The sequence below is a fragment of the Pongo pygmaeus genome, chromosome 10, assembly GCF_028885625.2.
Source record: "Pongo pygmaeus isolate AG05252 chromosome 10, NHGRI_mPonPyg2-v2.0_pri, whole genome shotgun sequence".
In the NCBI taxonomy this organism is placed as follows: Eukaryota; Metazoa; Chordata; class Mammalia; order Primates; family Hominidae; genus Pongo; species Pongo pygmaeus.
This window is the reverse complement of record NC_072383.2, coordinates 62,425,223-62,539,759: the sequence shown is the minus strand read 5'-3', so window position 1 is coordinate 62,539,759 and position 114,537 is coordinate 62,425,223. Positions and strand designations below refer to the sequence as shown.

At 43.8% G+C, this 114,537-nt stretch overlaps 1 protein-coding gene across 1 annotated transcript; it reads right to left on the bottom strand.

Moving 5' to 3' along the window:
* Positions 1 to 15,587: 15,587 nt before the first annotated feature.
* RASSF3 (Ras association domain family member 3) lies at positions 15,588 to 102,777 on the bottom strand. The gene is made up of 5 exons (XM_054444071.2): positions 102,415 to 102,777; positions 28,261 to 28,368; positions 24,678 to 24,915; positions 21,554 to 21,663; positions 15,588 to 18,409 (listed from the first exon to the last, which is right to left on the bottom strand). The coding sequence occupies exons 1-5, from the start codon at positions 102,523 to 102,525 to the stop codon at positions 18,260 to 18,262; spliced, it is 717 nt and encodes a 238-aa protein (XP_054300046.1). The 5' UTR covers positions 102,526 to 102,777; the 3' UTR covers positions 15,588 to 18,259.
* Between the last annotated feature and the right edge of the window lie 11,760 nt (positions 102,778 to 114,537).

The following is a 114,537-nucleotide window of genomic DNA, read 5'->3' as shown; positions in this document are numbered from 1 at the left end:
AACAGACTAAGCTCGCCTTCAAAGGTGCTTTGCCATGTGATCCATTGCTCTAGATGAGGAATGACTTCTTATGGGGTCAACAAACTTCTTAAAGGGATAGACAGCCAGTATTTTAGGCTGCCAGCCATGTGTTCACTGTCACAGCTATTTACCTCTGCTCTTATAACACAAAAGTAGCCATAGACAATGGATTAAGTGTGTGGCTGTGTTCCAATACAATTTTATTTTCAAAAACAAGTAGGTCATAATTTGCCAACCCCAGAGCTTATAGGTTGCCTCCTATCTTAGCAATTCTGAAGACCACATAGAAAACAATGTTAGACACTCAAAATTGCCAGATTACTATCAGAAAAACAGGTGGTTTGGGCCAGGGGCAATGGTTCACGCCTTTAATCTCGGCATTTTGAGAGGCCGTGGCAGGAGGATCACTCGAGCTCTGGAGTTGGAAGACCAGCCTGGGCAACATAGCGAGATTCTGTCACTATAAAAAATATTTAAATTGTAAAAATGAAAAATAGGGGATTTGGGTATATCACAATTTTAAGGTCATTTATTAGGGTCTGGGATTTGTACCCTTCTTGCAAGCTAATTAAGTAGGTCTGTTATTTCATGAGACTCCTGGGATAAAGACAAAGGACTGTAGTACAGCACAGCAAGCAGTAAGAGCCTGTCAGTTCACACTTACACCCAAGTCCTACAGGTATGATGCAAAGGGCCCAGAGGGATGCCTGCACATGCAGTGGGTTTTGCTACAAGAAAAGAACATTAGGCTTGGGGAGGCTTCTTCCAGGCTGGAGTGCAGTGGCGCAGTCTTGGCTCACTGCAACCTCCGCCTCCCGGGTTCAAGTGATTCTCGTGCTTCAGCCTCCTGAGTAGCTGGGATTACAGGCACACACCACCACGCCTGGCTAATTTTTGTATTTTAGTAAAGACGGCGTTTTGCCATGTTGGCCAGCTGGTCTCAAACTCCTGACCTCAGGTGATCCGCCCGCCTCGGCCTCCTAAAGTGCTGGGATTACAGGTGTGAGCCACTGCACCCAGCTGAGCCTGCTGTTTTATAGCAAGCACTGAGCGAGGCTGCTCTTTGTTCCAAAAGAAGACATTAACTTATCCCTCAAACTGCTCACTACAGACAACCCTGAGGAATGGCCAGCATAAAAAGTGGTCAGCCTGGCCAACATGGTGAAACCTCATCTCTACTAAAAATACAAAAATTAGCCGGGCGCAGTGATAGGCACCTAAAATCCCAGCTACTTGGGAGGCTGAGGCAGGAGAATTGCTTGAACCTGGGAGGCGGAGGTTGCAGTGAGCCAAGATTGCGCCACTGCGCTTCAGCCTCAGTTACAAGAGTGGAACTCTATCTCAAAAAAACGGTCAGGACCTTGCGTTCTTGGCATATCCAGCAAGGAGGTGCAAGGATGCTTGGAGTTCATAGTGGATTGCCTCTCCCAACAGCTGTCAGCTGTTCAGTAGCAGGGGATCACCTGGCTGGATGTTTCGTCCCCCTCCAGAAGGGCTAGAATGCTAGATCAGGCCAAGAATAGCAATTGTAGACCTAAATACTTAAGTGAGATTTTTTTTTTTTTTTTTTTTAACCTGGGACCTAAGGCCAAAAGAAACATGGGAAAGAGAAGTGGGTGCTGGCTTTCCATATTGCAAGACAAGACATCAAGACCTTAAAGTGATGAAAAGGGAAGGGATAACAAGGTTAAGCATCGGGTCGGATTTAGTTTTGAGAGCTACCTGGTCTGGCCTTTGTCTAAATACTAGAGAAAGGTGGAAGAGAAAGGAGACCCCCTGTGATCACTGACCAAATACTGATAGAAACGCAAGATGGTACAGAGCACCCTAAATTACCATCCTAAACATTGGAAATTTGATTACATCACAGTCAAGCCGTCAACAAGGAGGAAGAGAATCTTCACTTGCATAGACTCGGAGTTAAGATAAATACAGACTCCATTAGATCCTTTTTTTTTTTTTTTAACTTATCCCAGCTATTCCCACTGAAACTGGACCCTGCCTTGTAGAACCAAATTCCCTACAGAAGTGGTGGTGGTTTCATCTTCCTCTACCACCAGTGGATTTATTTTTATTTTTTGAGACAGGGTCTCGCTCTGTCGCCCAGGCTGGATGTAGTGGCCCTATCTTAGCACACCACAACCTCTGTCTCCCAGGCTCAACTGATCCTCCCATCTCAGCCTCCCAAGTAGCTGAGACTATAGGCACACACCACCGTGCCCAGCTAATTTTTGTACTTCTTATAGAGACAGGGTTTTGCCATGTTGCCCAGGCTGGTCTTGAACTCCTGGGCTCAAGAGAGCCACCTGCCTTGGCTTCCCAAAGTGCTGGGATAATGGGCATGAACCACTGCACCCAGCCACCACCAGTGGATATAAAGGGCTGGTCATATGTGTACACGGAAGTCTGTTGAGGCTGACAACCAGAGAGCCCAAAGGATACAAGCTAAAAGCATCGTGCTGAGATATCTACTGATGGCCTAGAATCACTGAATAAGATAAGATTTAGATGTAGGACATGGGAGCTAGCTCCTGGAGTATGGTAGAGTAGATGACAGTTCTAATTTTTTTTTTTTTTTTTTTTTTTGAGACGGAGTCTTGCTCTGTCAACCAGGCTGGATTGCAATGGCGCAATTTCGGCTCACTGCAACCTCCACCTCCCAGGTTCAAGCGATTCTCCTGCCTCAGCCTCCCGAGTAGCTGAGATTACAGGCGCCTGCCACCACGCCAGGCTAATTTTTGTATTTTTAGTAGAGACGGGGTTTCACCATGTTGGCCAGGATGGTCTCCAACTCCTGACGTCATGATCTGCCCGCCTCGGCCTCCCAAAGTGCTGGGATTACAGGCGTGAGCCACCACACCCAGCCTTAACAGTTCTAAATCTTAGTCTTTGAGAGGAAGATTTCATGATCACCTGCTGGTGAGACTGATATCTATATATGTCATCGTAACCTGCACCTCTAACTGATGACGATAGGTTCTCGAAGGATAGAGAGATATAAAGATGCTTGTAATTATCATTTTGGATGGATAAAAACAGCTCCATAAGATAGATTTATTTCCCTCAGCTTAATTTATCCAAACTCACAAAGCTAATTTGTCAAAGAAGAGTCAGAATTTCAAAGATGTGGTTTCAAAGCCATCTTTCCATTAACTCTGCTGTCACCATGATCTGTGAGGCTGTGTCCCCACCTCATTATACATGTGAGTGCCTACTCTGCCTGGTGGTGAGCTTAGTTATAAAAGGGAATTATTCTATTCCTCCAGGACATTATTATGTAGACTGAAAAGAGAACGCGTCTCTCATACCTGTACTTACAGGGAAACTATGGTTTCAGACTAAGAGGAGAAGGTGCCACTGCCATTCAAGTGTCTTCTTGTCCTGCACTATAGCCTTGCTGGCAGAAAACAAGTAAAAAGAGGGCTCCTCTCTGTACGCCTCATTTAACTGTTTCCAGCATGGCTGTGGTAGCCAGCCTCCAAGATGCCGCCTAATTATCCTTGTGTAGTTTCCTCCCACAATGCATCAGGGTTGGTCCATGTGACCAGTAGAATAGGGCACCGGTGATGCTGTGTGACTTCCACAGCTAGGTCCTAAAAGACATGGCCACTTCTGCCTTGCTCTCTCTTGGATAACTCTGGGAGAAAACTATTGCCATATCAATGACACCAAAGTAGATCTTTGGTGAGGTCTACGTGGTGAGGATCTGAGGCTTCTTGAAAACAACCAGCCCCAACTTGCCAGGCATGTGAGAGAGCCACCTTAGAAGCAGATCCTTCAAGCCCCAGTCAAGACTTCAGATGACTGCAGCCCTAGCCATCATCTTAACTGCAGCCTCGTGAGAGACCAAGCAAGGACCATCAAGCTAAGCTGCTACTAGACTCCTGACCCACAGAATATAACATGATCTAAAAAATGGTTTTTTGTTGTTGTTTTTTTTTTTTTTTTTTTTGAGATGGAGTTTTGCTCTTGTTGCCCAGGCTGGAGTGCAATGGCACGATCTCGGCTCACCACAACCTCTGCCTCCCAGGTTCAAGCAATTCTCCTGCTTCAGCCTCCTGAGTAGCTGGGATTACAGGCATGCACCACCACGTCCGGCTAATTTTGTATTTTTAGTAGATACAGGGTTTCTCCATGTTGAGGCTGGTCTTGAACTCCTGACATCAGGTGATCCGCCCGCCTCGGCCTCCCAAAGTCATGGGATTACAGGCATGAGCCACTGCGCCCAGCCTAAAAAATGTTTAATGCTGTTGTAAGCTGCTGGTTTGGGGGTAACTTGATATGCAGCAATATATAACTAACATAATGACCAAAGCTGGTTTACTGAGAGAAACTGGGCCAGCCTTTTGCCAAATCTATTAGGCGGGTGCAAAAGTTTTGCCAATGACAAAAAACTGCGATTACTTTCGCACCCACCCTACAGTTCCTACAGGAACTGCAGGTTCCTGTAGTGAAACCGTGCCCCAAAAAGTTAAAGAAAAATGACTAAATTCTTGGGCTTACAGGATAGCAGATAAGAAAAGAACTTGCTAAAAAACTGAAACTGGCTGGGCATGGTGGCTCATGCCTGTAATACCAGCACTTTGGGAGGCCAAGGCAGGTGGATCACCTGAGGTCAGGAGTTCGAGACCAGCCCAGGCAACATGGTGAAACCCTGTCTCTACTAAAAATAAAAAAATTAGCCGGGCGTCGTGGCAGGTACCTGTAATCCCAGCTACTCAGGAGGCTGAGGCAGGAGAATCGCTTGAACCCAGGAGGTGGAGGTTGTAGTGAGCCAAGATCGCACCACTGCACTCCAGCCTGGGCAACAACAGTGAAACTCCATCTCAAAAAAATAAATAAATAAACAAAAATAAAAAGCTAAAATTAAAACTGTGTCCCCAAAGGATTAAAAAACAGTAACAAAAATTCTTGAATTTACAGGATAGCAGATTTAAAAAGAAAACTAGCTAACTAGATTTTGCGTAGAACAAGTCTGCTGATGTCACAGCCTGAATTTCCACTGCATATTTCACATGAACTCCCCAAATTTGCACCTTTGACCCATGAGTTTGCATAAAGAAATAACTACATGCACCCAAGGACTTTCCAGACTTCCCTTTTCCTTCCACCAAGCACCTGCTAATCCCAGTATCCACCCCCAAACTCCTTTATTTTTTTGTAGAGATGGGGCTCTATGTTTTGGGGGTTTTGCAGGGGTGGTTTGAGACATGGGCTTGTGATCATGGCTCACCGCAGCCTCAAGCACCCAGCCTCAAGCAATCCTCCTGCCTTAGCCTTCTGAGTAGCTGGGACACAGGCACGTGGCACCACACCCAGCTAATTTTAAAAATTTTTTTTTAGAAATGGAATGGGATCTCACTATGTTTCCCATGCTGTTCTTGAACTCCTGGCCTCAAGTGATCCTCCCACTTCAGTCTCCCAAAGTTCTGGGATTACAGGCATAAGCCATGGTGCCCAGCCTAAATCTTTTCTTTTTTTTCTTTTTTTTTTTTTTTTGGAGACAGGGTCTCAGTCTGTCACCTAGGCTGGAGTGCAATGGCACCTGTGTTCAAATGATCCTCCTGCCTCAGCCTCCCAAGCAGCTGGGACTACAGGCATGCTACAGGCATGCTCCAGCATGCCTGTCTAATCTTTTCTAATAAAATTACTGCCTGCCTTGAAGACAGCACAGGGAGAAATATTTGAACTTGACACTCCTATCTCCTTGTGAGTCGACTTATATATAATATAAAGCTTTTGTCAAAAACAACAAAAAACCCAGTGTCATGGTATCGGCTTCCAGTGCATCAAGCAGGGAGCCCTTTTTACTACAGGGTAGAGCAGAGCTGTCCAGCGGTAGAGGCTCAGATTGTCTCCAAAGTGGGGGAAAATATGTACATTACATACTGAAATAATAGAAATAAGCACTGGTTCCCAGCTATTGTTACTAAAACCAAGTGGAAGCTCTTTGTTGGAATGGTTGCTAAAATGTTCTCAGCACATGTTGGAAAATATTTTAATGGACTCTTGGCTGGCAGGCTCCAGTCACAAGTCCAAAGTCTTCTCTCTAGTGGGTCTTCGTAACTCCTAAAAGCTGGTGCGAGGGAGAGTTGCAGCTTGGGAGAGTGGCCCCTCAGCAGCTGCAGCACGCCAAGATTCTGGCTGGGTTTCCGAGGCACCTGTTGTCCAAATCAAGACCATCAGTCACTTCTCCCTTCCTCCTCCCAACGATGGGAAAGTAGCTCAGATGCACAATTGATTCTGTTCCCACTTAAGTTCCTAAGAAAGGGGCTGCTTCGTGTAGATTTCCTCCCAGTCCCTTTTACCCAGCATCTCCCAGATTAGGTGAGCAGCACACTAATTAGGCCTGAGATCAACATGACAACTCGGGTTCTTTCCAGCAGTCTGGAGCAAGTGACTACTCACTTTGTCATCTATCAGGGCAGGCTTCAGCCTAAAGCTCAATGCCCATCAATGCTCCCACAGAGGATGAAGCCCATGATGCCACGTCTGGTCCTCTGCACAGCAGGGGATAACAACACTCTGGCCTGCAATCATCCTGGCCCCTCTCCTTCTTCCTGTAATGCCGACGAAGGTCCTGTTTAAGAGTTCAGCCAAAGGTGAACACTGGCTGGATGAGGAGCGGCAGGAAGCTGCAGCTCCGGGTCTCTCTGTAGAGGGCTACCTTCCTGTCTCAAAGCTGCCCAACTGGCTGTTTCCAGACATGTCTATGAAATGTTTAGTCCCACAAATGTTGTGCCCTGCGGCTAGGAGAGATGCAAAGTGAACTGAAGATATGGTCCAGTCTCCAAGGAGATTACTATCTAGGGGAGAATTTACATGCATAAAAACATGGACTAGAAACAAAGGTCAAGGCCCCCGACTGCACCGACACACAGCCGTCTGGTTTGGATCATGCAGCATCACTCTGTGCCTTATGTTGATATGAAAACCTGGGCATCCCCGGTCTCAGCTGCTCTGAGCATTTAGGCTCTATCTTGTCAAGGAAGAAAAAACACTTTGTGACAGTATTTTTAGGGAGCATAAGGCAAGGCACTAAACGATCTGGCCTACCAATCACCCTAAGAATCTTGAATGTTTTGCTTTTAACTCTATTTCCTTCCCTTAGCATGAATTTTTTTTTATTTTTATTTTTTATTTTTGAGACGGAGTTTCGCTCTTGTTGCCCAGGCTGGAGTCCAATGGCGCAATCTTGGCTCACTGCAACCTCCGCCTCCCAGGTTCAAGTGATTCTCCTGCCTCAGCTTCCAGAGTAGCTGGGATTACAGGTGCTCGCCACCACGCCCAGCTAATTTTTGTATTTTTTTTAGTAGAGACGGGGTTTCACTACATTGGCCAGGCTGGTCTCAAACTCCTGACCTCAGGCGATCCACCCACCTTGGCCTCCCAAAGTGCTGGGATTACATGTGTGAGCCACCACGCCCGGCCATGAATTTTTAAAAGAAAAGAAAACAAAACGCTTTCTGCTTGGAAAAATGTCCATCTTGGAAATTGGCACCTAAGATGCCTCTAGAATGATAGATAAGCATCTATCATTGGCCCAGAAGTGAAACAGCCACATTATTGTAGGAACAAATAGTTGGAAAATAATACCATCTCACGCTATACCAGGAATTACAATGCACAAGATACTTGCACATTCCCGATCTTATTTGGTCCTCACAGCAGCCCTGTGAGGTAGGCAAACAAGTGATGTCCTCTCCATTTTACAAGGGGAAAAAATATGTTTGAGCCAGAGCAATTGCCATTGTAAATTTTTCTGGGGGGAGGGCGAGGGGACAGAGTCCTACTCTGTCGCCCAGGCTGGAGTGCAGTGATGCGATCTCGGCTCACAGCAACTTCCATCTCCCTGGTTCAAGCAATTCTCCTGCCTCAATCTCCCAAGTAGCTGAGAGCTGGGTGCCACCATGCCCAGCTAGGTGCATGTTGGCCAGGCTGGTCTAGAACTCCTGACCTCAGGTGATCCTCCCGCCTCAGCCTCCCAAAGTGCTGGGATTACAGGCGGGAGCCACCACGCCTGGCCTGCCATTGTTAATTTTAATTCCACCTTTGCCAAAGATGAACTCTTAACGTGAGGAGAATTATTTAGGCCTAAAGTTCTTTGCTTATAATATTATAGGTTGGTACAAAAGTAATTGAGGTTTTTGCCATGGGGGGGACAGGGAACCAGCAAGAGTAATCCTGATAAAACACACTGTCAAAAAGAAAGACCTCAGACACCAGTCCCCACCATGCAGAACATGTTCATGTAAGTTATTCTTCTAGGTAACCCCTCCTCCTCCTCCTCAAGATCTCAGCTCTAAATCACTTTCTCAAGGACGACTTCTCTGTCCTCCTAAATTATACACTCATAGTACACTAAATTTTATCTCTATGACACTTAACAGTTTACACTACACATGGACTCTGATTTTCGTAACAGAGCTCATGATGTTCTCACTCATCATAATCTACCCAGTTCTAGGGGGTGGGTCATGGGACCAGGCAGTGCGGACTTGGAAAAAATAAAAAAGTAAAAAATAAAAACAGGCCAGGTGCGGTGGCTCATGCCTGTAATCCCAGTACTTTGGCAGGCCGAGGCGGGCAGATCACCTGAGGTCGGGAGTTCGAGATCAGCCTGACCAACATGGAGAAACCCCCGTCTCTACTAAAAACACAAAATTAGCCAGGCGTGGTGACGTATGCCTGTAATCCCAGCTACTTGGGAGGCTGAGGCAGGAGAATCACTTGAACTCAGGAGGCAGAGGTTGCAGTGAGCTGAGATGGTGCCATTGCACTCCAGCCTCGGCAAAAAGAGCAAAACTCCATCTCAATTAAAAAATAAATAGGCCGGGGTGGTGGCTCACGCCTGTAATCCCAGCATTTTGGGAGGCCGAGGCAGGCAGATCACAAGGTCAGGAGATCAAGACCATCCTGGCTAACATGGTGAAACCCTGTCTCTACTAAAAAAATACAAAAAAATTAGCTAGGTGTGGTGGCGGGCGCCTGTAGTCCCAGCTACTCAGGAGGCTGAGGCAGGAGAATGGCATGAACCCAGGAGGCAGAGCTTGCAGTGAGCCAAGATATTGTGTCACTGCATTCCAGCCTGGGTGACAGAGCGAGACCCCATCTCAAAAAAAAAAAAGAGTACAGATATCACAGGATACAAGGACATTAAATAAGATAGAAAGGAGGGAAGGAAAGAGGGAAAGAAGAGACCACATGTAAACCCGACTGTGTTTCCAATAATGTGGAAGCTTAAAAGTTATGTCAGAATATTGTAGATCATATGCATTAAAGCTTCATACTGCAGACACTTGCAAACAGTAAATTCCTGAAAGGCCTATGAAGTTGGTAGCAGCAGCAATATCAGCACTTGTCATTTGGCAAGCTTCTCTGAAGCTAGCCAATACATAATAGAGGCCACTATATACACACATATACAGGTATGTATGTATATGTATACATGCATGTATATGTATGTATGCGTATATATACATGTATATGTATGTATACGTATATATACATATATATATGTAGAGAGAGAGAGAGAAAACAGAATAAGAGTAATAAGAGTAATTTTTTTTTTTTTTTTTTTGAGAGGGAGTCCCACTCTGTCACCCAGGCTGGAGTACAGTGACAAAATCTCGGCTCACTGAAACCTCTGTCTCCCGGGTTCAAGAGATTCTCCTGTCTGTCTCCCAAGCAGCTGGCCACAAGTTTCCTTATGGCCGGGCGCGGTGGCTCACACATGTAATCCCAGCACTTTGGGAGGCCGAGGCGAGCAGATCACCTGAGGCCAGGAGTTTGAGACCAGGCTGGCCAACATGGTGAAACCCCATCCCTACTAAAAAACAAACAAACAAACTCTGCCGGGCATGGTGGTGGGCACCTGTAATCTCAGCTAATTGGGAGGGTAAGGCACAATCACTTGAACCCAGGAGGTGGAGGTGGAGGTGGAGGTGGAGGCTGCAGTGAGCCAAGATCACACCACTGCACACCAGCCTGGGCAACAGAGTGAGACTCTGTCTCTAAATAAATAAATAAATAAATAAATAAAATTTTGAGAAAATCTAGTTGATCAATGGCCTTTCAGCAGAGGTCTAAGATCCAATTAGCCATGGTCCAGGGGAACAGGATATATAGAATTGTCCTTTCCAAGGCTAAGTGAGGCAGGTCAGAAAGATTCTTTGCAGGCTAGTCATTACTCTCAATTTGGAAGTAATTTATTTAAAATTTCAAAACAAGGGGTATGAGGGAAATACTCTGTGCACAATGATGTATCCCTTCAGCCCCAGAAACTCTCTGTAGAGCTCTAGGATCTGCAGTCGGCATTTGAAAAAATATGAGGCACTTACTAAAATGGCAGATTCTCAGGGGCCAGTACCAGAGATTCAGATTAAGTAGCTTCAGAGTCAGGGAACAGAAAAATCTGCCTTTAAAAAATCAGCCTGGGCAGTGGCTTACACCTATAATCCTAGTGTCTTGAGAGGTCAAGACAGAAAGATCATGAGGCCAGCAGTTCGAGACCAGCCTGGGTAACACAGCCAGACCTCATCTCTACAAAAAAATTTAAAAATTTGCTGGGCATGGTGTCATGCCCCTCTAGTCCCAGCTACTTGGGAGGCTGAGGTGGGATAATTGCTTGAGCCTAGAAACTAGAGGCTTCAGTGAGCTATGATCATGCTACTGTGTAACAGAGCAAGACCTATCTCGAAAAAACAAAAAACAAAATTCAGCACCTTCCATAGTTCTGAAGGCAGTCTGTGAAGAAATAGTGTGGTAACCTCATTTTGTCTTGAAATCTCTTCCAACAGATCCTAAACGTTGCCTTTTCCTAACTACCACCTTCATAACAAATAACTTTCCATGATAAAAGGGACATTATTTCTGGCCTCCCCGACACCACTACACCCTTAAAGCCCACTTCCTTCCCCAGCACACACAAACTCCTATACAAACTGTATCTAGATAAAGGCGATAGAACTGGAAGTTTTCTGATGGCTGGGCACAGTGGCTCACCTCTGTAATCGCAGCACTTTGGGAGGCCGAGGCAGGTGGATCACCTGAAGTTAGCAGTTCAAGACCAGCCTTGCCAACATGGTGAAACCCTGTCTCTACTAAAAATACAAAAATTAGCTGGGCGTGGTGGTGGGTGCCTGTAATCCCAGCTACTCGGGAGGCTGAGTCAGGAGAATCGCTTGAACTTGGGAGGTGCATGCTGCAGTGAGCCAAGACCGAGCCACTGCACTCCAGCCTGGGCGACAGAGTGAGACTCTGTCTCAGAAAAAAAAAAAAAAAAAGAACTTGAGGTTTTCTGAAAGCTGGTCTTTATGTTCCTCAGTTTCTATGGTTGCCCTTACCTGCTCAGTCAAGCATCTTTTATTGATAAGGCCTCGAAGTGCTCAATCTGACCTGAACAAAATTGACTATGAATGTTTTCCTTGCAAAGATCACATACGCAAGAAAAATATTTGAAATGTTCACCATCTTTAAAAGAATCTGAAGACACCATTTATAGTTCTGAGTAAAAGGTATGAATTTAAGCTGTTGCCTCCCTGCCTGCAACAGCAGTAATTCAAGAATTCTAAGTTTTGGCAAGGTACTAAAGTTTGCTGCTTCAGAATTTTTAGAATGTAAACATTTTATTGCACCTGTAAATGGAAAAACCCTCTAGAGCAGAGCCTCCCTAGAAAGCCACTTCAGAGACAGGAACCACAGAGGGCTTAAGGAATCCCACGTGTCCACAAAGCGTGGCTCAACAGCCGGCAGTACATATGCCAGCAAACACAAACCAGATAGACGCCCTTAATGACCCAGGCGCATTGTAATCGGAACTCCCTGTTTAGAAAGAGAAAAAAAATGAACTCTCCTGATTGAAATAACTCCCTCCCCAAAACAAAGTCAAATCCCAATTTCTTTTGAAGTTTACAAAGAGCCTTGATGTTTTGTTGTTTGTGTGTAAATAATACTTAAAAGTGCTCACATTTCTCAGAAACAAGAAGAGAGGAGCTTTCAGAGTTCACTTGATGCCAAATGCAGCCTCAGCCAAACATGTGAGAACCACAATCATCCTTTGGAAACACTATTTAAGATCAAAGGGGTCTATCTTGTACCCTGCTATTCTCATCTCCTAGAATAGGGAAAGACTTGTCAAAAAACAAAACAAAATGAAACCAAAACCAACAGGCAAAAAAACCCCGAAAGACAAAAAACAAAAACCCAAACCCAGATCCAAGCCTGCAGATGGAATAAATGATTTAGCTTCAGAGTTGTTGGTATATAACCCAGCTAGTCCCCACTCCCTCCTATTCCAGCCTTCACCACACCTGCCCCCTTACCTTTATCCTTATATAAAACTTCTTTCTTGTACATTCAATTAAGCAAGTAGTGATTCACACCACACAAGCGTATGCTTTAGACTTTGAATACTTACCTCCTAGTGTCTCTTTGCAGAGGATGAGCCTTGTTTGGGGGAATGGTTCCAAGAGTCAAACCTTTGCACAAGTTTTGTGGCTCCTATAGCACTCTGTAGTACTGAAGCTGTTCTTCTGGTGGTTCCAGGAGAATTGTCTTACCAACTGCAGTGAGACCACTAAGTTTGGTTACCTACCGTGTTATTTCCCCCATGCAACAGAACCTCTAAATGAAAACACAGGTCTGGGCTGAGCATGGTGGTTGTAATCCCAGCCCTTTAGGAGGCCAAAGCAGGAGGATCACTTAAGCCCAGGAGTTTGAGACCAGCGTGGGTAATATAGCCTGACTCCATCTTTACAAAAATGAAAAAAAATTAGCTGGATGTGGTGGCAGGCACCTGTAGTTCCAGCTACTTGAGAGGCTGAGATGGGAGGATCTCTTAAGCCCGGGAGGCTAAGGCTGCAGTGAGCCGTAATCACGCCACTACACTCCAGCCTGGATGACAAGGTGAGACCCCATCTCAAAAAATAAAAAGAAAGCACAGGTCAGCATTTCATTCTATGTGACTTAGTATAATCACCTAAATGAAATGATAAATGAACCAAAATGGATGAGAACACACTGATATCAACAAACCCCTATAGCACCAAAACAGTTACACTTCTGGGTGAACTGTCCATTACGGCAATTTAACAGACTTTTGCTCCTTTACTCAATAGGCGATTTAACTGAGAAACGAGAGCATTTACAGGAAAAGATGGTAGAGAAACGGGGCAGTGCCCGGCTCTGCCACTCACTCACACGGTGGCCTTGAGCAAGCTGCTAAACCTCAACATGTCCGTTTCCACATGTGTGAAAAAAGGGATATGAAGAAATAGTGTGGTAACATCATGGGGGAGTCAATGAGTTAATACACATTAAGCATTTCAGAAGAATGCCTAGCACATGGTAAGCACTTTGTTGGCATTGGCTACTAAGTGTAGACCTTCACCACTACTGTCATTTTTTTTTATTTTTTGAGATAGAGTCTTGCTCTGTTGCCCAGGCTGGAGTACAGTGGCGCAATCACGGCTCACTGCAGCCCCCGCCTCCCGGGTTCAAGCAATTCTCCTGCCTCAGCCTCTTGAGTAGCTGAGACAGCAGTCGTGTGCCACCACGTCTGGCTAATTTTTATATTTTTAGCAAAGAAGAGGTTTTGTCATGTTGGCCAACCTGGTCTTGAACTCCTGGCCTCAAGAGATCAGCCTGCCTCGGCCTCCCAGAGTATTGGGATTACAGGCGTGAGCCACTGTGCCTGGCCCCTCTTCTTTTTTTTTTTTTTTGAGATGGAGTTTCACTTTGTCGCCCAGGCTGGAGTGCAATGGGGCGATCTCGGCTCACTACAACCTCCGCCTCCTTGGCTCAAGCAATTCTCCTGCCTCAGCCTCCTGAGTAGCTGGGATTACAGGCGTGCGCTACCACACCCAGCTAATTTTTGTATTTTTAGTAGAGACGGGGTTTCACCATGTTTGGTCAGGCTGGTCTCAAACTCCTGACCTCATGATTTGCCCGCCTCGGCCTCCCAAAATGCTGGGATTACAGGCATGAGCCACTGCGCCCAGCCCCTTCTTTCAATAAAACAAAATACCTAATTAGCATTATCTGACAGTGTCTCCGAATTTGTCACCAACTGATAACTGTTGTTTCAATAAATATTCATGTGAGCCAGGCACAGTGGCTCACGCCTGTAATCCCAGCACTCTGGGAGGCCAAGGCCGGTGGATTACCTGAGGTCAGGAGTTTGAGACCACCTTGGCCAACAGGGTGAAACCCCATCTTTACTAAAAATACAAAAATTAGCCAGGTGTGGTGGCACACGCCTGTAATCCCATCTACTCTGGAGGCTGAGGCAGGAGAATCGCTTGAACCTAGGAGGTAGAGGTTGCAGTGAGCCCAGATTGTGCCACTGCACTCCAGCCTGGGAGACAGAGTGAAACTCTTTCTCAAAAAAAAAAAAAGGTTTTTTTTAGTAATAAAAATTGACTTTAAAAAAAAAAAGTCCTACCTGTAATCCCAGCACTTTGGGATGCTGAGGTGTGTTGGTCACTTGAGGTCAGGAGTTTGAGACCAGCCTAGCCAACATGGAGAGACCCCGTCGCTACTAAAAATACAAAAAAAAAAAAAATTAGTCGGGTGTGGTGGCAGGTACCTGTAATCCCAGCTACTAGGGAGGCTGAGGCAGGAGAATCGCTTGAACCTGGAAGGTGGAGGTTACAGTGAGCCAAGATCATGACACATTGAGAGTCCATCTCCAAAAAAAAAAAAAGGATAAAAATATAAAGATTCCCAAACATTCCCCACGCACTTGGGTAGTAACCCAAGTAGAACCCCCAAACCTGATTCCTCTGAATATTTCAGTAGAAAAGCAAAATTATACAGAGCCATAATTTTCTATCACAGTATTTTTATTTAGAGAGCAGCTATGGTACGTGAAAGGCCTCTACCACCAGCCTTGCTCCTATTTCATCAGCCCCTCCAGCAGGCAGTGTAGTAGTAAAAACACTCCCAACAGCAGGCATGGAAGCTGAACACCATGGCACAAAGCCGAAGTGCAGGTGCGCACAGGGCGGCACTCCATCGTCCCTGTGGTTCCCCAGACACTCTCCATCCCATCTGTGTAAGGCAGTCATGGTGACCAAAAAAATACAAATACTCACTTTATGTTGAAGTGGTATGTTTCAGAGGTAGGAGACCTCAGGGCAAGAACAGGGGTGGAGGGAGAGGATTTCTAAAGAACTGACAAGGTTCTATTTTGGTAATGGTCATGGGGTGTCCATTTTATATAATAATCCTTTAAACTGTTTGCATGCTTTTTTATTTTTATTTTTTCACTCTCGGCCTCCCTCCTCTTTTGCATGCTTTATATACTTTTAAATGTGTATATTTCAAAAAATTAAAACAATTGTTTTAAATAAATTGGAATATGCTGTGTGAGCTTAGGGTTATTTTTCCTCAGCGGATAAGGCAAAGAGAAAATGATATCTGGGAGAACAAATATGACCCACGCAAACCTAGTAAAGTTGTTGCATTCCAGCATGTGTCCCTGTGTATCTGCAAAAGCAGCTCAGCCCACTCCTGTGACCTTTTTAAATCTAGCATATTATCATAAATAAACACACACAAACAACTAATAACTTCAATTTTTAATAATGGAAACAATTTTGCCATTCTAGAAACTATTTTAGGGGAGAAAAATCTTCCCTACAAAAATAAACTTAAACCCATCAAAATTATAAATATTATAACTTTTTACTTCTGCCATTTAAAATGCTCTCCTGCAATACTACCCCTTCATTTAACATCTTTCCTGTACCATCACATATTGAAGAGAAAACAGTATTACAGCAAAGCTTAGATAGTTTAACATAATGAATTGTACAATGATTCTTAAAAAATCTTTGGCCTTAGTGGCCTTTTTTCTTCACTTACACATTAAAAATGCTGCTGCAGTAACCAGTGTTTGGGAAAGGACATCAGTCTTCAAGAACCATGAACTGACAGAATTTCAATACAGTAAGTTTCCAAATTGCAATTTGTAGTGCACATGACAGTGAGCGAGGTTCTGGATAATACAGATGAGGATGCCTATTCAGACAATCTACTTCAAGTAAAAAAAAAAAAAAAAAAAAAATTCACAGATACCCATCAGCTACTACTTTAGGTTCTAACAGTGTCTTAATCTGAGAAACAAATGCTTCACAAAATATAAGTTTACTGGGATGAATAATTAAAAAACCAGGTGGTAATAACAATATACTCAAACCCAGACCATAGTCTGAATAGTAAAACCAGTAAAAAAATCACGAAGGCATTCCCTGAACAATAAAGGTAAAGTGTTGGATGACAATGTCACTAAAACCTCATCAATGTACAAAAGAGAAGTTACATGCAAAATTAAACAAGATGTGCCATACGTATTTTATAACTGCTAATTCTATTTTTTTCAACTTTCCTTAAATGCTTAGGAAGATACGATTGTCTCAGTAAATTGTGTGGCACAGCATAACAACTTAAGTCTGCCTCCAACAAGATGGGTATTCTCCAAAAAGTCAGAAGAACCACCAAGAGAGGAACAGAAATGCAATAAAAGGCACAGTTCACTTAGGCAAAGAACTGAAGCACCTTGGAATTTCAAAAAGAATCCATTAGGTGTCACCAAAGTGTTAACAATTCCTTGGGAATTTATAAACAAAAAATATCTAGACTAAAAATAGAATATAAGGCCCCTCTGGAACCACTGCACACCTTTCCCTCTGTTCTCAGATTAAACTGCTGCATAAAATGAGGTTATTTAGCCTGTTTTAAGGAAGGCTTCTATTGCACATGCATTTCTTTGGTTGGTAATAACATGTACTTTTGTTAAAATATTTCCATAATGAAGCCCTGTTGTGTGGTTAGCTGGGTGTGGACTTTCCTCCCTTTCTTGCGGGCCCTCCTACACTCACAGTCAAGTTGCCCTTTAGAACTAAAGATCTGGTAGGATTGGGTCTTTATTCAATAGCCCTGTTCTATATTATGTAAGAACAGATTTCAATGTAGAAAAGAAAGGGAGAGGGAGAGGGAGGGAGGGAGGGAGGGAGGGAGGGAGAGGGAGAGGGAGGGAGGGAGGGAGGGAGGGAGGAAAGGAACAAGGTAGGGTGGGAGACAGAAGGGAAGGGAAGAAAGGAAAAGGAAAGGAGGAATAAAAGGGAAGAGAGTGATTGTCACCAAAGTTTACTTGATAAATATCCTAGCTAACAATCAAGGGAAAAACAGCTGCCCCTACCCGAATTCCGTCTCAACTTTGAAAACCACCTGTGGGGTAAAGCTATACACTATGTAACTTAACAAGAGTTAGTGAACGGTCACTGTCCTGCCTATGCAGAGCAGCTACACCAATCAGACCTTCCACTCCAAAAGGGCAGAATTAGAGGGTCGGATCCAGCTGCAGCATGAGGCCCACCTCTGCCCAGGTTGGTAGGCTCCACCTGCTTGATTCTCTGATCAGTCGGCTGCAGAGTTCATGGGTCTCTCCTTTTGGTTTAGCTCCTGCCTCTGGCTCTGTTCTCACATTCTACCCACCAGGAAACCAAGCGATCCTAAAATGGGTTTAACATCTCTCCACACTGAATGCTTTTAACTCATTTACAAGCAACTACCCCTTTCTCCACTACCCCTAACTGAAAAGCCAAGTCACCTTCCATAGCCCGCAGCGCTCACCACCACCCCACATGCCTTCTTCCAAACTTACACTTTCCTTTCTCTGTCAACCCCCTAACAAAATCCTTCACAATAAATTCCTCAGAGTTCCTAGATTCCTGTGCCTTTCGATTCACATGGATAGATTCCTCTGACATTAAAAAAAGAAAACAAAACCAAACAAAAAACCAGACAGGTAGTTTCAAAATAGGACAAGTATTCAGAAAGATTCCTAGTTAAGCTTTTTAAAAAATCAACTGCATATCCATAAGCTTAACAGCATCATCACATAATTAAAATAACCAAAAAAACAAAAAACAAAAAAAAAACACCCCCAGAGTTCATGCTTCCAAGCACCCTCGAATGCTCCTGATGAGGCGACAGGTTCACAGCTTGCCAAGAGGTAACACTGCGGTGCTGAACAACAAGCTTGCAGACTCCCTTACATGGGACGCTAAGGTGCAGGATGCTGTGTGACCAGGTTTGGGGAACAAAATCTACAGATAGAAAGGGGAAGACCCTAGCATAGTGGGGCAAGACAGCAGCCCTCTGACAAGAGAGGCACTTGCTGCTGTTTTGTACATTGGTCCTGCACCGGGCCTCGCGGGCAGGGAGCCCCGCTTTAATCAGGCTTCCACACCTCACGGAGGGCTTCTTCCAGCTTGTGTCTGTAGGCTGTGTAGCGCCTCTTCAGATTCTGCAGCTGCTCATCTTCTTCCTTGTCCAAGATGCGCAAGAAATTCTGTAGTTCTGGAAGGCTGAAGGCTTCCCACTGCCAGGAAACACAGAAAGAAAAACGCCAGATGTTTAATGCTCAGTTAGACTTAGGAATGCTGACCAGGAGCTCCCAGAGGTGTGGCTGCCCTCCCCTCCCAGCCCCATGCTGCAGAAGGTGTGGTCTGCAAGAGCTGGGGTGTTGCCAGCCTAAGCTCCCTCCACTCCCACTCCCACCTCAGCTCACACCAATCACCTTCCTACCGTCTCTTCCCACTGTTCTTCAAGACGATCTCCCTAAAAGCCAGAGACCTCCGTATCCCTAAGTCTATTAGACACTTTCATTCCTCACCTGATTTGACCCCCAACAGCATTAAAAACAATTCGACAGTCCTTTCATCTTAACCTCGAGTCCTCATTGTAACTGACTTCTTTCTTACCTCGCATAATCAATCTTATCACCCCCAAACGGTTCTCCATTCAGCCTTTTCTCCCTCAGTGCAGCCCCTTGGTGCTAGCTACTATCATCTATTCCTGCATCGCTGGAACAGCTTCCTACCTGGCCTCCTCACTTGGCTCTTATGCTCCCCCATCTGTTCCCCAAACAGAACATCCTTTGTAAAATGCACATCTGGCCAAGACTCTCCCCTGCTTAGAACCATCCAATAGCTTCCCTTAGTTGCTGAGGCTGTCTGAAATACTCTAAACTCTCCGGCCCCATCTCTCTCTCACCGAGCTTCACTCTCTACCCAAGTGGCACGCATTCTCCCCTCCTCCACTTTGCCTGGCTATGAACTACTCATATCCTCCCCATCTCAGCTTAAATGCCACTTTCTCTAAGCAGCTTTCCACAACTTCCTCCCCTCTCTTCCCATCCAAGACTAAGTATATCAAAAGCCTTCACAGAGCCCTGATCACAACCAAGATTTTTAAATTACAATTATTTGCTTAGTATCTATCTCACCTGCACCTTACCTACACCACAGCTGCCATACTTCTCGCTATTTGGAGTTTAATCTCTTGCCTTGAGGCTCTGAGCCTTGTTTCCCTAACAGCTCCTAGTACTTATTTAGCAGGCACAAAATAAGTTTTTAGGCTGGGCATTGTGGCTCATGCCTATAATCCCAGCACTTTGGAATGCTTAGGCAGGAGGATCATTTGAGCCCAGAAGTTCAAGACCAGAAGTTCGAGACCAGCCTGGGCAATAGAGTGACACTCTGTCTCTACAAAAAATTTTAAAATTATCTGGCTGTGGTGGTACATTCCTCTAGTCCTAGTTACTTGGGAGGCTAAGGTGGGAGGATTGTTTGAGTCCAGGAGATTGAGGCTGCAGTAAGCCATGATTGTGCCACTGTACTCCAGCCTGGGTGACAGTGCAAGACCCAGTCTCTTTAAAAAGAAAAAAAAAAAAATTAAAACAAATTTTAAAAAATAGAAGCAGTGAATGTCAAGGAGGGTATCTAGCATCATCTAGGAGGTTTTTTCCAAACACATCCTCCTCTCCCAAAGGGGGCCCTGGATTCTGGTGGAGAACTGCTGTCTGATGGTGTAGAGAAAAGGTTCAAGATAACCAAATACAAACAAATAGTGAAAAATAAGTAAATCCACCAAGTGGGCTCAGTGGTAGAAGAATTCCTGGAGATCAGTTTAGGCTGGTTATTTAAAAAAAAAAAAAAAAAAAAAAAAAAAGAGCAACATGGAATAGGAGAGCAAAACTTCTATGTTAGAATATTCTGTTAATTTTTAAAATTTTAACAGATTATCTTTCACCTATGTTGAAGTCTCCAAAATAAAGACATCATATAAATATCCCTCCCACCCCCTAACAGCTATGGAAATTTCTTCCTCAGTTCAGTTTTCCTTAAATAACTGAGAAATAAGAACACCATACAGAGGTCCAGTACAGCAGTCTGGAACAATAAAACCCAATGTCAAGTCAATTTCAAAACTAAGTTAAGGCCAGGTGCAGTGGTTCATGCCTGTAATCCCAGCACTTTGGGAGGCTGAGGTGGGAGGATCGCTTAAGCCCAGGAGTTTGAGACCAGCTTGGGCAACGTAGTGAGACCCTATCTCTAATTATAATTAAAATACAATAAAATAAGTTAATAAAATTCTTGCCCAATGTAGTTCTAGTTGCTACTTAAAACACTAAGTACAAGAAAAATAAAACACTGACTAGACTATGCTAATGTGTCTGGCTTAAGCTGGCAGAGGGAATGGTCACCAACTACAAAGCCAAGTCAGATTTTTGCACCCTGCCTTCTACCCAAAATGAGTCTGAATGTCTTGAAAAGCTTCAAAACACCAGAATCAAAAGAAACTTCAAAAACATCTAAAACCACTGTCTTCCTAAAACTCCCTTCACTTACATGTATACATTTCTAATTGTGACTCAAAGCCCACCTTGTAAAGTGTTAACAGATTTTAAAACTGAAGGCTAAAAGATTAGATTTACCCAAGGTCATGCTACTAATCTAACAACCAGTAGGAAACAGAGTCGTTTCCTAACTTTTAACCTAGAAACCCTATTCTCAATTGCACCATGTAGGACATTTCATACCATTTCCTGTTCCAGACAGAAGACTGGGACAGGAGCTTGGGATTTGCTCAAGTGTCATTTAAAGCTGACATTTGATCTAGAGGGCAGGCTCAAGCGCTTTTTTTCTTCTACTGAACTGGCTAAATACAATCCTCCCTGGAGACAATACGGCAAATGATGCACATGGAAACATAATTTCTTAATCAGTTGACTGGGCAAGGGGGAAAAAAAGATGCTAGAAAGCTAAATGTCTTCCATGGTAAAGAGATCGAATTTCCTTTTATATCCATTAGAAGGGAATTAGCCTGAAGACTTTTGTTAGTAGCAAACACATGGTGAGTGTCAACTTTCAAAGTTCAGCTGGACTGGAGTATTTTGGAAGTGGGAAGGGGTGAAAATGACTCTCTGGACGGAGATCAAGTCAAAAAATTTTATTTTCTCCCACGTCTGAAAATGACAGACTAATAATATAAGGTTGTGAGAGAATGACATCGTAGGCTAACTTCGGGTTCATTTCTGACAATTCAAAATCTCTCTCCCTCTCCCTGCCCTCCAACTCTCTTCTCTTCCCATCCCCCATCAATAGCCAAGTCACTAGGCTTCTGCAATAAAATACGGCCAGCTGTTCTGTATAGTTTAAAGCAATAGTGAACAATAACTTACCTCTCCAATTTCATGTTCACGAAGAACAAAACTAAGTGTGTCTGTTCTGGGCCCTGCTACCAAACGCAGGTAGAGTGGATGTTCCCGGTCTGAGAGCTTGCAGGCGTAGACTGGGTAAAGAAACAAGCAGCATGTTACAGAGTATTCAGCCATTCCTGAGACCACTTCCCCATCGTGATCCCCTCCTCCAGATCAAGGTAACCATCCAAGTTACCCCAGCCTCTAAGTCGCCAATCGGCTCATCTTATTATTTAATACCAGTAGCCCACAGTGGAATAAAATCTATTCTGTTTCTGTTCAAATATAAACTGTGCCTTGATTAAGAAGGAAATTATTTTCAAGAATAAATTTTAATAGGTATTAGTCCTTAAATATGCTTATAGTTAGCTCTGCTCTTCCTTTGAGAAAACAAGATAAGAGCCAGGCATGGTGGCTCACGCCTGTAATCCCAATACTTTGGGAGGCTGAGGTGGGCGGGTCACCTGAGGCCAGGAGTTTGAGACCAGCCTGGCCAACATGGTGAAACCCTGTCTCTACTAAAAATACAAAAAATCAGCCGGGCGTGGTGGCAGGCACCTGTAATCCCAGCTACTTGGGAGGCTGAGGCAGGAGAATCACTTGAACCTGGGAGATGGAGGTTGGAGTGAGCCGAGATTGTGCCACTGCGCTCCTGCCTGGGCAACAAGAGTGGAACTCTGTCTCAAAAGATAAATAAATTTTTTTAAAATGAAAAAAAAAAAAGAAAGCAAGATAAGAAACCTAAAAAAGGGTCCACTACTCCTTTAAAAACAATAAAAATAGGCCAGGCATAGTGGCTCGCACCTGTAATCCCAACACTTAAAGGCTGAGGCAGGAGGATCACTTGAGGCCAGGAGTTCGAGACCAGCCAGGGCAACATAGCAAGACCCTGGTCTCCAAAAAAAAAAAAATTTTTTTTTCTAACTAGCCAGGCATAATGGTGCCCGCCTATAGTCCTAGCTACTTAGGAGGCTGAGGCAACAGCATCACTTGAGCCCAGGAGTTCAAGGTTACAATGAGCTATGATCGTGCCATGGTACTCCAGCTAGGTGACAGAGTAAGACACTGTCTCAAAAACCAAGGCCAGGCGTGGTGGCTCACGCCTGTAATCCCAGCACTTTGGGAGGCCGAAGACGGGTGGATTGCCTGGGGTCAGGAGTTTGAGACCAGCCTGGCCACCAACATGGTGAAACTCCGTCTCTACTAAAAATACAAAAGTTAGCTGGGCATGGTGGTGGGCACTTGTAATTGCCGCTACTTGGGAGGCTGAGGCAGGAGAATCACTGGAACCCGGGAGGCGGAGGTTGCAGTGAGCCGAGATTGTGCCACTGCACTCCAGCCTGGGCAACAGAGCAAGACTCTGTCTCAAATAAACAAAAAACAAATTTAAAAAAAAATGTATATACCATCCAAAGAACATAAAAACAAGAGTTCTAAAAGCAAATCTCTCTACAGATTAATTAAGAATTAGCGAGGCCAGGTGTGGTGGCTCACGCCTGTAATCCCAGCACTTTGGGAGGCCGAGGCGGGTGGATCACAAGGTCAGGAGATCAAGAGCATCCTGGCTAACACAGTGATACCCCGTCTCTACTAAAAATACAAAAAAATTAGACGGACGCAGTGGCGGGCGCCTGTAGTCCCAGCTACTCGGGAGGCTGAGGCAGGAGAATGGCATGAACCTGGGAGGCGGAGCTTGCAGTGAGCCGAGATTGCGCCACTGCACCTCCAGCCTGGGTGACAGAACGAGACTCCGTCTCAAAAAAAAAGAATTAGCAAATTAGCAGCTACAAACCAAGCATCAGAATATAAGCTCTGGTAGCTTCAAGCACAGGTATATATGTCTCATGCTAGACACACACATACAGTGACATTGCCAATCATGCTAAAGGATTTGCCAGCCATGGAGGTAATATTTCAACAAGTCACTATTACTTTCAGATTGTACAGCTAAAGTCCAGGTGAGCAGGCAAAGAAACTGGCAGATAAAAATGCCATCAAGCTTCTCTACATTATTGTGGCACTTCCAGATGCACTGCATCGCAGGTGCCAATTTCCCTATAGATATAAACCCCCACAATACTAAGCTTGTGACCTCTGGAGGTAGGAACCCTGGCCTGTTCATCTTTGTATTCCACAGGGTCTAGCCCCATGGTTTGTTTTTAAAAAGATGTATGCATACTCAGCAATGAGCTGGGTTTCATCCTGTGTAACTGAAGAACATTACTATCATGTCAAGGTTAATATATTTTCTTCTATAGCTACATTAGGCTTTACCGAGAAAAACTAAAGAAAGCTTAAATAGTTTATTGTACACACACACACACACACACACACACACCCCCAGATTTCAAATCGCATGTAGTGAGTCACTGAATCACTACTGTCCACCCCTGGTATCAATTTCCAGTCACTGCCTGACCTGGAATATCTCATTCTGTTTCATGCAGTAATTTAATATTTAATGTTCTCTTTCTATCCCCTGAATGTGGATATGAAGTTTAGTCAGACCCTAGATCAAAATGTTATTCACTCATTTTATGAGCCTCTGGGGGGCAGAGTACCAAAATGTCCCGGGGTAACACCAAGTGAGACAAGCTAGGGAAACAGGAGAGCCCAGGGCTGGGCCGTTTCCATCAGTACGCTGAAATGTGCTGTGATGCACATGTGCCTCCCCAGTCGCAAGGTCTCAGCACAGGTCCACCAAACCACTCCATGTACCGATGCACATCAAATGTGGAATGTGCTATTGAAAACTTCAAACATAGAGGCACTCTTTTGTGTCCTGAAGAAAACTAAAATCAAAGCCACTCCTAACAACAACCAAAAACAGCCCCCGCCCCATGCCCCCACCAACAACACAAAATACTCGTAACTGCCCATCACATATGGATGCTTCCAAGCTCCTCAGACCCTTAACTGTCCAACTCAAAAATATGGACAGCCAGGAAGCACTAAGTGCATGCTAAGATCACCATGGCTTCCAGAATCGGACTCCAGGCTCTGATACAATTGACATGGATGAGACCCACCAGTCTTCCCTCTGCTAATGAGAACAGCAGATATAAGTAGAAGCACAGACCATTTTCCTTTTAAGCTGGCAGCGTACCTTGGTCTTCCCTGTGACAACGCTTATAAAGTGCAAACTTGGCAGGGCTCTCAGTCACGAGAAACTTTTTGAGCAGGGCCTCGATCACTTCCCCGACAGTGTTTGTGCTGCTGATATGAAGTGTATTCATACAGCCATTGCCACTGGGAGAGAGTTTTCCAGAATTTGGAGAAGTCTGTGGAGATTTGCAGAGTTCCATCTGTACTTTAATGAAGCCAGTGTAAATCCCATTTGAATTCTGAAGAGGGGAAAGAAGCACACACTTAGCTGGGTGGATGGTGGCACTTTAGGGAAGCATATCAAAACAAAATGGGAAGGTGAAACACTCCTTTGTTCTCTTCTCTTCAGGTTTGTGGCAGAACTTCACTAAAGATTGCCCCCAAGGGAATGACCTCAGAGGGTGGTTAACACACCAGGCAAAGTGCTTCCAGAGGCAAGGTCTGCAGGGCAGATGTGGCCACTGAAGAAGCCTCCCGATGCTGTGGCTGACTGCCGGCCCCAGACTCATACCTCTGAAGCTACTGGCAAAAGGTCAGGGCCCATTTGCGAGGTTACAATCCAATGGAGCAGATGCTAACCAAACCACAAAACTTATTAAAGATTGGGGGATGTGTCTAGGCTACAGGCTCAAAGGAAACAACATCCTCAACTGGTGACTATTATACGCAAAAGGAAGGTCACAATTAGGGCTCTGAAATACTGAAGTCAACAACAAGGGGACAGTAAGAAAACAGGCTATTTTCATTCCTAGTGGCTATATTCATATGAACTGAATTACCAACTTTGCTTAAACTTTTTAATGCAGCATATATGCCATACAGCATAGAATGCATTTCAGGTCTCTTAAGCAGCATTTTAAAAACAAATTCAATCGCTTGAAACCAGAAGGTGGAGGTTGCAGTGAGCCAAGATCACGCCACTGCACTCCAGCCTGGGCGACAGAGAGAGACTCTGTCTCAAAAAAAAAAAAAAAAAAAAAAAAAACAAATTCAAACCACTATACTTCACAGTACAGATCTTAAAAACAACTATCTTCACTGATGGTAGAATTACTATTTCTTAGTTGCCAAAAACAGTAATAACAGTTTGGTCTTCGCTTTTTATTTTTATTTTTGTATTCAGTATATTTGGGGCTGGGCGCAGTGGCTCATGTCTGTAATCCCAGCACTTTGGGAGGCCGAGGCGAGCAGACCACTGGAGGTCAGGAGTTCGAGACCAGCCTGGCCAACAAGGTGAAATCCCATCTCTACTAAAAATACAAAAAAAAAAAATTAGCTGGGTGTGGTGGCAGGCGCCTGTAATCCCAGCTACTCGGGAGGCTGAGGCAGGAGAATCTCTTAAACCCAGAGGCGGAGGTTGCAGTGAGCCGAGATTACGCCATTACACTTCAGCCTGGGCGACAGAGACTGCATCTCAAAAACAAACAAACAAAAACAGTATATTTAGAAAAGATTTATTGTAATGTTTTATTAAAACAAATTGTCAAGTGTTACATATAAATGCCACAGTTAAAGTAGAACATTTAAAACTACCTTTATGGTGTGTTATTTTTCTTCCTTCCCACAAGATCAATTTTCAATCCCAATTCTCTAGTTTGTTCTTTTTTTTTTTTTTCTTTTTTTGAGACAGGGTCTCACTCTCTCACCCAGGCTGGAGTGCAGTGGCACGAACACAGCTCACTGCAGCCTCAACTTCCTGAGTTCAAGTGATCCTCCTGCCTCAGCCTCCTGAGTAGTTGGGACTGCAGGTGCCCGCCACCACGCCTGGCTAATTTTTCTGTCTTTAGTAGAGATGGGATTTTGCCATGTTGACTAGGCTGGCCTTGAACTCTTTTTTTTGAGATGGAGACTTGCTCTGTTGCCTAGGCTGGAGTGCAGTGGCGCGATCTTGGCTCACTGCAAGCTCCGCCTCCTGGGTTCATGCCATTCTCCTGCCTCAGCCTCCCACGTAGCTGGGACTACAGGCGCCCGCCACCACGCCCAGCTAATATTTGTATTTTTAGTAGAGACGGGGTTTCACTGTGTTAGCCAGGATGGTCTCGATCTCCTGACCTCGTGATCTGCCCACCTCGACCTCCCAAAGTGCTGGGATTACAGGCGTGAGCCATCGTCGAACTCTTGACTTCAAGTGATCCACGGCCTCAGCCTCCCAAAATGCTGAGATTACAGGTGTGAGCCACTGTGCCCAGCCTAAAATTTTTATCTTTAAAATGATATGGATAATTTGTATCTGTTTTAGTCTCTATTGGGAAGGAAGAAAAAAAAAACATAGCAAGTGGAATTCTCCTTTGATGAAAAAATGTGTTTGAAAAAGAATCTTGCTGCTGGAACGATGAAGAGTTATCTTGGGATTCTCTGCTCCTCTCCCCTCTTTTTGGAGGAGTTCTACCAGGGAGGGGTCCTTTACCACAAGGGTTTCTATCCGAAAGCTCCTCCCCAAGAATCACCGATTCAGTAGGGCCTGTTTTAAACCAATCACCTTGTCCTTTACCAAACTCTGTCAGTTCACAGTAAACAGACTGAGAGACAGGGGTCCAAGTGCCCTGGGAACTGGCACCAAGGGCTGACAAGTGCCTTGAAGAAGGCGGTCCACCCAATGGGTGTAGGTGAGACCTAGATGTCAGCTAAGTTTAGAGGAACATGAATACTCTAGCTCTGCTGTCAGCTCTTGTTTCCCTGTCACCAGGCCCTGAGGCTTCTCCCTCCTGTACGCCGACTCTCTGCGTGCTTCAAACAGTGTGGTGCAATGCTGTGGAAGCCTGCGACGGCAACGTGGAAGACACTGAGTATTAAGTACCTTGTCTTACACTAACGACCGGCAGAGAAAACTATCCTATTATATACCTCTATATTCCAATCCATGGGCTCAAAATCCTTTCCCTGACACTTCCATATTTATTTTGTACAAGACAAAAACTTAGGGGCTTCTGATACCTGTAATCCCACCACTTTGGGAGGCCAAGCTGGGCAGATCCCTTGAGCCAAGGAATTTGAGATGAGCCTGGGTGATATGGCAAAACCCCGTCTCTACAAAAAAATACAAAAATTAGCTGGGCATGGTGGCAAGTACCTGTGGTCCCAGCTACTCGGGAGGCTGAGGTGGGAGGATTACTTGAGCCCGGAGGTTGAGGCTGCAGTGAGCGGTGATCGTGCCACTGCACTCCAGCCCAGGTGACAGAGCAAAACCTTGTTTCAAAAAAACAAAAACAAAAACAAAAACAAAACAAAACAAAAAAACACCCTACCTGAGGTCTCCTTAGAATCTGAGTCACCATTTCTGTATGTTAGGCAATGATGCTAAAAGTCCTTTGAGGAGGGAGGGGTGGGTCAGAAAATCTTTTAAAATAAAATTATAAGTGTTTCACTTTTTTAAGGTTAACCCAGCAACTGATTTTTGAGACAAAGCTACTTCACAATACAGATTTAAATTGAAAGCCACAGAAATATTCCACTTTCCTGTTCTGTATACCTTGACTACACTTCTACAAATGTTATTCAGATATTTAGAACTATAGATTGTAGTACCAACAATTTATATTTGTCTTTTGACAGGTGTCAACCTAAATAGTATTGTGGGTACTTACCAAGGTCATCTTCAACTTGTCTGTGACTGCTAAGTTGTATTTATGAACTTTCTCTTTGATCTCCTCTTTGCTGAGGTAACTGTGGGCTTCCTTGTCTTTCTCAACATCCTAGAAGAAAAACAAGACATGTCACATGTGAGCAATTATAGAAAAAAGTGCAGACAGGACGGGTGCGGTGGCTCACGCCTGTAATCCCAGCACTTTGGGAGGCTGAGGCGGGCAGATCACCTGAGGTTGGGAGTTCAAGACCACCCTGACCAAAATGGAGAAACCCTGTCTCTACTAAAAATACAAAATTAGCTGGGCGTGGTGGCGCATGCCTGTAAACCCAGCTACTTGGGAGGCTGAGGCAGGAGAATCACTTTGAACCCGAGAGGCAGAGGTTGTGGTAAGCTGAGATCACGCCATTGCACTCCAGCCTCGGCAACAAGAGCAAAACTCTGTCTCAAAAAAAAAAAAAAAAAAAAAGCGGATAAGTCAGGATTTTAAAAAAATTCCACTCAAGGGCCAGGTGCGGTGGCAAAAGCCTGCAATCCCAGGACTTTGAGAGGCCAAGGAGGGCAGAGCTTGAGCCCTGGAGATTGTGACCAGGCTGGGCAACATGAGGAAACTCTATCTCTACAAAAAATACAAAAATTAGCTGGGCGCAGTGGTGCACACCTGTAGTCCCAGCTAGTTACGAGGCTGAGGTGGGAGGATCACCTCAGCCCAGAGGTCGAGGCTGTAGTGAGCCATAATTGTGCCACTGTGCTCAAGCCTGGGTGACAGAGTGTGATCCTGTCTCAAAAAAAAAAAAAAAAAATTACAACCCACACAAGAAGAACCTTATTGTTCTTGCATGTTACCTTGAAACACACACACACACACACACACACACTCTCTCTCTCTCTCTCTCTCTCTCTCTCTCTCTCTCTCTCCTTCTCTCCCTCGCTGCTTCCCTTTCTGTTTTACTTTCAAACTCTCCAGGCTCATCCACCAATTACAGTTCTCATTCTTTCAGACTACAGTCTTCCTAGGGGATATATTTTTTTAAAAAACTAATTTGTCAGCAGCTACAAGTAACACTTCATTACCAATATCATTCTGCGAAACTGTCATTGCTAAATTTCTCTTCTGCGAAAACATCATTTCCTCAGCATGCCTGCTAGATTGGCCATTTCTATTTTAAACAACATTTAAAGACATTTACCACAAGTTTCTCTTTAGCAACTTGTATTAACTCTGTCGTCTTTATAGCTTTACAATATTTATCGGCAAAAAGTACAGCAGTTAATCAGTATTAACTGGCACTATTCACGGACTCATACTAATCACTGACCTGTAAACTGTACACAACTACCAGAGGGTAATGCATCTTCCAAACAAATCCCCAGGCCAAGATACAAGTAGCCAGACTTCTCCTTCCCACCCTTCCAGTCTCACCCACTTCTCTACCTCCCCACACTCTAGAGGGAGAAATATCGGTTAAATCCTCTTCTCACTGTGAAGAATTTATCAATAATTAGCTGTCTGAAGAGTCCCACCAGTGCATGACATTATGCAGTAGCAGACGTGATCACAAATGACCAAATGACAGCGTTTTGTCACCCTGATGAAGGATACCAGGCACCTAACTTGTATTGCCTTTACTTCTACCAACAACCTAATCAAGGAGGCATTATTATGTCAGTTTCAGTAAATTAAACTGCTGAAAAAAAATGTGGAAGCAAATGAAAGCCTGCTAACCCTCCCTAACTCCAACCTTTACTGGGAGCTCTTAAGTACTTCCACAGGGGTGGTCTCATTTAATCCTCCAAACAATGAGCTAATTAATGCTAATTAGCACCCCTACGTTACAGATAAGGACAGAAGATTTACAGAGGTTGAGCAGTTTGTCCAAGGACAGCCCAACTAGTTGAGAGACCAAGTTCCACTTTAATCCAAGTCTTCTAGGGTGCTCCCACTAAATCCAATCAGTCCCCAAGGGTCTGGTGTGGGTAAACATTTAAAAACTTACAGAAAGGCTGCATAATCAGATTCAACACAAAGAGAGGAAGAACAGTTAAAATCCAATGATTTACGCTTGCAAAATAAAGCCTTTGTAAACACGCCTCTTTCTGCCAGACACATCACACCATTCTCACAGCTGGATAGTCTCCAGGCAGGCACTGGTTTCCATCTGCCCACTGGAAGCTAGTGTTGTAAATACACCGGGAGGGGCTACTACAGAACTTGCATCAATACCATGTAGAGTAAGAAAAGGCTCTTTAGTGTTGTAAATACACCAGGAGGGGCTACTACAGAACTTGCATCCCCATCAATACCATGTAGAGTAAGAAAAGGCTCTTGATCCATTGAAGCCTCAAGATCTTTGACTTTAGACCCTAAGAGGGGTGTGCTGACTACAAATTATCTCGGTGACTTTTCTTTTTTTTTTTTGAGATGGAGTCTTGCTCTGTCACCCAGGCTGGAGTGCAGTGGCCCGATCTCGGCTCACTGCAACCTCCGCCTCCTGGGTTCACACCATTCTCCTGCCTCAGCCTCCCGAGTAGCTGGGACTACAGGCACCCGCCACCACGCTCGGCTAATTTTTTGTATTGTTAGTAGAGACGGGGTTTCACCGTTAGGTCTCGATCGCCTGACCTCGTGATCTGCCCGCCTGGGCCTCCCAAAGTGCTGGGATTACAGGGGTGAGCCACCACGCCCAGCCTATCTCGGTGACTTTTCAATGTCAGCACCATCCTGGTGAAGTCTAATGGGTCAGTATATTGGGTAATACTGGATAAATACCAGCACAAGATAATGTGCTCATTCCCTAGCTTCAGGGGTAGGCTTCAAAGTCTCTTGGGAGCATCCTATTTGCCAATGTAAAACCCCAAAGTAATCTTATTTTTGGTATTAGTGTTTGGTGGGGGAAAAGCTGTGGATTAAAATAAGCTTTCAAAAGCTCCAGTGACTACTTCCAAGAAAGTGTTTTGTTTTGTTTGAGAGAGGGTCTCACTTTATCACCCAGGCTGGTGTGCAGGGGCGTGATCACGGCTCACTGCAGCCTTGACTTCCTGAGTTGAAACGATCCTCCCACCTCAGTCTCCTGAATAGCTGGGACTACAGGCAAGCACCACTGCGCCTAGCTAATTTTTTCTACAGATGAGGTCTGGCTATGTTGCCCAGGCTGCTCTCGAACTCCTGGGCTCAAGCAGTCCTCCCACCTTAGTCTCCGAAAGTGCTGGGATTACAGGTATGAGCCACTGCATGGAGCCCCAATGAAGTTTTAAACATGTATCATATCTCTGATTGTCTTGCTCTTACCAATCCACAATTAGCTGGGTACCAGTCACAGCTGAAGAAGAAAATGAGGTAGTCTTGGCTTGTACATTCAGTTTTAACTGTCCAAAGACTCTTCAAAGGATATACTAAAAAGCATACAATAAGGGACTTACAATCTCATGGATGTGGGATGGGAAGCTGGCAGGGCAAAGGGGTGTTGCAGAAAGTGCACCACACCTGCAAGACTTGGGCTCCAGTCTTGGGCCTGTCACCAACTAACCCTGTGCCTTGGGCTTAACCTTTCTGAGCCTGTTCCCTCATTTTCTACCAAATAAGGAACTAGAGTCAATCACCTCCTCTAAGGTGCTTCCTGGCCTAGGCTGATCTGATTGCAAAGATGTGGAGGTGCTTTCACAAGTGTGACCAAGGGCAAAAGGGTTCCATGTGAGGAATCACCAAAGGCTCACCATTAAATACACAGGAAATGGCTAAGCACATACACAACAGCATACATAAATCCTAGGGGTTTACCACCACCCACGTGAGCATTCTAAGAATGAGGAGAAGGAAAAGGGGTAATGGGAGTTAAGTAAAGCTGGTTAACCCTAAATTACAGGTTTTCCTGATGCTATGGGACTTAACACCCAGCCTTAGGCCCCTTCGCACAGGCAGATCCAGAAGCTTGACGAAAATCCAAAGAGTAAGCCAGTCTGGAAAGAGAAATTTCCCCTGGATCATCCACACATAGATAACTGAGACATCCTTATGTAACAATTATCTTTCCTTCTCAGAGATTAAAAACTAAGGAAACTGGCTGGGTGTGGTGGCTCACACCTGTAATCCCAGCACTTTGGGAGGCCGAGGTGGGTGGATCACCTGAGGTCAGGAGTTCGAGAGCAGCCTGGCCAACGTGATAAAACCCTGTCTCTACTAAAAATACAAAAATTAGCTGGGCGTGGTGGCAAGCACCTATAGTCTCAGCTACTTGGGAGGCTGAGGTAGGAGAATCACTTGAAACCGGGAGGCGGAGGTTGCAGTAGGCTGAGATCACGCCATTGCACTCCAGCCTGGGTGACAGAGCGAGACTCCGTCTCAAAAAAAAAATAACAAAAAACAAAAAAAAGATCAACTGGAAAGTATATCCCAGAAAAGCAGGTAAAACCCAAAGGGCCCTGATGCTGTACTTTTTAAGCCAAATATGTAGCAATCATACACCAAGGCCTCATCATTCAGCAAATATTTGCTGAGCTTCTGCGTGTGCCAGGCACCTGCCTAAGTGTGGGGCAGTCAGGCTCAGCAGCAGACCCCACACCCGTCCTCACGGGGCGTGGTGTCTGCACAAGTGGAGTGGGGAAGGTCAAAGGACAAACTGCTTCCAAAATGGCCACCAAGTACTGTTTCTCTGGGTCTGGTAGCAAAGAAGTCAAAAGCTCAGGCCTTGGAACAAAGGACAGTGGTTTCATTTAGCATCAGAGAAAGACCCTTAACTCTAAAAACTTCCCAATTGTTTACCCCTTTAAAAAAGACCCTCCTGTCCCCTCACAGAGTAGAATCCTCCCCTTTCCTCCACATACACTGATTATGAATCAGAACCACAATCTCTAGGAATGCAGCTGTCGCCCAGGAAAAAGGAAGAGAAGAAAATGAAACCCAGGAGGGGCACAGTAGCTCCAACAGGTAAAGGGGTGAAAGTAAGAAGGAAGAGTTAAAAGAAAATGATGCAGCGGATGTGGAATAGATACAATACCAACTGTCAACCCTGGTCTTTCGTTGTGATGGCAGGAGAGGAAACGGTATGGGGCGCAGCCATCTGTGGATAATGTGTCAGTTATTGTTCTTGGCAGCCAGTGAGGGCATCACGCCACGCCTGAGAGCGTCTGCTTGGTGAGTTACAAGTCATCTTTTCATAAGTCAGTTTTGTTTTGTATTCCCCAAACCCTCCAGCAGTTTCTCAGAGGAAGAGTTCTTCCACGAAAAAATATTTCATAAATCCTAGACTCTTCCCTCATTGTTTCCAGCCAGCAAGCCCTGGAGAGCTGCTCTTAGGCTCGCTTCAGTTCCTGGGTGGGGTTACGTCACTGTTTTTCAGCAGCGAACTTTCTCAGATGGGACACATCCAACCTCACAGGCACCCAGGAGTTCTCGTGTAGCATGACCCAGGCTCTACTCAAGAAGTGCGGCCCAATCCCACAGGCTCACAACTCAGACTTTCTAAGAATATGTCCCAACAAATCTGGGTAAAGGGTCTGAGAATTGTTTATACTCTTCAGTTAATTTTTCTATAACTCTGAAATTGTATCAAAATTAAAAACATAAAAACATAACAAAACGCCCAAATAAACATAGTGCAATTAAGAGTGACTGTTCAGGCTGGGTGCAGTGGCTCATGCCCGTAATCTCAACACTTTGGGAGGCCAAGGTGGGTGGATCACGAGGTCAGGAGCTCAAGACCAGCCTGGCCAACATGGTGAAACCCCATCTCTACAAAAAGTACAAAAATTAGCTGGGTGTGGTGGTGCACCTATAATCCTAGTTACTCAGCAGGCTGAGGCAGGAGAATCGCTTGAACCTGGGGGGCAGAGGTTGCAGTGAGCTGAGATCGTGCCATTGCACTCTAGTCTGGACAACATAACAACTCTGTCCCCACCCCCCTTCAAAAAACGAGTGACTGTTCAAAAGAGAGAAGGTGAATGTGGCCCTATCATTTCCTCTATTTTAGCTTAGTGACGGCCTGTGGACTATGATTTAGACACACTTAGGTCTAAAATCACACAGCTCTGCCACATTCTAGCTGTGTGACCAGAGGCAAGTTACTTAACCTCTCTGGGCCTCAGTTTTCTCATTACTGTAAAATGTGCAAAAGAATATCTACTTTACACAACTGTTATGAAGATATAATACAAGCCATTATTCAACAACTATTTATTGAGTGCCTATTGGTGCCAAGCTCCATGCCAAGCACTTAAAGCTGTGAGAGACAGTTGTGGACCCCACCTTTCTGCCTTTGCTTGGCTGACAGCCTAGTTTACCTTACTCCCCACCCCAGCCCCACAAGAGGTTTTTGGGTTTTTGTTTGTGTTTGTTTTTGGTATTATGGATCTCTTTAAAAAATAAAGACCTTTTACCAAAAACAAACGAACAAAAAAGAGCAAATATTAATAGCACAGATGCTCTGATTGAGTGGGGGACAATATATGCACAGTGCCTGATGCCAGTGGCATGACACTCAGTAAGTGGTACCATCACACTGCCACTAGGAGGTCCCACAGCTCTCACAGGTGCTCTGACACCTGGTCAGGTGTGGGGTCCAGCCTGTGTCAGCAGAGAAGGGTGAACTTCCCAGGCCAACAGGTGCTTTCTCCAAGTGAGGCTAGATTCTGAAATCATGAATTCCTACTTTTCATCTCATCGTCTGTTTTGGCAATAGGCAATCACCTGCTGATGACCAACAGACTGCGATACCCAGTGCAATAACAGACAGAACAGGTTCTAGCCTAGGAATTGCATACAGCAAAACATCAAGCACCTTTCACATGTAAAACAGCACATTTATTGGAGCAGTGGGCCCATACCATGTTGCAAATGGAATTCAAGCCTAGCTCAAACTGAACTGAGTCTAGGTCTTGACTCCTCTAGATGTCTTCTAATAAGGACATCAAATAAAGTACCATGGACCAGACCAAAAGAGAAAAACATTCTCTGGGAGAGACATTTCCACTGAATTCATGGAAGGACTCATAAGCAAACCAAAGCAGGTTTGCAACGAAGCATGGTATGAAGTAAGTGATTTCCAGGAGCTACAGAGCAAGCAGTTTGGGGGTTTCAAAAGGAAATTTCAAAAGAAAATTTCAGCACGTGAAGTTAGATGCTCCTAAACAAGATTTTAAAGTATGATTAATAGGGAGAAATACTGTTCTCAGAAGTCTTTTAGGTATACAAAGTGGAGGCCGCCCTGTGATGAATACAAAGAGAACTGTCACACAGAGCTAAACCTATAAAGCCCTAGGAGGGTCTTCCAGGTGGGGAGCATGTCTTGCTCAACCCTAGTGAAATGCATGAGAAGAGCCACCTGGGACAGTTTTGGATTTACGTTTGATGTCTGTCCAATGTTCTTCACTTTCAGTACCAAAACCTCTAAGACATTAAAGTAGGCAGAGTCACCAAGCATGGTGTCTCACGCCTATAATCCCAGCACTTTGGGAAGCTGAGGTGGGAGGGTCACCTGAGCCCAGGAATTCAAGGCCAGCCTGGGCAACACAGCACACCCTGTCTCTAAAAAAAACCAAACAAAAAAATAGAAATAGCTGGGTATGGTGATATGCACCTACAAAAAATTGTTTTAAAATAATAAAGTAGGCATAGGTGTTGAGGGAGCCCAGAAAGTTTTCTCAAATAATGATCAGCATTGTTGATATACATCGGGGCTATCCAGCAGTATTTTCTGCAGTGGAGGAAATGTCCTGTAACTGTGCTGTCCATCAGAGCAGCCATGAGCAACATGTGGCTTCTGAACCCTGGAAATGAGAACTGAATTTTAAGCTTCATCTAATTACTGTAGTAAACATTGCAAATACAGACTATAATAGACAGAGGTGTAAATGAAAAATGAGGAAGGAAAAACCCCACATAAAACGATGTGAAACAGGATGTTCTAGAGCAATACTCCAGGCCAGGCACAGTGGCTCATTCCTGTAATCCCAGCACTTTAGGAGGCCAAGGCAGGTGGACATCCTTCAAGCCCAGGAGTTCAATACCAGCCTGGGCAACACGGGGAGACCTCGTCTCTACTAAAAATAGAAAATTAGCTGGGCATGGTGGTATGCGCCTGTAGTCCCAGCTACTCGGGAGGCTGAGGCAGGAGGATCACTTGAGCCCAGGAGATGGAGGTTACAGTGAGCCAAGATCGTGCCACTGTACTCCAGCCTGGGCAACACAGCAAGACCCTGTCTAAAAAAAAAAAAAAAAAAAGTGGCCGGTCACAATGGCTCACACCTGTAATCCCGCATTTTGGGAGCCCGAGGCGGGTAGATCACCTGAGGTCAGGAGTTTGAGACTAGCCTGGCCAACATGGTGAAACCCTATCTCTACCGAAAATACAAAATTAGCCAGGTGTGGTGACGCGAGCCTATAATCCTAGCTACTTTTGAGGCTGAGACAGGAGAATCACTTGAACCCAGGAGGCAGAGGTTGCAATGAGCCAAAATTGTGCCACTGCACTCAAGCCTGGGCAACAGAGCAAGATTCCATCAAAAAAAAAAAAAAAAAAAAAAAAGCCGGGCACAGTGGCTCACACCTGTAATCTCGCACTTTGGGAAGCCAAGGCAGGTGGATCACCTGAGGTCAAGAGTTCAAGACCAGCCTGACCAGCATGGAGAAACGCTATTTCTACTAAAAATACAAAAAATTAGCTGGGTGTGGTGGCACATGCCTGTAATCCCTCAGGCCTGTAAGCTACTCAGGAGGCTGAGGCAGGAGAATCGCTTGAACCCTGGAGGTGGAGGTTACACCACTGCACTCCAGCCTGGGCAACAAGAGCGAAACTCCGTCTCAAAAAAAATAAAAATAAAAAATTTACTCCTGAAGGAAAGAATCAGAACAGTTGTTTCTGGGGTGTTTGGTGCTGCTGTTCTTGTCCTTAAAAGTACAGTGTGCTGCTTGCTGCAGTGTTCTCACGGCACCAGTGTTGATAATCTGCCATGATGCCACATCTAGAGACTCAATGCTTATCTTGGTGTATGGCCCTGGCATGCTGATTCATCCTGGCCACTCTAGGGCTGGGATTTTTTTCCCCCTGCCAGATGAGAGGATTTTTTTTTTTTTTTTTTTAATGGCAGGATACAGGGTGGGGCTCTATTTCCGTTTATGTGAGGATTCAGGAGTTCATCTTGCCTGAATTCAGCTTGTAAGCAGGCAACTTTTTTAGTGCAGCCATATAAGATTTCACTTTGTTCACGCTTTGAACAGCAGGAAAAGGTTAGAGAGGGACTTAATAGCCTCTCCCCATCCCCTAATCCTCCTTGTAGCAATAGATGCATCACTGTTATCTCAGGGCAGGAAAAGTAAGTGGAAAAACAGAAGGCAACTGGAATGAACAAGGGCAATGCACACAGTTTTGCAGAACAGCAGAGGGCCATGCTTCCCAAAGAGTGTTCCATGGAACACCAATCCTCCAAAATGTGCTGTGGACAGAAAAGGCCCTCCTGTTCTTCCTCCTCCTTCACTCCTCTTAGAGATTCCCAGTGTTCCTTAGAAAGTTAAAGACTCTAAGAAATCCTGCAGTTAAGAAACCAGGCCGAGCACAGTGGCTCATGCCTGTAATCCTAGCACTCTGGGAGGCTGAGATGGGAGGATTGCTTGAGCCCAGGAGTTCAAGACCAACCTGGGCAACACTGTGAAACTCCATCTCTATTTAAAATTTTAAAAATTAAAAAATAAACCAGTTAAAGGACATAGCAAGAAAACCTTAAGAGACTTTTAATCTTATGTGACATTCATTAACTATGAGCAAATGAGTACATTATAAAGGAACAAATATTTCTTTTTTCTTATTTTTCATTGAAGTGAGCAGATTCTATTCATTAGAGGATTATTAGCACACACAATCCCCACCTGTTGAACTTGAAACTTTAACCTCTTTCTTGGTCCTTAAGGTTACTTGTTAAGCAAGAAGCAGGGGGGAGTCTAGGTGGGTATTTTAAACAACTTCTAACACGGGTCTAGAAAAATAAAATGAAGCAGCAACCTTATAAGGCTGGAGTACTATACTAGCCTTCCTTAAATACACTTGTAAGAAAGAAAAACAAGAGAGCAAGAGAGAAAGAGTGCACACAGAAAACCGAAGTGTACCACCCACTGCTACTATACCCACTGCCACCCCAACTTTACCTCTCACTACGTACTGCCCTACCAGTCAGCGCAAGCTAAGAGCACCACCTGCACCCCATCCTGCTCCTCACCTGGTGATCCTCTGCGTTCAAGGCCCACCCCACCCAGGAAGCCGTCCTAACCACAACAGCCCTCAGTTACCTCCCTGCCCTCAGAACCCCCATGCTACCCTCATCAATTCAGGTTTAGGATCCACAACACCATCTATGCCTTGTTGTTTCCTGTGCATACTTTTGCTTCCCAAATACACAACAGTGCTTTTACACTTTTGTTTGTTTGAGACAGGTTCTCACTCTGTTGCCCAGGCTGAGGTGCAGTGGGGCCACATCGGCTCACTGCAACCTCCACCTCCCAGGCTCAAGCGATCCTCCTACCTCGGCCTCCCAAAGTGTTGGGATTACAGGCATAAGCCACTGTGCCTGGCTGTTTTTTTTTACATCTTTCACTCCCAGAATACTGTGCTGGAACTACCTTAGTGTTGGATATAGAAGAGGGCTCCATTCCTGTTCAGCTGATTCTGATCTGGTCATAGAGCTCACTGCTACAAGACTGCATTTGCAATCCACCCTCTTTTGTACATCTTATCAATTGGCATGAAGCTTTTTGCTCTCTTCTCAAAACTGAATGAATCTACAGAGGCATACAAAAGGCCTTTATAATGCCAGATACAAAGTTTGATGTACTTCTGTTATCCATGTGCATCATCAAAGAACAAGAATCCTTCAAAGCATGCCCCCTAAATACTCTCACACACCCGGGGCAGCGAAAGCAGGAACAGGCCCAGCATGTTAATAAGATTAATTGCAGTTGTGATACACATTAAAAGAGCTTCATCTGGGCCTTCCATGACCTCACTTTTTAAACCCCCTGGTTACCAGCCCTCCATACCCTATATGGTTGTACTTTTAAAACCGGGTAGTGTGCCAACAGTCAAACAGCCACTCATTTGTTTGGAGCCAGAAAACAAACTTGGAGGTGGACCAGTCTCCTCTGAGTGCCCCAGCATGAGGTCCCCACCTCGAGGCATACCAGATTACACTCAGAAATCCCAGTTTGATGTGTTTTCAAACGGAATCAATTAAGATGCTGTTCATTTCTGAAACGTGATATATTTCACAACTGGTTTAATTTTCTTCAAATTCTAGGTGAGCTATGTAAGAAAGGAAAGATTATTAGAGGCCTCCGAGCCACGCACATCCAAATCCACTAATCAGCTTTGACAATTAGAAAAGGAATGTGGCTGCATGGGAGTCAGCACTCTTGCTGCAGCCGTCCTCTCGGAGATCTCTGTGGGGTCCATCTCAATGGAAAAAGCAGTGGATTCTTAGGTTTTCAAAGGCAGGCGTGTCTTCATGGACTCAGTTTTCCCTGATTATTAAAAGAGGCCACTGGACTACGGTCCCTTTCAACAGTAAGTTTTCAAATATTAATATCATCTACAACACTACCCCAAACCACAAATACAAAGTAAGTTCACTGGATAGTAAGAAAATTGAAAACGTTAATAGAAGAGGATTGCCAAGAAGCCAGGAGGGAAGTGAAACCAACAAGATAATTCCGAGTGCTGACACAAGCACCACCCCAAATTCAAGATTATATATAACATCTCACTGTTCAAGGCGTCACCCAGCAGCCATACATCTCCTTCAGCTAACAGCAATTAAAAGCCATAGTCCACTCATTCAGGTTAGCTGGGTTTAAAAAACCAGTTTTTAGTAAGGTCAAAGTTTGGAGGTCAAGTCTCAAGACTGCCATATCCTTTATGGAACTTTTGAACCTCAGTGATAAGGACAGTTTCCGGAGAAAGGAAATGAACAGGCTCATTTGGAGGCAAGCCAGACAGGAAGCACGAAGCAATGAATGCTGGAGCAACCGAGGAGGAGGCAGGTGGAGCCCATCTGGGAAACTCAGCCGGCTCCACCAGCAGCAGGAATCTGAACATCAAGGGCAGAGGCTTGCAAACAAATGGAGTAGCCACTCTGCCAGACGAAACCTAATTTGAAGGGAGAACAAAGTCTGAAGAAAATTAGACATTTCTGTAGACCAGGCTAGCCATAGTGGTTCATACCTGTAATCTCAGCACTTTGGAAGGCGCTGGGAGGAGGATCGCTTGAGCCCAGGAGTTCAGAATCAGCTTGGGCAACATAGCAAGAGCCTCCCCACCGTCTGAACAAAAAATAAAAATATTAGCCAGGAGTGGTGGCTGTGCACCTGTGGTTCCAGCTACTTGGGAAGCTGAGGTGGGAGGATTGCCTGAGCCCAGAAGGTAGAGTATACAGTGAGCATGACTCAGCCTGGGCAACAGAGCAAGATCCTATCTCTCAAAAATAAATAATAGGCTGGGTGCAATAGCTCACGCCTGTAATCCCAGCACTTTGGGAGGCCGAGGTGGGTGGATCATCTGAGGTCAGGAGTTCAAGACCAGCCTGGCCAACATGGTGAAACCCCATCTCTACTAAAAATACAATAATTAGCTGGGCATGGTGGCACGGGCCTGTAATCCCAGCTACACAGGAGGCTGAGGCAGGAGAATCACTTGAACCCAGGAGGCGGGGGTTGCAGTGAGCTGAGATCGTGCCACTGCACTCCAGCCTGGGCGACAGAGTGAGACTCCGTCTCAAAATAAATAAATAAATAAATTAATTAATTAATTAATTAATTAAAATAACTAAAAGACTATATATGGATTGTTTGTAATACAAATGATAAATGCTTGAGGTGATATTACTCTGATATGATTATTACACATTATATGCCTGTATCAAAAAATCTTATGTACCCCATAAATATATATACCTATGTACCCACGAAAGTTAAAAATTTTAAAATAAATAAAAACAGACAAATGTAAAAGCCTGAAGAGGGCCACAGGGGGTTAAACTGTTTTATATCACTCTTGTTCCCATTAATTCCATCCACTTTCTTGTCCTGTATTCTCCCTTCCGCCCTACAGGCCACTCAAGATGGCTCTTTGATAAGTCTGTTCACAGCCCTTAAAGGCATGGCTGAAATCCCAAGTGTACAAGTATTCATTCTGCCTCAGGCAATAAATGATGAAGAACGAAGAAAGATACCCCTCTGCTGCCATCAATTCAGGACGCTGGTACAGGCACGGCATGGGCCCATGGAGAACACCTACACATCCAGCTCTACCTGAGCAGCAATTTCCTTCAGAAGTGCAGCTCTAGGTTTTGGTTTTATCTGAGGAATTACCTTCCTCCTCCTGCCAAGGAAGTAAAAAGTCCTCTGGAGTTATTAAATGATAAGTCAGAGCAATTCAAATAAAAGTTAGGTGATTAGCACCTCAAAGAACCTCACAAAAGCAATTTCTAGAGGTACTCTTTGCTGCAGAAATCCTCTCCGTCCTCCTGCTTGGTTGCAGATAGGGTGTGAAACACTTACATCATCAAAAGAATGCCAGGAACACAGGTTGGTCAGAGTCAGAAGGCTCAGAGTGAGTAAGGAGTGAACATGCACAGAAGATCACAAGAGGCGAGGCCAGGGAGGCAGATCCCCCTGCAGGGAGAAAGCCAAGGGTCCAGTGCCCCTGGCCCACTTCACTGAACCCTGCTGGGGTGACCCAGGACCAGCCCCCATCAGTCTTGAGGGTTCAGGTACTGCCTGAAACAAATACTTGCAGAGGGAAAAAGAAGGTTTTTCTCAAAAACACCTCCCCTATCCTGCATCCCTTTCTTTCCTGGTCCCTCATCCAAAACCAGACAGGGCAGGATTAGCCAACTCAAATTCTTGGGATGGGGCAGAGACAGAATCCCCAGCACAGAGGTGGCAGCAGCTCCCCTTAGGGAACTGTATCATCACCCATTCCAGACACCATGCCACACCCTTCACAACTTGCCTCTGAATTCTTACAATAACCCTGGAATTGGGTAATACTATCATCCCTATTTTGCATATAGGAAATAGAGGCTTAGGGAGATTTATTTTGCCCGAGGACACAAAGTTAGTGGACGGGCTAGGTGAGGTTCCTACCCGGGTCTATCTGATTCAAAGCCAATGAAGCCAAGCGAGTGAAAGAAAGGAGGAAAGCTGAGACCCTAACGTTTGCCCACTGCTGGTTTCTGACGACTTAGCCATTTTGATACAGAAGGTCAATATGGATTTTGGAGGGTGGGGTACTAGCACAACTGGCAACTTAGTAGGGAATTAGTAATCTGGCCAGGGCCACTGACAATTTAAAAAGAAGAAAACTACATGTGCAGCACTCCAGAAATGGCAAAACACCTTCATCTCCTAAGGAGCATGCAAGTGCTGTTAACATGCCTACAGAAGAGTTTTTTAATGAAAAGACCATCCCACCCAAAAAAAAAAAAAAAAAAAAGAGAGAGAGAGAGAAAGTGTATCCAGTATGACAAATAGTTTCTGCCTGATTGGTGAGATTTGGGATGGGCCCCCACTTTGTTTCTCTTTCTGCATAAAAATTTCAACATTTTTACAAAATTTTCAAAAACTTCTCCTCAGTCTGTACATCTTTGTTAATCAGAAAAAAAAAAAAAAAAAAAAAAAAAAACAGTAAAATCTAGGGAGGGGAAAAGGCTTTCATGTGTAAAAAATAAAATAACCTTGGAAATAAAAATAAACACAATGCAATTCAGCATTTGGCCAGCATAACTGAACACCACTTTGATGTGCTGCTCATGGGGCAGCCACCCCCAAATAAATAGCTTTAGACACAGAACAGAGGCACCAACACCACAAGGCTGTCCGTCCTCCTTAATGCAGGCACCAACTGCACATACAGAGATGACATGTGGAAGCTGCTAGACAGAGCGAACCTGAGCTTCCTCAGGTAAAGATATGCAGTTATAACCTGTAAAATAAAAAAGCTTCTCTATCCATTAAAAAAAAAACTGATACTGCCAAGAAGTGCCAGAAGTAAAGGTGGTTTTTAAACATCACTCAATCAGCTGACCAATGTATAAATAAAAGCTACCCTCCATCTGCCCTGGAAAGCAGATTGCCAGCAATTTTTTTTTTCCTTTGGTAATTTACAGCAATTTACATTTTCTTGCACTTGCAAGCAACACTTGCACAGAAGTGTTGCTTGTAAAACCTAAGGGTTCACATGCCCTCCAGCTCCTTTTCCTCCTCAGTGGCGTGCAGAGGAAGCCCGAGGCTGGGAGGAAAGGGCCTCCCACTCCACCTTTCCTCAGCACTGGGATCAGTGGCCCAGCCGGCCTCCCAACCCTGGCCGTGGTCTGCTGCTTGCAAAGGGACGGGTCAAGGAGAGCGGCAGCCCAGCTACCAAGGCTGGACTGGAAACCTGCTAAAGTACAAGGCCGATATGAAGCAGAGAAAAGAAAAAGAGAAACTGAATTTAACGTAATGAACGCCTTAGCATTACAAGTCTAGGACTTCACAGCTGTACTTCACTCAAAACTAAAGATCTAGGCAGGAAACAAGTGGCAGACACGGTAAAAGAAGAGTCAACACAGTCTTAAACACAGGATATGCCCTGCCTAGAGCCACATCCTTATCTCCACGTGTAGCAGGGGGAACTGTTTCATCCAGAACATCTAAGGAAAAAACGAAGACAAGAAGGACTATATCAAATTTCACACATTCTGGGACAATCCCTTACACAACAATGTGAAGGTTTCACCTTTTTCACCCTTTCATCTAAGTCACCAATTTCCTCCCCTAGGAACTTGTTCATATAGAGTCCTCTAACGTGCCTAACAAAACAGAAACTTAAACAAGCACCTAAAGAATGTCCCAGAGAAGAAATGAGAATGTTTAGAATGGAAAGCCATATTTGCTCCTCGAGGTTAAACAGGACACATAGTTCAATGCCCTACTTCAAAATCAATCCCAGGTGTAACCCAAGTTTTTCTAGGGTGTGTGTAATATATGAAAGTCTTTCAATTTAGGACTTGACTTCCTTAGGAACAATTTTTTTTCCTCCTAAAAAAATCGAAATTGGGCTGGGCGCGGTGGCTCACACCTGTAATCCCAGCACTTTGGGAGGCCGAGGTGGGCAGATCACGAGGTCAGGAGATCGAGACCACGGTGAAACCCCATCTATACTAAAAATACAAAAAATTAGCTGGGCGCGGTGGCAGGTGCCTGTAGTCCCATCTACTCGGGAGGCTGAGGCAGGAGAATGGCGTGAACCCAGAAGGCAGAGCTTGCAGTGAGCCGAGATCGCGCCACTGCACTCCAGCCTGGGCGACAGAGTGAGATTCCGTTTCAAAAAAAAAAAAATCAAAATTAAAACAGTCAACAGCCAAGTCCCACCCTGCTGAGAGCTAAACTCCAATCACCATGTTTTCTGAGGTGCCAAGCCAGGGTGATTAAAAGAAAGAACAACAAGGCTGGACATGGTGGCTCACACCTGTAATCCCAGCATTTTCGAAGCCCAAGGCAGGCAGATCGCTTTGAGCTCAGGAGTTTGAGACCAGCCTAGGCAACACGGTGAAAACTCGTCTCTACAAAAAATACAAAAACTAGCCAGCTGTGATGGCACGTGCCTATAAGCTACTTGGAGGCTGAGGCTGAAGAATTGATTGAACCTGTGAAGTGGAGGCTACAGTGAACGGAGATTGTGTCACATTCCACCTCAGCCTGGGCAAGACAGTGAGACCCTGTTTCAATTAAAAAAAAAAAAAAAAAAGAAGAAGAAGAAGAAGAAGAAGAAAAGGATTGTTAAGGTTTGATAGAGGAAAGTGCCCCAGGCTGGCTGAGTGATATTTACATTGCTGATTCTGAGTGCAGAGCACTGGTTCAGGTCATTCAACAGTTATACCTTATGTAACCCTCCCAGGAACCCCAAGGGTAGAAATTTTAACCCCATGGTATAGATGCAGAAACCAAAGCTAAGAGCACAGAAGCAGAATGTGGTGAACACAAGGCCTAGCCAACCTCATAACCATGCCCTTTCTACTCAGACCAAAGGCCTCTAGAGCCCAGGAGAAAAACCTGTTGCCAGCTATCTGTGTGACCTTGGGAAAGTCCATCTTTCCAGGTGTCACTTTCTTACCTCTTAATACGGAAGGAAAACAGGCTCAGTGAATCTGGAAGGAGGGAGTGAGCATGCATACATAGCCAGTCCCACCCTCTGTCCTCTCTTGAGGGCAACATTCTGCTGCACAGCTCTGGAGATGAGCCTCAGGAAGGCCACTTGCCCGCAGAGATAAGCCATGTTCTGCATAGCAGCTCTAACCCTGATCAGCATAAAGGTAAATTTTGGTCTCCAACAACTGAAGACTGGCTGAATTGAAGACCACCTTACTCCTGTCTTTCTTCTCAGCTGATTCCAGGACAAAGGCAGGGAAAGAGGATGAAATTTGGTCCTTTTTTAACACTTGTAAAATGGGAAAATTTCTAAGACAGAACTTCTGTTCATTTAGAATAGGAGCTACGACCGTCTTTCCTGCAAGGGACTTGTAATAGAAAGAAAATAGGCCGGGCACAGTGACTCACACCTGTAATCCCAGTACTTTGGGAGGCTGAGGCGGGAGAATCGCTTGAACCTGGGAGGCGGAGGCTACAGTGAGCCAAGATGGCGCCACTGCACTCCAGCCTGGGCGACAGAGCGAGACTCTGTCTCAAAAAAAAAGAAAGAAAGAAAATACACACACACATTCCAAGTAACCAAAACACTATTCCAGAAATTAATAAATGGAAACTGTTAACTAGGTACACCTACTTTCACAAAATAAATGTGTTCCCCTTGCAGCAGAGAAACCATATTTTTGAAAGTACAGATATTGTTTTAAAAACAAAAACACACCTTAGAAATTCCCAATGCAGAGAAAAACTCTGATAACGGCTGGTAACCTTCTCCACACCCCCCCATTTCTTGCAGACCTGCCCCCAGCCCAGCTGAGCCTCCGTATCTGGCTCCCCTACCCATTAACGGGCTTCTATCACACCCTGCACCGGTCAACACTCCTGAGCCACTGTGGATCTCAATTACTTTTGCTACCACTTTCTTGCTTTTCTGTCCCCACTTCTCAATTTTCATGGGAAAAGACAAATCTCTTTGCAGACACCGCCAACAAAAAATATTTTCCTTTCTTTCTGCTTAGTAAATGAACCAATTTTGGCGTTCAATAAATATTTGTTCAGCACCTAAATACTGTGCAAATAGTTGTGTCAGGCACTGGAATACAACAGTGAACAGAGCACAGGTTCTGCCCTTCAAGGCCTAGGTGGGACATGTGGGACAGTGGCGGGATAAGGAAGGGAGCACTGCAAGGAAACACCTTCGGAAGGTTCCCTGTAGGAGGAAGTATCTAAGCTGGAAACTGTAAAGTATTCTGTTAGAAAGTAAATCCATTCCTAGCTTTACCTTTTAACATCCATCAAACATGTTATCTAGAAAGATAACAAAGTACACCAGAATAAGAAGTCACCTAATGGAAGGCTTTGGAAAACCAGAGTACACAGCTCAAATCTGCTAATTTTAGACAAACAGAAAATACTTCAGTGAGCATGCTACCAAAGGGTATTTTTAGAGTCTGTTTCAGTTAACCACTCTGAACTCCTCAGTAGTTCAAAAAAAAAAAAAAAAAGCGAAAGAAAGACAACTATTTCAAATCTATAGCAAGTAAAAAATTATCTTCCTTCTTCATGCCTAATTTCTTTCATCCTACAACAGAAAATAAACAATCAGCATTCCATAGCTAATTCCATTCTATGCCTAACCACCTTATTTACTTAGTACTTGGGGAAGAAAGTTGACTACAGCTGTTACTTCTCATTGCTTATCTTAAGAAAACACTGAATAATGTAAAGCACATATGAGCAATAGGCAATAAATTAAGCACAAAAAAGCATGGCTCCATAAAAAAGTGATCATTTAACATAACTTTTTCCTTTCATTACTTTCTAAATCTCAGTCTCACTAAGCCTGTTTCTTGTCAGCAAAATGAACATAAAAATACCTGCCCTTTGAGGGCCCTTGTTCAGAGTAACTGAGATAACACATAGAACACTTCACTGTATCTGACTGGCTACCATCATCATTACTATTACTACTACTATTGATGAAGGGCAGGCAAGTTCCCAAACTGGGGCTTAGCCCAGGAAGATTCTCGACTGCACTTAGGAAAGAGCTGAAGAGCGACCCTGCGGTAGAAGGAAACTGCTTTACTGACGTGGCAGTGTTAGGCTCTGTGACTGCTCCATAACAGCAGCTCAAGGGCAGTTCTGCAGTCATATTTATGCCCATTTTAATTACATGCAAATTAAGGGGCAGGTTAATCAGAAACTTCTAGGAAAAGGGTGGTAACTTCCAGGTTGTTGCCATGGAAAGGGGTGGTAATTTCCAGGTGTTACCATGGCAATGGTAAACTGACATGGCACTGGTGGGCGTATGTTATGGAGAGGTGCTTTCACCTCTTCCCTGTTTCAGCCAGTCTTCAATCTGGTCTGGAGTCAAGTTCCACCTCCTATCTCACTAATAGTATTTATTATCAACTTGGTGTTTAATAATAAGTTAAAAATCTAACAGTAAAAATTAATGTGTATCAATTAAGCAATCTGACTGGAGACTTTCAAAATCAATATTAAAAGTGAATAAACTGTTTCTGACTGGTGCCAAAGAAATCATTTAATTTGAGCATCTACATTATGCTAGACACACATACTAATCCATTTTGTCACATGAACCTTGCAAAATAATAACAATTATTTCACAAAAGAGAAAATGGAAATGGAGGGACTAATCTGCCCACATTTTAAACAATTGGTTGCAAGAGGCACTGAGATTCTAACCCAGATCCATGCAACTCCTAGAACCTTCCACTGCCTTGTCTTTCTGATTTTAGACAATGATTTAGCCCACAAAATACTATGACCAACAGAGAACTTCATACCTTTTCATCCTGAACTCTGACTTTTTAGAGGTGGAAGGGTACAATTCTAATATTTTTCAACAGAGACCTATTATTTAAATGACTTAGTAAGCACTATTAAACTGAGGTACAAATACTATATAGAGAACTGAAATAATTAGTAATAGCCTTCAATAGTTTTAGAAGTATAATTTTTAATACAAATAATAGGATCCATATTCCTTAAACTAAAAAGCAAGGCTAGCAGCCAAAGACCAATGCTTGTGCTGAGGCAACCAGAGATGACCCCCCAAAATCAGAGCTGTCTTCTATAACTATTGAGTAATTTTGTGACTTGGCTTCATTTTTGTTTTTTGGAAAGTGCCGGTGCTTGGTCTTATACCTTTAAATTTAATTTATTTTTTTAAACAAAAAAACCCAGGCGGTGGGGGGTGGGAAGATTGGGAAAGAATTTCCCTTTTTACTTTGTGAGCCCTGAAACTGATTTTATTTTTCATAACTGAGAGATTGCGTCCGTAGTACACAATAACATGATATTGAAACAGAAACTATGAGACTTAAGGAGAACTGGTTGACTTAAAACATATACCAGGGCCAGGCGTGGTGGCTCACGCCTGTAATCCCAGCACTTTGGGAGGCCGAAGACGGGCGGCCTATGCAAATGTAAACTGCATAGAATAAGCTTGCATCCCTGATATGTATATTTTTCCCAAACTCAAATTTTGTCACTAACCTAGAAGTATTTATGGTAAGCTTTCTTAAATATTATTAGGGTAAATACTTCTGAAATGCAGCATTTTTTTAAGCTTTGTTATTTCTATTATGATTTTTCATGGTGAAATTTTGGTACTGAGATGGGCATTCTCTGTACCTTGATAGTACCACTCCAAAGGCAAAGAACCATGATTGACAACAGTCAAGTTGTGGATGAAATGACCAGGAACGGAGAATGAAGTATGTAAATCCTAGCTTCACAGGAACTCTTCTCATATTGCTTTTCTGACTAAAATTGCTGTTTACCAGGTCTCTGAATGTTAATGCCTGACTAATTAAGTCATTGCCCAAATCAGTTTTCCCCTTGCCCCATCAATATGTTCTCTTGCATATATTGGCGTGCTGCCATAGAAAGTAAAAATTTGGAGATATTCTATATTTTATATATAGGTTTATGTATTGTTGCGATGTTTTTGTTGTGCTCTTTTGGACATAATAAAGAATTCTCTGTTGAGGCAAAAAAAAAGAAAAAAGAAAGCAAGGCTAAAACGTAGTAAGAAATTGCAGGATGGCTGGGGGCGGTGGCTCACACCTGTAATCCCAGCACTTTGAGAGGCCAAGGTGGGCAGATCACCTGAGGTCAGGAGTTCAAGGCCAGCCTGGCTAACATGGTGAAACCCTATCTCTAGTAAAAATACAAAAATTAGCCGGGCATGGTGGCGTGTGCCTGTAGTCCCAGCTACTTGAGAGGCTGAGGTGGGAGGATCACTGGAACCTGGGAAGCGGAGATTACATCACTGCACTCCAGCCTGGGTGACAGAGTGAGACTCCATCTCAAAAATAACAATAATAATAACAATTGCAGGTGTAAACTGCATAGAATAAGCTTACATCCCTGATATGTATATTTTTCCCAAACTCAAATTTTGTCACTAACCTAGATATGGTCAGAGTTTGGGAAATCATTATATTCTTTTTTTGTTTTCCCCATCAATTAGCATGCACACCTTTACTAGATTTCTTACCCTTTTCCCCCTTATCTAAGCACATTTTAAGGAACCTGACCATGCTTTAAGAATGTGTTTCTTCCTTTTGCCTATTGATCCACTAGATAGTAACACAAGAAGGCCTTTCTTACATAACACATCCAAAGTTCCCGCCTTAAAATGTATTCCTCCAAAATGGCCTAAGGGAATGAAAGGGTGAGGGGGAGAGAGAGATCAACATTATGTGCATGCTCCAAATTTGGCACTTACATAATTATTAATACATAATTACTGCTTCTAACACTGAACACTTTCTTTCAAGAACGTGGCCCTTCTAGTTTCTATTTAAAGCTCTGAGTTTTATAACAAAAGGCACAATACATTATATGTGTTAATATAATAGCTAAAATTCATTGAATGCTTAGCACTATTCTAAGCACTCTTCATGTATATCCAAAGACATCTCCCCCTGACCCCCTTAAACATACACACTCTTTCCCCCTCAAACCCTAAGCCTTGCTGCTGGAGCCCTCATTCCCAGCCAGGCAAGATCCAGAATCCACCCTCTTCCACAGACACCGTGCCCCAGAAAAAACCAGGGAGTCCCATTTCAACACGGGATGGGGTCTGGCCCCCAGCAGGAACTTAAAGACACATTTCACACGAAAACAAGATGCAGCTGCAATCACTCATTATTCCCAATATTCCTTCTCAACACACATACACACACAGAGACCATGGAAGCTTTATTTGCTTCTTGGCACTGACCACTAATCTAACATATATCTAGGCATTTATCTTGTTTTTGTTTCTTTGTTTGAGACAGGGTCTCACTCTGTCACCCAGGCTGGAGTGCAATGGTGCAATCACAGCTCACAGCAGCCTCAACCTCCTAGGCTCAAATGATCCTCCCACCTCTCAGCCTCCTGAGTAGCTGGGACTAACAGGCAAGTGCCACCACGCCTGGGTAATTTTTTTTTTTTTTTCGTAGGTAGGGGGTTTCACCATGTTGCCCAGGCTGGTCTCAAATTCCTAGACTCAAGAAATCCACCTGCCTCCGCTTCCCAAAGTGCCAGGATTACAGGTATGAGCCACCACACCCAGCATTTATCTTATTACCTACTTCCCCAACAAGAATCTGAGCTCCACAAAGACAGGGATTTTTTTTCTCTCTCTCTCTCCATTTTTGTCTCCAGCATCTAGAGCAAGGCTTGGCACACAGCTGGTGCTTAACACACTTTTTTTTTTTAAGAGATGGGGGCTGGGCACGGTGGCTCATGCCTGTAATTCCAGTACTTTGGAAGGCCGAGGTGGGCAGATCACTTGAGGTCAAGAGTTCGAGACCAGCCTGGCCAACAGGGTGAAGCCCCATCTCTACTAAAAATATACTAAAAAATTACATGGTGGTGGGCACCTGTAATCTCAGCAACTCAGGAGGCTGAGGCAGGAAAATTGCTTGAACCCAGGAGATGGAGGCTGCAGTGGGCCAAGATCAAGCCACTGCACTCCAGCCTGAGCGACACATGAGACCCTGTCTCCAAAAAAAAAAAGAAAAAGAAAAAGAGAGATGGGGTCTTGTTATGTTACCCAGGCTGCACTCAAACACCTAGGTTCAAATGATCCTCCCATCTCAGCCTCCCAAGCAGCTAGCTAGGACTTCAATACACATTTTTGAATGAAAGGAACAAACAGGGTTGTGTGAGTATCACATCCATGGAAAGAACCCCCCGCACCACTTTTTTTTAGAGACAGGGTCTCACTTTGTCACCCAAGCTGGAGTGCAGTGGCAATCACAGCTTATAGCTGCCTCAAATTCCTGGGCTCAAGTGATCCTCCCATCTCAGCCTCCTAAATAGCTAGGACTACAGGCACCACACTGTGCCCAGCTAGTTTTTTAATTTTTTGTAGAGACAGCCTGGTCTCAAACTTTTGGGCTCAAGTGATCCTCCCGCCTTGGCCTCCCAAAGTGCTGGGATTACAGGCATCAGCCACCATGCCCAGCCCAAGAACCTGCTGTGTACCAGGTAAATCAGATCATTGTATCTAAGCATTGTTATTACCACTTACATACGAGCAAGCCGAGTTTAACTTACTCACAGCTACGGCTACCATTTGACCGAGGCCAGGATCTGAACCCAATGCCTCCGGCACTAGGGCTCTTTCCACAAAACACCTTCTGACGTGTCAAGCCTCAACTTGGAAACACACCCTGAGAGCACATGTTCACAAGAAAGGGGTGTTCTATTATACTAACATGAACCACTGAGCTCAAGTCTCACAGATTCGGAGGAAAGCTTATGTGCTCCAGTGAGAAGATGGGAAGTTGATGGGGAGAGAGGGCCATGTGACTCCCCGCCAAATCCTCCAAATTCAAGGGATCACAAGAGGAGGCAGGAAAGGACTACTAAGCATGAGACAAGTCAGCAGAACAAAGCTTGCTTCTGACTCAAAGCAAAACCAACAGTCATCCTGAAAGAAATTTTTTTTCAAAAGCTCCTCCATTTTTTCCAATTTCCAAGTCTTCTGCATTGAGTATACATTATTTTAGCCATTGGGAAAAAATATGTTAAAAAGAAATGTCCCTGCTTTTACAGAGAAAAAGCAAATGATAGTCACTACCTTTTTTTAAAAAAAGATTTTGTGACATTCTCCTTAAAGGCCAATAAATTAGAATTATATCAAAGTATTAATCTTCCTTATGAAACACAAAGTTGTATTTGTCCCTCATAGCACCAAGCCAGGTGCAAGCAGCAGCTTTCTCATAATACTGGGCAATACAGACTTCTCAGTGTACACACCCTTACATACAATGAGACAATTCTTTAAAGGTGCCTTTAGAGTGCCTAGTATAGTGGCTCCTGAATGTAAATGGTTAATGATGATGGAATTGTGAGAAAGTAAAAAGAAATACCACTTTCAGTACTGTTATTGTCTACTTTTTCTCTTCTTGAAAAAACAAAGAATTTGTTTCCAGCAACATTAAGTTAATAATTATTAGCATTTCAGGATGAGCACAGTAGCTCACACTTGTAATCCTAGCACTTTTTGAGGCAGAGGCGGGCGGATCACTTGAGCCCATGAGTTTGAGAGCAGCCTGGGCAACATGGTGCGTGCCATATATATATATACACACACACACACACACACACACACATATATATATACATACACACATATATACACATATACACATACACACACACACACAATACATATATATATATATTAGATGAAGTCTCGCTTTGTCACCCAGGCTGGAGTGTAGTGGCGCAATCTCAGCTCACTGCAACCTCCACTTCCCAGGTTCGAGTGATTCTCCTGCCTCAGCCTCCCGAGTAGCTGGGATTACAGGCATGCACTACCACGTCCAGCTAATTTTTGTAGTATTAGTAGAGATGGGGTTTCGCCATGTTGGCCAGGATGGTCTCAAACTCCTGATCTCGAGATCTGCTCACCTTGGCCTCCCAAAGTGCTGGGATTACAGGCATGAGCCACCATGCCCAGCAATATTATTATTATTAGCATTTGATTTTTCTACATTTCCTTTCAAATTATGCTATATTCTATTAATAGACTGTTGCAAACCTCTCCCTCCCCTCCCTCAGAAACAGGAAAACAAAGACTCTGATTTATTGTAAAATTCACAGACAACCCTTGAAGCAAAATAAAGCAGTCCACAAAAATGGACCCCTCTGTATCCTAAAGCCAACTTTTTGGAGTATGCTCAGACCGCCTCGGAATTCACCACCAGGGCTAAGAACCCTGTTCTTCCATGTTTGTCGGTTTGCTCTGACCTTGTCATTAGTAAGAGAATGAGGACAGTACAGGTTCCATTTAGGAGAAGAATAATCTTATCAGAAAATTACTTTATATCTCATACTGTGCTAAAAATATCACATCCTTATCCCCACACTTCACCTCTGACTCCACCTCTCTCTCACCTCCTCCCACCAAGTAAAGAATTTATTTAACAGATGAAGGCTGCCTCTGAGAATGATCTGTCTAAAAACACAGGCAGGACCATGGAATGTGTATGTTTGAAACTAGAGTCTCTGGGCTCTTGGTCACTGACCCACCGGACGTTAACATGTCTCTTCCACAGTTTGTTCTTTTTTCTGTTGCTCAGGCTGGAGTGCAGTGGCACAATCATGGTTCACTGCAGCCTTAAACTCTTGGGCTCAAGATATCCTCCTGCCTCTGCTTCCTGAGTAGCTGGGACTACAGGTGTGCCTCACCATGCCTGGCTAATTTTTTATTTTCTGTAGAGACAGGGGTCTCGCTATGTTGCCCAAGCTGGTCTTAAATTCCTTGAGCTCAAGTGATCCTCCTGCCTCAGCCTCCCAAAGTGTTGGGATTACAGGCGTGAGCCATCATGCCCAGCATAATTCATTCTTTTTTTTTGAGACAGTTTCACTTTCAGCTTACTGCAACCTCCACCTCCCGGGTTCAAGCAATTCTCATGCCTCAGCCTCCCAAGTGGCTAGGGCTACAGGTGTACGCCACCACACCTGGATAATTTTGTATTTTTAGTAGAGACAGGGTTTCACTATGTTGTCCAGACTGGTCTTGAACTCTCAGCCTCAAGCGATCCGCCCACCTCAGCCTTCCAAAGTGCTGGGGTTACAGGCATGAGCCACTGTGCCTGCCGTAATTCCTTCTTATTAAATTTACTTTCACTAGTTTAGACAGTGCTCTGTAAGCATGCTTTGTTTTGTGTTTGTATTTGAGTCTCCTCCATGGCCAGCCCATCAATTCCTTAAGGCCCTGACTATGTCTCTTATGTTGCCTTGGGAAACTGTAGTCAGCGGAAAACCTCATGCTGATGGGCTCCTCACCAAAAGCACACAGTTCCTTTGGCACCAGGAGGATCTTCATTCCATGAAGAATTTTTAGGCTATAAACAAGTCTCATTCTTTTAGAGACACTCTGGCTTTAAAAAAAAAAAAAAATTTGTCTGTGGGTATCAAGTCTCACCCACATGTTGATTTTACTACTTTAAATTAGGTTTCCAGACATCTGATGGGCACTCTCCAAGTACTACCTAAATAACACCACCCACACTTCTACCACAGGGGAGCATAACACAACCTGACAATTTATTTTTTGGAGACAGGGTCTTGCTCTGTCACCCAGGCTGGAGTGCAGTGGCACAATCAACGCTCACTGCAGCCTCGACTTCCTGGGCTAAAGTGATCCTCCCACCTCAGCCTGCACCACCATGTCTGGCTAATTTTTTTTGAAGTTTTGTAGAGATGAGGTCTCGCCCAGGCTGGTGTTGAACTCCTTGAGCTCAAGTGATCCTCCTGCCTCAGCCTCCCAAAGTACTGGGAAGTGCTAGGATTATAGGCGTGAACCAACACACCCGGCCCTGACAATATTTTTCAAGCAAATGTATCTTTGCCAACCTTCCTCTGGATTAAAAGTGCCTTGGGGGCACAGTTTTATCCTGCTCCTGTGCCAAGGCACTGACATTTCTGAAACACAAGAGATGCTCCATGGGTAACTGGTGGAGGACCAGAACGAAGGGAGCAGGCAGACACCTGCCCTGGGCATCCTCATCGTCCTCCTCACACTCAGAAGGCAGGCACAGAGGCAAGACCACTGAAAAGGGTGCCTGGCCTGGTAGACAATCCAAATACCCTGGTCCCACCCACCCTCTCTTTTCATCAAAGTGATTTTACTACTCTTACTTTTTAAAAATTTACTTTATTGTGATTAAACACAACATAAAATTTACCATTTGAATCATTTTTCAGTATACAGTTCTTTGACACTGAGTTCATTCACAATATTGTGGAACCATCACTACTATCCATCTCCAGAACTTTTTCACCTTCCCCAGCTGAAACTCTGTATCGTCCAGCGCAGTGCACCCCTGTAATCCCAGCACTTTCAGAGTAGGCAGATCACTTGAGGTCAGGAGTTCGAGACCATCCTGGCCCACATGGCGAAACCCCAACTCTACTAAAAATACAAAAATTAGCCAGACGTGGTGGTGTGGGCCTGTAGTCCCAGCTACAAGAGAGGTTGAGGCAGGAGAAAATCGCTTGAACCTGGGAGACGGAGGCTGTAGTGAGCCGAGATAGCACCACTGCACTCCAGCCTGGGCGTCAGAGCAAGACTCAGTCTGGAAAAAAAAAAAAACAAAAAAACTATACTATTAAACACTGACTCCTTATTTCCCTGTGACTACCATTCTACTTTGTCTCTATGAATGTGGCTACTCTAGGCACTTCATGCAATTGTTATCATACAGTATTTGTCCTTCTAGTGACTGGCTTATTTCATGTAATGTCCTCAAGATTCATCCACATTGTTACATGTCAGAATTTTTCTCTTACTTTAGACTGATATTTAATGACAGCCTAAAATGGTCTACAAATTAAGGGACCAACATCAGGAAATCCCAGATATTCCACCAGATGGGCAGGCCCATTTCTCTGGTAGGTTTTTGCCTGATGGGGCTTCAGCCTGGTGTGATTTTTTTTTATCTCTGAGTTTACAGACTCAGGCTTGTGTAAACAATTTTCACTGCACAAAGTCAGGGCCACTCAGCATTTCCCCACCACCAGAAGAAAAGAGTGTTTGATGTTCTTTATCTTTCACTGCAACTGCTTTGGGGGATCTGGAGAACAGAAAAAGGTAGAGAATCACAACTTTGGAATCTTTCCAGCACTGCAAATTCATTAACAGCATTTTTTAAGCATCACTGAGATATAACTCACATAACATAAAATTCACCCATAAGTATACAATTAAATGGTTTTACTATATTCACAAAGTTGCACAACCATCTCTATTTTCATCAACCCACAAAGAAACCCCAGGCCCACTAGTAGTCACAGCCCCATAGCCCACTCCTACCCAATAATATGATTTTAAGCTTTATAATCTAGCTGACAAATACTCGTATACTCCTACATGTCCCACAGTACATAGCAAGTACTTAAGAGTCCAATAAACATATGCACTACTATCAAATGCATATATACATATATCACAAATAACCTAAAAAATAATTCTTTCTAGTAAACCTCATATTCAGAAATTTTGTTATTAGGCATATCCCAATTAACCTGAGATCCAAGTTAGGGGGGAAAAAAGGATTTATAATTTTTTTTTTTTTTTTTTTTTTTTTTTTTCCTGAGATAGTCTCACTCTGTTGCCTAAGCTGGAGTACAGTGGCACTGTGTCGGCTCACTGCAACCTCCGTCTCCTGGGTTCAAGCAATTTTCCTGCCTTAGGCTCCCAAGTAGCTGGGATTACAGGCACCCACCATCACGCCTGGCTAATTTTCATATTTTTAGTAGAGACAGGGTTTCACCATGTTAGCCAGGCTGGTCTCAAACTCCTGACCTCACTGATCTGCCCACCTCGGCCTCCCAAAGTGCTGGAATTACAGGCGTGAGCTACTGCACCCAGCCCAAATTTATGATATTTTTAAGACTAGATGTATGTTCCTGAAATGAGAGCATTTTTTGTTTGTTTTGGTTTTTATCTTATACAATTAAAACAATTTAAAAGTAGTAACAGTGACTAAGATATGCACTTCAAGACCAGGCATGGTGGTTCACACCCGTAATCCCAATAATTTGGGGAGGCCGAGGCAGGAGGATCACTTAAGGCCAGGAGTTTGAGACAGCCTGGGCAACGTACTGAGACCCTGTCTCTATTTTTTGAAAAAAAAGAAAGAAAAAATATATATATATGATATGCATTTCAGGAGAGGGCTCTCCTTTAGGACATCAGGGCTCTCCTTGCTGTCTCATGGGCAAACTATGTCTGTACACCTGCTTTATGCAGATTCCTGCCTCTCTCTTATCAAAGAAACCATGTACAGATGATTACACAACACTTCGTTATGTGTATTTTTGAAAATCCTGATGTTGCATCCTTTTAAATGAAGCAATGAAGACATAGGATATCACAAGCCTTCAAAAAGGTAAATTATTTACTTAGACAGCTAAATACTAAACTAAAAACTGATGAGCATTACATGGATTTGAAAACCTCTACAGATCTATAACAGTGCAGCTTAGAGGAAAACCTGTACTTCCTCCATAAAGCAGTTTTGAATTAAAGCTCTCCCCTTGCACTCACTCCACTTTGGAGCTGATTTGTCTTGGGATACGTACTGATGTAATGAGTTCTTGATAGTCAGTAAATCATAGCTTACATGCAAGGAACAAAGGAGAAAATGAAATCATTTACTTCGAGATGAGAGAAGGCAACTTTATCAGTGAATTCATTCTATTTTATTTCACATTTTATTTATTTTATTTTATTTATTTTATTTTGACAGAGTCTCGTTCCGTCAACCCAGGCTGGAGTACAGTGGTGTGATCTCGGCTCACTGCAACTTCTGCCTCCTAGGTTCAAGGGATCCTCATGCCAAGGCCTCCTGAGTAGCTGGGATTATAGGTGTGTGCTACCACACGTGGCTAATTTTTGTATTTTTAGTAGAGATGAGGTTTCACCATGTTGGCCAGGCTGGCATTTTTTTTTTTTTTTTTCAAAGAAACACGGTCTCACTATATTGCCCAAGCTGGTCTCAAACCCCTGGGTTCAAGCGATCCACCCACCTCAGCCTCCCAAAATGCTGAGATTACAGGCAGAAGCCATCGTGCCCAGCCACAGTGAATTAGTTCTAAGTAGAATACAGAGTTTTAACTAAAATTTGTCAGATTATGGGGCCGGGGCAGCGGTTCATGCCTTTAATCCTAGCACTTTGGGAGGCCAAGGCAGGCGGATCACTTGAGGTCAGGAGTTCGAGACCAGCCTGGCCAACATGGCGAAACCCTGTCTCTACTAAAAATAGCAACAACAACAAAAAAAAAATTAGCTGGGCGTGGTGGTGCATGCCTATAATCCCAGCTACTCAGGAGGCTGAGGCAGAAGAATCACTTGAACCTAGGAGACAGACGTTGCAGTGAGCCGAGATCGCACCACTGCACTCCAGCCTGGGCGACAGAGCGAGACTCTGTCTCAAAAAAATAAAAATAAAAATTAGTCAGATTATGGGCAAGATTACTGTGCCAAAGTAGAGATGACTCTTCTCAGTGCTACCAAATTAATTCTAGTCAGAATCAGAGTAGGGAGAACAGAGGAAAAACTGGCAAACTGACACTGAAGCAACATCATCCTTTTCCAAACCGGACTTGCCTGTGCCCCATGGAGAAGGGGATCCACTAACAGCCCACCACCAACCTGGTGATTCTCCAAGCTGGGACCCATGGCCACCATCCCGCAGACAGTGCTCTCTAGATACACTACTGGAGAGTTGTTAAAGACACTGTTAAGGGCTGAGTGCAGTGGCCCACGCTGTAATCCCAGCACTTTGGGAGGTCAACGCAGGAGAATTGCTAAAGCCCAAGAATTCAAGACCAGCCTAAGCATCATGGTAAGATTCCATCTCTACAGAAAATTTTAATTGACATGGGAGTGCCAGCTACTAGGGAAGCTGAGGCAGGAGGATCACTTGGGCTCAGGAGGTCGAGGCTGCTCCAATGAGCCATGTTTACGCCAATGCACTCCAGCCTGGGTAACAAGGCAAGACTCGGTCTCAAAAAAAATAAAAAAAAGATATTGCTGAATATTGATTTGTGTCCTCCCAAAAATCATATGTTGAAGTCCTAACTCCCAATAACTCAGAATGTGACCTTCTCTGGAGATAGGGTCTTTATAGAGGTCATCAAGTTAAAATGTTAAGGCTATCAGGGTGGTTCCTAATGCAATATAACTGATGTCCCTATGAAAAGGGGAAATTAGGCCGGGCGTGATGGGTCAGTCATGCCTGTAATCCCAGCATTTTGGGAGGCTGAAGTGGGAGGATCACTTGAGGTCAGGAATTTGAGACCAGCCTGGGCAATACAGTGAGATCCCCGTCTCTACAAAAATTTTTAAAAATAAAAAAATTAGCAAGGCCTGGTGGCACATGCCTATAGTCCCAGCTACCTCAGGAGGCTGAGGCAGGAACATCAGTTGAGGCTGGAAGATCAAGGCTGCAACGATTCATGATCACACCACTGTACTCCAACCTGGGTGACAGTGAGACCCTACCTCAAAAGAGAAGGGGAAATTTGGACACAGACATGTACAGAGAGAAGATGACATAAAGATACTGGGTGAAGACAATCATGTATAAACCAATGAGAGAGGCCTAGGACAGATCCTTCCCTCCTAGCCCTCAGAAGGAAGCCACTCTGCCAACATCTTAACCCAGGACTTCTAGCCCCTAGAGCTGTGAGACAATACATTTCTGTTGTTTAAGCCACCTTGTTTGTGGTGCTTTGTCAAGGCAGCCAAGGCAAACTAATACAGACAAGACTTTACACGTAAATAGAATTATACTGCAAATGATATACTGAAACAAAATCAACATTTCCCAAGTTCCACATAATTAGAAAATAATAAGAGTGTGATTACTGCAGTAACCACTACATAATTCCATCATATATTCAAGGAACTCTCTTAGAAGCAAGATGAAGCAAAAAACAACACTGAATTAAGACCAAGAATCCTCATTCATCTCTGGATTGGACACTCCCAGAGTGTGCTCAAGCACCAGCTTAACAATTAAATTAACCCGTCTGTTTCCTCTACAGGAGGGAAACAATGTCTATAAAATCACAGTCCTTGAGCCAAGCCTGGTCCAAGCTACTCAGGAGGCTGAGGCATGAGGCTCTCTGGAGTTTGAGGTCAGCCTGGACAACAACAGTCTAAGTAAGAAAGAGGAGGGGGGAGGGGGAGGGGGAGGGGGAGGAAAAAAACACCTTTGCAGTCCTCAGACATGTTAAAAAAAAAAAAAAAAGCCCAAGCACCTGCGATGGCCATGAAGAAAGCACTGTGCTACAGAACACACTGAAAGATACAGAAAGTTTATCAATGAACATTGTCTTTAAAGCAAAATTAAGTATAATATCTATTAAGAAGATTACATTATTCAAGCAATGTAAAACTACAATGTTAATTTTGCCATTAGAACCTCAGCCCTCTAATTTAGAGCCAAAATACCATCCTTCCTCATCTCTATTCAACAAGGAAATAACCAATATATTGCAAAATATGGTAATCTATCATAATACCTTAACACCAACTAGTCTGTTGTAAATTTCAAAATTATTGCCTTAGCACGTCTAATAATTCCAAATAAGAATATCTAGTAATTAATACATAAGAGTCACCAAGCCTACAATTAAACATTAAATGGAGCTGGGCGAGGTGGCTCATGTCTGTTATCCTAGCACTTTGGGAGGCCAAGGCAGGAGGATTGCTTGAGCCCAGTCTGAGAACAGCCTGGGCAACTTGGTGAAACCCTATGTCTACAAAAAAATGCAAGAATTAGCCAGGCGTGGTGGCATGCACCTGTGGTCCCAGCTACTCAGGAGGTTGAGGGTGAAGAATCACCTGAGCCCAGGAAGTCGAGGTTGCAGTGAGCTGTGACTGCACCCCTCACTCCATCCTGGGTGACAGTGAGACCATGTCTCAACAAACAAAAACAACAACCAGCCAGGCATGGTGGCTCATGCCTGTAATCCCAGCACTTTGGGAGGCGGAGGAGGGTGAATCACTTGAGGTCAGGAGTTCAAGACCAGTCTGGCCAACATGGAGAAACCCTGCCTCTACTAAAAATTCAAAAATCAGCTGGGTGTGGTGGCAGGCGCCTGTAATCCCAGCTACATGGGAGGCTGAGGCAAGAGAATCGCTTGAACCCGGGAGGTTGGAGGTTGCAGTGAGCTGATATCGGGCCACTGCACTACAGTCTGGGCAACAGAGTGAGACTTCATCTCAAAAATAAAAACAAAAACATTAAGTGGGCAACCTTAAAAATAACTTCTTAACATATGTTAACATACGCATCTCCAGGCACCATTGTCATTATCATTTTTATTGTCTCTCCACATATCTTGGGCCTTAAACTAGGTAAGCTACAAAATTTCCTGACATTTAGTTGTAACTAATTTTTTTTTTTTTTTTAAAGAGGGGACATGAGAGAGGCATAGCCCATTAAGACACTGATTTTTCTATTACTAGATGTGTCTGAAATGCAGTAACATATCCTTAGTAAGTCAGCTCTGTATATGGTCATACGGCACTTTCAAACACTAATCTCAAATCTATTTATAACAAATGCAGCAAAGCACACACAGCAAACAGATCTTGGAAACCACTTTACAAGCCTGTAAGAAATCAGTGTTAGTCACAGTAGAGGCAAAAGGCAAAGAGCCCGCCATACAATCACGCATGCACAAGTCATAAAGTTTACAGGAAAGTGTGACTAAAAGTAAATACTCGGTGCAAGGGTTTTCCAATGCGGATGATATAGCTTAAGCAAAAATGTATAAGATTCAACATGAAACATCTAAGACAGCAATTCTCTTTAGTGAAACCATTGTTTAAGGTACAGGAAAAGACTTTTTTTAAGACTCCTAAAAATCCTTTAGAAATAAACACCTCGGCCAGGCGCAGCGGCTCACGCCTGTAATCCCAGCACTTTGGAAGGCCAAGGCAGGCAGATCACAAGGTCACGAGTTCAAGACCAGTCTGGCCAACATAGTGAAACCCCGTCTCTACCAAAAATACAAAAAATTAGCTGGGTGTGGTGGCGCACGCCTGTAATCCCAGCTACTCAGGAGACTGAGGCAGAAGAATCCCGTGAACCTGGGAGGCAGAGGTTGCAGTGAGCCCAGACTTGCACCATTGCACTCCAGTCCAGGTAACAGTGCAAGACTCTGTCTCAAAAAAAAAGAAAGAAACACCTCCTGGCTGAGGACAACTATCGCTGAGGTCATCACTGAGCATAGCACAAAGGTCCTGTCAAGGTTCTATCAAGGACCTATCAAGGTCCTGTCATGGCAGCACTGCTTCAGGCTTGCCTTGAGGCACTGCTTCCTCTTTGGCATGGAGATGATCAAATTTGTTTATCAAATTGGCCAATGACATCTGGGAGGGTAAGCCAGATCACAGGCTCAAATAGGGTGAATCCAAGATAGAATTAAAGGCACATTTAAAGTTTATACCGGGGATCCCCTGTCCCTGCCCTTGCAAATGCATGCATGTATCATGTACATGACAAGAGAGAAATAAATGGTCCCACTAAACAATGCTGGTGCACAAATTTGGGGGTGCCTTATTTGAAAAGCAATACTAGCAAAGAGCAACAGTTCAGAGGGAATCATAACAAAGGCTCTGAAAACTACACAAGAGCATACTGGGGATGTTAGTGTGGGAAAAAGGAAAACTGGGAGAAACAGTAAAAAGTGTCTTTATAATCGTAAAGAATATCATGTATAGGGTGGGCTGGCCTTGTGCTCCCTGCAAGGCCCACACCGTGAAAGCTATTCAGGGAGACCGTTTAGCTTATTTCACCAAAGAGCTTTTCTGATCCTCAAAATTGCCCACAAATGGCTTGCCCAAAGAAGTTAGCAAACTCTTTGTTCTGTAAGTGTTTAGCATGACGACTTTGGAAACAAGATCTTTTCGAGACATTTGACACTGATAACTTGGCTATCGAGATGGCATGATTTTTCCTGAGTTCCCTGAGAACTCAGATATATGACTATGTCCTAACTGGGTACCCTAGGACCATTTTCCTCACTGCTTCTTACCTGCAGAGTGGGCAGAGAATGTGCACTAGAAGCCAAGGTGCTTTTAAAAAATCCAGATGGCTGGCCAGGTGCAGTGGCTCACGCCTATAATCCCAGCACTTCCGGAGGCCAAGGCAGGCGGATCACAAGGTTAGGAGATCGAGACCATCCTGGCTAACACGATGAAAACCCTGTTTCTACTAAAAATACGAAAAATTAGCCAGGTGTGGTGGCAGGCGCCTGTAGTCCCAGCTACTCCAGAGGCTGAGGCAGGAGAATGGAGTGAACCCGGGAGGCGGAGCTTGCAGTGAGCCGAGATAGCGCCACTGCACTCCAGCCTGGGCGACAGAGCGAGACTCTGGCCCAAAAAAAGGAAAAAAAAAAAAAACCCAGATGGCTGCTGAGACCCCAAGAACACCAATTAGAAGCTCCAGGGTCAGACCAAGCCAGAGGGTTTTCAAGAGCTGTATGAGTAGCTGGACTCATTCCTTTACTTTAATCCCAGCACCCTGAGAGGCCAAGGCAGGAGGATCACTTGAGGCCATGAGTTTGAGACCAGCTGGGCAACATAATGAGATCCTGTCTCTACAAAACATTTTTTAAATCATTAGCCAGGCATGGTGGCACACACCTATAGCCCTAGCTACTTGGTAGGCTGAGGGGTGAGGATCACCTGAGTCCAGAAGTTGGAGGTTACAGTAAGCCAACACTGTACTACTGCACTCCAGCCTGGGTAACAAAGCGAGCCCCTATCTCTAAAAAAAAAAAAAAAAAAATTCAATTTAAAAACAAGAAGCTTGGCCAGGCGTGGTGGCTCATCCCTGTAATCCCAGCACTTTGGGAGGTCGAGGCAGGCGGATCACAAGGTCAAGAGATCGAGACCATCCTGGCTAACATGGTGAAACCCCGTCTCTACTAAAAATACAAAAATTAGCTGGGCATGGTGGCGCATGCCTGTAGTCCCAGCTACTTGGGACGCTGAGGCAGTAGAATCGCTTGAACCCGGGAGGTGGAGGTTGCAGTGAGCCAAGATAGCACCACTGCACTCCAGCCTGGCGACAGTAAGACTCCATCTCAAAAAAAAAAAAAAAAGCTTTATGAGTGATTCTGACACCACATCCACCGTTGGTTAACCCACTATACCCTAGAGCTCTAGCCGGGAGCCTCTGTCTACTCCCATAGCTCCTACAACCAGTTTTGTGACTCCCATGTCCATTTTCTCCAGCCCAGATCTACCTCCCAGCTAGCCTTCAGTCCCACATGATGGACATCCTACTGCAAGCTCTCCATCAGCCTCTCCACCTCCACATGCTGCCACACCACTGCTCAACTAATCGTCCAGCGGGAAATGCCTCAAAAGGCCACAAGGCCTGACATTCAAGAGTCTCCCTGACCTGGTCCAAATCTGGGGACACCTACTTACTAAGTTTATGCCTGTCACACATGCACCCACCAAACATAAGTATCTGCAATTTGAGGCACAAATTCTATCTCCACCCGCTGGCCCAACTCCTAGTGTTCACATGTCTATGATCCAGCCACTTTGCAAAACACAGCTCAAACATCTTCTGCTACACAAAGCCTGGTACCATCAACAGCCCCAGCACTTCCTCAGGACCTGTCCTCTACTTTCCATAGATGTCATGGCTGAACATATGCATTTCTAATCTTGGGTGCTATACACAGTGCTCTTGAAGGTTGGATCTATTTCTCGTTTGTTCTATTTTATACGCCTCAAAGGGCCTAAAAACAACCTTGGGAGGCTGGAGACAGTGGCTCATGCCTGTAACCCCAGCACTTTGGGAGGCTGAGATGGGAGGACTGCTTGAACCCACGAGTTGGAGACCATCCTGGGCAACAGGACAAAACCCTGTCTCTATAAAAAAAAAAATACAAGGCTGGGGCCGGGCGCGGTGGCTCATGCCTGTAATCCCAGCACTTTGGGGAGGCCAAGGCGGGCAAATCATGAGGTCAGGAGTTCAAGACCAGCCTGGCCAATATGGTGAAACCCCGTCTCTACTAAAAAATACAAAAAATTAGCCAGGCGTGGTGGCGAATGCCTGTAATCCCAGCTACTCTGGAGACTGAGACAGGAGAATCACTTGAAATCGGGAGGCGGAGGTTGCAGTGAGCCAAGATCATGCCATTGCACTCCAGCCTGGGTGACAGTGCAAGACCCCATCTCAAAAAAAAAAAAAAAAAAGAAAAAAAAAATTAGCTGAGCATGGTGGTGTGTGCCTGCAGTCCCAGCTGCTCAGGAAGATCACTTGAGCCTGGGAGGCTGAGCCTGCAGTGAGCCATGATCGTGCCACGGCACTCCAGTCTTGGTGACAGAGTGAGACTCCGTCTTAAAAATAAATAAATAAATAAATAAATAAAACCCTTGCTGAAAAAAACAACTACGGGTTTCATTTATCTTTTACCAGAACTGGGGTGCCAGGAGGTGGAGGGGTTCTCAGTTTAAAAGATAAAAGAAATTGGGTTAGTAAATCCTAACTACATAGAGATCATTTTTATTAATAATCATAAGAAAGGGGCCTAATTCCATCCTTTGTAGTTAGACAGACCTAGATTAAAATTCTAGCTTCTGCACTTACTAGCTAGCTAAACTTGGGCAAATTACTTAACCTCTCAAAGCTTTAGCTTCTTCATCTATAAAATGGGGATAGCAAAGATACATATACTTTATTGGGTCGTGATAGAAAGTAAACGAACTAAGGAATACAAATCACTTCTCACAGAACCTGACCCAGAGGAGGCCCTCAGTAACTGCTACAGTTGTTATTATTACTAGATCTGCAAAATGTACACACAGGCATATTCTTCCTGGGTCTTTCACTCTATTTCAACAGAAAAAAAAAAAAAAAATGGAGAGAGAAACCAAACACTGATCCCTTTTGAAGTATGAGGTTTCCCATAGGAACTTGCAGTGATTTTTTAATATTTCAGCATGAATATAAGAGGGGAAAAGAAGAACATAAGCATAATTAGACTAGAATTTTGACAATGTTGACTTACAGTAGATGGGTAGGGAGGGTCCATTCAGAAATTCTTTTTGGTTGTCATTGAAATAAATACTACATCTGAATAAGATGCTGAGCAAAGCTTTAGGCTATGTGTTGATTATTCATCTTCATCCCACCCAACTTGCACTAACCAGAAACTTCCTTGGGAGTTCCTTTCTCCTGTAAGTGAGGGTGCTTCCTACTTGAAGACACAATTAAAAATGGAACAACTAAAGAGACTGTTAGCAACGATGTGGAGAAAACAGAACTCTCATCCATTGCTAGTGGGCATGTACTTCAGTCTAACACAGCTAGAAAACTGGTAATATCTACTAAAGCCAAGGATACACCTACTCTACAATGCAGTAATTCCACTCTTAGGTATATATATGTCCAAGAAAAATGAAGGGTTATGTCCACCAAAGGACATGTTCTACAAGAATGTTCAAAGCAGCTGATTGACAATCCAAATGTTCATCAAAAGAATGGATAAATAATGATATATTCAAACAATGTAATATTGTACAACAATGAAGAATTACTGATACATGCAATAACATGGATGAATCTCAATGTGTGGCACTGACTTGGGCAAAAGATGTCAGCTGCAAAAGAGTGCATACTGCATGATTTTACTTATATGAAGTTCAAGATGCAGCAACATTAACTCAGGGTGATAAAAGTCAGACTAATGGTTCTAGCCGAGGGCTGGGGAGATTACTGATTGTGAACAGTCACATAGGAATCTTCCTGGGTAACAGAAATGTACCGCATTTCTACATCTGGGTGGTAGTTAAACATAGAGACTCATTAGACTGTACAATTAAGATTTGTGCATTTTATTGCGTATAAGTGATACCCCAATTTTTAAAAATTCAAATAAATATCTACACAAATAAACATTGATATAACATGCCCCATTCTTAACCTTAGGAGTAAAACTATTTTTATTTTTCTCTTTTTTTGGTAAGGATGGGAAGACAGGATGGAAGGCTAGTAATATAAAGTTTGGCTTAATGAAACAGAATATACACCTAAAGCACACAAACTTCTCAAAATAAAAAAAAAAATTCTTTATTTTTAAAATTTTATAATTTAAAAAGATAGAGACGGGGTCTCACTATGTTGCCCAGGCTGGTCTCAAACTCATGGCCTCAAACCATCCTCCCACCTCAGCCTCCCAAAGTGCCATGCCTCGCCAAAATGAAAATATGAGCTGCCATACTTCACCAAAGTGAAAATATTTCTTAAGAAAGGATAAATTCATCTCTCATGTACTTTATCCTATAAATGAGGGTGATAATAGAACCCCCCTCATAGTTACTGTGATGATACACATATTCAGTACATATTCATTACTTAATACATTAATTAATGAATATAATACATATTCATTACTTAATAATGGTTTGCCAAAATTATTTGTTCATTTCCTTCAGTCTTTTTGATCCACTCCACAAAAATTCACAACCTGGCAGGTGTTCAATATTTGTTGAAAAATTTCAGAAAATCTCTCTCAGCATGTAAACTATAAATAATTCCCATCTTAATCCGTAAGAAAGTCCTCAGGCTGTCACCAAGGCTGGAGTGCAGTGGCGTGATCATGGCTCACTGCAGCCTCAACCTCCCAGGCTCAAGTGATTCTCCAGAGTAGCTGAGACTACTGGCACACAGCACCATGCTCAGCTAATATTTTTATTTTTTTTGTAGAGACAGGTTTTGCCATCTCTACACAAAAATGTGTTAGGGCTTCTCACACTAACATAGACACAAACCTCTGGGTATTCCCAGGTATCCTGGAAGTAACAGGATAAACATGGCATATGTATCTGAGGACATCCTACTTAAAAATTTACAGGAAAACCACATATATACATACATATTATATATATTTTTGTTTGTTTGTTTTTGGTTGGAGACAGGGTCTCTGCTGCCCAGGCTGGAGTGTAGTGATGCAATCACAGCTCACTGCAGCCTCAACCTCCTGGGCTCAGGTGATCTTCCCACCTTAGCCTCCAGGGTAGCTGGAACTACAGGCATGTGTAACCACGCCCAGCTAATTTTTGTATTTTTTTGCAGAGATGGGGTTTCTCCATGTTGCCCAGGCTGGTCTCCAATTCCTGGGCTTAAGTGATCTGCCCGTCTCGGCCTCCTAAAGTTCTGGGATTATAGGCATGAGCCACCTTGCCTGGCCAGAAAACATATTGATATGTAAACAGATATTATTAAGAAGACTACAAATTTGCCTAAGATAATACAGGACACTCCAGAGAAACCTCTGCTGCTCAATTCAAGCTACGCTCTAGGCCATCACTCTTCCTGAGCTCCTCAGGTACTCTTTCCCTCTCTATATATTTCAGGAACAGTTTTGACAGGTTAGGCATAGGATATTTAGAATATTTCTGGCTCTCTACCTTAAACAACTCTAATCAATGTGCTTCAGGCTTTTTAATGCAATTTAAACTGATGACAAAGTTTAAGCCATTTCCTCAAATTATAAATACCACTCCATCTGGCTTACTAGCCCTGCAGAGCAAAATGTTTATTTTCAGCAATGTTGACATGCAAAAGCAAAAGAACAGGAAACCGCGTTTAAGAAAAACAAAATACCACAATAAGATTAACAAACTACATACAATTTTACAGTTACCTTTAGGAAGTTGTCTTTGTATGAAAAGTATATTTTCGATTCAATTGCATACACACAACAATGAAGCTTTACTTTGTTAAAATAATTAGTCAATCACTGGGAAACAAATGAAACTCTGAGATAAAGTGAAAAAACAAATTGCTCTTTTTAGAATTAACCTGCCAGTAATCTCTAGGTGCTTTTACCCAAAGACCCCAGTCTAAAATTCACATGCAAAACATTTTTTTCGGTTATGAAACAGAAGAGTTGGAGAGAAAAAAACACAGAAGCCAAAAGAGATTGTCCTATCATCCAGAGTAGATCATTCCGGTTTTTTTTTTTTTTCCTATTCTTATATTTAATGATACATTATACATGCTGTTTTGTTGGGGTTTTTGGTTGATTTTTGTTTTGGGGTTTTATTTTTTTTAAGAGACGGGGTCTCACTAGGTTGCCCAGGCTGGAATGCAGTGGCTATTCACAAGAACAATCATCCCATACTACAACCCCGAACTCCTTCCTCGGCTCAAGCAGTCGTTCTGCCTTAGTCTCCCATGCAGCTGGACTACAGGTGCTTGCCACCTCACCGGGCTCTATACATGCTGTTTTAAAATTCTTTTCCATTTGAAAAATGTTGTGAATATCTGTGCATCTAACACTTTAACAGTAACAACAGCTAAATCTTTATGGAGCTTTACTATGGACCATACATGTTCTAAGCATTTTACACGGTAGTAATAACTTCTTTCATACTCAAAATAATCCAAGGATAGCTGTTAAGCTACAATTAACAATTGCATTAAGAAACTTGCCCGGGCCAGGCGTGATGGCTCACACTTGTAATCCCAGCACTTTGGGAGGGCAAGGCGGGGCGGGGCATCACCTGAGCTCAGGAGTTCAAGACCACCCTGGGCAACATGGTGAAGCCCTGTCTCTACTAAAATACATTAGCCAGCTGTGGTGCCATGTGCCTGTAGTCCCAGCTGAGGCTGAGGCACGAGAATCACTTCAACCCCAGAGGCGGAGGTTGCAGTGAGCTGAGATCGTACCACTGCATTCCAGCTTGGGCTACAAAGTGAGACTCCATGTCAAGAAAAAAACAGACAGACAGACAGACAGACAGACAGACAGATAGACAGAAAGAAAGAAAGAAAGAAACTTGCCCAAAGTCATAAAGTTCTAAGTGGCAGCACAACTATCAGAATTCACTTAGTCTGAATCCAGAAGCTACACTTTTAAACCACTGCACTCTACAAATAATTTTAAATAATTGAATATCTACTGTTTCCAAACTTCTCACTATTACAAAGTTTTGATGAACCTTCTTTTTTTTTTTTTTTTGAGATGGAGTCTTCTTGCTCTGTCGCCCAGGCTAGAGTGCAGTGGCACGATCTCGGCTTACTGCAACCTCCGCCTCCAGGATTCAAGTGATTCTCCCGCCTCAGCCTCCCGAGTAGCTGAGACTACAGGCACCTGCCACCATGCCCAGCTAATTTTTGTATTTTTAGTAGAGACAGGGTTTCACCATGTTGGCCAGGCTTGTCTTGAACTCCTGACCTTAGGTGATCCGCCTGCCTCGGCCTCCCAAAGTGATGGGATTACAGGGGTGAGAAACCAAGCCCGGGCCTTGATGAACCTTCTCATAAGAAATCTTTTCATACATCCTTGACTTTTTTCCTTAAGATAATTTTTTAGAAGTACGATTGCTAAGCCAGAAGATAAAGCAAACAATTTAAATAACCAGGTGAGCTGTCAACCAGAACACATTTTAATCAGCTCATAAGGAAATTTAATGCAGTAGAAAAGATAATTTGCAACAAATAATTATAAATTAGATGGCTCCATATATAGAAATAAGAATCACAGGCCAAGCACGGTGGCTCACGCCTATAATTTCAGCACTTTGGGAGGCCAAGATGGGCGGATCACCTGAGGTTGGGAGTTCGAGACCAGCCTGACCAACATGGAGAAACCCCGTCTCTACTAAAGATACGAAATTAGCCGAGCGTGGTGGCACATGCCTGTAATCCCAGCTACTCGGGAGGCTTGAGGCAGAAGAATCGCTTGAACCCGGGAGGCAGAGGTTGCAGTGAGCCGAGATCACACCATTGCACTCCAGCCTGGGCAACAAGGGCGAAACTCCATCCAAAAAAAAAAAAAAAATCACTAGGTACTTTAAAGTCACAAGGGAGGTGCTAAACAGCTAAAAAAAATGCTGGTATTCAACCGCTTAAATGCCCCCTAGGAGTCAGTAACTTAAAAAAAAAAAAAAAAAAAAGAGAGATGGGGTCTCACCATATTACCTGGCTGGTCTCAAACTCCTGAGCTCAAGTAATCCTCCTGCCTTGGCCTCCCAAAGTGCTGGGATTACAGGCATGAGCCACCACACCCAGCTGGAGTCAGTTACTTTCTCAAACCCAGGCTTGACAACTGTACAGGTCTAGTATCCCACGTCCATAGGGTTTCCCATTTGTTTTCGTGTGCGTGCGTGTGTGTGTGCGTGCGTGTGTGCGTGCGTGTGTGTGCATGCGTGCGTGCGGGCGTGCGTGCGTGTCTCCGGGTCTCACTCTGTCACCCAGGCTGGAAGGCAGTGGTACGCTCTCGGCTCACTGCAACCTCCACCTCTTGGGCTCAAGAGATCCTCCCACCTCAGCCTCCTGAGTTGCTGGGATTACAGGCACACACCACCACGCCCAGCTACTTTTTGTATTTTTAGTGGAGGCAGGGTTTCATCATGTTGCCCAGGCTCGTCTCAAACTCCTGAGCTCAAGGGATCTGCCTCCCTCAGCCTCCCAAAGTGCTGGGATTACAGGCCTTTATTTTCAACTTTAACATCACCTGTTTTAAAGCTCTAAGTCACATGGAAACAATCCAAACGATGATTGACATTAAATAAGTATATCTTATTTAATGTCATGAAATAAGACTATTAAAAATGCAATGTATACATACATTAGAATATTATTTCACCTTTAAAAAGAAAATCCTAGGCTGAGTGAGGTGGCTCATGCCTGTAATCCCAGCACTTGGGGAGGTCGAGGCGGGAGGACTGCTTGAACCCAGGAGTTTGAGACCAGCCTGAGCAACATAGTGAGGACCCTGTCTCTACAAATAATAATAATTAGCTGGGAATAGTGGCACATGCCTCTAGTCCCAGCTACTCAGAAGGCTGAGGTGGGAGGATCACTTGGGCCCGGGAGGTTGAGGCTGCAGTGAGCCATGATTGCACCACTGCACTCCAGCATGGGTAACAGAGTGAGACCCTGTCTCAAAAAATAAAGTAAAATGAAAAGGAAATCCTACCATTTGCAACAACATGGATGAACCTTGAGGACAATATTTCAAGTGAAATAAAATCAGTCACAGAAGGACAAATAATGCATAATTCCACTTATATGTGGTTTATCTAAAATAATCCAACTTATAAAAGCTGAAAATAGAAAGGTAGTTGCCAGGGGGATAGGTAGAGAGGGAAATGAGAAGTTGTTCAATGGGAATAAAGTTATAGCTATACAAGATGAATAAGCCCTCAAGATCTGTGTACAACATAATGCCTATAGTTAATGATACGGTACTGTACACTTTTGTGTTGAGAGGGTCAATCTCATGTTAAGTGTTCTTACCACAAAAAAAAGTGACACAGGAAAATTTGGAGGCAACAGATGTTTATGACCTTGAGTGTGGTGATATCACTGGTGTGTACATATGTCCAAACTCATCAAACTGTATACATTAAATATGTACAGGTTTTTGGTATACCAATTACACTCAATAAAGCCTTAAAAAAATCAATTGATTAAAATAAAAGTAACATGGTCCACTGGGGAGAAAAGGTTTGACTTAGGTCAAACTAGCTGGAAAGTAGAGAATATAAAAGACCCTCTGAGGCCTCACATGAATTAAACAGGTCAGTTATCTACCTACATTAAATCTGCATAAATGCAGTTTACCTTTCATTTCTTCATCATAGAATGGCAAGGAGATCTTTCATGTTGCATGTCCTCAAAAGATCTCTGCAATATAATGACACATCACAGACCCTGTGGCCAAGATCCACCAGAAGTGGCTCTCTTATTGATTCCTCCCAGTAGGTAGTGTTTGGAGAAGCAACTATACCATAATAGGAAAATTGTTTTAGAACCTTATTGAAGAATGCAGTTACATAAAATTTCTAAAAACAATGTGAAAAAAATATGAAGGAACCAATATTATCAGCCTAAAGCCAGTCCAACAGGTATCTTGGAAACCACAAACTACACCTGGGCAACTTGAGCAGGAAGAATACGATAAGAAAACAGAACCTTCTTTCACCCAAAGGGAGCATTGTGACTTCAAAAAGACCTTGTCACGATTTATGCCATTCTTTGTAATTAAGGCACCTGATCCTTTCTACTTGATCACTTTGAGACATGATGGTTTAAAAAGAGTTTCAAATAAATTATAGAAATTTTAAAGGCCACGCAAAAATGTTATCACCTGTTCAAAAGTCTCCCCTGCCCAACTAAGCCACATTCACTGTAAGTCAAATTACAGGTGGGCACAGATATACAAAAAAAAAATACAGTTTAGGAATTTCTTTTTTACAGAGTCTCTCATTGTTGCCCTAGGTATTACTATGCAGCCAGTATTATTTATTATTTAAATTAGATGGAACTTTACATAAGTCACAAGTTATGAACCATTAACAGAGTAAATATTTCCTATTGTGTGTATTCCATTTATCCCCTAAACCACAAGTATGCAAAGCTCCATTACAGCTTCAAAAAAAATCAGCATACAGGTTTAAAAAAATAATTTCTTAATCTTCAGAGCTTCCCATTTCTAAGAGAGAACTGAAGAATCTGCCTATGGCAGTAGCCTATGAACATGAAGACACAGCCCCCTCCCTATGACTAAGCGGTTCCAGGCCTTGGATTATAACTACACAATATCTCTCACACATGCAAAAGGAGATCCATAAAGATGTTTATTGCAGTACCATTCATAATAGAGAATGGGAGGAAAGAATAATTAAATGTCCATCAACAGTAAAATGGGCACACTATGGCGTGTTCAGCAGCTCAGAAGAAGTAACTAAAACAAAGGTCAATCTCAAAATCAAGGTTCAACAACAGAAACAACCTATAGAAGAAAACACACAATATGACACCACACATCCTTAATAAAAGTATAAAGTAGATGGATGGCAATGATCAAAATGAACTGGGGGAAACGACAGGGAAAGAACAAATGGGGCCAGCAATTGAGACCCAAGGGCTTCAACTATGATGCAATGTTTTCTTTTAAACTGGATGGTGACTAAAAGGTATTCATATTACTTTTTTTTTTTTTTTTGAGACGGAGTCTCGCTCTGTTGCCCAGGCTGGAGTGCAGTGGTGCGATCTTGGCTCACTGCAAGCTCCGCCTCCCGGGTTCACGCCATTCTCCTGCCTCAGCCTCCCAAGTAGCTGGGACTACAAGCGCCCGCCACCACGCCCGGCTAATTTTTTGTATTTTTAGTAGAGACAGGGTTTCGCCGTATTAGCCAGGATGGTCTCGATCTCCCGACCTCGTGATCCGCCCGCCTCGGCCTCCTGAAGTGCTGGGATTACAGGCATGAGCCACGGCGCCCGGCCCATACTACTTTTATAGAATTACCGTATGCCTGAATTACTTTAACAGTAAAAAGAATCCTTTCCTAGCATTTGACCTACTTCAATAAATTAATATTTACAACATAATAGTTCAAAAATAATTCCTTTCTATTATAATCTTGCATTCTTCAGTAGAAATATATGATAACTAGGCCGGGGATGTAGGCTCATGCCTGTAATCCCAACACTTTGGGAGGCTGAGGCGGGCGGAACACGAGGTCAAGAGATGGAGACCATCCTGGCCAACATGGTGAAACCCCATCTCTACTAAAAATACAAAAATTAGCTGGGCGTGGTGGCACATGCCTGTAATCCCAGCTACTCCAGAGGCTGAGGCAGGAGAATCACTTGAACCCAGGAGGCAGAGGTTGCAGTCAGCCAAGATTGCGCCACTGCACTGCAGCCTGGCGACAGAGCAAGATTCTGTCTTGAAAAAAAAAAAAAAAAATCTGATAACTATAGAAAAAGGGCACAAAGGAACGTCCTAATTTTAGAACTAGCCCAGTCACATATACACACTTTGGAGTGTTTCTAGAAAGGAACTACTCAAGGGGCTGCGCATGGTGGCTTATGTCTGTAATCCCAGCACTTCGGGAGGCTGAGGTGGGTGGATCGCTTGAGGCCAGCAGCTCAAGACCAGCCTGGCCAACATGGTGAAACCCTGTCTCTACTAAAAATATAAAAATTAGCCAGGCATGGTGGCACACGCCTGCCGTCCCAGCTACTCGGGAGGCTGAGGCATGAGAATTGCTGGAACCCAGCAGTCAGAGGTTGCAGTGAGCTGAGATCACGCCACTGCACTTCAGCCTGGGCCTGGGCAACAGAGCAAGAATCTGTCTCCAAAAAAGAAAAAAAAGAAAGAAACTACTCATACTACCCACCTATCTCTGGAGACAATCCCTAGAAGTCTATAAAACTCATTATGCTTTTGAGACAATCTAAACTTTTCAAGCACACACCATTGCTTTTTCTACAGAAAAATAAAAGACACCCAGTCAGTCAGTTTGAACTTCTATCCTTTCAAAACCCAAATCCAAGCTTCTCCCACCTTCAGGAGGTATGCCCTTTTCTATTCAGCCCCCAAGGCGCCTGCTGCTCAACAACAGTTGCACAAAAGAATAAATCAAGGTATCACTGTGGGCCTCCTTAAATGTATTTATTTTAACCTCTTCTGGATTGCCATATACTCATTTACACAGCTGTTACTGTTTGCAAATTGCATATTATATTGGTCTCCCCATATAAACTTGGGAATATATGTAGGCAGGAAGCAAGACTCTCATGGAATAACCTAATTGTATCTAGTACAAAGTTCTGTGCATTGTCCATGCTCAATAATACTGCAAACATTTAAGGAATCCCAGTGTGCCAGTAAGGAGTAAGGGTGTGTGTGACTTAATTTTTTTTTTTTTTTTTTTTTTTTTGGAGACGGAGTTTTGCTCTTGTTGCCCAGGCTGGAGTGTAATGGCACGATTTCGCTCACTGCAACCTCCGCCTCCCAGGTTCAAACGATTCTCCTGTCTCACCCTCCCAAGTGGCTGGGATTACCACCACTGGTGGCATGTGCCACCATGCCCGGCTAATTTTGTATTTTTAGTAGAGACGGGGTTTTGCCATGTTGGCCAGGATGGTTTCGAACCCCTGACCTCAGGTGATCCACCCGCCTTGGCCTCCCAAAGTGCTGGGATTACAGGCGTGAGCCACTGTGCCCGGCTACTTTAATTTTTGGAACTCACCCAGGTCCTTTACATTTTCTTTCTGATCTGAGAGGAAAACAAGCATACAGCAATATGCAACTACTTTCTAGAACTCCTTCCTTACCACTCCCTGAAACAAATTTCTGAAGCCTATTAATAACAGACTGCTTTTTAAATTATAATAAACTGGCCATGTGCAGTGGCTCATGCCTGTAATCCCAGCACTTTAGGAGGCCAAGGTGGACGGATAGCCTGAGGTCGGGAATCCAAGACCAGCCTGGTAACATGGCAAAACCTTGTCTCTAATAAAAATATAAAAATTAGCCAGGCGTGGTGGTACGTGCTTGCAATGGGAGCCTTGGGAGGCTGAGGGGGGAGGATTGCTTGAACCTGGGAGGCGGGGATTGAAGTGACCTGAGATCGCGCCACTGCACTCCAACCTGGGCAACAGAGTGAGACTCCATCTCAGGAAAAAAAAAAAAAAAAAAACCATAAGTTATAATAAACCCACAGAAACCCCCAACTTCTTTGGAATTATGAGCAACTCTCATTACAATTATTATCATTTCCATCCATATTGTACATGCATATTTTTAAATAACAATGAATGTAATCAGTATGTTCATAAGAAATATAGTTTCGGAATTTCAGGATAACCCTTGACATAAAAAAGAGATACTGCCTATTTTCATAACCTGGTTCCCATCCCCCTCTCTATCCTCACCTTCTACTATTGGACTTCAAACTAGTCCGTCTAGGCTTAATTTAACCATAACCTTTTAATGTCCCTTCCCATTGTCCCTTGACCCTCACAGCCCAGGCTCCACACACATGCACAAAGTCTTCATCCCCTTATCTTCAATAATACAACAGTCACCCTAACTAGGCTGCAGCTTCCCCTCTTCTTACCGCTTTTTAAAAGCGTGTGCTCTCCCACCAGACCACCCAGTTTCTAATGTTGGTTAATCTAATTACCAGTTACTATTTAACCTCTCTGTGCCTCTTCTAATAACTGTACCACATCACAGAGTTGGTGTGAGAATGAGATAAATCAGTATGGGTAAAAGGTATTGTAAGTGCACCATAAATGTGAGCCACCCTTATCAACAGCAGCGTGCTCTTCACTGCCCTTACACAGACATTGACAGTGGTCATTAAATGGCTCTTTATGACTTTCCACTAGCCCATGTGCTAGAAGGCAGAGCTACTAGCTTACTCCTCTTTGAATTCCCAGAGAAAACCACAGCAATGGGTATTAGACAGGCACGTAATAAATGTGTGATACTATAAAACAGGAATACAGATACGAGGGATCATCAAAAATTTCAAGGAAAATGAATATTATGAAAAAACTACAGCCAGGCATGGTGGCTCATGCCTGTAATCCCAGCATTTTGGGAGGCTGAAGAAGATGGATTGCTTGAACTCAAGAGCTCGAGACCAGCCTTGGAAACATGTCAAAACCCTATCTCTCCAAAAAATATAAAAATTAGCTAGGTGTAGTGGCATGTACCTGTAGTCCTAGCTACTCAGGAGGCTGAGGTGGGAAAAGGGTGACAGAGGTTGCAGTGAGCCAAGACTGCACCACTGTATTCCAGCCTGGATGACAGAGATAGACCTTGTCTCAAAAAAAAAAAAAAAGAAAAAGAAAAAGAAGAAACTATGCATGGATTTGAAAAATTTTTTGCACCAAAATAAACTTGTACTAACTTGTCGTAACATGTCTGAGCAAAACCTAGTTTGAGGCACTAAGAAGGATAAACATCAGTTTGAAAAGAGCCCCTATCGGAGCAACATAAATTCTAATTTTTTTTTATTTTTATTTTTTATGAGATGGTGTCTCGCTCCGTCGCGCAGGCTGGAGTGCAATGGTGCCATCTCGGCTCACTGCAACCTTTGCCTGCCAAATTCAAGCGATTCTCATGCTTCAGCCTCTGGAGTAGCTGAGAATACAGGTGCCTGTCACCACACAGGGCTAGAATTCTGCTAAAATTGAAGCAAAAACAAACATCAAATTTATGGTGAAGCTTGAGCAGAATGGTGAAATCACTGTTGCTTTTTGAAAAGTTTATGTGGACAATGCCCCCCAAAAATCAGCAGTTTTCAAGTGGATAACCCTTCAAGAAGTGCCAGGTGCAGTGGCTCACACATGTAATCCCAGTTGGGAGGCTGAGGAGGATCACTTGAGCTCAGGAGTTCAAGACCAGCCTGGATAACATAGTAAGAACTCATTTCTATGAAAAAATGAATTTTTTTTTCAAAGTAGGAAAAAAAAAAGGACAAGACGATGTTGAAGATAAAGCTCACAGCAGCAGACCCTCTGTGTCAATTTGTAGGAAAAAGGTTAACCTTGTTCATCTCCTAGTTTAAGAGGACTAATGATTAACAGCAGAAACAATAGCCAACACCATAGACATCTCAACTAGTTCAGCTTACACAATTCTTGTTTGTTTGATACAGGGTCTGGCTGTCACCCAGGCTGGAGTGCAGTGACTCATATTGGCTGACTGCAAACTCTGCCTCCCAGGCTCAAGCCATCTTCCCACCTCAGCCACCCCAGTAGCTGGGACTACAGGCACATGTCACCATGCCCAGCTAATTTTTGTATTTTTTGTAGAGATACAGTTTTGCCACATTGTCCAGGGTGGTCTCAAACTCCTGAGCTCAAGCGATCCACCCACCTCAGCCTCCCAAAGTGCTGATTACAGGCGTGAGCCACCCCACTTGGTCCATATTTCTATCAGCATTTTGGTCAAATTTAATCAGTCTCTAAGAAGTTCCAAAACTTTCCCTCGTCTTCCTGTCTTCTTCTGACCCCTCCAAACTCTTCCAATCTCTGCCTATTACCCAGTTCCAAAGTCAGTTCCACATTTTCAGGTATCTTTATTGCAATGCCCCTCTCCTGGTACCAATTTTCTGTGTTTGTCTCTTCTTCATTGTTATAAAGGAATATCTGAGGCTAGGTAATTTATAAAGAAAAGAGGTTTATTTTGGCTCACAGTTCTGTCGGCTGCACAGGAAACATGGCACCAGCATCTGCTCCTGGTGAGGACCTCAGGAGGCTTCCAATCATGGTGAAAGGAAAAAGGAAAGGAAAAGCAGGTGTGTCACATGGCAGGAGAGGGAAGAAGAGAGAGAGGAGGAGGTGCCAGGCTCTTTTTAAACAACCAGCTCTCACATGAACAGAGTAAGAACTCACTTATCACCAAGGAGGTGGTACTAAGCCATTCATGAGGGATCCATCCCCATAATCCAATACCTCCCACTAGGCCCCAATTCCAACATTGTGGATCACATTTCAACATAAGATTTGAAGGCAACACATATCCAAACCATATCAGTATCCACTGGTGTCAAAACCAGAGAATAATTAATGCAATGTCACCACACTCAAAACGTATGTTTCATCTTCAAAGACTTTTCAAAAACATAACCAGCTAGTCCCTGTCAGTCCTCTGAAGTCTCTTATCAAAAGGAATAAACAAAATGATTGAAGAAACAGATTTTAACCTGATAGGAAAAAAACAAATAGAGCCAGATCGAGATAACAGCATTTCTATTGAAACTTATTAGACTTATTTTCTAGCTTATCCTAGATGTGCTAATTTTGAGCTATTTGTGGAGCACCACCACATTCTGGTCTTCAAAGACTTTTTTTCTAAGAAAGTTAAAAATACACTCAAATGGTCTGTGAAGTTTACTCTTCCAGTCCATATCCACATCAAGATTTATTTTTCTCTTGTTATTTCAAATAAATCTTAACCACTTCCAATTCAAGGATGATGATCTCATGCTTCCATGAGATCTGAGGTCTGTCCTGAGCTTCAGACCCCTAATTCTGGCTGCCAGCTGGATGCTACACAAATGTTGTGTACAGGCCCTAAAACCGAGCTGTTCCCCTACCTCACTAAACCTGTTCCCCTTCCTCCCATGCTCCCCGTTCCACAGTGGCATGGCCATCCTCCCACCCAGCCACCTTCCATACCTCCTTCTTTTCTCTCGTCTCCTTCCTTGCCTCCCCTCACCCTGGTCAATCAGGTGCCAATGTGACAACTCAACTTCTGGAGTCCTTCTCTCTCCCACTGCAACTGCCCTATTTCTAGTCCTAATTACCTTCACCCAGGTTACTGCAATCGCCTTCCAAACAATATCTCTACCTCTCTTGCCCTCTAAACTCTGCCATAAACTGCTGTCAGTTTTAAAATCATAGGTCTGACCACTTTATTTCTCCCTAAGTGGCTCCTCCTTACTCACAAAATATTCAATCTTCAGGCTGGCAAGCACGGCCTTTCAGAGCCTGCCAGCCCTCCCTCCTTTCCAGCTTAGTTTTTCACCACACCCTTGGTGTGGCAACCTTTGCTGCAGCCATACCACCAGTTGGTCCCAAATACCCCAGCACTCCCCTCTTCTGGCCCGGTGCCTGCCTGTGTGGGCTTCTCTTCATGCACCACTCCCACATGTGCATACCCACTTCCTCCATCAATATCCACCTGCCACCAACTGAAAGGCCTAGTCACCCACTCTTGTATTATATACACATTTCCAGATTGAACTCCTCCACTCAACCATGGGAGAGACGTCTTCTTTCTAAGCAGCCTTCTACTTAGAAACCAAATATCATCCCTTCCAGTGCGAAGGCAGGCATCTCTTTCAATGATCCTCACTCCCCTGACACTCAGCCTTTCTTTCCATTCAAGTCCTCTCATCTAAAAATAAATAAAAAACAGGCCAGGTGTGGTGGCTCACCCCTGTAATCCCAGCACTTTGGGAGGCCGAGGTGGGCGGATAACCTGAGGTCAGGAGGTTGAGACGAGACCAGCCTGGCCAACATGGCAAAACTCCATCTCTACTAAAAATACAAAAATTAGCTGGGTGTGGTGGCAGGCGCCTGTAATCCCAGCTACTTGGGAGGCTGAGGCAGGAGAATCTTGAACCAGGGAGACAGAGGTTGCAGTGAGCAGAGATTGCACCACTGCACTCCAGCCTGGGCGACAGAGCAAGACTATGTCTCAAAATACATACATACATACATTATATATGATGACAACACCCCTACCACTTCCCTCACCCTTGTGGGCTCCTCATTTTACTACACCATCCTCTCCTTGCCAGACAAGCCTCACGGAAGAGAACCTCCACTCACTCTCCTGCTTCCTCTGCACTATTCACTCGCCACCCACTGCAGTGTGACTGTGCGCCTCCAGTTCACTGGAGTGGCTCTCCTCAAGGTCTCCAGAGACCGCCACACGGTTCCACCCCAGGCCTTCTTGGCTTTTCTGCAGCACTTGTCCCATGACCAAGCCCTTGTTCTTGAGGTGGTCCCGACCTCCGATCCCAGGACAACCACCCTCTTCTTTTCCTCCAGCTTCTCTGACCACTCCTTGGTTCCTCCATGGACACACCCTTCTCTGCCCACTTCTTACCTGCTGGTGCCCCCATGCTTCTGTAGTATCCTCCATGCTTCTGTCTAAAGACACCTTTTTTGCTTTACACACATAGTTCATCTAAGCCCATGACTTCAACAAATCCCAAAGCTCTCTCTGCAGACCAGGTCTACCTTTTTGATAAGACACGCGAGAAACTTTGATAGCCCACAGACATCTCAAAACACACATGCCCAGATTTACTCACTCAAAATTTATTGACTGCCTGGTGTATGCCATATATTGGTTGCCTGAATGTGTCCTCCCTCCTAAACCTGATATTTCTTCTTACTTGATTTCTTGGTGAGTGGCTGCTTGCTAGCACCATCTTCCAAGGCTCCCAAACCAGAAACCTAGAACTCATCCTTAACTCCTCTTTCTCACCACCTCTCTGCCCACATTCAGCGTTACTAATGCCTCCCAATTAACCAGTATCTCCAACCCAGCCCCTCCTCCACTTCATCCCCACGTTCATGCCTTCATTCCATTTTAATAACTAAACATCTACTGAGAACTGGCTATAACTTACTCCTAAGTAGACATATGATCACATGTCCTGAGAGTAAAAAGAACAGTTCAGGATTTCTAAGCACCCTTTTTTTAATTTCGTTTTGTTTTTGAGATAGGGTCTGTCTCTGTCATTCAGGCTACAGTGCAGTGTGACCATAGCTCACCGCAGCCTCAAACTGCTGGGCTCAAGCAATCCTCCTGCCTCAGCCTCCCAAATAGCTGGGACTACAGGCACAAACCACCACATTTGGATAATTTCTCTTTTTTCAGTAAAGACAATGTCTCGCTCTGTTGCCCAGTCTGGTCTCAAACTCCTGGGCTTAAACAATCCTCCTGCCTCAGCCTCCCAAAGTGCTGGGATTACAGGCATGACCCACCATGGCCTGGCTAATTTTTAACTTTATATCTCTTTTTTGGATGACAAAAATTATACATACGGCAGCCCACATTTTTCCCTTTTGATGAATGAAAAATCTTAAAATCAATGAGTGCCTACATGAATGGAATGCCTATGTGTAAATTCAGAGGTACTTCAATTTCATAACTGAAATATTTAGGATCCGGGAATTTGGTGCTGTTACTTGCCACAAAATGCAAACAACCTTTTAGTTCACATAAACCATTTTTCTTTCTTTTTCCTTTTTTTTTTTTTTTTTTTTTTTTGAGATGGAGTCTTGCTCTGTTGCCCAGGCTGGAGTGCAGTGGCACAATCTCAGCTCACTGCAACCTCCACCTCCCAGGTTCAAGCGATTCTCCTGCCTCAGCCTCCCAAGTATCTGGGATTACAGGTGCACACACCATGCCCAGCTAATTTTTGTATTTTTAGTAGAGATGGGGTTTCATCATGTTGGCCAGGCTGGTCTCAAACTCCTGACCTCAGGTGATCCACCCACCTCGGCCTCCCAAAGTGCTGGGATTACAGGCATGAGCCACCGCGCCTGGCCCACATAAACCATTTTTATACAATACTCATTTTCATAGGCCAACTTTTCCAATTAAAACAAACATAATATGTGAAGAGCTACCGAAATCAACGATTTCTTCATATTATCACATTACATATAAAAATCCACCACAGAATTTCAGGAATACTAGGACCTGTTTAATGAAAAGGGCAGGAGTTGCTAGAAAAATAATTTTTTATGCTTTTCATAACAAATCAAAAGTTTGTATAATTATGCATTTAAGTACAGTCCTTTCAGCTGGAAGAATAGCAGGGGGACGGGCGCAGTGGCTCATGCCTGTAATCCCAGCACTTTGGGAGGTCAAGGCAGACAGATGGCTTGAGCCCAGGAGTTTGAGACCAGCCTGGGCAATGCTGTGAAACCCCATCTCTACAAAAAAAAATATGAAAAATTAGCTAGGTGTGGTGGCACGTACCTGTAGTCCTAGCTACCCGGGAGGCTGAGGTGGGAGGATTGCTTGAACCCATAGGCAGAGGTTGCAGTGAGCCAAAATCGCGCCACTGTACTCCAGCCTGGACGACAGAGTGAGATCTTGTCTTAAAAAAAAAAAATGAAAATTAGCCGGGTGTGGTGGTCTGCACCTGTGGTCCCAGCTACTACGGAGGCTGAACTGGAAGGATCACTTGAGTCTGGGAGGTGAAGGGTGTGGTGAGCTGTGTTCACGCCACTGCACTCCAGCCTGGGTGACAAAGCAAGACCCTGTCTCAAAAAAATAATAATAATAAAATAAAATAAAAATTAGACAACTGACTCTGGCATTTTATAATAGGATTTAACTTGCTAAAAGTTTCCTAGGAATATTTACCTATATGTGTAGGCTGGAATAAAGGAGACACTTGAAGCAAGTAAAAGAAATTAATCAGGCCAGGTGCAGTGGCTCACACCTGTAATCCCAGCACTTTGGGAGGCCAAGACAGGCGGATCACCTGAGGTCACGAGTTCAAGACCAGCATGGCCAACATGGCGGAACCCCATCTTTACTAATAATACAAAAATTAGGTGAGTGTGGTGGTGCATGCCTGTAATCCCAGCTACTCGGGAGGCTGAGGCAGGGAGAATTGCTTGAACCTGGGAGGCGGAGGTTGCAGTGAGCCAAGATCACGCCACTGCACTCCAGCCTGGGCGACGGAGCGAGACTCCATGTCAAAAAAAAAGGAAAAAATTAATCTTCCAAAGGAAATGAACATACTCCCTCAATCCCAAAAAGCTGCACCAACCCTCAAGTACTGATTGTTCCAGAAAGTACAGTGGCTAAACTATCCCTTCTGTCCTACCATTTTCAGTAAGAAGATGATTCTCATACACTCGTCCTGTCCTGGTTTTGAAGAACGTGGAACTGCTGGTGGGCTCTTATTAAATAGTTCTTGATATTGTATTTATAACTCCTGCAGTATATAGAAGTTCAGAACAATCAAGTGTTCTTTTGGCTTACATGAAATCCATTCTTAGAAAAAGGAAAAGAAAGAAAGAAACTTGTTCTTGTTGGCACTAGATAGGGGATGAATCAAAGATATCACCCAGGTTCTCTTTGATTTCTTTCCCAAGACATTCCCTCTTTTGGAAAAGAAATAATTCTACATATTCTATTCATTTCTCAAACACCCATGACTCAACTCACTTGGGTTCTCCCCATCCAAGCAGATATGACCTAATATAGCTGTTTCTAAACTAATTCATTTGGCATCTCAAAACATTTGTGAAGCCCTCTCAAGTCCTATTGCTGTTACTTTCCCTCCAATCAGTAATTCTGCTCCAGAATAAACTAACCATTTGCCACACAGCTGGACAGGGCCTTTGAGGAAGAAACTGAAGCCAAAAATGGTTAAGTAACTCTCCCAAAGTTATCTCTGCTATTTAATAAAGGACCAGTCCTAGGAGCTAAATCTCCATACCCCTGGCCCAAAGTACTTTTCAACTAAATGTCCTATTTCCACATGAATACATAAGCTATTACTGTTGTTTTATTATTACTCCCTCTGAAACCGAAAGAAACCCACTTTAGTGCCTTTGCCCAACTTTTCCTTGATTATAATTCTGACACAAGTCCGAGCAGATGAAAACCAGGTGGTCAATTAACAAATATCATTGGGACTCCCTCTGTCCTCTGTGCCAGGCACCAAGAAAGCACTGAAAATATCATGGTGAAAACTAGAGATGTGGTCTGCCCTTGTGAAGGTCATAGGCAGGATAATCTGGAAGGCTTAAAGCTAAATTAACTCAAGTTCCCTGATGCATCCAACAGTAAGCTAAAATGTCATCTTCCCCCAAATCACCAGTGCTTCATAAACACAATCATCAATTCATAAAGTAATTTAAAGTTGATGCTTAGCTATCAATTGTTCAAGTCCCCAAACACAAATCACCACTTTGCAGATAAAAACAGACATAGAAGAGATGGAGAATAAATTCATTTTCAAAAACTGTTTATCAAGTGTCAATACTACAGTCGACTGAGAATGTGTCATTAATTTACATGAGACAAGATTAAAAGTAAGAGAAAACCATTTTTTAGTAGTCTCTAAACACACCTGTGATTGCTACCACACTTACAATTATGTAGTAATCTATAATCTAGGAATACATTCCACATACATTATCTGATTTAACCCCTCTATAATGTTTTAAAGATCAAGAAACTGTTACTCAAGGAAGTTAACTAAGGAACCTGCTCAAGCTCCCAGAGCTAGTAAATAACAGATCCAAAATTAAAATAGTCTCCCAATTCTAGATCCCCAAACCTTTCTACTGAACCACAATGCCTTCATAAAATCTCCTACCAAATTATTTTAATTAAAAATGCTGGATGAGCATGGTGGCATACACCTGTAATCCTAACACTTTGGGAGGCCAAGGCAGGAGGATCACTTGAGCCCAGGAGTTCCAGACCAGCCTGGGCAACACAGCAAGACCCCATTTCTACAAAAACATTTTTTAAAATTAGCCAGGCATGGTAGAATGCACCTCTAGTCCCAGCTACTCAGGAGGTTGAGGTGGGAGGATCACTTGAGCCCGGGAGTTCAAGGCTAGCTACAGTGAGGCATGATCGCACCACTGCACTCCAGTCTGGGTGACACAGCGAGACCCTGTCTCAAAAACAAAAAATAAAATAAAACAAAACAATTCTAATACCATCAGAAATAATAAGTTAATCTTTTTCTTTTTTTCTTTTTTTTTTTTTTTTTTGAGACAAGAGTCTCACTCTGTTCCCAGGCTGGAGTGCAGTGGCATGATCTCGGCTCAATGCAACCTCCGCCTCCTAAGTTCAAGCGAGCACATCAGGCTAATTTTTGTATTTTTAGTAAAGACAGGGTTTCACCATGTTGGCCCAGGTTGGTCTCGAACCCCTGACCTCAAGTGATCTGCCCGCCTCGGCCTCCCAAAGTGTTGGGATTACAGGCGTGAGCCACCACATCCGGCAGAAATAAGTTAATCTTTATTAAACATGTACTTATATGCCAGGTATAGTTCCAAGCCTTTTATATGAATTAACTTGTTAATAATAACATTTATACAAAAATATATCAATAACATTACAGCTCAGCCAATTAAAAATTTTAAAGGCTATTAAAAATCTTCACAGTGGCATTTGGAATTATTATAAAGCTAGTTTCCAACAACTAATTCATTGTGAGAAACATACAACCAAAGGAAGGGGAGGTTGGGGGTGGAGAGAGAATATGAAAACTCAGAAGGCGCATCCGGCCTGTAGGACTAGTAAGAGGTTTCCCACCGGGTTCCAAGATTCATACTAGTTTTACTGAGTACAAACGAACTCTGAAGAGTCGGCCAAGCAGATCACATGACTCATTGAGCTTTAATGCCTGCACTGGAGCATAAGCAGGCCTATTTCCTAAATGTGGAAGCATCCAGTATCGCTGAAACCCTCAGAGCTGAGACAGTCACTCTGTGGAGAGAGAACAGAGGGCTGGGAACCCAGCCACGGCCAGGGAACCGGACTCTAAGGACAGCAGCAGAGTCTGCCTCTACAGCACGTTATAAAGTTTGCACGTATTACCTTATTTGATTTGATCTCATGAAAACCAGAAAGACGACAGTGACTAAGTTCCTAAACCATGAGCACAAGACCTTCTGGAGGAAAAAGGAAAGCCCCAGGAAGAAGCGGAATTTGTCACCAGGTCAAGCGAGCTGCCCTGAGCAAAACTAACCAGGATCCCGTGATCAGAGGCAGATAAGAGAGAAAGAGGAAGTTTAAAAAAAAAAAAAAAGTGTATAATGTGTTAACTTATACATAAACTCTTGGGCAAACAAAACCACACTTTCATATGTCTAATCATTCTCTTTCAACTGGAGTGGCTTGCTTTAAAGGAAAAAGAAGTTGGGAAAGACTTGTGATTAGGTACCCCCAGGCTTGGTCAGCAGGCAACTGCTCCTTTCCAAAAACAAAGGCACCACAGTGATATGGTATGCAGCTAAAAAAAAAAAATTAATCCTCCAGGAATGACTGGAGCTCTTTCCTGATCAATTACATTGAGATTCCCAATTCATTTTGGTTAATAAAGCCAATGAGACAGACCTAATTTCCAATTTCCTGCCATTTTTCACTCTTTGGCTGGACTATGTATTAGTTCACTTCAAATCTCTCAACCACTGTCAGTTCTCCATATGGTCTACTACCCTCAAATGAAAAGGGGCATATAATCACATGTAGGAGGATCTTTTAAAAATAACTATTGCTGGCCAGGCGCGGTGGCTCACGCCTGTAATCCCAGCACTTTGGGAGGCCGAGGCGGGCAGATAACGAAGTCGGGAGATCGAGACCATCCTGGCTAACACAGTCAAACCCCATCTCTACTAAAAATACAAAAAAAAAAAAAAAAATTACCCGGGCATGGTGGCAGGCACCTGTAGTTCCAGCTACTCGGGATGCCGAGGCAGGAGAATGGCATGAACCCAGGAGGCGGAGCTTGCAGTGAGCTGAGATCATGCCATTGCACTCCAGCCTGGGCGACAGAGCAAGACTCCGTCTCAAAAAATAATAACTATTGCTAACATTTATTAATGCTTATGAACTTCCAGGCATCCTACTAGTTTACAAATGAGGAAACTGAGGCTCAAAGAGGTACAACGATTTGCCAGGCGTGATGGCCCATACCTGTAATACCAGCACTTTGGGAGGCCAAGGCAGGAGGATCACTTGAGCCCAGGAGTTCAAGACCAATCTGAGCAACATAGTGAGACCCTATCTCTTAAAAATGTAAAAAATAAAAATAAATTAAAAAAACAAAGAGGTACAATGACTTGCCCAAGATAATACAGCTAGCACTGATTTAAACACAGGGTGCCCTACATAGCTGCTTGCAATTAATCAATTAAGAACACACACCCTTTTAGCCTATAGTTCTCCCTCTTTTTCATTACTGAGTTTTAGGCCCTCACCTCAAGCAAGCAAGATGCATTGTAATGTTAATTTTAAAACTGAACAGAACTTCCTCCTTTAGGAAGGATTGTAAGTGGATTTGTTGATATCGGTGCTAGGTTTGCCTTTATGAAACGTACTCCTTCTGCTACACAATAAGCCCAAATTCTCTTCCCCCAAATTTCACGAATACTTATTTGGATACAGAGACCATCAACATGACAACCAAGGATCAAACCCTGCATGGCAGCAGCACCTCATTCATGCTAATTGACAGTTTCACGTGACCAAATCTGGTCAGAGGAAAAGCAAGAAAACAATTTTAAAACAGAAATATGGCCGGACATGGTAGCTCACCCCTGTAATCCCAACACTTTGGGAGGCAGAGGCGGGCAGATCGGTTGAGGCCAGGAGTTCAAGGCCAGTCTGGCCAACACGGTGAAACCCTCTCTCTACTAAAAAAATTAAAATAAAAATTAGCCAGGTGTGGTGGCGGGTGCTGGCAATCCCAGCTACTCGGAAAGCTGAGGCATGAGAATTTCTTGAACCTGGGAAGCAGAAGCTGCAGTGAGCCGAGATCATGCCACTGCACTCCAGCCTGGGTGACAGAGTAAGACTCCATCTCAAAAAAATAAAAGAAAATAAAATAAAATTCTGAAATATCTGAAAGGGCTGTACCTTCCGCCTAAAGGAACACTGGCAAGAAGAGCAATCCACAAGCCTGTCTGAACAAACAGAAACAGACCTTAAATGGACAAACGTAATATTGTTTCTTTATACCATCTACATAATATTTACATTTTCCCATAGCTGGGAAATTACTCACTACAGTCAAGTACCCCTGAATTTACCTCTGGCATGTCATGAAACCTGAATCTGCTTAAGGCCTAAATGGATAAACGTGCTAGTTAAATTTCTCATCTCAGAGTTCCTCTGAAATTAAAGTCCAATAAAATCAACTGAATTTTAATTACCTTGGAATGCTCTGTTAACTGTAAAACACTAAGGAATGCTAAAGTTAATTTTAGTACTGGTACTTTTCCTCCTACATAATATATTTAACTATGTTGTTTTCTAATTTCATTTAAAAAAATTTTGTTCCTATGACTTTGCTTGCAAAATATCAAAAAAGATTCCTCGAAACAAGCACTTGTAGAAAATTTTCACCGTAGCTGGGCGCGGTGGCTCATGCCTGTAATCTCAGCACTCAGGGAGGCCGAGGCAGGCAGATCACCTGAGGTCAGGAGTTCGAGACCAGCCTGGCCAACATGGTGAAACCCCATCTCTACTAAAAATACAAAAATTAGCTGGGCGTGGTGGTATGCGCCTGTATTCCCAGCTACTGGGGAGGCTGAGACAGAAGAATCACTTGAACTCAGGAGATGGAGGTTGCAGTGAGCCGAGATCATGCCACTGTACTACAGCCTGGGCAACAGAGCAAGACTCCATCTCAAAAAAAAAAAGAAAGAAAAAAGAAAATTTTCACAGTAAGCTTGTTTGAGTTAAGAAATTGGGGATTAAGGAGGGCTCATAATCTATCAATCATAAAGTCAGAAGTAACTCTTCACATCTTTTTAAAAGATTCACTTGATAAAAAGATTCTGAAAGAAGAAAAAATTTAAAGTAGGAGTTAATCAGAATAAAAGAGATTAAGCAACAATTTTCTACTTAGGCTTCAACAAGCCTAAAAGTATTAAGTTGGTGCAAAAGTAATTGAGATTTTTGCTACTGAAAGTAATGGCAAAAACCGCAATTACTTTTGCACCAACCTAATAGATGCCAATGCTGATTCCTTTCTCATCGCAATTTTTCAACAAAAGACAATAAGCCTATAAGTAAACAGTATAAATTATCTTTGGTGGGTAAGGTTTCCAGCAGTTTGTCCTACCATCCTTTTTTCAATACCTATTATATTTACAAAATAAGTTAGGTTTGGCCAGGCACAGTGGCTCACACCTGTAATCCCAACACTTTGGGAGGCCGAGGCAGGCGGATAAGGAGCTCAGGAGTTTGACACCAGCCTGACCAACATAGTGAAACCCTGACTCTAATAAAAATACAAAAAAATAGATGACGAGTTAGTGGGTGCAGCACACCAGCATGGCACATGTATACATATGTAACTAACCTGCACATTGTGCACATGTACCCTAAAACCTAAAGTATAATAATAATAAATAAAAAGAAACAAAAAATAAATAAATAAAAATACAAAAAAAAAAAAAATGGCTGGACGTGGTGGTGCATGCCTGTAATCCCAGCTACTAAGGAGGCTGAGGCAGGAAAATAGCTTGCACCTGGGAGGCAGAGGTTGCAGTGAGCCGAGATCGCGCCACTGCACTCCAGCCTGGTGACAGAGCAAGACTGTCAAAAAGATAAAAATAAAAAATAAGTTAGGTTCTTCTAAATTCTACCAGAGTGGTTGGAAAACAAGCCCTAAATTTATTGAAATTCATAGATAAACAGGAACTTCTAGTCACCCTTTTTTTTAAAATACATGGTTAGTAGAAAACACATTACCCAACTCCCCACCTTCTGAATCCTACAGGTTTATTTATGGTGATGCTTTCTTAGCAATGCCTTTCCCATGTTGTAACTACAGGAGTAATAAGTATTTTTCTGAGTTTCAGTGATGTCAGCCTGAAACACATTCTGAAGTATTTCAAAATGCCTAGGCCGGGCACGGTGGCTCACGCCTGTAATCTCAGCACTTTGGGAGGCCCAGGCAGGTGGATTACCCGAGATCAGGAGCTCGAGACCATACAGCCTGATCAATCCCGTCTCTAATAAAAATACAAAAACTAGCCAGGCATAGTGGCGCATGCCCATAATCCCAGCTACTTGGGAGGATGAGGCAGGAGAATCGCTTGAACCTGGGAGGCGGAGGTTGCAGAGAGCCAAGATCGCGCCATTGCACTCCAGCCTGGGCAACATGAGTGAAACTCCATCTTAAAAAAACGAAAGCCTGAATATGTAATATCCTTTTGGTACAAACAGTGTAAGTCAAAAAAACCCCTGAAATTCAGCTGACCTCAAAAAAGGAGAACCATCTACCGAGCTAAAAATGCACAGACTCAAGCAGTGCTCTCTCAAAATTTTGCCTACCTCACAGACAAATGGGCAAAGGTCATGCATGGACAATTCTCACACAAGGGAGACTTACTCAGAAGTATTAAAAAAGTATTAAATTCACACTTAATTAAAGGAATGTGCCGGGCGCAGTGCCTCACGTCTGTAATCTCAGCATTCTGGGAGGTCAAGGTGGGTGGATCACCTGAGGTCAGGAGTTCAAGACCAGCCTGGCCAACATGGTGAAACCCCATCTCTACTAAAAATACAAAAATTAGAATGGCGTAGTGGCAGGCGCCTGTAATCCCAGCTACTTGGGAGGCTGAGGCAAGAGAATCTCTTGAACCTGGGAGGCGGAAGTTGCAGTAAGCTGAGATTGCGCCATTACACTCCAGCCTGGGTGACGAGTAAAACTCTGCCTCAAAAAATAATAATAAAGGAATGTAAATTAAATAGCAATAAGGTGCCTTTAGTTATTGAAGTTTTTTTTCTCTATTTTAATGACTATAGCCAATGGAAGTAAGGGTGTAATGAAACTTAAAAATAGACATAAATTGGCAATATATAACTAGAATCATAAAAAGTTACACCCTCATAATCAGTAAAATTCCATTTTTGTAAAACTATCCTATAAAATTAATCCATAATGGAAAAGGTTTCATGCTCAAGGTATTTATTAGTGCTATTTACAGTAGCAAAAATCAGAAACCTCCACATTTTCCAATATTTGGGAATAATGCCAATTCAATAAAATACAATGTAGACAACAAAATGACAGCCGAAATCAAGCAGCAGTATTCCATAATCCTGGGCTTAAATAAGGATTCAAATTTGTCAGTATAGTATTCCTCAAAAAATTAAAAACAGAATTACCATATGATTCTATAGCAACTGTTACTTATGGGTATATATCACAAAAAGTTTTAAGAGGGGTCTTTAAGAGATATTTGTACACCCTTGTTCACAGCAGCATTATTCACAAGAGCCAAAAGGTGGAAGCAATCCTAATGTCTACGGAAGAATCAATGGATAAACAAAAAGTGATATATACATACAATGGATATATTATTCAGCCTTTAAAAGGAAGGAAATTCTGACACATACTCCAAGATGAATAAATCTTGAGGATATCAAGCTAGGTAAACTAAGCCAGTTACAAAAAGACAATTACTATACAAATTCACTTATCTAGACTAGTCAAATTCAGACGAACCTATATACGCCACCCATGAAGGCAGGTTTCAATCTGTTTCATTCACCACCAAATCTCTAGCACTTAGTCTAGCATCAATGTGAATATTCAATACTTGAAAAATGAATTTTAGAAAACTATACACACACACACACACACACACACACACACAGTCAACCTGCACTAATTTCTTTTTTTTTTTTTTTTTTTTGATACGAAGTCTCACTCTGTTGCCCAAGCTGGAGTGCAGGGGCGCAATCTCGGCTCGCCACAACCTCCACCTCCCGGGTTCAAGCGATTCTCCTGCCTCAGCCTCCCGAGTAGTTGGGAGTACAGGCATGCACCACCATGCCTGCCTAATTTTTGTATTTTTAGTAGAGATGGGGTTTCACTATATTGGCCAGGCTAGTCTTGAACTCCCGACCTCGTAATCCGCCCACCTTGGCCTCCCAATGTGCTGGGATTACAGGCGTGAGCCACTGCGCCTGGCAACCTGCACTAATTTTAAGTGAACCCTTTGCTGATTATATTCTAAGTCTGTTAACTCCAAGATCTTCTAAATCTATCCTTCTGGTCTCCAATTCCCAAACTCACCCTTTTTCCTCCTCTAATTATCTCACTTTGTTTAGCATCTGGAAAAAGAACCAAGTGCTGCAATATATAATTAGTAAATTATTCTTAGCTGACTGAATCATGTGGCAGCAGTTAGCAATTACAGTCCATAAAATGCAAAATATTAAGCTTGCTCCTTTAATACTCTATGAAACATGAGCCCTCTTCTCTCCTTAAACTGAAGGCAGAGTTGTACTGAGAATGCCATTAGGTCAGTTTTATCTTATTGGCTCATGTGGAAAAAAAAAAGGGAAGTTCCCCACACAAAAGTTTCACAACCCCAAAATGCTGGTATGTGTGTCCCTGGATAGGCTGAGAAGAAACTATCCCCAACAGTAAAGGGCAAGTTCCCCTTCACAAAGAAAAATCTTTCCAACACACCAGGCTGGTACCCCCACATCCATCCATCTGCAGCCACCAAGACAATGGAGATTCAAACCTCCGGCAAGGGCTGCCAGCCCTGCTTTAGCAAACAACATTGTTCAACAAAAATATCATGCGAGCCACATGCATAATTTTAAGTTTTCCAGTAGCCACACTAAAAAATAAGTAACATTAAATTTACTTAACTCAAATATTATAGAATATTACCATTTCAACATGTAATTGCAATTTTTTAATTATCATAATATATTTTACATTCTTTCTTTCTAATCTTCAAAATCCAGTGTGTATTTTTCACAGCAATCTCAATTCAGACTAACCACGTTTCGAGTGCTCAAAAACTACATGTAGCTAGTGACTACTGTATTGTACAGCACAGTTTTAGAATGGTCACTTCTATCTCAGAATATATTTTCTGATTTGTTACTTAAGTTTTTACATATATTTCAAATACTCATCATTTTTTATGGGTTCTGACATCTTTCCTAGAGCATTATCTGGCCCTCTCCATTTAAATAAATAAATAAATAAAAAAGGCCGGGCCCGGTGGCTCACGCCTGTAATCCCAGCACTTTGGGAGGCTGAGGAGGGCAGATCACGAGGTCAGGAGTTTGAGACCAGTCTGGCCAACATGGTATAACCCCATCTCTACTTAAAAAATACAAAAATTAGCTGGGGATGGTGGCATGCCCCTGTAATCCCAGCTACTCAGGAGGCTGAGGCAGGAGAATTGCTTGAACCTAGGAGGTGGAGGTTGCAGTGAGCCGAGATCGCGCCACTGCACTCCAGCCTGGGCAACAGATCAAGACTTGTCTCAAAAAAATAAATAAATAAAATTAAGCAAACAAAAGCTATTTGACTACACTACTGATAGCCAAACCAGAACTACCTGTTTAAACTATTAAGAAAAACCTGGAATATTCAGGAGGCTGAGGCAGGAGGATCACATGGGCCCAGGAGTTCGAGGCTATAGGGCACTATTATCATGCCTGTGAATAACAACTGCATTTAGCTTGGGCAACATAGCAAGATCCCATCTCTTTAAAAACGAAAAAAGAAAAGAAAAAAAAGACCTGGAAAATAAACCAAATTTGGTTGATTTATTTGGTTAATTTTGGTTAACATTTTGGTGAATTAGCCAGTTTGGTTAACTCTGGTTGAAGTTATTTAAAAAACATTTTCTAACCTTGAAGATGATTATGTTTCTGTTGGAAGACAGTCATCAATAAGGAAATGTGATTGTTTTACACAGGGAGGTAAAACAGGAAGTGATACACTTCCACGTCAACATTCCCATCTAGATAGATGTATAGGGCCGGGCATGGTAGTTCATTCCTGTAATCCCAGCACTTTGGGAGGCCGAGGCGGGCGGATCACAAGGTCAGGAGTTCAAGACCAGCCTGGCCAACATGGTGAAACCCCATCCCTACTAAAAATATAAAAAATTAGCCGCATGTGGTGGCGCGCACCTGTAATCCCAGCTACTGGGGAGGCTGAGGCGGGGAATCGCTTGAACCCAGGAGGCAGAGGTTGCAGTGAGTGGAGATCGCATCATTGTACTCCAGCCTGGGTGACAGAGCAAGACTCCGTCTCAACCAACCAATCAATCAATCAATCAATCAATGTATAGCTTTACCACACTACAAAATAGGTGTGTTCCTGAAAAACTACATTTCAAAGTTTCCTCAAACACACTAAAGGAGCAAGCTCTTTAGGGAAAAATTAGAGAGATATTTTCATTTGCCTATTGGGTAAGCTTTTTAAAAACATTGCCAAAAGAGGCTAGGGACTGTGTATTGTTCACCACCCTAACCCCAGAGGCTAGAACAGTATCTGGCACGTAGTAGGCACACAATAAATTGTCAACTAAATATATTAATGAATAAATGATGAGTTTTCTTAAAACAAGGGGAAAGTATATAAAGTGAATTATGCCTAACCAGTAATCACAGATATCACCAATATCATCCCATTTTAAATCACTACTACCTGTAAGATACTGTGAAGGCTTATGGTCTAGTTTGGAAAGGAGGAGACATTGTGTACATTTGTGTATAAAGGAAAACTAACAGTACCAAATACTGGGACATCCATCCAAAATGAGCAGGCTTTCATTTGTTCAAGCACCTTAAGTACCAAGCATTTATTTTATGTAGTAGGTAAAAAATGCTAGTCTCTGTCCTCATTAAACAAAATATAATGACAAATTATAATTTTTGCTATGAAGGGAAAGAACAGAGGGCTTTAAGACTTTTCTGAGTCGACATGTTAAGGAGAATGGAGGGCGGCAACTCCAGGCCACGTTTCCGAGATGGCGATGGGGCCTGAAAGGAATTAAAGAGAAGGCTAATATGGCTAGAGTCCTAAAAGCTCTTACATCACAGGGTGAACAATAAGCGGGGCCTTGTAATAGAGGTAATGCCTGCTTGCCATGAGAATAAAAACTTCCTACAAGGCAAATGTGTGTAGCTCTTCAAAGAGAGGAAGATGCAAAGAAGCTAAGTTAGCCAAGACTTGTCATATAGAAGAGAAGCTCCTTTGCATGCATTTATCATATATCCTACTGTCTTTTCACCATCCCCTCTGAAGAGGGACTGCTAGCCAATGGCCTTTGGCCAAATTAGGAGTGAAATACATGCTTCAAACTGGGGCCTTTATTGAAAGACAGCTCCTTATGCTTGGAGACTTGGGGGTGGAAAATGCGAGGGCTAATGCCCAGGGCTAAGAGTTGGTGATCAGGCCACACTAGAAAGCATTTGGTCAGACTCAGTATTTTTTCTCCCAGAAAAAGAATGTTAACAGTATGACATGCACTGACTGCCAAAGGAAGTCTAAAAAGAATAACCACATTATTGGATATTTTTAGCCTTTCTTTTCAAAAACGTTTTGTGTCACTGCTTTCCAAATAATTCCAAATCTTTCAAGTTAGCCAGAAGAAGAAATGGGATAAGGAGTATACTGCTCAAATATGAGGCTTTATAAGACTGGGAACTAATTTTCTTTTGAAATTCATTTAAAGGAATATGCCTTTGTGAATCTTGCTCACACAAACACAAAATTCCAATGGATTAATATCGTGTAAGAACAGAACATATCAGACATGCAGAAAAGATGTGTAAATCACCTTGCGCTAGGCAAAACGTCTGGTGAAAATGTTTATGCCCCATAATACAGGAATTAAAAATTAGCATTTAAAAAGCTAGTATAGGCCAGGAGCGGTGGCTCACACCTGTAATCCTAGCACTTTGGGAGGCCGAGGTGGATCACCTGAGGTCAGGAGTTCCAGACCAGTTTGCCCAACATGGTGAAAGCCCGTCTCTACTAAAAATACAAAAAATTAGCCGGGCATTGTGGCAGCAGCCTGTAATCCCAGCTACTCGGGAGGCTGAGGCAGGAGAATCATTTGAACCCAGGAGGCAGAGGTTGCAGAGCTGAGATCACGCCACTGCACTCCAGCCTGGGTGACAAGAGAGAAACTCCGTCTCAAAAAAAAAAAAAAAGAAAAGAAAAAAGGCTAGTATAGTCAAAATACCTATTATGTCATAAACCACTATTCTTTTACCCCAGTGATCTAGCTCTAAAACTTCTAATGGAAACACTAATAAAAGAGTGCAGCTCATTACTGTTGATTCTAGCAATAAGACACAACCAAATAATTGAGGCACAAAAATATTTGAATAAGAAAGAGAAAACCGAAAGGGTGAAGTTGAGGCCTGCTATGTAGAGTCTAATAGGCTTACTTACTGAAAAATTCTTCAGCACAATTTTTTTTAAAGTGTGGGTTGTTCAGAAGACAATTTCATGTTTCTCAAGACTTCTTGACTATCCTACTTCTAAAGCAAAAATACTGTCTCATTTCCTTATTCCCATGAACTACCAAAGGCTCAGGAGGAGAGGTAGCTTAGCTAAGAGGTAAGACACACTCCGACAGATTATAACTTTAGACCATTTCTATTGTTTGGAAATCTGAATGTGTCCTGTATTTACAGGTAGTTTGATTTTGGTGGGAAATCAAGAAGGCAAATAATAAATTACAGAACTGTCCACATTTTTGGTTTTGCTGAAAACAATGATTAGGTGGATCCTTTGAAACACAGCGAATCCACAAATACAAATTATAAACACTGTCATGACAATATATGCAGGTCACGAAGTTGAATTTTAAGAAACAGCCAGGCGTGGTGGCTCATGCCTGTAATCCCAGCACGTTGGGAGGCCGAGAAGGGCAGATCACTTAAGGTCAGAAGTTCAAGACCAGCCTGGCCAACATGGCAAAACCTCATCTCGACTAAAATACAAAAAAAAAAAAAAAAAGGCCAGGCCTGGCCGCAGGTGCCTGTAATCCCAACTACTCAGGAGGCTGAGGTACGAGAATCATTTGATCCTGGGAGACGGAGGTTGCAGTGAGCCAAGATCCTGCCACTGCACTCCAGTCTGGGTGACACAGTGAGAATCTATCTCAAAAAAAAAAAGAAATGTTAGAAACTCTTAAATTTTAGGTGTCCTTACTTGCAAAGGGAATACGGAGCCATAAAATTATTTTTATAGCTAAAAAGTAACAAAATAGAGAGTGTAATTTGAGTCAGAAAACCTGAGTTCCAGCCTTCTTGCTATCTAGGTGTGGGCCTTATACAATCACTAAATAATACCTCCCCCTTTCATTAAGTTAATGTTTCATACAGTTTTTGGGACAACCATAAAATAGAGTACATTTGAAAATGGTAAAGATCAGGGGCCAGGCGCAGTGGCTCACGCCTGTAATCCCAGCACTTTGGGAGGCCGAGGCGGGCAGATCACCCGAGGTCAGGAATTCACGACCAGCCTGGCCAACATGGTGAGACCCCATCTCTACTACAAAATTTAGCTGGGTATGGTGGCAGGTGCCTGTAATCCCAGCTACTCGGGAGGCTGAGGCAGGAGAATCGTTTGCACGCGGGAGACGGAGGTTGCAGTGAGCCGAGATCACGCTATTGCACTCCAGCCTGGGCAACAAGAGTGAAACTCCATCTCAAAAAAAAAAAAAAAGAAATGGTAAAGACCCAGTTATTATCAAATCAGGAAAACATTCATTCATTCAGCTTGCATTCACTGAGCAACTACTGTATATCAGGTACTGATCCATACCCTGGGGATACAATAAACATGACATTCAAACTGCCACAAAAGGTCATAGGTTCATTCCCTTTATATCTTTTAGACAGTTCTGTTTTTGAGACAGGGTCTCGCTCTGTTGCCCAGGCTGGAGTGCAGTGGTACGATCACAGCTCACTGCAACCTCTGCCTCCCGGCCTTAAGCAATGCTCCCACCTCAGTCTCCCAAATAGCTGGGACTACAGGCGGGCGCCACCATGCCTAACTAATTTTTGCATTTTTTTTGTAGAGACAGGGTTTCGCCATGTTGTCCAGGCTGGTCTCAAACTCCTGGGCTCAAGCAATCCTCCCATCTCAGCCTCCCAAAGTGCTGGAATTACAGGCGTGAGCTACCACACCTGGCCTAGACAGGTTTTTAACCCTTTTCCATTTTTGTTGTTGTTCTTGTTGTTAAGAATGGGGTTTAAAGTAAGAAAGAAAATGGTAACATTTTCTTTATAAGGTTTTTGTTACTGTTGGGGATAGAAAGAAGTTGCGCTATGTTCCCTTGCCTGGCAAGAGAAGAAAGAAATTTCTAGTCCACCCGCTCCCTCACCCCTTTCTCCCCATTCTGCATTTACCACAAACATCTTGTTTTCTCCGGATATTTTCAAGAAATCTAGAAACCTCATTCTTCTCACTTTTCCACCAGGTGGTACAGCATCCAAAAAAAAAAAATCACTATATCTCTATATCTCTAATAGATCCTTCTAGCAATATCTCTCTTTCCATCTGTCTAGAGAAAGGATAAATTTCACTACTATGCTATATGTCAGAAGTGCTTACCTTATTCTTATAATCATCAGCATGAAAATGAAGAAAAAGGCTTATCTAACCTTAGATAAAAGAAATGTTCTACATTAAGAGTGCTTTGCTTTATATTTATGATGTTTTACTTCCCTAATTCACCAATCTTACCAGGAATTTAAAACATTCATATCACTTCTTTAAATAAACCACAATGCTCACTAAAATTCATAGTTTGGAACACTTTCTCTGCCTGGCAAATAACTTCTACAACTCAGCACCTTACATGTGTTATGTTAGAAGGGAAAAATATGCAGGCAATAAAGCTTCAAATACACATATGAAGCTCTTCAAGCACGAACTATGTCTTCCTGTCCTGATTTCCAACACGATATTTCAAAATACACATTAATGTTAGACTAATTCTAAATGCTAAATACTACTACCCTGAGTATAATATATATGCTAGATGATACATAAATGATTGCATACAACATAGAAACAATAAATGCGCTGGGGGCGGTGGTTCACATCTGTAATCCCTGCACTTTGGGAGGCCAAGGCGGGCAGATTACCTGAGGCCAGGAGTTCGAGACCAGCCTGGCCAACATGGTTAAATCCCATCTCTACTAAAAATACAAAAATTAGCCAGATGTGGTGGTGCATGCCTGTAATCTCAGCTACTCGGGAAGCTGAGGCAAGGGAATTGCTTGAACCAGGGAAGCTGAGGTTGCAGTGAGCTGAGATCACACGACTGCACTCCAGCCTGGGTAACACAGTGAGACTCCATCTCAAAAAAAAAAAAAAAAAAAGAAAGAAAAGAAACGCTAAATGCATATAAACCTAGAAAAAAAACTGATGTCTTTACTCTTTAAAGCACTAAAGGATTCTCATACAATTCAAATCTGAATACTTTGGCCCTTGTGGCATCTCACCCCTGGAGAATCCAAGAACCAGCCAGTTTTCAGGAGATTAGCAGACACCTCTGGAATAAACTTCAAACTAGCATGAGTTCCTTTTCCTGTCAAGTGGTGAAAGCAACATAAATGAAAGGAGAAAATGCAAAATGGAGAAGGGGAAGAGAGAGGCCAAAAAAGAGAAAGCAAAATGAAAAAAGCATAAGCAAATGCAATTTTTCTATAACCCAGGGAGGGTGGGCATCGGAAGGAGAGGGCATTTCCAACTTCCAAACTTCACAGCAATCTCATGCTCTTAGAACACACTCTGCTGAAAGTAAGAGATCCCACTCAAAGTGACTCGTAAATAGTGGGGCCTTAAGCCTTAGAAACAATACAAGACGGACAACTATGGCACCGGGACTTGAGATTAACTGCGGTTACTGAATAAGGGCACTTGACTTCAGCTTACCCTTCACCGTCTCCTCTCCTCCTCCTGGTTTGGGACTTAAGAGCCTGAAAAGACTAGAACTTCCGAATTTTAGAAAGAATTTTACTTCAGAAAGTGGCTAAACTTAAGAGGTCTGTCAAGACCACCCTGACAGATTGCACCCTCCCACATCCACCAAAAAAAGTTATCATCCGGCCCCTGAACGATTCTTCTTGCTTCCAGTCTCTAGGTCTCAGTCCGGTATTAATAGAAATGTTTGAAGAACGCCTGTTTTCTAAAAGCAACAAATTTGTTCCATTACAATCTTCTGTAATCTGATGTGAGCGTGGCCGGGTTGGCCCGGCTCCCTGGTGCGGCTCCTAGTGCCAGGAGGCCGCGGGTTCTAGCACCGGGCTCCTCAGTCCAGCCGACGTGCCCCGTTTCGGGAAGGCCTCCCAAAAAACACGGCTACGGCTGGCGAAACTGGCACAAGTTCCCTTCCCATTTTTTCCCAACTCGTGCTTCCCACGGCGTGCTGCCTCCAAAAAAGGAAGAAACCGGCGAAAAGGTTAGCTGTCGCTGGCTAGTATTTAGCATAGGAGCTTGTTTACAAAACATCTGGGCACCAAAAAACCTAGCTTTACAGGAAACGCACAACCCTGAGTCCCGCAACCGAGATTCAGTGAGCGCCTACGGTAGCAAGGCCCGCGGTGCGCCTCCCCACCAGGGCGCCCGGGCCAGGAAGAGGGGAGGCCAGGTCACCCGGCCACCCCTAGCTATTACACGTTGACCCAAGCCACTCTGGGGGCCACAGATGAGTAAGCAGACTAACAGGAAGGACAGGCGCGCGAACCCGACCGTCGACCCAGCGGGGAAGCGAAGGGGAAACATGGGGGAGTGGCCCGGGGACGCCTGCTGGCTCCGGGGCTGCTCCCCGCAGGCGGCGGCCCGAGGCGAAGCTGCAGAGGCCATCTGGCGCGGAAGGCAGAAGCCGGCCCTCAGCCTCCCCGCCCTTCCTCCGCCTTCCCTCGTCCACATGCACAAGCTCCAGGCACGTTCCCGAGACCCGAAAAGGCAGAAGCCACTTCTCGGCCCGCTCCTCCTTCCCGGCGAGCATCCCCCGAGCGCCCCGCAGAGACACGTGGAGTCAGGGGGCGCGGGCTGGCGGGTTCCCTGGAGCTCTGGGGCGCGGGCTGCAGCGCCCGCCGCGCGCCACTCACTTGCTGGCCGGAGCGGGGCTTGCCCTGGGGCGCTCTCCTGAAGAAGGAGGTCCTGGCGGTGAAGAAGAAGTCCTCGGCGTCCTCCTCCAGGCTGCTGTAGCCGCTGCTCATGCTGCCGGTCCCGTCGCGCGCGGGCGGCCTCCCCGGGGCGCAGGCGGCCAGGGAGGGGGTGCGGCGCCCGCCAGCCCCGCGAGGTTCCCGGCGCGCGGCCCCGGGCAGTCCTGCTGCAGCTGCGGCCGCCGCTCAATCAGGCTGTCCCGGCCCCTCCCGCCGCCTCCCCGCCCGGCTCCAGGCGCGGCTCGGCCCGGGTGCGCCCGCGACCCCGCCTCCCTGGGCCCCGCCCCGGACGGGCGACCGGCCGAGCCCCACCCCGCGCGGCCGCGACCCTCCCCACCCGCCCGCAGGTAGGGGGAGCCCGGCCCGCCCCTTCCAGGCGCGCGGGTTTCTCCCGACAGCGTCGCGGAACCCGGAAAGCCGGGCGTTAGGGCCGCGTCTGGTGGGGCTGTGCTCGGGTTGCTTCCTCAACCTCCCGGAAACGCAAATTCCTCTGCGAGCCGTCCGCCCGCCCCCAGCCTCGCTGGCTCGAGTTTCGGAGAGGGCGGGAGCAGAGCGGGGAACTTTCTCTGCGTCCACTCCCTGCTCGTCCGCCCTCCAGGGTCCTGTGGGGGTTGGTGGGGGTTGCCCGGCCGAGGGACCCCCCCCAGGTCCCACGGCTTCCTGCAGCCGCAACGCCCAGTCCTGAACCCCAGCAGCTCGCCCCTCCTGGAGGATTTCAAGTTGGCAGAGATGGGTGGGGAGGTCAACAACTGGGTTGTTTATTCGAATGAAAACATCCTTTCTGGTCATTCATTTGAGCTTCGGTCTTACCCTTTTCCCCTTCTTTCTAGCGAGGGCTCACTTCCAAATAAGATCGTTATCTTAGGCGCACTCAGTGCAACTGAAGGGTGAACTAGTTCTATAGCTACAGAACAATCGAGTGCTTATTAATTAAATGTGCTTTGTAAATGTCCCCGCCACAATCAGCCTTCCACGGTCACCCACAAGGCATGGTTTAAGTGGTGGGGATAAGGAGATCAGGGAATTCTAGCCATCCACGTACAAAAAAAGTTTCCATATTTTCTAAAATTCTTCAGTCAGCTAATCCTCTTAAAGCCACCTGTGGGTAACAGTCTTTTACACCTTGGTGTTACTGCACTGATTTAAATCATACTAATTTCAAGATCTTGACTGAAAGGTTCTTTTGAAGCTGCAAGCCCTGCTATGGTTAGCGAGCTTCAGAAGAGGTTTCATTAGGAGGGGAAGAGAGACGTTAGAAAAGAGAAAATGTCCACCCATCATAGCCAAACTAGCCAAACTCTCTTACATTATCTCCTTCAATCCTCCGAGCAACTCTGTAAGGTAGGTAGTGCTATTTTATGCCGATTTTACACCTAGAGCAGCAGCTGAGGCTTAAAGAGAGGAAAGTGGCTGTGGGTGGCAGTACTCGGACCGTTCTACTTTGCGTTCTGTTGATCTGAACGGGGTCACATACCCTACTGGGTTCTCTGCTTAGTCTCGGTCAGCCGTGCTCTTTAGTGGACTACAGGAGGAAGAGTTGGACCCGAAATGACGGGAAGGAGAGAAGAATTGACTCATGAGTCATCCTACTGTCCCCAGGCTGAAAGAAGGCTTGCAAACCTGCTCCACCTTCGGGCTTACACATCCATCTTGTAAACTAGTATATTACCCCACGTGATTCACAACAACTCCAGAAGGAGGGCCTTTGAGTTACAGCCCATTTTAAAGGTCCTACAACATTAAAGTCTTCTCGGCCGCACAGCTACTGAATGATAGGAAGCCAGGAATTCTAACTCCATATAGTTTCACCCAGCTTAAGCTGATCCGTGTGTGTGCCATGCACATAATCTAATGTAGGAGAATAGGGCTTTATGACAAATTTTTCTTATTTGGTTTCTCTTATTTCATTATTCAGATATAATATTAGCGCAGCTCTTATTAAATATTCCAATGTAAGAATAATGTGTAGGTTAAGGACTTAAATTACCCATTTAATTGTGGGTAGAAAGGGGAAAATAATTTTACCCAGAACAAGTTGAAGTTTATGAATACTTTGAGGAAAAATGCATTAAAATGCTTTATTGGCCAGGCGCGATGACTCACGCCTGAGGAGGCAGAGGCGGGTGGATCACCTGAGGTCAGGAGTTGGAAACCAGCCTGGCCAACGTGGTGAAACCCCGCCTCTACTAAAACTACAAAAATTATTTGGGCGTGGTGGAGCGCGTCTGTAATCCCAGCTACTCGGGAGGCTGAGGCAGGAGAATTGCTTGAACCCGGAGGGGTGTAGGTTACAGTGACCCGAGATGGCGCCATTGCACTCCAGCCTGGGCGACAAGAGCAAAACTTCGTCTCAATAAATAAATAAATAAATAACTTTATGATGCACCACACCATAAAAATGATTTTTTTCATTGTATTATTTTTAAGCTCCAAAGGACTGGATTAATTTGTATATCTGTCAGCATACCATCAGAATCAGTTATAATAAAAAGGCATGATTGAGTGGGGCACAGGGAGAAGCTGAGGTGGAGGATCACTTGAACTCAAGAGTTCCTATCCAGTCTGACCAACATAGTGAGACCTTTTCTCTAAAAAAAAAAGATTTTTTTATAAAGGCGTGATTAGGCCAGGCATGGTGGTTTACGCCTGTAATCCCAGCACTTTGGAAGGCCGAGGTGGGACTATTGCTTGAAGCCAGGAGTTCAAGACCAGCCTGGGCAACAAAATGAGACCCTGTCTCTACAAAAACAAAAACAAAAAACAAACAAAAAAAATTAGCCAATGTGTTGTCACATGCCAGTGGTCCCAGCTACTCAGGAGGCTAGGTGGGAGGATCACTTGAGCCCAGAAGTTTGAGGCTGTAATGAACTATGATCTTACCACTGCACTCTAGCCTGGGTAACAGAGTAAGAGTCTGTCTCTTAAAAAAATAAATAAATAAAATAATTTAAAAAGCCACGATCAAATAATGAAATGGAAGCACTGCTTTTAAGCAACAAAAAACAATAAATAAATAAATAAAGGAAAAGGCCGAGTGAGGTGGCTCACGCCTGTAATGCCAGCATTTTGGGAGGCCGAGGCCGGCAGATCACTTGAGGTCAGGAGTTCAAGACCAGCCTGACCAACATGGTGAAACCCCATCTCTACTAAAAATATATAAAAAATTAGCCAGGCATGATGGCGCCTGCCTGTAGTCCCAGCTATTCGGGAGGCTGAGGCAGGAGAGTCACTTGAACCCTGGAGGCAGAGGTTGCAGTGAGCCGAGATCACACCACTGCACTCCATCCTGGGTGACAGAGGGAGACTCTGCCTCAAAAAATAAATAAATAAATAAAGGAAGGAAGGAAGGAAGAATTGTGATTTTGTTTCCTAAAAGCAGCATAATGATATTTGTATATTTTTCTGGTAGCTTTTTTTTTTTTTTTTTTGAGACAGGGTCTCACTTTGTTGCTGGAGTGCAGTGGTGCCGTGTTGGCTCACTGCAGCCTCGACCTCCCAAGCTCAAGCAATCCTCCCACCTCAGCTTCCCCAGTAGCTGGGACGACAGGCATAAGCCACCAGGCCTGGCTAATTTTTATATTTTTTTTGTAGAGACAAGATCTCACTATGTTGCCCAGGCTGGTCTTGATGAACTCCTGGGCTCAAGTGATCCTCCCACCTTGGCCTCCAAAAGGGCTGGGATTACAGGTGTGAGCCACCATGCCTAGCCTGGTAGCATTTTTAATTAAAATATTGTGAATTTAAAATTTAGCTCATGAAAATTGTATCTGTAAAAATTCAAAATGTCATGTTAAGCAACTAGACATTTTTAACATTTCAAATTCAGAGAAGGGGGTGGAAAAATAAAATTAAATGTATGCAACCAAGTTCAAGTTTTTTGTTTTTTTGAGACGCAGTCTCACTCTGTCGCCCAGGCTGGAGTGCAGTGCTACGATCTCAGCTCACTGCAACCTCTGCCTCCCGGGTTCAAGCGATCCTCCCACCTCAGCCTCCCGAGTAGCTAGGATTACAGGCACGCACCGCCTTACCCGGCCAATTTTTGTATTTTTAGTAGAGACGGTTTCACCATGTTGGCCAGGCTGGTCTCAAACTCCTGACCTCAGGTGATCTGCCTGCCTTGGCTATCACTGACTTTTATGTGACCTTTAACAATTTAATTAACTTCTCTATGCCTCAGGTTTATCAGCAGCAAAATGGGGATGACAATGTCCTCATTTTATTTTCTTTGGTTTACTGTAAGGATTAAGTGAAAGAATCCAGGCAAAGTCCTTGGCATAGAATAGGATCAAGCAAATATTCATCTTTCTTGCCCCAAATATTAGACCTTATTGCATACTTAACATTCATCACTCACTTCTTTCTTGTTAACTAAACAAGGACTTTAATTCAAGAATCCCCTCAGGAAAAGAAGTCCAATCTCAGCTCAGGGGTAAGGCCTGACGTGCTGAGTCAGTCATGGTGGTCCCATTCCCCTTGCCAGGGATTGCTTTAGGCATGGACAGGTCTCACAGACCTGACCACTGAGACGAGAGGGAAAGTTGGCTTGGTGCCTTTTGGGAAGATGTTCCTCACTTTTAAAAGAAACCTACAAAAAAGACGATGTCTTCTTCCTCTGGACCTTGCATGCTTGCATATGGTACCTAGGAATTCTGTAGCCATATTGTGGACAAAACAGACACCATGGCAAAGCAGAACAATACAAAGACTTCATAGCTCTTTGATTAACCAGGTTTGACACCGCCCTAATTAGGACTTCTTGTTATGTGACAGAAAATATTATCTCGCTGCTTTTTTTTTTTTGAGACGGAGTTTTGCTCTTTTTGCCCAGGCTGGAGTGCAATGGTGCAATCTCGGCTCACCACAACCTCCGCCTCCCAGGTTCAAGCGATTCTCCTGCCTCAGCCTCCCGAGTAGCTGGGATTACAGGCATGCGCCACTACCCTGGCTAATTCTGTATTTTTAGTAGAGATAGGGTTTCTCCATGTTGGTCAGGCTGGTCTTGAGCTCCCGACCTCAGGTGATCCACCCGCCTCGGCCTCCCAAAGTGCTGGGATTACAGGCGTGAGCCACCGCGCCTGGCCTAGATATTGTCTTGTTTAAGCCAGTTGAGTTGACCTGTTATCATCCTATATTCCCATCATTTTGTTCCTGCTGGAATAGTCATATCTCTCATAATATTTCTGCCAAGTTCTGTTCTCCTCCATCGACATTGGTAGAATCAGTAGAGACAGATAGAAAAAGAAGTAAGAGTTTTTAAATGATTGCTAAGTTGTTCCCCTGAAGATAATTTAGAAAGTTCATTCTCTTACCTTAAAAAAAACAAAAACAAAAAAACCTGTAACAGAGGTATTTAAATTGGTTTTAAAAAGGAAAAAAATATGTTCTAAAATTTCTCTCAATTCTGACAGGCTGGGTGTGGTGGCTCACACCTGTAATCCCAGCACTTTGGGAGGCTGAGGCAGGCAGATCACCTGAGGTCAGGAGTTCAAGACCAGCCAGGCCAACATGGTGAAACCCCATCTCTACTAAAAAAAATACCAAAATTAGCTGGATGTGGTGGGTGCCTGCAATCCCAGCTACTCGAGAGGCTGAGGCAGAAGAATCACTTGAACCAGGAAGGTGGAGGTTGCAGTGAGCCGAGATGGCACCACTGTACTCCAGCCTGGGCAACAGAGCAAGGCTCTGCCAAAAAAAAAAAAAAATCTATGACACACTCAATGATAAGAGTTGGTTACATGGCCAGGCGCGGTGGCTCACGCCTGTAATCCCAGCACTTTGGGAGGCTGAGGCGGGCGGATCACGAGGTCGGGAGATCGAGACCACGGTGAAACTCCGTCTGTACTAAAAATACAAAAAATTAGCTGGGTGCGGTGGTGGGTGCCTGTAGTCCCAGCTACTCGAGAGGCTGAGGCAGAAGAATCGCTTGAACCTGGGAGGCGGAGCTTGCAGTGAGCCGAGATCGCGCCACTGCACTCCAGCCTGGGCGACAGAGCGAGACTCCATCTCAAAAAAAAAAAAAGAGTTGGTTACATCAGGCTGGTAGCTGGAGGACAGGCTCTTAATAGCTGAACCAATACAATCAGCGGCTCTTCTCTTTGGTCAGTGCCTATTGGCTGCAACTGTCACCCTGGTTGCTTCCATTTTGTTCATGACAATGACAGGAATAAATGGTATAATAACTGAAAGGCAATGTGTTTGGTTGTTAAGTATGTGGGGTGAGAAATCAGCCTGGGCTGGGCACAGTGGCTCACACCTGTAATCCTAGCATTTGGAGAGGCTGAGGCAGGCAGGTAGCTTGAACCCAGGAGTTGGAGACCAGCCTGGACAACATGACGAAACCCTGTCTCTACAAAAGATACAAAAATTAGGCGGGCATGGTGGTGCATGCCTGTAGTCCCAGCTACTCAAGAGGCTGAGGTGGGAGGATTGCTTGAGCCTGGGATGTCAAGGCTACAGTGAGCCATGATCAGGCCACTGCACTCCAGCCTGGGCAACGGAGTCAAACCCTGTCTAAAAAAAAAGAAAACCTGTAATCGGAGCACTTTGGGAGACTGAGGTGGGCAGATCACGAGGTCAGGAGATCGAGACCATCCTGGCCAACATGGTGAAACCCCATCTCTACTAAAAATACAAAAATTAGCTGGGCGTGGTGGTGCACGCCTATAGTCCCAGCTAGGAGAATGACTTGGACCCAGGAGGCGGACATTGCAGTGAGCCGAGATCGTGCCACTGCACTCCAGCCTGGTGACAGAGCAAGACTCCATCTCAAAAAAGAAAAAAAAAAAAGAAAAAAAGAAAGAAAAAAAAAGAAATCAAACTGCCTGTGTTCAAATGTGGGCTCAGATGGTGTGACCCACTGCATATTATCTAACCTGGTTAAACCTCATTTCTACATCTGGAAAGGGAGGGTAATAAAATCTTACCTTATAGGATTCTTAAAGGGATTAAGTAAACTAAGACATGCAAAACATTGTGCCTGGCACATAATAAAAGGTCATGATGTTAGCTAATATGATTACATATAAGGATAGTATTTCCATGTTTGGGCACATCCTCAATAATCAAGGAAAGGATGTGTTGCCTGTGAGCCTGGAGGTAAACCCGGTTTATAGGACAAGGTGGGGGAGAAAAGCAAATGGCTTTTGCATCACTAGATTTGTCCATCCAACATATCTAGGACCTAATGAGCTGAAATATTTTGTGCAAAGGGCACTACCTGGTACGAGGACTGCAAGATAAACCCCATAGTTTGGTATCTGTGTCCAAGTGAATTTCATCATAGGCTTCTGCATTTCCTCAATACTGTGATAAGAACTGGCCAAGGGAAAGCATACACCTGATGAAAAAATCCTTGATCATCATAATCATGTTACCTTGTATCTCAGACCCTCAAAGCCCTTGACATTAATGCTTACTCTGACCAAGTCATAATTACCTTTCTCCTTTGAAAGATGAAGAAACAAACAACAACAACAACAACAAAAGTTAAAGAAACCAAACAGATAAATGGAAGAGCTACACTCCCAACTTTTTTTTTCTTTTTTTTTGAGACAGAGTTTTGCACTGTCACCCAGACTGGAGTGCAGCACCGCAATCTCAGTCCACTGCAACCTCCGCCTCCCAGTTTCAAGCGATTCTCCTACCTCAGCCTCCCAAGTAGCTGGGATTACAGGTGCCCGCCACCATGCCCAGCTAATTTTTGTATTTTTAGTAGAGATGGGGTTTCACCATGTTGGCGAGGCTGGTCTCAAACTCCTGACCTTGTGATCCACCCACCTTGGCCTCCCAAGTGCTGGGATTACAGGCGTGAGCCACCACGCCTGGCCTACACCCCGAATTTGGGAGAGTAAAGAGTATAGGGAGAAATCCTTCTTCAGTTGTGAGGCTTTCTGTTTTTCTTTCTTTCTTTCTTTCTTTTTTTCATTTTTAGAGATTGGATCTCACTATGTTGCCCAGGCTGGCCTCAAACTCCTGGGCTCAGCGTGGTGTATAGCTGGGACTACAGATCGTGTGTGCCACTGCTCCGAGCTGACTTTTTTTTTCTTTTTTTTCTTTTTTTTTCTGAGACGGAGTCTCGCTCTATCGCCAGTCTGGAGTGTAGTGGCACGATCTTAGCTCACTGCAACCTCTGCCTCCCAGGTTCAAGCGATTCCCCTGTCTCAGCTTCCAGAGTAGCTGGGACTACAGGTGTGCACCACCACGCCCGGCTAATTTTTTTTGTATTTTAGTAGAGACGGGGTTTCACCATGTTGGCCAGGATGGTCTCGATCTCCTGACCTCATGATCCACCCGCCTCGGCCTCCCAAAGTGCTGGGATTACAGGCGTGAGCCACTGTGCCCGGCCCCGTTATAACATTTAAAAAAAAAATAGAGATGAGGTCTCACTATGTTGCCCAGGCTAGTCTCAAACTCCTGAGCTCAAGCAATCCTCCCACCTCAACCTCCCAAAGTGCCAGGATTATAGACGTGAGCCACCACGCCTGGCCTATGCGTGCAATATTTCTTAATTTTTTTTTTTTTTTTTTTTTTTCTGAGACGAAGTCTCGCTCTGTCACCCAGGCTGGAGTGCAGTGACATGATCTCGGCTCACTGCAAGCTCGGACTCCTAGGTTCACGCCATTCTCCTGCCTCAGCCTCCCGAGTAGTTGGGACCATAGGCGTCTGCCACCACGCCCGGCTAATTTTTTGTATTTTTAGTAGAGACGGGGTTTCACCTTGTTAGCCAGGATGGTCTTGATCTCCTGACCTCGTGATCTGCCCGCCTCGGCCTCCCAAAGTGCGGGGATTACAGGCATGAGCCACTTTGCCTGGCCTTATATTTCTTAATTATTTTTAAGAGACAGAGTCTTGCTCTCTTGCCCAGGCTGGAGTGCAATGGCCTGATCACAGCTCACTGAAGCCTCCCCCTCCCAGGGTCAAGTGATCCTCCCACCTCGGCCTCCTGAGTAGCTGGGACTACAGGCACGCACCATCATGCCAGCTAATTTTTTATAGAGACGGGGTCCCTCCATGTTGCCCAGGCTGGTCTCAAACTCCTGGGCTCTAGCAATCCACCCACCTCAGCCTCCCATAGTGCTGGGGTTACAAGCCAAGCCCAGTCATATTCTTAATTTTATAGTAAAATAAACTGAAAGGCAGATGGTAATTGAAATTTTTTAAACAACTACATTTTAATACTATGAGGATCTTCATCCATAGATGATGGCGTTAGAGCAGGGCCTCAGACCTAAAGCTTCTGAAAACTTAAGTCATGGTAGTAAAGCAGACTCTCACCAACAATTTTGTGGAAAATATTTTGTTTTGAAATAGCAATAACTACTAGAATGGTTTCTATTTTTTAAATTTTTTATTACATATTTTTTAAGACAAGGTCTCACTCTGTCACCTAGGCTGAGTGCAGTGGTGGGATCATGGCTCACTATAGCTTCAACCTCCCAGGTTCAATTGATCCTTCTGCTTCAGCCTCCCGACTAGCTGGGACTACAGGCATGTGCCACCATGCCCAGCTGATTGATTTGTTTATTTATTGAGACATGGTCTCCCTGTGTTGCCCAGGCTGGTCTCAAGCTCCTGAGCTCCAGCAGTCCTCCTACTGTGGCCTCCCAAAGTATTCGGAGTACAGACATGAGCCACTGCACCCAGCCTAAAATAGTTTAAATGAGGCCTAGATGGATAAAAATAGAATATGACCCTGTTTGGGGCACTATGGAAGGTTACAATGGCATTAAGAGAAGACTGAAGAAAGGAGAAAGCAATATAGCACCTCTATATCTAAAAATTGATTTCCCATAGTAATCGAAACAGAAAAAGACAGAAATCAATTTAAGCTTGAGAAACCAAATATAGTAACAATGTTTTAAAACTTTAAGTTATAGCTTCATAAATAAAAAAAATTCTAAAACCACACAAAACCACTGGGGTCTAAGATGTCTGTTGGTAATTTCCACTTAGTATTATTACCTACATATAGGTCACAGTTAAAAATTCATTGTTAATTCTTTCAGTCACGCTACAAAGATGATGCGTATATGGTGAATGGAAGCAGTGGAGAATTCTAGCTTCCCTCAAATGAGAAAGAACAAAAACAAAATCCAAACTTCAACATTTGGATCTTTTTGGCAAAGATATAGGACTCCCAAAGGGCATTTGAAACTAAAAATTAATTAGGCAGATTGTTCCTCAAATAGTTGGGAAATTTACCGAGTAAACACACATACTGTTTGCTCAGTATGTTTAATGAATTTGCTCATTAAAGTACTAGTTTATTCATGTCCAGTGAAAGAAAGCCCATAGGGGGGAAAAAACCTGAAGAGCAGTTGGTGGTGATGTGTGTGCGTATGTGTGTGTGTGTTTGTGTGTGTTTTGAGATGGATTTCCCATGCTGCCCAGCCTGGTCTGGAACTCCTGGACTTAAGCAGTCCTGCCTCCACCTCCAAAGGTGCTGGGATTACAGATGCATGCCACTGTGCCTGGCTAGTTGTATTTTTTTTTTTTTAACTTCTGAGATTTTTTTCTAGAAAAGACCTCTGAGATAAGGAAAAAAGATTAATTCATTGAACATTTATTGAGCTCTTACCATGTATCAGGCACTATTCTTTTTTTTTTTTTTTTTTTTTTTGAGATGGAGTCTGGCTCTCTCGCCCAGGCTGGAGTGCAGTGGCGCGATCTTGGCTCACTGCAAGCTCCGCCTCCCGGGTTCACGCCATTCTCCTTCCTCAGCCTCCCGAGGAGTTGGGACTACAGGCGCCCGCCACCACGCCCTGCTAATTTTTTGTATTTTTAGTAGAGACGGGGTTTCACCGTGTTAGCCAGGATGGTCTCGATCTCCTGACCTCGTGATTCACCCGCCTCGGCCTCCCAAAGTGCGGGATTACAGGCGTGAGCCACCGCGCCCGGCGTATTAGGTAGTATTTTGAGCGCTCCTAAACTCATTTGATCCTCCTAACACTTCTCATCTTCCCCTGGAAGCGTGGCATAGACTTTACAACGGCAAGCGGAAAGGCAGCCTGAGCTCCCATGTTCACCCTCCTGATCACTGCACTACACAGCCTTCTGGCTCAGCCAACCTAGGGTGAGAGGAGTGTCAGACCGCTTCAGAGGAAACCACAAGGGTTTCCAGCCACAAATGATTTGCAGTGAATTGATTTGAAATGTGTTATTAGAGAGTGTCTGTGTGTGACAGAGATTGTATTCGAGGTTTTTAAATGAGAGAAAAGATTATTTTTATTCAATTGGCTGGGACATTAAACTTTCCAACATTGATTTTGATCAGTCCTTGCAATTAATTTGTGTTCCCTACCCCCATGCTTCTGCTAAGGGCTTTTAGCCATCTATCCCTTAGTTTGAATACAGGTAGGGAGATCCTCAACTTTTTTTGCCATGAGGCATTGACCATGATTATGACCCATCCACAGTGATATTATGTCTTATAGGGGCTTCTAGAAGCAGAGCTGAGGCTGGGAGATTAATGCTGTCCTCAAAGTGAAGAGTCATCACTACTTGTCAAGTCATGTCATCTCTGCAGCCACGTGCATTTTGTAAACTGGGAAGAATAAACAGACATTTCTGACATTTTTGCTTGAGATTTAACCTCAGCGCGTCAAGAGATAGAGAGGGGAACGGAAATAAATAAAATGTGGCTAAATAGGGACTGTTCATCACAAACACAAGGCAGAGATCTGGTGACCATATCTGACTTTGAAATCTGTGTCTCCAGGAAGGGGAACATCACACACCAGGGCCTGTTATGGGGTGGGGGGAGGGGGGAGGGATAGCATTAGGAGATATACCTAATGTAAATGACGAGTTAATGGGTGCAGCACACCAGCGTGGCACATGTATACGTATGTAACAAACCTGCACGTTGTGCACATGTACCCTAGAACTTAAAGTATAATTAAAAAAAAAAAAAAAGAAATCTGTGTCTCATGACAACAGCTTTAGGAAAATAGAAATGCTTTTTTGTTCAAGAAAGGCATTCCAGGGAGAAATTGAGCCTTCTTAATAAATACAAATAAGAGACCTAACAGTGCCCTCAGAATTTCTCTGGAAGCCTTAGTGGTAGCC

Bases quoted from the DNA above. Each gene is read 5' to 3' on its own strand.
- RASSF3 (XM_054444071.2), bottom strand. From the start codon at position 102,525: ATGAGCAGCGGCTACAGCAGCCTGGAGGAGGACGCCGAGGACTTCTTC. The intron at 28,369-102,414 runs GTGAGTGGCGCG...TTTTTCTTCTAG, and splicing joins AGCCCCGCTCCGGCCAGCAA to GATGTTGAGAAAGACAAGGA. The intron at 18,410-21,553 runs GTAAGTTATTGT...GTTTCCTGGCAG, and splicing joins GTGAACATGAAATTGGAGAG to TGGGAAGCCTTCAGCCTTCC.